The 115964-nt window shown below is 40.7% G+C and overlaps 6 protein-coding genes across 16 annotated transcripts; 4 read left to right on the top strand and 2 right to left on the bottom strand.

Annotated features, from left to right (window-relative positions):
• The first annotated feature begins 939 nt into the window (after positions 1 to 939).
• LOC137889224 (succinate dehydrogenase [ubiquinone] iron-sulfur subunit, mitochondrial-like) lies at positions 940 to 6052 on the top strand. The gene is made up of 8 exons (XM_068732980.1): positions 940 to 1067; positions 2017 to 2150; positions 2252 to 2337; positions 4142 to 4278; positions 4447 to 4563; positions 4776 to 4877; positions 5369 to 5491; positions 5582 to 6052. Exons 1-8 carry the CDS (start codon positions 1002 to 1004, stop codon positions 5660 to 5662), a joined length of 846 nt encoding a protein of 281 aa, XP_068589081.1. The 5' UTR covers positions 940 to 1001; the 3' UTR covers positions 5663 to 6052.
• Positions 6053 to 7021: 969 nt separating this feature from the next.
• atp13a2 (ATPase cation transporting 13A2) lies at positions 7022 to 47254 on the top strand. 2 transcript variants are annotated; one of them, XM_068733237.1, is made up of 30 exons: positions 7022 to 7154; positions 8241 to 8328; positions 22291 to 22367; positions 22746 to 22913; positions 23318 to 23376; positions 23470 to 23536; positions 23622 to 23701; positions 23900 to 23977; positions 24066 to 24135; positions 24301 to 24435; positions 24532 to 24598; positions 28095 to 28226; positions 28454 to 28606; positions 29746 to 29856; positions 30011 to 30057; positions 30151 to 30339; positions 30438 to 30644; positions 31262 to 31357; positions 31614 to 31770; positions 31912 to 32023; positions 32130 to 32254; positions 32378 to 32550; positions 33646 to 33738; positions 33954 to 34033; positions 44547 to 44699; positions 44832 to 44928; positions 45507 to 45730; positions 45903 to 46054; positions 46205 to 46377; positions 46929 to 47254. In XM_068733237.1, exons 3-30 carry the CDS (start codon positions 22365 to 22367, stop codon positions 47094 to 47096), a joined length of 3369 nt encoding a protein of 1122 aa, XP_068589338.1. In that variant the 5' UTR covers positions 7022 to 7154; positions 8241 to 8328; positions 22291 to 22364; the 3' UTR covers positions 47097 to 47254. The 2 variants fall into 2 exon arrangements, with proteins under 2 accessions (XP_068589338.1, XP_068589337.1); XM_068733236.1 differs by lacking the exon at positions 8241 to 8328.
• Positions 47255 to 48438: 1184 nt separating this feature from the next.
• Positions 48439 to 52664, bottom strand: szrd1 (SUZ RNA binding domain containing 1). Its single transcript, XM_068733475.1, has 4 exons — positions 52543 to 52664; positions 51160 to 51209; positions 50460 to 50729; positions 48439 to 49581 (listed from the first exon to the last, which is right to left on the bottom strand). Exons 1-4 carry the CDS (start codon positions 52588 to 52590, stop codon positions 49470 to 49472), a joined length of 480 nt encoding a protein of 159 aa, XP_068589576.1. The 5' UTR covers positions 52591 to 52664; the 3' UTR covers positions 48439 to 49469.
• Positions 52665 to 57385: 4721 nt separating this feature from the next.
• cdk11b (cyclin dependent kinase 11B) lies at positions 57386 to 74491 on the top strand. Of its 9 annotated transcripts, none has more exons than XM_068732758.1 (22): positions 57400 to 57442; positions 58550 to 58680; positions 58778 to 58801; positions 59464 to 59603; positions 59711 to 59785; positions 59876 to 60003; positions 60114 to 60258; positions 60870 to 61006; positions 61147 to 61275; positions 61742 to 61843; positions 62042 to 62164; positions 64795 to 64869; positions 65254 to 65489; positions 65761 to 65851; positions 65942 to 66063; positions 66175 to 66280; positions 66431 to 66552; positions 69180 to 69287; positions 69650 to 69766; positions 70562 to 70710; positions 73092 to 73281; positions 73874 to 74491. In XM_068732758.1, the coding sequence occupies exons 2-22, from the start codon at positions 58570 to 58572 to the stop codon at positions 73964 to 73966; spliced, it is 2523 nt and encodes an 840-aa protein (XP_068588859.1). In that variant the 5' UTR covers positions 57400 to 57442; positions 58550 to 58569; the 3' UTR covers positions 73967 to 74491. The 9 variants fall into 9 exon arrangements, with proteins under 9 accessions (XP_068588863.1, XP_068588859.1, XP_068588857.1 ...); XM_068732756.1 differs by having other exon boundaries at positions 60831 to 61006; positions 61745 to 61843; XM_068732753.1 differs by having other exon boundaries at positions 60831 to 61006.
• Positions 74492 to 90403: 15912 nt separating this feature from the next.
• mmp23ba (matrix metallopeptidase 23ba) lies at positions 90404 to 99302 on the bottom strand. 2 transcript variants are annotated; one of them, XM_068733726.1, is made up of 8 exons: positions 98937 to 99302; positions 94822 to 94958; positions 93896 to 94035; positions 93261 to 93428; positions 92993 to 93157; positions 92009 to 92119; positions 90857 to 90983; positions 90404 to 90773 (listed from the first exon to the last, which is right to left on the bottom strand). In XM_068733726.1, exons 1-8 carry the CDS (start codon positions 99069 to 99071, stop codon positions 90599 to 90601), a joined length of 1158 nt encoding a protein of 385 aa, XP_068589827.1. In that variant the 5' UTR covers positions 99072 to 99302; the 3' UTR covers positions 90404 to 90598. The 2 variants fall into 2 exon arrangements, with proteins under 2 accessions (XP_068589827.1, XP_068589828.1); XM_068733727.1 differs by having other exon boundaries at positions 93896 to 94954; positions 98937 to 99028.
• Positions 99303 to 100238: 936 nt separating this feature from the next.
• ubiad1 (UbiA prenyltransferase domain containing 1) lies at positions 100239 to 105618 on the top strand. Its single transcript, XM_068733680.1, has 3 exons — positions 100239 to 100425; positions 101427 to 102051; positions 103455 to 105618. Exons 2-3 carry the CDS (start codon positions 101490 to 101492, stop codon positions 103940 to 103942), a joined length of 1050 nt encoding a protein of 349 aa, XP_068589781.1. The 5' UTR covers positions 100239 to 100425; positions 101427 to 101489; the 3' UTR covers positions 103943 to 105618.
• Positions 105619 to 115964: the final 10346 nt, after the last annotated feature.

Genomic DNA, 115964 nt, shown 5'->3' with positions numbered 1-115964 from the left:
CCCCCTCGACCTTCGATTTCATTAGAATAGCTTCTTGTGTACATCCCTGTTCCAGTGATGTGATGCATATTGAATGAGAACAGACTAGCAGTCATTACATTACTATACTTCATACATAAAATGGACATACTGCAATCACACAGGGTGGCTCCTATCTCTTTTATGGGACCTTTTTAAGGCATCACACAGGGGTCCATCAAAAGTGATCAATTTGCAGAAACTGGACTATTGCAGCAGAACACCAGTGACATGTATGTTTTATATAACGTATAAAAATGGATGGGTCAAGGACATGTTGACTAACAAATCTAAAGTACTTCATTAAGATGGCCTGAACAATTCCATATTGAGAAAAAAAAGAAATTATAAATTAATTAGAAAATGTACAGTATTAGAATACACCCCAAACTGGAATATGTTCAGAAAAGGGTAGATTACAAACAAAATAAAGTTCACTATCATCAAAGGAGAACACTTGTAAACTATGGGCAAAGTAAAGTTAAAAAAACATCATTATCTGTTTATAAATCTGGTTAAAATAATTGTACTTGCATAGCAATGCATGTTTGTTTTTGTTATGGATATATAACTGACCCTCGTTTACAGCAATGAGGGTTGCGAAAGAGACGCTTACATATGGTATCTTCAGGTGCTGTCGGATATATAGTACATTCATATACGAAGTGTACATACAGGACCCAATTAAGTAGAGCATATGTGTTTATACGGCAACATGAACAGTCCTATAATCATGCTTGAGGCTCATTTTTATTCCAGCAGCAGCACAGAAAAATCTGCGTGCACGTTCGTGGTCTGAAAGCCGGATGAAGGAGCTGGGTGGGAGCTCGTGAAAGCAACACCGGCGCCGCACGTCAACGTCACTTACGTCACTTTGACGCACGTATAGGGCGGGGCTTTAAGTCTATACAGTTAGTTGCGGGTAGACGAGACAAAAGTGAGCTGCCTCTAGTCTCTAATCTCTAACTCAATAATTTAGGAAGATGTCGGTTGTCGGTGGCGCCTTGTTTCGAAATGTTTTGGCTGTGAGGAATTCTGGCATGATGGTGGTGAGTACAACATATTTCTACTCAGTATAAGAACAGACATGCCTCATGGGATACTTTTATGAAATGTGTATGTTTATGTTGATTTATTGACTGTAACGTTTATGCTTAGGCTATTGTGAATACTCCCCATAGTGTGTAATATTAGTTGTGTTCATCAAACGACCTGTAACAACACACCCTGCTCCCAGGCTATGTGTGTGTGTAAATGTGACGGAATATCTGTTTCACTGTAGTTTCACTGTCCTGAAAGTAAGTTAGGTAACTAAAGACTGCTCAGTGATGTAACGCTTTCATGTTAGTTCACCCAAACTACCACTAGGGGGCATCTCTATACCTTCTTATGAAAAAGGGTAAACACTATTGAATAACTGGCAAAAACATGATATTTATCTAATTCTAAATATTATCAGCTATCTGTTTATTAGCTTCTAACTGTAGTTTTTTTCATATCTTACAATTATTATCAGGCCTAATATTTTCTGACTGGTTTTCAAATGCTTTCATTGAGATGTTTTTTTTTTTATTATTTGTGGTTGTTGTGATCTTATGGTACCTTTCTTTTATTTTGTTAGTTTGTTTCTTCATTCTACTGCAAAGCACACAAATTGTTCATTATTTTAGATTCTTGAAATACAAATAAAGCTTAATTTTCTAAAGTTGTTTGCATGAGGTAATGTATTCGTGCAAGTAGTATTCTCTGGTGTTGCAGGATCAAATAACCAAGTGGTTCCTATTTTGGCCTGAGTTCACGGAAACAGCAGCTAGGTCACATCATGGCATGTTCCATTGTACATACCTTTCGCTTTTATGCCTCTTATCTAAAAGAAAATGCTTTCTGTAGAAGGGATGAAAGAAGAACACACTGGAGGGATTAAAAAAAAAAAGGGGGGAAAAAAAGTGATTAATTCATACTGTCTTTCTTATTTGTTTATTATTATCTATGATCCAGATGGTACGGCATGCTCAGACGGCCGCTGCCCCAGCTCCTGAACCCAGGATCAAGAAGTTCCAGATTTACCGCTGGGACCCAGACACCGCTGGAGACAAACCTCGAATGCAGACCTATGAAATTGATCTCAACACGTAAGTCATAGCCCATGACCAGAATGTTGCTGAGCTGTATTTTTCTTTTCACAATAACGTAATCGATGTCATAACGTTTTGACATGTTCCTGTTGCTATAGTTGTGGTCCAATGACTCTGGATGCCCTCATTAAGATCAAGAATGAGATTGACCCCACACTCACATTCAGACGCTCCTGCCGTGAAGGTAAGAAATTAATCTAGATTCATCTTAAACATAATTTTAACGATTTCCAATTACAGTTGTGGTCAAAAGTTTACATACACTTGTAAAGAACATAATGTCATGGCTCTCTTGAGTTTCCAGTTATTTCTACAACTCTGATTTTTCTCTGATAGAGTGATTGGAACAGATACTTCTTTGTCACAAAAAACATTCATGAAGTTTGGTTCTTTCATGACTTTATTATGGGTTAACAGAAAAAGTGACAAAATCTGCTGGGTCAAAAATATACATACAGCAACATGAATTAGCAATTTTGGTGACTTAGAAAGTTGTGTCAATGAAATGAGCTTCATAGCATGGCCTCTTAACTTCTTGTGAGTGATTATGAGTGACTACAGCTGGTGACTTCTCTGAGGCCATTTAAATAGGGCTCATTGGATACAAACACCCACAAACGCTACAATGGGAAAGTCAAAGGAGCTCAGCATGGATCTGAAAAAGCGAATCATTGACTTGAACAAGTCAGGAAAGTCACTTGGAGCCATTTCAAAGCAGCTGCAGGTCCCAAGAGCAACAGTGCAAACAATTGTTTGTAAGTATAAAGTGCATGGCACTGTTTTGTCACTGCCACGATCAGGACGAAAATGCAAGCTATCACCTGCTGCTGAGAGAAAATTGGTCAGGAGGGTGAAGAGTCAACCGAGAACCACCAAAAAGCAGATCTGCCAAGAATTAGAAGCTGCTGGAACACAGGTGTCAGTGTCCACAGTCAAGCGTGTTTTGCATCTCCATGGACTGAGAGGCTGCCGTGCAAGAAGGAAGCCCTTGCTCCAAAAGCGGCACCTTAAGGCTCGACTGAAGTTTGCTGCTGATCACATGGACAAAGATAAGACCTTCTGGAGGAAAGTTCTGTGGTCAGACGAAACAAAAATCGAGCCGTTTGGCCACAATGCCCAGCAATATATTTGGAGGAGAAAAGGTGAGGCCTTTAACCCCAAGAACACCATGCCTACCGTCAAGCACGGTGGTGGTAATATTATACTGTGGGGCTGTTTTGCTGCCAATGGAACTGGTGCTTTACAGAGAGTAAATGGGATAATGAAGAAGGAGGATTACCTTCAAATTCTTCAAGATAACCTAAAATCATCAGCCCGAAGGTTGGGTCTTGGGCGCAGTTGGGTGTTCCAACAGGAAAATGACCCCAAACGCACATCAAAAGTGGTAATGGAATGGCTAAATCGGGCTATAATTAGGGTTTTAGAATGGCCTTCCCAAAGTCCTGACTTAAATCCCATTGAGAACATGTGGACAATGCTGAAGAAACAAGTCCATGTCAGAAAGCCATCAAATTTAACTGAACTGCACCAATTCTGTCAAGAGGAGTGGTCAAAGATTCAACGAGAAGCTTGCCAGAAGCTTGTGGATGGCTACCAAAAGCGCCTAATTGAAGTGAAAATGGCCAAGGGACATGTAACCAAATATTAGCACTACTGTATGTATATTTTTGACCCAGCAGATTTGATCACTTTTTCTGTTAACCCATAATAAAGTCATGAAAAAACCAAACTTCATGAATGTTTTTTGTGACAAAGAAGTATCTGTTCCAATCACTCTATCAGAGAAAAATCAGAGTTGTAGAAATAACTGGAAACTCAAGAGAGCCATGACATTATGTTCTTTACAAGTGTATGTAAACTTTTGACCACAACTGTACATAGAAAAAAAAAATAATAATCAAAACAAATGAAACATGTTAACAGGCCTGTTGAAGTTGACCTTTGTGCCAGATGTCAGTGACCCGTTGATTGTTTCTTAATTTCTTCAGGTATCTGCGGCTCATGTGCCATGAACATAAATGGAGGCAACACACTGGCATGCCTAAACAAAATTGACAGCAACACAAGCAAACCGACAAAAATCTACCCACTCCCACACATGTATGTGGTCAAAGATCTGGTGCCTGTAAGTACTGCAAGTGTATACCGTTTCTTTCCATGGCCACATTTGAAAGTGATGATCGCGAACAGTGTGAAAGTATCATGAATTAAAAAATCAAATCATGTATGGTGCATTTATTGGTTTGTTGGAGTTCCTGTTATGAGTTCCCCCTCGTTGTGTGATTTCCACCAGGATATGAGCAACTTCTATGCGCAGTACAAATCCATCGAGCCCTACCTGAAAAAGAAGGATGACACTCAAGAAGGGAAGGAGCAGTATTTCCAGTCAGTGGAAGACAGGCAAAAACTGGTAATTAAACATCTCACTTGTAATTATACAACGCATATACTGGGGCAGCCATATTGGAGGTCTTCATACCATGGTCACGGTTGTCATTTCATCACAAGGATTTTAGCCAGCCAACCACAGAATTGATAACGCCACCTGTCTATTTTCACGATGTATTGTAGCAGAATCACACTTTTAATGATCACGTGATTTATTTCTTCTTAACCCGACAGGACGGCCTGTATGAGTGCATCCTGTGTGCTTGCTGCAGCACCAGCTGTCCCAGCTACTGGTGGAATGGAGACAAATACTTGGGACCTGCTGTCCTCATGCAGGTGAGTTTTCACATTTAGTAATGACATACATGTCCCAATAATTCAGATATTTGTTGTGGTAGCAGGAGTTTAGGTTTATAGCCACACTAGGGGCCTCATGTGCCTGCGATGCTCATTACAACCCAGAGAGAGGCGAATAGTGTGACGTTTCGGCGTAGGGCTGTGCCAGAGCAACGGCCATGTTGTTAATATTTAATGAGGTCATCCTCCGGTTGGTGGCTGTTTTTGTACATCTCACATTTAGGTGTACCTTATCAGCCCCGGCTGCTTTCAGCTCAATGCTGTCAACTATTGGATGTTGGCATGCTGGTGTTTGTTACATTCAGCATTTTTCCAGCTGAGGCTGTACTCTGTACTTTTTGACACGATGCAAGTTCGGCCACGATTTTAAGAGGAGTCATGTCGTGAATCGTGTCATAGTTGTCAAGACATTTTTGTTTCAATTTTTAAAAATGATTCATGATGGAGCAACTGTGTTATTATCCCTTTAGGCCTACCGGTGGATGATTGACTCCCGTGATGAATTCACAGAGGAACGTCTGTCTAAACTTCAGGACCCCTTCTCTCTCTACCGCTGCCACACTATCATGAACTGCACCAAGACGTGCCCCAAGGTACTTTAAAAGTGTTCTCACACACATTCTCTCACAGAATTAACAGAGGTTAAGTTTCTCACTGTCCGTTTTCGGCACATTGCTCCACAGGGACTCAACCCGGGAAAAGCCATCGCAGAGATCAAGAAAATGATGGCAACTTACAAAGAGAAGAAAGCAGTAGCTTCATGAACATGTGCAAATCCAGCTGGCTCAAGAGATACACTGATAATACCTTGAACAAAGTGAAGAGGAAGAGAAGAGCAAACCAAGGAACTGTTGCCTACATCAGCACCTTTTCATCATTTTTATTTAGTTTGGGGGATGCGAGTGTGTGGACGTGTGCCGAGCGGGATTTGATGAGGTAGAGGAATACAGGACATTGTGAGAAAAGGCTGCTCGAAAAAACTGTAAAAGATAAATATTTTGAGTGATGCAACAGGTTGGACCACATTTCTGCTATTTGTTTGCAAAATTAAAATACTTGGCTCTGTTGTATTGACTCTTTGGGAAAAGCTCATGGAGTTTGTAGACTGTAAATATTTAAATATGTGTAAATTAAAGAAATGATGGTAAATAAATGGTTTCATAATGGAAAATTACTGTTTTTGGTTCAGCAAAGAAGAAATTACTCTTTTGTTGATTGCCTTGCAACTTACATTGCAATAAACAATATTGATCTAATGGGACATTTTTAATTGCCAAAAAGGCCCTTTTCACAACCGACACTTTGACTTGTTGACGCAGGTTTTAAAGACAGGTGGAATCAGTGACATTAAAGATGGCTGCATTCCATTTGGATGAGCCACTCACTGATATGGCTAACTGGAAGACTTAACGGAATGAAGCCATTGTTAATACTGTTATTTAAACCTGTGCATTTCCTGCTTCAACAAGTCAAAATGTCTGCTGGGGGGGGAAAAAAGTTTCATTAGAATGTGGTCACTATTTGTATTTATTGGTCTGTGGAGAAATTACTGTCAAGCTGCATACAAACTCTACAACAACAAGGTTAATAAAACCTAACATGTAAATCACTGCTGTCTTTAATAAAAAGCAAGTGCTATGCAGAGGGAGTATAAACACCTGCCGAAGAGATTCCCATATCTTTTGGCAACCCAGAAGTTGTTCTTTTAAAAATGGCTTACAATAAAGATTCAAAGCTTTAGTAAATGAGTTGAAGCCTTATGTTAAATGTTATCAGCAATTTCCAAAGGATGCCCTAGGAAAGCAAGTAGAGTGCGTTTCTGTGAATGTTTACAGTCCTTTTGGAAATGTGTAGGATTGGGAAAAAACATTAAAATGAAACTACTGTAATCCAATTTATGTAGGGATTTTTAAGAATGTATCGGGACAAATTATAATTATCAAATGTCTTGTCATATAGATAAAATGTTATGCTATATAGAGGCTAAGAATTTTGTAAGCATTGCGGTTTTACAGTAAGCGATACCAATGCAGCAGGCTGGCATCAGCGGGGTTTCTAGCTACACTTTGGCACGCGTGTGACTATTTTGGACACGCGACTTGCCGTAGAAGGGTATAGTTTGTAGATGGGTTAGCTGGATCTTGATCGAGGAAGTTTGTTTGTCTGTCTGGTTGTTCTGGTCAGAAGATATTCTGTCATTTAGGTTACGATGGTAATGCGGAGCCAATCATCGTGACCGGAGGATGGATATGCATGGTGAGTGTGTTTGAATTCTGTTAACGAACACGGTTAGTTAGCTAAAACCAGCAAACCGTTTTTTCGTCTGTGCAAATGTTGATTAGCTTCAGTTTTTAAAGTGGCAATAACCGACAATATTCTGCTGTCAACTCGCGTTACTCAGAAAAACAAACTCCACAATCACCAGCAGCCAAGTATACTAATCAATAATGTGGCTCGTAGCTAACTAGTGTTGTAGCTTAGCCAATACTTTAATATAACCATCACCATTATGCAATCAATGAAGGAAATAGGTTGTTTTGATAAAATCAATAAATAAGTATTTGGCTTTCCTATCGTTGTGTAATTAAAGCACGAAGTGTACTTCAAATACAAACGTTCTCTGGTGGAGTTTAAGGTAATTTCACCGAAATTACAAAAAGAAAAACATGTTATCACCCTTCTTACCTCTAGTGGAATAGAGCCAACCAGGTGTTTTGGTTATCTGCTTTCTCCCCATTACAATGGAGGTGGGCGGCATTACATTTGAGACATTTAAAGGAGCTGTATTTAACATTCTGAACATTTCTATAGCATCAAACAACTGTTGTCTATGAACAGATATAGTGGATTAATGTCTACCTGAGCAGAGCATGCAGTCCCTCTGTGCCTCATTGAGAGGCAATCGAAACATCTCGGATCTTGCGTATTTAAGTTCACTAACATTTCTTTTCAGAAGCACCGCAAACCTCACTACTGCCATACTAACATTCCTAATTCAGGAACTAATACAAACACTACTACTAAGTGTCTCAATTAGAGCTGAACTGATAAATCTTTATCTTCAGGATTGGCGTATATATGTAGGCCGTTAAGTAACAAATAATTGCTGTACAGAGATGGCTAACTTTAAAAGAGCCAGGTACTGTAGGTGTCAGGTTAGCCCACCACACAATTGAGTGTACAGGCTGTTGGTATAGCCTGTCAATGAAGCTGGTGCTATTTGAGGTTAAAGGTTGGATTTTTGCATAATCAGCGCAGATGACTGTCTTGTGTCTTGTCTAGTCCTTTGTGGATAGTCGTTTCCCTTTTTTCGACATCACATACGTTTTGTCCCGTGTACAGGTCCAGTTGAAGATGAAACTGAAAGACTGGACTTTCTTCAGGTAGTCCACAGCTCATTGGCCACAGCAGGATTCATAAAGTCATATTTGTAAGGATATATTATCTACTGTGGCCTCTCTCCACCTAATGTAGGTGACCCTTTGAACAGTGAGTTATTGATTGCTGCCTGGGACAACGGTAATTTAAAAGGGGCATAATTGTTGGAATGCTGATTCAGCATTCCAAGTATTGTTCTTCAAATCTTTATTCAGTGTGGCTTTGTGGCACAAGGCAGTAATACTGCCTGTGCCAGAGCACACTGACTGTAATCCTGCGGGCTTATTGTTGGAATGCTGATTCAGCATTCCAAGTATTGTTATCCTAATCTTTATTCTTCAACTATTTCTTCCGTACGTATTTTGGCACTTAATAACTTCAGCATCTTTTCAGCTACAGAAACCGTTCAAATATGAAAATGTTCAGCTTTTTCAGGAGAGGGGTGCTATGTCTTTTTATGTTTCTAATCTTTTAACTTTTTTAATTATTAAGCTTTTTGCAATTTTTTTTTGAATGGGATGTCTATGGAGAAACTTTTCAAATCCTCTTAAACTTGTTCAACTTTCAGATCATTCTACTTCCTCATACTTTCAGCTACAGACACCACTTAAACTTTCAAATGTTGAGAAAACCCTGATCAATGATTGTATGTTATAATCATTTTGATATCTTTTATACTTTTTGAGCTGTAGCAATTTTGCTTTTATGTGTTTTTCAGTCCTTTTCTGCTTTTATAATGGGTGTGTATTGCGCAGCTTAGAGTGCGTGATGTCATCGCTAGAGTGAAGAGAAGCTTGAGATTCCTGTGAAAAAAATATTTGTCTTTTGCGACTGACTCCTCAATTTTCACTCTCCATGCATAATTTTTGGATGGAAACGTAGCTAATCTTGTCCTTGTCGTAGACATATGACTATGGAATCTCACAGATTTACACATTTGGCACAAAAGCCTTTACTTGAGAGGAAAACCAACTTTCTCCTCCATAGACCCCAATGTTAAAACGTACTTCAAAAAAGTCTTGCACAGACAACCGTACCCCATTTCTAAATCGCCATTGAAGCCACTTTTTTTTACACTACAGACACAATTTTCGCATGATCTGTTCTTCAAGTCATCTTCCCTCTCCAGTATTAATATTGGAGCAATAGGGGCTATGGTTATGGTGTTTTTGGGGTTTTGTTTGACAGGTGTTTCCCAGTCTTTTCTCATGAAAAGGCGGCAGGCTCACAGGTGTTCGTGCTTGAGCTAATTACTGATGTTTATAAACACACAGACTCACAGACACAAGCCTCACTCTATCTCTCTGTGTGTGTCTTTCTCTCTCTGTGTGTGTGTCTCTCTCTCTCTGTGTGTCTCTCTTATACAGTCATTCAGGTATTAGAGACTTTTAGAGGACCCTCCCCACACACACACACACACACACCATTTTAAAGTACAAGCCCCACCGAATGAATTCCAACTGAAATGCTTTTGATGAAGCCTGTCATTTAATAACCTGTTTGTGTTTATCTAACATTATGATTCAGTCTCCTCTCCTCCTGTCTAACCCTCCCAGCCCCACCCTTTCAAAATAAAAGCCCCATGAATTAACTGTATTTAAACATTAAGTTCAAAATTAGGCTTTTTTGTTGAAATAATTAATGCTCTTACTAATACTACGACAACTACTACTACTGCTGCTAATATTTCTAGTATTACTACTACTGCTACTAATACTACTGCTACTACTTCTTCTACAACTTTTGCTGTTGCGACTATTACCACTACTACTACTGCTCTTATTACTACCACTACTGCCAATACGACCAGTACTACTATTACTTATACTACAACTGCTACTACTACTACTACTGCTGCTATTCATGCTACTACCAGTACTAATACTACTACAGCTATTAGTATGAATGCTACTAGTATTTCTACTACTGCTATTACTGCTACTTCAAATACTGCCATTACTATTACTAATAGTACTACTTCTTCTACTACTACAACTACTACTACTACTACTACTACTACTACTACTACTACTACTATTATATTAAATACAACAACCACTGCTACAGCTATTACTACGACTACTTCTACTACTTCTAATTACTAATACTTCTACTACTAATAATACTTCTACTACAACTACAACTTCTACTACTACTATAAATATCTCTAATGCTACTAATACTTCTACTTCAAACAATACTTCTACTACAACTTCTACTACTACTACTACTACAAATAGCACGACTGCTGACATTTTTTAAGCCACAGAAACCATTCAAATATCAAAATGTTCAGCTCTTTCAGGAGAGGGTGATATGACTTTTCATATTTATAATCTTTCAATTTTTGAATTATTAAGCTTTTTGCAATTTGTCTTGAATAAGATATCTATGGAGAAAATCTTCAAATCCTGTTAAACTTCTTCAATTTTCAAAGCCTTCTTCTTTCTCATACTTTCAGCTACAGACACCATAGTTAGACGTTTCAACTAGAAGGGTTTTCAGCAGTGCAGTTTAAATGCTTTTGGGCTTTAACATTTTTCGGACAGGTAGTCTCTCATTTCTGTATTTTCAGCAATGTTTTTGGAATTCATTTCAGCTTTCAGCTTTCAGCATTCCAACGCATTTTCAGCAGGAAATGCATTTTCTAGTTATTCTTATTGTTGGAATGCTGATTCAGCATTCCAAGTATTGTTCTTCGAATCTTTATTCTTCAACTATTTCTTCCGTTCCCCGTATTTTGGCACTTAATAACTTCCACATTTCTTAAGCTACAGAAACCGTTCAACTATGTACATGTTCAGCTTTTTCAGGAGAGGGGTGCTATGTCTCTTCATATTTCTAATCTTTCAACTTTTTTAATTATTAAGCTTTTTGCAACTTATTTTTTGAATGGGATGTCTATGGAGAATATTTTTAAATCCTCTTAAACTTCTTCAACTTTCAGATCCTTCTACTTCCTCATACTTTCAGCTACAGACACCATTTAAACTTTCAAATGTTGAGAAAACCCTGATCAATGATTGTATGTGATAATCATTTTGATATCTTTTACACTTTTTGAATAGTAGCATTTTTGCTTTTATGTGTTTTTCAGTCCTTTTCTGCTTTTATAATGGGTGTGTATTGCGCAGCTTAGAGTGCGTGATGTCACCGCTAGAGTGAAGAGGAGCTTGAGATTCCTGTGAAAAAAATATTTGTCTTTTGCGACTGACTCCTCAATTTTCACTCTACATGCATATTTTTTAGATGGAAACGTAGCTAATCTTGTCCTTGTCGTAGACATATGACTGTGGAATCCCACAGGTTTACACATTTGGCTCAAAAGCCTTTACTTGAGAGGAAAACCAACTTTCTCCTCCATAGACCCCAATGTTAAAACGTACTTCAAAAAAGTCTTGCACAGACAACCGTACCCCATTTCTAAATCGCCATTGAAGCCACTTTTTTTTACGCTACAGATCCAATATTCGCATGATCTGTTCTTCAAGTCATCCTTGCGCTCCAGTCTTAATATTGGAGAGATAGGGGCTATGGTTATGGGGGTTTTGTGGTTTTGTTTGACAGGTGTTTTCCAGTTTTTTTCTCATGAAAAGGCTGCCAGGCTCACAGGTGTTCGTGCTTGAGCTAATTACTAATGTTTATAAACACACAGACTCACAGACTCTCCAACTGCTGCGTCGTCACCATGGGAACCAATGACACACACACACACACACACACACACACACACACACACACACACACACACACACACACACACACACACACAGACACACACACACACACACACACACACACACACACACACACACACTCTCTCTCTCTTTCTCTGTCTGTCTGTCTCTCTCTACACACTCAGTACTTATAACTGTCTGTCTGCCTGTCTCACTCACTCACTCAGTACATATAACTGTCTGTCTGCCTGTTTCACTCACTCACTCACTCCATATAACTGTCTGTCTGCCTGTCTCTCTCTCCAAATCACTCAGTCAATGTAACTGTCTGTCTGCCTGTCTGTCTCTCCCACACAGTCAGTCCATCTGACTGTCTGTCTGCCTGTCTCTCTCTCCCACTCACTCAGTACATATAACTGTCTGTCTGCTCTTCTCACTCAATCCAGATGACTGTCTGTCCACCTGTCTCACTCACTCACTCAGTTCATATAACTGTCTGTTTGCCTGTCTCACTCACTCACTCAGTTCATATAAATGTCTGTCTGCCTGTCTCTCTCTTCAAATCACTCAGTCCATCTAACTGTCTGTCTGCCTGTCTCTCTCTCCCACACACTCAGTCCATCTAACTGTCTGTCTGCCTGTCTCTCTCTTCCACACACTCAGTCCATCTAACTGTCTGTCTGTCTGTCTCTCTCTCCCACACACTCAGTCCCTCTAACTGTCTGTCTGCCTGTCTCTCTCCCACACACTCAGTCCATCTAACTGTCGGTCTGCCTGTCTCTCTCTCCCACTCACTCAGTACATATAACTGTCTGTCTGCTCTTCTCACTCAATCTAGATGACTGTCTGTCCTCCTGTCTCCCTCACTCACTCAGTACAAATAACTGTCTGTCTGCCTTTCTCACTCTCTCACACTCATTCATTCAGTCTCTCTATCTCTGTCTTCCTGTCATTCTGTGTTTCTCTCTCTGTCTTTCTTTCTGTCTCTCCCTCTCTCCCTCTGGCTCTCTCTCTGCTACCACTACTGCTGCTATTCATGCTACTACCAGTACCAATACTACTACAGCTATTAGTACGATTGCTACTAGTACTAATACTACTATTACTATGACTACTGATACTACTACTTATACTGCTTCTTCTAATTACTAATACTTCTATTACTAATAATACTTCTACTACAACTACAACTTCTACTACTACAAATATCACTACTGCTGACATTTTTTAAGCCACAGAAGCTGTTCGAATATCAAAATATTCAGCTTTTTCAGGAGTGGGGTGATATTTTTCATATTTGTAATCTTTAAACTTTTTGAATTATTAAGCTTTTTGCAATTTGTTTTGAATGGGATATCTATGGAGAAAATCTTCAAATCCTGTTAAACTTCTTCAACTTTCAAAGCCTTCTTTCTCATACTTTCAGCTACAGACACCATAGTTAGACGTTTCAACTATAAGGGTTTTCAGCAGTGCAGTTTAAATGCTTTCGAGCTTCAACATTTTTCAGACCGGTAGTCTCTCATTTCTGTATTTTCAGCAATGTTTTTGCAATTCATTTCAGCTTTCAGCATTCCAACGCATTTTCAGCAGGAAATGCATTTTCTAGTTATGACTTTAGAAGCCTGAAATTCCTGTGAGTGCTGAGACAGTCTATGTAGGTGAGGAAACCAGCTGGAATGAAATACCACTTTAAAGATTATAAAAATACAGGCTGCTACGGTGTAGCCTTGTGTGTCAGAGATTTCTTTAAAGAGAAAATATCTCACATTTCGTTACATATTTCTTGATTAGCTTTCACATGACTAGCCTGTCCCACGATCATGTGTTGTGTATTATGACCATACAAATGACTCACTTCTTTGGTTTCTTGTGCAGTGTGTATATTGTGATGCGTGTATCCACAAAAGCCAACACAAGAGCAACAATGGGACACAAATAATCAGTAGGAGCTGGCTCAAATCGTGGCAGCGGCAGCTAGTAGAGGCACTTCCTGTGGCAAGCTCAGCTGCCACTGTTTGTGGCAGCTGCCACAACTTGCTGTGGTAGCTGCCACTGTTTGGGAGAGGTGCCGCGGCAGTTTAGCCTTTATTTTTCGTTATTTGACAATATGTGACAATACATTAAGATCCTTGAAGGTATGACTGTTGGTAGTTGTAATTGGTTTTGTACAAAAATGCCGATTTGTAATAGTATCGCTACTCGTTTTTATTAAACTACAGGTAGTGTCAGATTTTAAATATTTAGGAATTTTTATTGATTCTAATCTCTCTTTTAAAAAGCAGGTAAAACATGTGACAAAGGTCTTAAAATGTAATCTCATGAATTTCAGATATATAAGAAACAGTCTAACCATGCAGGCTGCGAAACTGTATTTTAATGCGATGATTGTCCCCCATCTGACCTACTGCTCAACCAGCTGGGCACAAGCCAGCAGCACAACATTAACATCTATTCATATTCTCCATAAAGAAGCTCCAAAAACCCAGAAGTCACCATCACTGCAATATCCTCATCAAACACATATCTTGAGTTGGGAGAACCTCATTAAATTCACTGATGTGTGTCTGGTTTTAAAAATTGTACATGGTATGGCCCCGCCTCCGCTTCGTGATTTTATTAAACAAAGCACTCAAAGCAGCAGACTCACTAGATCTGCTTCAAGAGGTGATTGTGTCATTTCACATAGGTCAAGCTCTTTTAGCAAATCTACATTCTCTGTGAAGGCAGCTCACTCGTGGAATACTCTGCCACCACATATACGCACACAAAACATGTACACAACATTCAAACACAGCCTTAAGGAAGGGCTTGTTGCCAATCAGGTGTGCAAGCATTGATATACTGTCTGTCCTGTCTGCTTGTTTTGCCTATATGTGCATTTGTCTTGTTCACTGTTGCTATTTTCTATTTTTGATGTGTATGTTATGTGCCTCAGTGTTATATATGTGCTTGTACTGTAGGTGGGTTTGTTCTACCTGACGCATGCTGCAGCCTGTTATGTCTGCTCTGCTCTAGTGTTGTACACTTTGCTTTTGCTTATATGTGTATTGTTTTTGTCTGTACGTTACTGTCTATCTATGAATTTTAATTCCATTTTTATTTGAAATTTTGTAATTTTTAGGCAGCCTTCAAACATCTGGCCGGGGACAGCAGATGAAAACTAGCCTCTCTGGCTAACTCTGGCTCACTTACAGTTTTACTGTTGATTGGTGTGCATTGTCCCTGCAAAATAAATAAACAAATAAAACAAATAAATGTATGTGTTAAAACAAGGACTTCAAAGTTAATGGCAAGAAGCCACCCTAACATATGTTTTTTGATTTAATTTTATTTCATCTCATTAAAGCTCCATAGCATGACCTACACTGTATACTGTTTTCCAAAATATGTATTGTTCATGTGGTGTTGTAGTTTACAAAATAGCGACTGCTCCAGTTTTCTGCACCCAGGAATAGTACATATTGAAGACAAGCGTTATTGACCCATTTGGCCACAAGCGGGAGCAGCCTTTAAGTGAGCACTTCTGTCAGGCGTAAACAAATGCAGGGCACATACATATTTTTTTAATTATCACCACAGGTATAGAGATGTTTCCTCTGTTTGATAAATCCATTGTGCAATGAAATTCGTTAGCATAGACAGGACAAACAGAGTACCAACAAGTACCAACTGACGTTAGCCTATATTAGCTTAGTTTATTAAAAACGAGTAGCGATACTATTACAAATCGGCATTTTTGTACTAAACCAATTACAACTACCAACAGTCATACCTTCAAGGACCTTAATGTATTGTCACATATTGTCAAATAACGAAAAATAAAGGCTAAACTGCCGCGGCACCTCTCCCAAACAGTGGCAGCTGCCGCTGCAAGTTGTAGCAGCTCCAACAAACAGTGGAAACTGTCGCAACAAGTTGTGTCAGCTGCCACGAACAGTGGCAAACAGTGGCACGCTGCCACGATTTGAGCTTGCCCTTTCTCCAAATATGAACATCTGTTCTGGTGTCTTTCTGCAGATTGCATCCAACTGAACTTTCCTTTAACATGAAGGTTAGGGATGCACTGATTCAACTTCTTCATCACAATACCAGTCGTACAGATCTGACACCAGTTTTTACTTAATAAGCTGTATGCCTCATGTGGCGGTGACTGGGATCATTCTTTTTTGCATGTCAACATCAGATCTGACTTAAAGGAGCAGTGTGTAGGATTTAGGGGAGTATATTGGCAGAAATGGAATATAATATTCATAAATATCTTTTCATTAGTGTAAAATCACCTGAAAACAAAGGCTCGTGGTGTTTTTATTAGCTTAGAATGAGCCGTTTATGTCTACACAGGGAGCAGGTCTTCTTCACGTCATGTTCCTACGGTAGCCCAGAAGGGACAAACCAAACACTGGCTCTAGCGAGAGCCTGTTTCGCTTTTACCAGAAGGCCACCGTAGTCCTCCCGACATGCTTGGACAGGCCAGGGTCAGCAGAGGGGGTATTCAGTTGGATGCAATCTGGAACCTCACAGCTAGATGACTCTATATTCTATACACTGCTACTTTAAACTAATTAAATGTATTTTGATGCGCTGATGTTTACGTTACGTTAATGCTAAGGGGAGTAAAACTATGAAATATGAATTGAGTTTGTCTGCCCTCTCTGTCGGGTGGTTGGTGTCGTTATGTTTATGAACAAACTACAAACTGATACTATTTAACTGATAATGTATATTGTTGGGCCCAGGTGCTTCCTTGTCGTTATCATGTGCTTTGAAACAAAGAGAACATCAGGCCTTCCTCTTCGCTGGCAAGGCCCATCCTGATTTGAGTTTGGCAACCATCAACCCACCAGTAGAAAGACGTTCACATTAAATTAAGTCCTAAGCCTATTTGTAGGCCTCTCCTCGATTTTTGCATACCCATAGTAAAGAGAGTGTTTTTCGTCTAAATATAAGGTGTATTTTAATAGTTTTGATATTTTAGAAAGCTGACACTTGTGAGATTTGTTCAGCATTGTAAATATCAGTATATATGTTACTGGTTAAGAGAACATTAAGATGGAACACAGCACAAATTGAAATTCTTTATCTCCGATTATAAATCCAATTTTGATAAGATATATTTTTTTTAATGTTGTAGTTGAAAGCTCAAACCTCTACCAGATCATAGCCCAATGGGTTGAGAGTGTCTCTGCACAATGTTTTCTTTGATAAAGTGAAGCATTCAAGAGCTAGAGAGGTTTGAGTGCAGAGATTTCAGCCGAGGTCAACCAAAATGTCATTTGGTTCCAGCTGTTCCATTGTAATTTTATATAGTATATAATTATATATTTCACTTCTTTTATGACTAATAGTGTTCAATCTATCATATGCAGCAGTTTGGCATCATTTAGAGAGCCTGGATCCTCTCTGAGCCTGTTTATGTCTGTCATCCATGGGATTTTCTCATCTGGCTTCCAGTCCAGGTCTCCTAGCTCAGCCTATGGTTGGTCGATTTCAGTCAATGGGCCCTCCTTAGAAGCGTCTGAGTCCTGGCTATTTAACAAACACATCGTGATTTTGATAGACAGAAGCGTTAGCCAGTAGGGAGTAAAACCGTGGCGTGTCACCTGAAACGTGCGCCGTGTTGTTAGACGGACCCTTGTTTCTGCATGGGGACATTTCAGAGACGCACCGGAAATACGTCGAAATATTGTTGACGGAAATAAGCGGAGATTTACAGCAGAACAACAAAAAGGTAAGGAGCTTTAGATGATTTTGAAGGATATTACGCATTGTGTTTCTGATGTTTGTTTGCTCACAGCCTTGTGAGGGTTTACCGGAGAGATGATCTGATGGTAGTTCTGGAATCTGTGTCGAATGCTCGTGCTTTTTGCTATATCGGTTGCCTATGCTAACCGTTAGCTTTGTTATGCTAACTCGGAGAAGAGCAAGTTATGGCTAGAAATACGTGAGTTTGTGATAAATCTTTTATTTGCGTACAATATTTGTGTAGAATGGTGTTTGGAGTTTGTAAAAATGTCTTAGATTGTTTGTTTTACCCAGATTTTAATTATTTTTTTGGAATTATTATTATTTTTATATATATATATATATATATATATATATATATATATATATATATGCATAAATGGACTTTTTAGGACGGTAAATGCTACAGCGGACCCGAATTTGGGTCCGTCGGGCTTAACAGGATTTATTAAGGTGTGAACTCGTCACCGAAATACAACACAGCGATCTAATTGACCGAGGGCCACAGACACCTCAGGACCCCTGCAGTTCTGCCTTGTTTCCATAAAATAGTTTCTCCCTCTCTGCTCCTTGCTATTCTAACGACCCTGCGTTGGTGCACAGAAGAACAAACGTTTGCTCCCTTTTTAAAAGAAACTCCTAGGTTAAACAGTTTTATATTCGCTGGATGGATCTACTGTTTGTTTGTTTTATTTTTTTTCGCATCCTGGACGAGGAAGCAAACCATTTTCCTGCAGAAGTGAAGAAACAGACTTCTTCAGAGAAAGAAAACAGACTTTTCTTTCTCCTCAAGTCGACTTTGTGCTAGCCGTAAGGACAGAAATTCCCTTACCGAGCCGAAGAAACTCTCTGACGCAGAGAGTTTTATCACACCAACAACTCAAAAGAACCGCATCAATCGCGACTCGCAGTAAGGCGAATAGAGTCTGGGCAGAGTTAAATATTGTGTTTCATTATCTTGTTTCATGTTGCTTAAAGTGCTGTCATTTTTATAACGTGGTGTATGCTCAATAATCGCCGAGATTAACGATCGAGATCGTTTAATTAGGGCCCGAGCACCAACGTAGTCGGAGCGGAGGACCTATTGTTATTCTAATGTTTTTTATTATTATTATTATTAGGGCCCGAGCACCGACGTAGTCGGAGCGGAGGACCTATTGTTATTCTAATGTTTTTTATTATTATTATTATTATTATCGTACCAGTTTCATCGCAAAAAGGAGGTGCTTGGGATACTGGGAATCTTTTGAAATTTGGCACAAAATTCAATCGTGGTGAAAATTCCAGTATTATTGTGGTGTCCAGCTGCGGCATGACATTTTGGCTCGATAGCACCCCCTACAGAGTAGCCCCAACTTTGGGTTTCACCTAGCTGTATGAAATTTGGTAGGTATGTGGAACGTGATGGGACGCACAAAAAAGTCAAAAGGAGGTATATCCTAAACCAAACAGGAAGTCGGCCATTTTGAATTTGATGACGTTTTTGGACCGTTTCAAGGCGTCGTACTTTAACGAACTCCTCCTAGAGATTAAACCCGATTGCCTTCAGATTTGGTCAGTATGCTCTTGAGACCTTGGCAGTGAAACAATACTCAAAGATCAAAAAGTTATCGAACTATGTGTCCGTGGCGTGGCGGCAAAAAAACACCATTCGCCATGAAACAGGAAGTTGTTGTAACTCGGCTGTACATTGCCTAATCTGCTCCAAATTTCTCATATGTCATAACATCCTGACCCTGAACACATGTATATGACAATTTAGAATCATAGTTATAGCGCCACCTAGTGGCAACAGGAAGTCATAGGTTGTGTACTTTGACACCCTACTGCTCACAGATTAATCGGATCCCTCTCAAATTTTGTCACAAAAGCCTTAAGACCTTGATAATGCTTCATTGTGAAAATTGTAGGAAGTTGTCGAAGCGTGGCGACGTGGCGGCTCTGCGAATTTCGATCCTTCGCCATGAACGAATAAACTGATGTAACTCGACTCCGCATCATCAGATCTTTACCAGATTTCACATGTTTGATTAAACTCCAGGCCTGAAGACGTCTGCAGGCCAATTTTGAATCATAGTCATAGCGCCACCTACTGGCAACAGTAAGTTAAAGTCTTTATACTTTGGCTTGTTTCTCTAAGTTGGAAAATCAGATCAACATCAAATTTGTTCCACACAAATGTAAGAAGTTCATAATGCCAGTTCTCTAAGCTTTTCATGTTTCGTCGAACGCCGTTGCCGTGGTAACGCAGTCTTTGCCGTGAAAAACGATGGTCATTTGGAGAGGTTAAAAAAGCTCGAAACACAAGCAAACTTGACACACAGATCACAAGGCCAAAATGTAGTTCTATAATATGATTTTATTCAATCAGAGTGTTAAATCGGCTCAATAGCGCCCCCTACAAAATTTCGACGAAGCAGCCCTCGCAGTACGTTTCACATAGATTAACAAAATTTGGTAGGCACATGTATCACATGTGGACTTAAATAAAAGTCTCTTGGGGCCATGCCCTAAACCCAACCGGAAGTCAGCCATTTTGAATTTAGTCTGAATTTCTAGTGTCTTTTTTTCAATTTCCAGGCGCTCTACTTTAACGAACTCCTCCCAGGGAATTAATCAGATCAACTTAGAATTTGGTCAGAACAATCTAAAGACCTTTGTGATTAAAAGCTACTCAAAGCTTGTTGTTTCGTGAAATGCCGTTGCCGTGGCGATGCATTCCTCGCCATGAAAAACAAAGGTGTTTTTGAGGGGCTAAAAATACTCAAAACAAAATCAAACTTGTCACACACATTTAAAATCCTGAATGTAGTTATCTGATGTGATTTTAATGCTTCAGAGTGGCAACTCGGCTCGATAGCGCCCCCTACAATATTTCAACGATGCAGCCCTCGCAGTACGTTTCACCTAGATGTATGAAATTAAGTAAGCAGGTGTATCACATGTAGACTTAAAAAAAAGTCTTCGGGGTCCATGCTCTAAACCCAACCGGAAGTCAGACAATTTGAATTTTGTATGAATTTCTTGTGGTTTTATTTCCTTTTCCAGGTGCTGCACTACAAACTCCTCCTAGGGAAATAATCCGATCAGCTTAGAATTTGGTCAGAACAACCTAAAGACCTTAACGATTAAAAGTTACTAAAAGCTTGATGTTTCATCGGATAACATGGACTTGGTGTCGCGGCAATTTTACATGATTCGCCATCATCCATCAAGCTTTTGTAACTCAACCTTACTTTGTCAAAACTGCCCCAAACTTGACATGCTTGATTGCTGTCGTGATTTTAGGACTTTTGCATGCCAATATTAACTCATAGTCATAGCGCCACCTACTGGCAACCACGGACGTAAACAGAATTCTATAATAACAGCGGCCCAAACAGGGTTTGTGGGCACACCATGAGAAAAAGACTTCTCTGATCTAAATATGTGCAAACTAAGATGCTTGGAGAACAAAAGTTAATCAACAGTGTTTTTCAAACCATGTCAGTGGGCATTAGTATAAATGATCTGTCTAGAGCTTCTACATGAGAATCAGGTTAAATGTTACAATGAATGCTTCACACTACAATCTAAAGTTACAGAAGAGCTTAAAATGAAAACAGTGTCAAATTAAAGTGTTCAAGTAAAAACAAATGACACTGCTGTTCTGTTAACTTTCATGTAAGCCCAAATACAATCAGTAGGACACTGCAAGGAGTTGAACTCCATCCCAGTAACCTGACAGTTTATGTTACAAATACTGAAGCACATTCACACGTTCATTTTCTTAATGATCTTAACAGGCTTACATTTATGATTGTATCGGAGGTACACTCAAAACATTTGAGGCTTAAGACCTGGCAACATGGTCTTGCTATGCTGCTGGTCGACGCAGGAAATATCATCTAACTTGTGCATGCAGTGTATGATGGTCACAGAAATGCATTGCCGCATCAACCAGAGTCCTGCCAGTACCCTCGACGTGTGTGACGTTGCGAGGGCCCGATCAATGCTGCTTGCAGCTTTAATATTTGTTTTATTTTAGCATTATTTGTTTTTTACTTTTCATGATCTCACCTGCCTCCTCTGACCGCACGTCCCTGCTTTATGGGATATTTTACTCGCCGCTGTAGCCATTAAAAGTTATTGTTTCTAGAGGAGCTCAGTGTTTCCGTCCAACTCCAGTGTGTTTATTACACTTTATGAAAACCTCCCACTATCCTACATATTTTCCTAAAGTTTAACTGTTTGTATTGTTTCCTTAATCCTCATACTCTGAGGCTTTTTGCAGAGGAATTCATTGAATGAAACATTTAAAACACCTAGTTTTCACCACATTGACCCAGGCTGTAAATGTCCTGAAGTGTAATGGATGTCTGGTAAGTCTTAGCCCAGTTTAGACCATATTTTACACAATAAAAACCTTCCATGCCACTGAGTTCATACAAAAAATGGGATTTAAAACAAGCCACCTTTATAAAAAAATAAGTTCTAGCAGTGTGCATTATTGGACTCTACTAGAGCTTTGCAGTATGTGCTTTGTATTGTGTTGTCTATGAGGGTGTGTGTTGTCCTGTTCAGTTCACATAAACACTGCACCTGTTCTGTAGGTAGTGCGGTCGAGTCGCAGAGCAGAGTCCCCTCACCCAGTCCACGCGACCGCCTGCTCAGCCCTGACTCACACATGGTAAGAGCATCCACATTTTTTCCTGCTTAACCGAAGTGTGACAAATGATGTCTGGGGAAAATACAGCAATACAAGTACATTTTCAGTCTCTGGACAGGTGGAGCGGGAGTCCTGATGACCCCTGTAGATGTAGAACTTACAGATGTGCAGCGGCCTCTATAACCGTGCTGCACTTACAGATGCAGAGGAATGAGTGGCTTTGAATCTTTACTGTTCCGTTTGGTTTCAGGTGTCTCTGTCCAAAGCCGCTATCTCAATCTGACTTTCGAATGCGGCTTTTAATCGTCTGATGTGGTTGCTGATGAGCTAACCAGCGGTATTCAAATTAACTTTTGTTTTGAATCTGAATGGACTGTCTGACTCTTTCGCCCCCACCAGGATGTTCAGGGCTATAAGTGGGTGCGCTGGCGGGTGTGGCTGTGTCATCTGGCTGTCGTGCTGTCCTTGGGTCTCCTCCTGGTCGTGTTTCACTGGCGCCCGCGCCTCGCTGTCCTCGCCCGCTGCTGCTCCTGCCCTCTGGCATTGGCAGATATTCTGCTAATAAGAGTGAGGAAATTAATTTTTGTCCCACGTTTTCCCCGTTCTTTAACAGAACCTGCGCTGAAATGTTAGTTTGAAAGGTTGATGTCCGAAAAGCTGTCTTTTCCAGAATAAATTCTGCACACATCGGCACAAAGATCTTAGCAATTATCAGCTTCATTTAAAAAATATAGGCCTTACAGGTCAGGTTGCAGTAAATATCTCATCTTGCTTCACCAGTTTCTGACCAGTATTCATCATCCAAGCCATCTGTTGGATTCACATGTTCTTATTATTTCATTAATATGTTATGAGTAGATTTGTACCTGATTACTTTGCTATATATTTGTTGGTTCTGTCCAATGACATTCTGTTCAGCCAGTAATGACCTACTGTAATCACCAATGTATCTGTGTCATTTTTACCTTCAGGACAGCTTTGACCAGCGTCACGTGGTGGAGGTCCTCACAGCGGAGATGGAGGACGGCAGGTCAGCTTCAAGTCCTCTGTCAGCATAAGACTAGTATGCACGTGTCTGGGAAAGCTATGTGTAGGTTCTACTTACTGGGTTTGTCCCTTTCAGTGTGGAGCTATTGGGAGAGCTGGAGGACAATGAATGGAGAGATATGGTTCCGCTGCACAAGGAGGAGGTGAGGAAGAAGTGAACGTTTGGCAGAACAGTGTGCCGAGGTGATCTTCTCTCGCGGGCTAAAAGTGACCGTTATTGTGTTCCAGAAATCGCTGCTGCACTACTACCTGTTTGAAGGACTGCGCTACATCTGGCTGGCCCGGAAAGGAGCTTTCTGTCGTGTCAGGTACTGAAACGGGGAAAAACAGGAACACAGCAGTGCACACAGTCCTGAGCAGCTACATTCATCCTGTACACTTGGATTGAACATGTTTTTAGGCAGTGCTACTTTTTCCTGTTATATTTTCAATATAAAGCTAGAAAAGTCAAATGTTTCCTTTTTTACTAACCATAATGTTGAATTCTTCCATCTTTTTGTCTGTAGCGTCCTCAATGAGAACTGGACCTGCAAAGACCTGTATGATTTCCAAAAGGGCCTGAGTCACCTGGAGCAGAGCTCGAGGTAGGAAAAGATGCACGAATGGAGAATGAATCTGATTCTTTAGTTATTTATTATTGTTTAGAGTTATTCATGACATGAATTATTTCAGGAGACGCATGTATGGGCCCAACCTCATTGATGTACCTGTGAAGCCTTACATACAACTGCTGTTTAAGGAGGTGAGATGGAAAATCTGTCCTTTGTACTGCCTGGCTCAGATTGTTTGTTTTATTTTTTATGAGGTGTTTAGAAAGTTTGAAGTAATATATTTATTCAACGACCAGGTGAAGTATCAAATTGAACTCGCTCTTTCCCTCCGTCTCTCTCTTTATCTGCTCCTTTAGGTCCTCAACCCATTCTATGTGTTCCAAGTGTTCAGCATCATCCTGTGGATGGTCGATCAATATTATTTTTACGCCATATGTATATTAATTATCTCCGTTTTCTCCATCGGTATCTCACTTTATGAGATCCGCAAGGTGAGTTTGTGGCGGGGTACTTAATCTGACTGTACTCTGTTGTCGGTTTAGCTCTGGATATGGATAAAATAACATTATACAAACCTTACTCCACAGCAAAGCATCACTCTCCGCAACATGGCCCAGTTTGTCACAAATGTCACAATACGAAGAAACTCGGGAGGTGAGCTTTTGCAAATGTACTCTTCTTCTAATAGGAATTTCTTGTAGTTTCAGAAAATGATGTGGATTTGTTAATTAGGGCCCGAGCACCGACGTAGTCGGAGCGGAGGACCTATTGTTATTCTAATGTTTTTTATTATTATTATTATTATTATTATTATTATTATCGTACCAGTTTCATCGCAAAAAGGAGGTGCTTGGGATACTGGGAATCTTTTGAAATTTGGCACAAAATTCAATCGTGGTGAAAATTCCAGTATTATTGGGGTGTCCAGCTGCGGCATGACATTTTGGCTCGATAGCGCCCCCTACAGAGTAGCCCCAACTTTGGGTTTCACCTAGCTGTATGAAATTTGGTAGGTATATGGAACGTGATGGGACGCACAAAAAAGTCAAAAGGAGGTATATCCTAAACCAAACAGGAAGTCGGCCATTTTGAATTTTATGACGTTTTTGGACCGTTTCAAGGCGCCGTACTTTAACGAACTCCTCCTAGAGATTAAACTCGATTGCCTTCAGATTTGGTCAGTATGCTCTTGAGACCTTGGCAGTGAAACGATACTCAAAGATCAAAAAGTTATTGAACTATGTGTTCGTGGCGTGGCGGCAAAAAAACACCATTCGCCATGAAACAGGAAGTTGTTGTAACTCGGCTGTACATTGCCTAATCTGCTCCAAATTTCTCATATGTCATAACATCCTGACCCTGAACACATGTATATGACAATTTAGAATCATAGTAATAGCGCCACCTAGTGGCAACAGGAAGTCATAGGTTGTGTACTTTGACACCCTACTGCTCACAGATTAATCGGATCCTTCTCAAATTTTGTCACAAAAGCCTTAAGACCTTGATAATGCTTCCTTGTGAAAATTGTAGGAAGTTGTCGAAGCATGGCGACGTGGCGGCTCTGCGAATTTCGATCCTTCGCCATGAACGAATAAACTGATGTAACTCGACTCTGCATCATCAGATCTTTACCAGATTTCACATGTTTGATTAAACTCCAGGCCTGAAGACATCTGCAAGCCAATTTTGAATCATAGTCATAGCGCCACCTACTGGCAACAGTAAGTTAAAGTCTTTATACTTCGGCTTGTTTCTCTTAGTTAGAAAATCAGATCAACATCAAATTTGTTCCACACAAATGTAAGAAGTTCATAATGCCAGTTCTCTAAGCTTTTGATGTTTCGTTGAACGCCGTTGCCGTGGTAACGCAGTCTTTGCCGTGAAAAACGATGGTCATTTGGAGAGGTTAAAAAAGCTCGAAACACAAGCAAACTTGACACACAGATCACAAGGCCAAAATGTAGTTCTATAATATGATTTTATTCAATCAGAGTGTTAAATCGGCTCAATAGCGCCCCCTACAAAATTTTGACGAAGCAGCCCTCGCAGTACGTTTCACATAGATTAACAAAATTTGGTAGGCACATGTATCACATGTGGACTTAAATAAAAGTCTCTTGGGGCCATGCCCTAAACCCAATTGGAAGTCAGCCATTTTGAATTTAGTCTGAATTTCTAGTGTCTTTTTTTCAATTTCCAGGCGCTCTACTTTAACGAACTCCTCCCAGGGAACTAATCAGATCAACTTAGAATTTGGTCAGAACAATCTAAAGACCTTTGTGATTAAAAGTTACTCAAAGCTTGTTGTTTCGTGAAATGCCGTTGCCGTGGCGATGCATTCCTCGCCATGAAAGACAAAGGTGTTTTTGAGGGGCTAAAAATACTCAAAACAAAATCAAACTTGTCACACACATTTAAAATCCTGAATGTAGTTATCTGATGTGATTTTAATGCTTCAGAGTGGCAACTCGGCTCGATAGCGCCCCCTACAATATTTCGACGATGCAGCCCTCGCAGTACGTTTCACCTAGATGTATGAAATTAAGTAAGCAGGTGTATCACATGTAGACTTAAAAAAAAGTCTTCGGGGTCCATGCTCTAAACCCAACCGGAAGTCAGCCAATTTTAATTTTGTATGAATTTCTTGTGGTTTTATTTCCTTTTCCAGGTGCTGCACTACGAACTCCTCCTAGGGAAATAATCCGATCAGCTTAGAATTTGGTCAGAACAACCTAAAGACCTTAACGATTAAAAGTTACTAAAAGCTTGATGTTTCATCGGATAACATGGACTTGGTGTCGCGGCAATTTTACATGATTCGCCATCATCCATCAAGCTTTTATAACTCAACCTTACTTTGTCAAAACTGCCCCAAACTTGACATGCTTGATTGCTGTCGTGATTTTAGGACTTCTGCATGCCAATATTAACTCAGTCATAGCGCCACCTACTGGCAACCACGTACGTAAACAGAATTCTATAATAACAGCGGCCCAAACAGGGTTTGAGGGCACACCATGAGAAAAAGACTTCTCTGATCTAAATATGTGCAAACTAAGATGCTTGGAGAACAAAAGTTAATCAACAGTGTTTTTCAAACCATGTCAGTGGGTATTAGTATAAATGATCTGTCTAGAGCTTCTACATGAGAATCAGGTTAAATGTTACAATGAATGCTTCACACTACAATCTAAAGTTACAGAAGAGCTTAAAATGAAAACAGTGTCAAATTAAAGTGTTCAAGTAAAAACAAATGACACTGCTGTTCTGTTAACTTTCATGTAAGTCCAAATACAATCAGTAGGACACTGCAGGGAGTTGAACTCCATCCCAGTAACCTGACAGTCTGTTATGTTACAAATACTGAAGCACATTCACACGTTCATTTTCTTAATGATCTTAACAGGCTTACATTTATGATTGTATCGAAGGTACACTCAAAACATTTGAGGCTTAAGACCTGGCAACATGGTCTTGCTATGCTGCTGGTCGACGCAGGAAATATCATCTAACTTGTGCATGCAGTGTATGATGGTCACAGAAATGCATTGCCGCATCAACCAGAGTCCTGCCAGTACCCTCGACTTGTGTGACGTTGCGAGGGCCCGATCAATGCTGCTTGCAGCTTTAATTGATTTTATTGTTCTCTTGGCGTTAACATTAGTCCTGCATTAATTTGTAGCCATGGTTTCACGTAGTGATAAATTGCCATCATTTGAAGTGGGTCAAAAATGTTTAAAACTGTTAATTTAGAAATGTATTGATCAAATGTACTAAATAACTCTGGGACAAGTGGGTCCCAGAGTTCTTTCATCACCTATAAATATTCAACTATGAAAAGTGTCCCAGTCCTAGATCACAATGGAATATATGAGAATGTCCATATTGAACATATGGCATAGATGGCAAATTGTGGTCATAAGGGCAAACGAGATGACTACATGCTAAGAACTTGCAGGACTAGTTTATTTTGAGAAATTGCTGTAAAACCTAACAAGAATGAAAACGTATAAAAGCCTCCTCGACCTCTCTTTGTCAGTGTGAGTGAAAGTTAGGAAGCAAATGAGGAAGTCGTTTTGTTTTATTGGGCCCAGTGAAGCCATCTCCCCATGGGGACATTCATTCCTAGTTGTGTGTGTTTTTTCAGTGGAGGAGTGTGTGAGCTCGGAGGAGCTGGTCCCCGGCGACTGTCTCATCATCCCTCAGGAAGGTCTGCTGCTGCCCTGTGACGCTGCCCTGCTGACCGGGGAGTGTCTGGTCAACGAGAGCATGCTCACAGGTGATCAACAAACCTCAACGCCATACATCCTTTTTAAATCCTAAATCTGAACCAACCGTTTTGAAATCTGAAATGAAAATTACAATTCAATTTAATTTCCTCCAAGAAAGAAAAACACTCAGTTACGCATTTTCTAGTTGCATGATTCAGCATTTGTGACGGCTTGCTGTACAGCGTCCCCTTGAGGAGTCACTGTATTCACCTGTCGTAATCACTCTTGTGTCCAGGTGAAAGTGTCCCAGTGCTGAAAACGCCACTGCCGACTGGTGAGGGGAGGTACAGCTCAGAGACGGAGCGCAGACACACCCTCTTCTGTGGCACCCAGCTCATTCAGGCCAAAGGGGGGGGCAGCAATGCTGTTGCTGTGGTCACGAGCACCGGTGAGTAGAAACACTGACGTGATTCTGCAACATTTTAGGGAGATGTCAGTTAAATGTTCAAGGTGATCCGTGGAGTTGACATCTGGTGTTGCTTTGAAGCAGTTATATACAGCAGGTCCCCGATTTGGTTGTCTCGCACATGAGGGCGCACATCCCTTGTCATCGATCCCGTTTGTGATTTTTATAGACAGGATTTCAGTAGCCGGGTGGTAGAGAGTGTCCGTTTTGGGGACCTCAGAATTGCATCCCTGCTTTTTGCACATGATGTAGTTCTATTAGAACGTCACCTTCAGCAAGCACTGGGGCGGAGTGTGAAGCGCTCAGGATGAGAGTCAGTAGCTCAAGTCTGAGGCCATGGTTCTCAGCCAGTGGATTGCACCCTCTGGGTTGGGAGTGTGTTACTGCCCCGAGAGAGAGAGTTCAAGTTTCTCTGGGTCTTGTTCACGAGTGAGTGTGAAATGGAGCGTGAGATGGAGCGGTGGTTCAATGTGGCGTCAGCAGTGCTGCGGGCGTTGTACCAGACCGTTGTGGTGAAGAGGGAGCTGAGCCGGAAGGCAAAGCTCTCGATTTACCAGTCCATCTACATTCTGACCCTTTCCCATGGTCATGAGCTGTGGGGAGTGACAGAAAGGATGAGATTGTGGCTACAAGCGGCCGAAATGAGCTTCATTCCTAAGGTGTTTGGGCTCAGCCTTAGAGATAGGGTGAGGAGCTCAGACATCCAAGGGGAGCTCTGAGTCACTGCTCCTTTGCATCGAAAGGGGCCAGCTGAGGTGGTTCGGATATCTGATCAGGATGCCTCCTGGACACCTCCCTTTTAGAGCTTTTCCGGCCACATCCAACTGGTAAGTTGGAATTCCCTCGTACGGCTGCTTTCCCTGCGACCTGAACCAGGATAAGCGGAAGTAAATGAATGAAATGTTTTATGTTGGGGAAAAAATAATGTCGATACGTTTGTTAATCCTCAAGGATACATCTTTGCTAAAACCTTCCCGGCCTAAACACTTCGCATAAGCTGTCTCACGCCTGCGAGTCTGCGATGCTTAAAATAGTAAGGCTTGCACTGTGAAGCATTCCTTTAACATCTTACGTTTGCTCTCCAAGTCAAGCCAGTTCGTCTGCTTTTATCTCATCCTCAGGGTTTTTCACAGCCAAAGGTAGCCTGGTAAGCTCCATTATGCATCCTCACCCAACCGACTTCCGCTTCTACCAAGACTCTTTCAAGTTCCTGTTCCTCCTGGGCGTTGTCGGTAAACGCGTTTAACAGTGACCTTCCTGGTTTTGTTTCAAGAGCGTATAAAGAAGCTAATGTTATCTGTATTTACATTTAATTTACTCAGACTTTGTATTCTAGCCTTTATGACCTATAATTCAACAATTGAACATTTGTCCTTCCTTTTTCAGCTTTTTTTGGCACCATTTACAGTTTTGTGGTCCTCTTCAAGACTGATGTAAGTCCAAGGACCAGATATTTTTTGTCTTTATTTGGCATGCCAACAATAAAGAAAGTAACAGCACTGATGTGTGTCTGGATGTGTGTCCAGGTGACTTGGTTGGAATTGGTGATCAGGAGCCTGGATCTGGTGACCATCGCAGTGCCTCCTGCCCTGCCTGCTGCCATCACCACGGGCACCATCTACGCCCAGCGCAGGCTGAAGAGCCAGGGAATCTTCTGCATCAGTCCGCCATGCATCAACATCTGCGGCAAGGTCTCCCTCTTCTGCTTTGACAAGGTGAAGGGGAAATCCACGAGTTTGTAGGTGGAGAACTCATCGCGGCCGTTTGACCCCTGTTAAAGTTGCCTTTCATCGGAGCACTGTTGTGTCTCCAGACAGGGACTCTTACGGAGGAGGGTCTGGATGTGTGGGGGGTGATGGAGGGGGGAACTGCCGGTTTCTCAGAGCTGGTCCCAGATCCCAGACTCTTGCCCCCGGGGCCCATGCTCTCAGGCCTGGCCTGCTGTCACACTGTGACGCTGTTGCAGGGACAGCCCCTCGGAGACCCCTTGGAGCTTAAGATGGTTGAGTCCACTGGTTGGGTATGATGCTATAAAGCCTGTTTTATTTAATTCAAGAAATTCTTGACTAGAACTGGGTATTTTGTTGCAAAATGTTTAATATTAGTATTGATAGATCATCCAGGCTCACCAAAGTCAGTACCGATACCAAAAGAATACTGGCATATTCACGAAACCCTTTTGTACTTTAACAAAAGATGCCAAAGTTCTCAGATGTTAAATGTCTAAACACAAGAAGCCCTTCAAGAACTATGATATTCTAGAATTAGGGGAAAAAAAGATTTAAATCGGTAACTGACTATCCGTAATAAACGCATTATATGTATTGAGGTTGGATATACCACGCCCCATGCAGGACTTCAAAATAATTTGTAGGTAAATGCCAATATGGACAGTTTATTTAACATATTCTTTTGGTATCGGGTACAAAAAATTGTAAAAGATGACCTTTAATTTTTGCCATTATTACCTACCACTATGAATAAATATTGCAAATTTTCTTACTTTAAAAAGCATCTTGTTCGCACTTCTGGAATATTGCAAAAAAAACACTTTTTTGTTTTTGTGCGGCCCAGGCGATCATATTTCATCTTACTACTGCTATAACATGTTAATCTAAATCACATTTTATTTTCCAGACCCTCCAGGAGCCAGAGGGAGATGGAAAGGTGCTGGATGCAGAGTTTGGAGGCCACAGAGTTTTGGCTGTTCTGAAACCTCCACCTCAAAGGACAGTGAGTGTCTCCACCTTAACCCTCATATTGACCAATCAGTAGGGCTTCTTTGTTGTTAACGTCAAATCCCCTTAACTACAGTTAAAACTGCTGTACAGGTATTGATCTTTCCATTTCTTAACCTTTAGCGTTAGATTTTGACATTGTGGTAAATGTATGAAATTACAAACTGTATTTACTGAAACTAAATAAAAAAATAGATGGAGAGTTTCCAGTTATGCAGAACTGACATCCTTCTCTTTCATTTTGCTGTCAGTCCACAAGCGAGGCGATGGCCATTGTTCGGAGGTTTCCCTTCTCTTCTGCCCTGCAGAGGATGAGCGTGGTGACGGTGGCCCGCGGGGGACACTCGCCATTCGCTTTCATCAAAGGATCCCCAGAGATGGTGGCCAGCCTCTGCCGACCAGAAACTGGTCAGTAACTTCATATTAATAATATAACAAGAAGACTCCGTTAATGTATACATATATATGAATTAAATAAATTTTGCATTGTGTCTATTGTCGGCTCTTATACATTACATTCATACTAAACAGGCTGCTTCATGTTTACAGTGCCGGCGCAGTTCTCCAGTGAACTGAGCAGCTTCTCCAGTGAAGGCCTCAGAGTCCTTGCGCTCGCCTATAAACCAGTAGATGGGAACACTGACCTGAGGACCAATGAACGGTGGGAACTCTGTCTGTGCTTCTGGCTGCTTTGTGGCTCCAAAGCTCCTTTTTTTATAGGCTCATTTTCCGGTCATGCTGAAATGCAGCTGTTTGTCTGTCCACAGAGGGGAAGTAGAGAAAGACATGCGGTTCTTGGGCTTGCTGATGATGAAGAATCTGGTGAAGCCAGAAAGTGGCAAGGTTATTGATGTCCTGAGACTGGCAAACCTCCGCAGCGTCATGGTCACTGGTGAGAGATATTTTTCACTTTCTCTTCTTTTTTTTAATATATCATAAAGCATTAATTTTCAGGCGTCAACTTTAATGCCATCAAACTCGTGTCTAAATATTGTTTTTGTCCTTCTTGACATAGGGGACAACATTTTAACAGCAGTCAATGTAGCAAAAAGCTGTGGCATGGTGGGAGTCGATGAGAAGGTGATATTCGTCAATGCGACACCCCACACTGCCCAGTCCATACCCACCCTGAAGTTCAGCCTGGAAGAAGGAGGGGCCCCTGACGCCCAAACCTCTATTGTCACTCGGGTTGGTTCTGCTTAGTCTTTTTTTTTTGTTTGTAATTTTTTATTTTTGGACAGTAGCTTAGGTTACATAGTATACATTTGCACCAGCATTAACAGCGTCCAGTTTTACAAAATTAGGTAAGTTTGTACAATTGGGAGAGTGTACACATAAACTAATAAAAACATCAGACGGGGGACGGGACGTGGGATAGAGGAAGATGGGGCTTGCTAAGCTAAATCAACGTTACAGGGTCATTCATTCATTATTCCACAAAATCTGTTTGTAAGGGTTTTACATATCTTACCCACTTGTCCCAGAGTTGAATAAACACGTTTCTCTGAAGGCGAAGGGAAAAAGTGATCTTTTCCATAACATAGATGTTGTTTACTATGTCTATCCACTCCTGTATCGTGGGGGGCTCAGGAAGCAGCCAGCGCCTTGGGAGCGCTTTTTTACAAGCGGTTATTAAAATGCCAAACATGTATTCATCTGGACGCCCTGTTTGGAAATCAAATTTTCCTAAGAATAATGTAGAAAATTGCAGGGGCAGGTCAGTGTTAAGTATGCTTTTTAATGTTTTATGAAACTCTGCCCAGAAAGGTTTTATCACTGGGCACTCCCAAAATACATGCCAGTGATTTGCTTCCCGAGCCTGCTTAGTCTTTTTAAGTCTCGGGGGTACTCTATTGTCAATATCTGGGAAGGGAGTAATCATGTATCTTGTAGCAACTTTCACCCTTGTCCATAAATCAGTCAATTGTGGCATTTTAGATTATAGCGATACTTGTTCTACTCTGTTAGACAAAAAAGGAGATGACCGTCATCATATTTCACAAGTCTTTTCCCAAGCTGTCATGCTCTGGAACTTGAAAGAGAACAGTGATATGGTTTGATTGGAAGTCAAACCTAAGTATTTGTCCTAAGTCTTTGGGTCCCATTATCTCTCATACAGTTTGAGCGGTGTGGCAAGAAGATCATTCAAACTGATTTTAAACATATTTTATGATTAAGTAGCTCTCTCTATAGCACACATAATAGGCATTCATGGCCTACATTTGTAAACTGGGAGGGTTATGTTTGGCTGCTGCTGGTAATGCTTTTCTTCTCTCCTCTCAGAGCCTGTACCAGGAGGGTTTTGACTACCATTTGGCTATTAATGGCAAGTCCTTTGCTGCCCTCTGTAATCACTTCCCAGAGTATTTGCCAAAGGTAATGTATGCTATGTTATCCCAGCAGGGATATTCTGACAATGGACTGGGCTATTCCGACAACAAAATGACGCTAGCATACAAAAACTAGGGAAGTAGTGACAGGGACAATGATTGAATTAGATTATACTGAGGCATTTAGACGAATGGGCTGTATTTCAAATCAAGATGTGATCAATTATTTGTTAAATTTCCTTGACATTGCTGTCTTTGCAGGTTTTGTTGCGAGCTACCGTATTTGCGCGCATGGCTCCCGACCAGAAAACCCAGCTGATGAAGGAGCTGCAGAAACTGAAGTGAGTTCAGACACAAAAAGGGGAAGGGCGGGAAACACACGGGAAGAACAGAAAGTAAAGAAAACATGTGTGGGAAATCAAACCCTTATTAACCTGCAATCCCAACACTTACTTCAAATATTAATGGGTAAATGGATTGATAGATAAACTTATATTTATTGTCTAACCATGGGTCTAATCCACAACTACAACTTAAATACAAAATTTAAAAAGTGCATAGTTTTCGCTGTCCAGTGGCCATTGGAGGAACTGCATTTTACAATACTATTAAATTTAAGGTGAAAACTATGGAAGCCCGTTTCTGCACTGGTAGTTAAGGGCTTCCAAGTTGCATTATTATTGTATAATCACATGTAGTAATTTGTATAATTTATACATGTGGCTTGATTAAAAGGATGAGACCGGACACTAAGATAAACTAGAAAATTTCGCAAGAAATTTTGACAGTGTGGCTTCTACTGCCCAAAGACGTCGCAATATATATATACACGCTGATGTTACCGGTAGTATCGTTGAGGTTCAATTGAGATATCGCTTCTCTCATTTCTGCATTTTAGATTCATACTCTTGGATTGAATCTTGTATTTGTGGGGCTTTTATTTTTGAAAGGGTGGGACTGGGTGGGTGAGAGAGGGGGAGAGGAGACAGAATCATGTTTGACACACACAAACAGAAGTTATTTAATGACAGGCTCTTTAGTGTGTGCGTGCATGTGTGTGTGTGTGTGTGTGTGTGTGTGTGTGCGTGCGTTTGTGAGAGACCGCAAACTGAATTTTTTTTTAAAAACCCTGCTTTTACAGAGAAGCTGTGTCACACACACACACGAGCAAATTCTTAAAGGTTGCCTGTCTCACAGAGTAAAATCTGAAACAATATGTGTCAGCCATTTTGTCCTGTTTAACCAAAACTAATGCCATGCTAGCAGCCATGGTTAAATCTATTTGTGTGTGTGTGTCATACCTGTATAAGAGATATATACACCTTTGAGAGAGAGAGACAGACACACAGACAGACACAGGCAGGCATACAGGCATACAGGCAGGCAGGCAGGCAGAGAGAGAGAGAGAGAGAGAGAGAGAGAGAGAGAGAGCGCGTGCGTGTCACTGGTTGCCATGGTGATGACGCAGGGCTTGGAGAGTCTGTGAGTCTGTGTTTATAAACATCAGTAATTAGCTGAATTAAGAACACCTGTGAGCTTGGCAGCCTTTTCATGAGAAAACACTGGGAAACTCCTGTCAAACAAATGCACTTTATACCAAAACCATGAGTCCAATCAATAAAATAAGTACACCATGAGAGAGATAAGACTCTGCCGAACGCCCTGGTGTGTTTTTTATGTTTGTAGTGTTATAAATGTGAGCAACAGCGCAAGTTACAAAACTGGTACCGTCTGCTTTCTTTGACAAATTTCTTTTCTGATTTAACATGGAGTCTAATAGAGCAGTCGGTTGGAGTTCATGTCGCTCTGTGGCTGTTTGAGTCCTTTGGATTCCATAGACACTTTGTTGCGACCAGCACAAGATTTCCAAGCTTTTTGGCCAAAAATGGTGTATAAAGAGTAAAAATTGTGGGAATGGGAGCAATTTGTTTGGAAAAATCACAGAACATTTTCCTGCTCTGCTTCACTCTGACCGTGATGTCATCACTCTAGCACTTAATGAGCTGCGCAATACACACCCATTATAAAATCTCAAACAGACCCAAAGTTTTGCTGAAACTAAATCGGTGACTTCATGAAAGCTATGCTAGCTAGCAAAATGTCCATTTGGCTCAATAACGTCCATCAATTTGTCTACGTTTTAAACTTTGAATCATGTTTCTACGTTAAAGTATGGCTGGTCAATATGGGTCCAAAGTTAAGTGTTTTTTTTGCTTTCTTCACGCCGAAATCCCATTCAAGTCAATGGGCCGATTTTTCATCGTAGATCGCGATTTTCGGGGAAACCGCTGGACGAATTTCTTCTAAAAGTCATAGCTCACGATTCCCGATCAAGCCGCACGTGTTGAATTACTTTTTGAGCAGGTGTTGGCAACGCTGTGGGGCAAGTTTCGCGGCAAACTCTGATGTGGAAGATGGAGAATAAGAACTAGAAAATGCATTTCCTGCTGAAAATGCGTTGGAATGCTGAAAGCTGAAAGCTGAAATGAATTGCAAAAACATTGCTGAAAATACAGAAATGAGAGAGTACCTGTCTGAAAAATGTTGAAGCCCAAAAGCATTTAAACTGCACTGCTGAAAACCCTTCTAGTTGACACGTCTAACTATGGTGTCAGTAGCTGAAAATATGACAAAGAAGAAGGCTTTGAAAGTTGAAGTTTAACAGGATTTGAAGATTTTCTCCATAGATATCTTATTCAAAACAAATTGCAAAAAGCTTAATAATTCAAAAATGTAAAGATTATAAATATGACAAGTCATATCACCCTCTCCTGAAAGAGCTGAAAATTTTGATATTTGAATGGTTTCTGTGGCTTAAACAATGTGTAGTAGTAGTGATATTTGTAGTAGAAGTTGTATTTGTAGTAGAAGTATTATTAGTAGTAGAAGTATTAGTAATTAGAAGAAGTAGTAGAAGTAGTCGGTAATAGCTGTAGTATTGGTTGTTGTATTTAATATAACAGTAGTAGTAGTAGAAGAAGTAGTAGTATGAGTAACAGTAATGACAGTATTTGAAGTAGCAGTAATAGCAGTAGTAGAAATACTAGTAGCATTCATACTTTTAGCTGTAGTAGTATTAGTATTGGTAGTAGCATGAATAGCAGCAGTAGTAGTAGTAGTAGCAGTTGTAGTATAAGTAATAGTAGTACTTGTAGTATTAGCAGTAGTGGTAGTAATAATAGCAGTAGTAGTAATAGTTGCAACAACAAAAGTTGTAGTAGAAGTAGTGTTAGTAGTATTAGTAGCAGTAGTAGTAATACTAGAAATATTAGCAGCAGTAGTAGTAGTTGTCGTAGTATTAGTAAGAGCATTAATTATTTCAACAAAAAAAGCCTCATTTTGAGCTTAATGTTTAAATACAGTTAATCCATGGAGCTTTTATTTTGAAAGGGTGGGGCTGGGTGGGTTAGACAGGAGGAGAGGAGACTGAATCATAATGTTAGATAAACACAAACAGGTTATTAAATGACAGGCTTCATCAAAAGCATTTCAGTTGGAATTCATTCGGTGGGGCTTGTACTTTAAAATGGTGTGTGTGTGTGGGGGGGTCCTCTAAAAGTCTCTAATACCTGAATGACTGTATAAGAGATACACACGCAGAGAGAGAGAGACACAGAGAGATAGAGTGAGGCTTGTGTCTGTGAGTCTGTGTGTTTATAAACATCAGTAATTAGCTCAAGTACGAACACCTGTGAGCCTGGCTGCCTTTTCATGAGAAAAGACTGGGAAACACCTGTCAAACAAAACCCCAAAAACCCCATAACCATAGCCCCTATTGCTCCAATATTAATACTGGAGAGGGAGGATGACTTGAAGAACAGATCATGGGAGTTTGTGGGAGAGAGAGACAGGCAGACAGACAGTTCCATTGACTGAGTGATTTGGAAAGAGAGACAGGCAGACAGTTATTTGTACTGAGTGAGTGAGACAGGCAGACAGACAGTTATTTGTACTGAGTGAGTGAGGGAGACAGACAGGCAGACAGACAGTTATTTGTACTGAGTGAGTGAGACAGGCAGACAGACAGTTATTTGTACTGAGTGATTTGGAGGGATAGACAGGCAGACAGACAGTAAGATGGACTGAGTGAGTGGGAGAGAGAGACAGGCAGACAGACAGTCAGATGGACTGAGTGAGTGAGACAGGTGGACAGACAGTCATCTGGATTGAGTGAGAAGAGCAGACAGACAGTTATATGTACTGAGTGAGTGGGAGAGAGAGACAGGCAGACAGACAGTCAGATGGACTGATGTGTGTGGGAGAGAGAGACAGGCAGACAGACAGTTATATGAACTGAGTAAGTGAGACAGGCAGACAGTTATATGTACTGAGTGAGTGAGTGAGTGAGACAGGTGGACAGACAGTTACATTGACTGAGTGATTTGGAGAGAGAGATAGGCAGACAGACAGTCAGATGGACTGAGTGTTTGGGAGAAAGAGACAGGCAGACAGACAGTTATATGAACTGAGTGAGTTTGTGAGACAGGCAGACAGACAGTTATATGTAATGAGTGAGTGAGTGAGACAGGTGGACAGACAGTCATCTGGATTGAGTGAGAAGAGCAGACAGACAGTTATATGTACTGAGTGAGTGGGAGAGAGAGACAGACAGGCAGACAGACAGTCAGATGGACTGACTGTGGGAGAGAGAGACAGGCAGACAGACAGTTACATTGACTGAGTGATTTGGAGAGAGAGACAGGCAGACAGACAGTTATATGGAGTGAGTGAGTGAGACAGGCAGACAGACAGTTATATGTACTGAGTGAGTGAGTGAGGCAGACAGACAGTTATATGTACTGAGTGTGTAGAGAGAGACAGACAGACAGAGAAAGAGAGAGAGAGAGTGTGTGTGTGTGTGTCTGTGTGTGTGTGTGTGTGTGTGTGTGTGTGTGTGTGTGTGTCATTGGTTCCCATGGTGACGGCGCAGCAGTTGGAGAGTCTGAGTCTGTGTGTTTATAAACATTAGTAATTAGCTCAAGCACGAACACCTGTGAGCCTGCCGCCTTTTCATGAGAAAAAAACTGGAAAACACCTGTCAAACAAAACCACAAAACTCCCATAACCATAGCCCCTATTGCTCCGATATTAAGACTGAAGTGCAAGGATGACTTGAAGAACAGATCATGCGAATATTGGATCTGTAGTGTAAAAAAAAGTGGCTTCAATGGCGATTTAGAAATGGGGTACGGTTGTCTGTGCAAGACTTTTTTGAAGTACGTTTTAACATTGGGGTCTATGGAGGAGAAAGTTGGTTTTCCTCAAGTAAAGGCTTTTGAGCCAAATGTGTAAATCTGTGGGATTTCAAAGTCATATGTCTACGACAAGGACAAGATTAGCTACGTTTCCATCCAAAAATTATGCATGTAGAGTGAAAATTGAGGAGTCAGTCGCAAAAGACAAATATTTTTTTCACAGGAATCTCAAGCTTCTCTTCACTCTAGCGGTGACATCACGCACTCTAAGCTGCGCAATACACACCCATTATAAAAGCAGAAAAGGACTGAAAAACACATGAAAGCAAAAATGTTACTATTCAAAAAGTGTAAAAGATATCAAAATGATTATAACATACAATCATTGGTCAGGGTTTTCTCAACATTTGAAAGTTTAAATGGTGTCTGTAGCTGAAAGTATGAGGAAGTAGAATGATCTGAAAGTTGAACAAGTTTAAGAGGATTTAAAAATATTCTCCATAGACATCCCATTCAAAAAATAAGTTGCAAAAAGCTTAATAATTCAAAAAGTTGAAAGATTAGAAACATAAAAAGACATAGCACCCCTCTCCTGAAAAAGCTGAACATTTTCATATTTGAACGGTTTCTGTAGCTTAAGAAATGTGGAAGTTATTAAGTGCCAAAATACGGGGAACGGAAGAAATAGTTGAAGAATAAAGATTAGGATAACAATACTTGGAATGCCGAATCAGCATTCCAACAATTAGGATAACAATACTTGGAATGCTGAATCAGCATTCCAACAATAAAGATTAGGATAACAATACTTGGAATGCTGAATCAGCATTCCAACAATAAGCCCGCAGGATTACAGTCAGTGTGCTTTGGCACAGCCTTGTGCCACAAAGCCACACTGAATAAGCCCGCAGGATTACACTCAGTGTGCTTTGGCACAGGCTGTATTACTGCCTTGTGCCACAAAGCCACACTGAATAAGAATAAGCCCGCAGGATTACAGTCAGTCTGCTTTGGCACAGGCAGTATTACTGCCTTGTGCCACAAAGCCACACTGAATAAACCCACAGGATTACAGTCAGTGTGCTTTGGCACAGGCAGTATTACTGCCTTGTGCCACAAAGCCACACTGAATAAAGATTTGAAGAACAATACTTGGAATGCTGAATCAGCATTCCAACAATAAGCCCGCAGGATTACAATCAGTGTGCTTTGGCACAGGCAGTATTACTGCCTTGTGCCACAAAACCACACTGAATAACTAGAAAATGCATTTCCTGCTGAAAATGCGTTGGAATGCTGAAAGCTGAAAGCTGAAATGAATTGCAAAAACATTGCTGAAAATACAGAAATGAGAGAGTACCTGTCTGAAAATTGTTGAAGCCCGAAAGCATTTAAACTGCCCTGCTGAAAACCCTTCTAGTTGAAACGTCTAACTATGGTGTCTGTAGCTGAAAGTATGAGAAAGAAGAAGGCTTCGAAAGTTGAAGAAGTTTAACAGGATTTGAAGATTTTCTCCCTAGATATCCCATAAAAAAAAATTGCAAAAAGCTTAATTCAAAAAGCCTAAAGATTACAAATATGAAAAGTCATATCACCCTCTCCTGAAAGAGCTGAACATTTTGATATTCTAACGGTTTCTGTGGTTTAAAAAATGTCAGCAGTAGTGATATTTGTAGTAGTAGAAGTTGTAGTTGTAGTAGAAGTATTGTTTAAAGTAGAAGTATTAGCAGCATTAGAGATATTTATAGTAGTAGTAGAAGTATTATTAGTAGTAGAAGTATTAGTAATTAGAAGTAGATGAAGTAGTCGTAGTGATAGTTGTAGTAGTGGTTGCTGTATTTAATATAACAGTAGTAGTAGTTGTAGTAGTAGTAATAGTAATGGCAGTATTTGAAGTAGCATTAATAGCAGTAGTAGAGGTACTAGTAGCATTTGTACTAATAGCTTTTGTAGTATTAGTACTGGTAGTAGCATGAATAGCAGTAGCAGTTGTAGTATAAGTAATAGTAATAGTGGTAGTATTAGCAGTAGTTGTCGTAATAATACCAGTAGTAGTGGTAGTAATAGTCGCAACAGCAAAAGTTGTAGTTGAAGTAGTAGTAGTATTAGTAGCAGTAGTAGTAATACTAGAAATATTAGCAGCAGTAGTAGTAATACTAGAAATATTAGCAGCAGTAGTAGTAGTTGTCGTAGTATTTATAAGAGCATTAATTATTTCCACAAAATCCTCATTTTGAGCTTTTTAAATACAGTTAATCCATGAGGCTTTTATTTTGAAAAGGTAGGGCTGGGTGGGTTAGACAGGAGGAGAGGAGACTGAATCATAATGTTAGATAAACACAAACAGGTTATCAAATGACAGGCTTCATCGGAAGCATTTCAGTTGGAATTCATTCAGTGGGGCTTGTATTTTAAAATGGTGTGTGTGTGTGTGTGTGTGTGTGTGTGTGTGTGTGTGTGTGTGTGTGTGTGTGTGTGTGTGTGTGTGTGTGTGTGTGTGTGTGTGGGGAGGGGGGGGTCCTCTAAAAGTCTCTAATACCTGAATGACTGTATGACAGAGAGATACACAGGGAGAGAGACACACACACAGAGAGAGAGACACACAGAGAGATAGAGTGAGGCTTGTGTCTGTGAGTCTCTTTGTTTATAAACATTAGTAGTTAGCTCAAGCACGAACACCTGTGAGCCTGCCAGCCTTTTCATGAGAAAAGACTGGGAAACACCTGTCAAACAAATGCACTTTATACCAAAACCATGAGTCCAATCAATAAAATAAGTGTACAATTTGAGAGATAAGACTCTGCTGAACGCCTAGATGTGTTTTTTATGTTTGTGGTGTTCAAAATGTGAGCTCCAGCACAATGTACAAAACTTGTACCGTCTGCCTTTTTTGAGAAAATTGTTGTCAGATTTAACATGGAGTCTAATGGAGCATTAGGTTGGAGTTCATGTCGCTCTGTCGGTTTTTGAGCCAAATATGTAAATCTGTGGGATTCCACAGTCATATGTCTACGACAAGGACAAGATTAGCTACGTTTCCATCCAAAAATTATGCATGTAGAGTGAAAATTGAGGAGTCAGTCGCAAAAGACAAATATTTTTTTCACAGGAATCTCAGGCTCCTCTTCACTCTAGCGGTGACATCACGCACTCTAAGCTGCGCAATACACACCCATTATAAAAGCAGAAAAGGACTGAAAAACACATAAAAGCAAAATTGCTACTCTTCAAAAAGTGTAAAAGATATCAAAATGATTATAACATACAATCATTGATGAGGGTTTTCTCAACATTTGAAAGTTTAAATGGTGTCTGTAGCTGAAAGTATGAGGAAGTAGAAGGATCTGAAAGTTGAAAAAGTTTAAGAGGATTTGAAAAGTTTCTCCATTGACATCCCATTCATAAAATAAGTTGCAAAAAGCTTAATAATTCAAAAAGTTGAAAGATTGGTAATATTATGAGAAATAGCACCCCTCTCCTGAAAAAGCTAAACATTTAGATATTTGAACGGTGAATCAGCATTCCAACAATAAAGATTTGAAGAACAATACTTGGAATGCTGAATCAGCATTCCAACAATAAAGATTTGAAGAACAATACTTGGAATGCTGAATCAGCATTCCAACAATAAAGATTAGGATAACAATACTTGGAATGCTGAATCAGCATTCCAACAATTAAGATTAAGCCCGATGGATTATATACAGTGTGCTTTGGCACAAGCAGTTTTACTGCCTTGTGCTACAAAGCCACATTGAATTTGTATTTTATGTGGGTCTTTTATTTCCCCCGACTCTACTCTTGGAGCACAGCGTTAATTTGTCAAAATTTTAAGGTACAGAACAATTGACAGCAAAATGAAACAATTGCTTTTACTCAATTAGGATTACAATATAACAGGAATGATCACTGGAAACAACACTATATTCAAAAGCTCCATATAGAATAGTAGTGGCTTCTTCCTGTTAAGCAGAAACAAAGAACCTTTGCTTCTGTCTTGTGCTGTTCAACTCTCTGATATATGTAGATAGCATCAGTGACGTGCGGTGAGGTTCGTGGCTGGTGAGGCACTGACACTACATAAGTCAGATTTATATTTACTATATGAACCCAATAGAGTATCTTAAATCGCCATTCAACTGGCAGCTTGCACATTGACTACTGGTTGTTTTTCATATCAGCATTATTTACACACACACATAGGTAAGGTACATATTTGATTCCACCGGGAGCGTGTGCGCCGCGATCTGCCCCACCGACCTACCCCACCGTTCTGCCCTACCGGGAGCGTTTCAGAAGCGGAGCACCACCCGCGAAAATCGTGAGATTCTGCGTAAAACAACCACGGATGTATAAAGAGAACAACAAACACACAAAAGGTTACTTTACCTGTCCGACGTTGAATTGCTGTTGATTTGTTCATATTTCTTGTTTTTTTGAGACATTTTTAAGCTTGGATATATAATTTTACATGTTTGTGGTCAAAGCAAAATATAAGAAGAAGAGAAGTGTAGAAGAAGAGCAACGACCGAACAAGCACCCGTGAGCTCTCGCACGCCCTTTTTTTTGAGGCAGAGGTACTGTTTGCCTCCCCTGTGTGCTTTTTCACTGCGGTTTAATGTCAGATCAGCAACACTAAATATGTTCTACACATACGTGAAATACAGTACCTATTCTATGGAAAGAAAGGACATATAATTAAAGTGTCTACAAATATTACAGTAATGACAAACAATGAGAAAGCAGAAGGCACGCTCTCAACCCAGTTTGTGAGGGATTGCGCAATCTGAGGTGAGGCACAGCTCGTCGCTGCCTCACCTCATGTGTGTCTTCTGTTTGAACAGGACATGCGCTGATTCAGCGATTTTGATTATAAAAATTATTGGAATCATACAGAAATTACATTTATACAATACAATATTGAAATACTTATTGTCGTGTTTTTAAATAAATATATAAGCATGTGAGAACAAACTGCTCTTAACTGTAACTCTTTATTAGCATAACATCCACATGCACTTAATCCTAAATCCCTCCAGTACAGCTTCTTTTCACCCTCTATGTACCAACATACATTTATAACACTTACCACACATATTACATGGTAATCAGCATTACATATGTGTCTGACCATAATACCAAAAAAAGCAAAGAAGAAATTATGCATCTAAATCATTTTTTTAGAGTTTTTAAATTTTTTTTTGTTTGGAATATGTATAATAAGCATATCATTTAGTTATCGCTACTGAGAATTTAACAAACATATAAAGAAAAACATGATGTAGATAGGTTTGCAGTTTTCAAGGTGTATATTTCAAATTGCATATATTACACACATGAAAATAAAGTTCTGAACACCGGCTGAATATCTATCATCAGAATCATTATAACTGTATTTTAACTGCTACTGTGTAAAGGGTATACTGCTGTTAAAAAGCACCTTATTTGTTTAAAGTGTTTGCAAACCAAATGTTATTGCACTTTTGTTCATATAGCAGTATTTTTTTAAATAAAAGTGCGCAATACACTATACTTTTGAATTCATTATTGAATTTTGCGCATAACAATACGATTGATTTTCTGCGATTAATTGCGATTAAAACTTGTAATCTTTGCTCAGCACTAAATTTAACACATGCTACTACTTCTATTACTACAGCTACCGGGTAGGCATGTGTGGGGACGGGGCCAATGACTGTGGGGCCCTGAGAGCCGCTGATGTTGGGGTTTCCCTGTCCGAAGCCGAGGCCTCAGTCGCGTCACCTTTCACCTCCAAAACTGATAACATCAGCTGTGTGCCGCTGCTCATCAGGTGAGGAAGCAGGAGGCATTAAGTAAATGTGGACGAAGTTTTTGAAAAGCAACTAAACCGGACATGTTTGTTGTACAGTATTTACAGTATGTATACTGTAGATAATAATAACAGATAACAATGTCTGTGCAGAGAGGGCCGGTGTTCTCTGGTCACTTCCTTCAGTCTCTTTAGATACATGGCCCTCTACAGCCTCATCCAGTTTTGCTCCGTCCTCGTCCTCTACACCGTGAGTAGCAGTGGAGCCATTTTTATTTAAATAAATCATTTTATTTCATTATGGACATGTTATTGAAGACAAAAAAAACTTTCAAAAGCCAGTTTGTTGGTGTCAAGAAGATGTCATGTTAGCTTAACTGCAGATATTTTCCCTATTTAGAAACAAAGCAACTTGCTAGAAGCCAGTCATATGACCACATGCTAAAACTCTGATAGATATCGGCTCTGGCTAGCTAACGTGATACATATTTAAGAGAGAAACAGCAGCTATGGCCGAGATAATGCTAACACAGACTACACAAAGTTAGCTCTACAGGTAACACGGGGCAATACGCATGTCCTCAAAATAGAGCAGACACTAGAGATAAGCCAGATGTGTTACATTAGTGCAGAAACTCATATTAGAGATGACTGCAATGTATACAGGCAAAGATTTACTCATAAGAAACTATGTCAATACAGGATTTAATTACAATGATTTGACTTGATGTGTCTGAATCCTAAGCCATCTGTTTGCACCTCTCATCGGCTGTCAACGATTGGCATCCTGGTCACATGGTGTGTGTGTGTGTGTGTGTGTCTCTCTAGGTGAGGACGACCTTTGCTGACCTGCAGTTCCTGTTCTGTGACTTATTTGTAGTGACTCTGCTGGCCATCGTGATGGGGAGAGGAGGCCCCAGTGAGGAGCTGCACCCCTGCAGACCCTCAGCCAGTCTGCTGGCCCTGCCTGTCCTGGGCAGCCTCCTTGTCCACACCTGCATGATTGTTCTGGGCCAGCTGGCCGCGCTCTTCATCACCACCTCACAGGACTGGTCAGTGAAAAGGCCACATGCAGCCACAAAGAGCTTTTATTTTGATTCAGGATATCCTGAACAAGCATTTTGTATTTGTTTCTACAATAGCTCAGATGTAGAAAAGGACCAGCATCCCAGCTACACTTGATACGCTGTAAAACTCCATTTCCTGGTATTTTTTGTCTTTTAGGTACGTTCCGCTCAATTCAACATTGTTTGGCGTGGCCAATCTGCCCAACATGGAGAACACCAGTGTGTTTTCCTTGTCAGCTTTCCAGTACATCATCATGGCTGTGGTGGTCACCAAGGGCTACCCTCACAAGAAACCTCTCTTCTACAATTGTGAGTCAGCAGAAATGTCCGAGGATGGTGACTTGGGGTCAAAGCAGGGGATGCTGTCCGTCGTTCAGCTTTATTAAATATAATATTACAAGTGAAACCTTATGAAGATTAAGGACCTTGAATTGTTTTTTTTTCTTCTCATCTTTCCAGGGATTTTCCTCTGTCTGCTGCTTGTCCTCTTTGCTGTGACGACTTGGCTGGAGTTGTATCCCGGGCCCGTCGTTGGTCAAATATTAAAACTGCACGACTTCATTGATATGGATTTTAAAATGGTGCTCGTCGCTGTGGCTGCTCTCAACTTCCTCATTTGTTTTGTCGTGGAGGTGAGTGACGATATGACATTTTTAACTCCCTCATAGGACAATTGTTGATTTACATTTCATTAAAAAACAGCTGGCTCAGTCATGAGCTCCGACACCAACCGGATGAGATGCGTGACAGATGATGCGTGAGATGTGTGGATATAAGTGATTCTTCTCCATTAACGTCCGCTCACACGTGTCTTGTTAACAGCCATCTGTACCTTTTTATGTGTTAGTGGGGATTATTTCTCCCAACAGTATCCTCACATTCTTCGAGAGCTCCTTCAAAGAGCTAAATAAATTCCTTCTAAATATAACTGCAGCAGGCTCCATGCTAACAGAATGCATATGTGTAACAGAGGTGGGTCAATGTATGCTGTAACAAAAGTATGCATTATATTGCTTTGTCTCACTGGGACATTGAATAGAACAGAGCCACCGTTAATGTTCTTAGTAACACCTGTGCTTTATCTGCTGTGACGAGTCAAAATGTCTGCACTAAAAAAATATTTGTCATCTCTTGCAGTGTGGTATATTCCTAAAAACCCTGAACACGTTTTTTTTCTCCCCAGGTGCTAGTAGACAATGGTATCCTGAACTGTCTTCGGTCGCTGCGAAGGAAGCGTCAGTCCAAGAAACAGTACAAACGTCTGAACATGCTTCTGTGTGAATCCCCATCATGGCCGCCCCTTAATCAAACCCTGTCCCCCACAGAACACACAGTCATCCAGTGTAGCTAGCGTCTACTCGCCCCTCTGTTGGACAGTCGGTCATTTAATCCAAAAAAAAAAAAAAGTACTGTGGATGTCTGAGCTACATCCCCCACTTTCAACATCCCCCATCAACAAACAAGTTATGTTTACCTTCATTAATAAAAAATATTTCTATGTAAACCTCAGTGTCTGTTTTGAAAGCCGTTTGTATTTTCTATGTGATTCAATAGTGGGGTCCTGGGTTTGTTGAAGGACCTTATAGAACTGTTTTTTTTTTTTTTTTCGGTGTTTAGTCAGCCAAATTACAAAAACATTTTCTATCTCATCTGACCATATATACGACAGTTTGGGTTGGATTTGAGATTTCATACACCTGCACAATACGGTCGATGTAAATGGAATTTAATTTGCAGTGCTTAAGAATGATGCACATCATGAGCCTGCCAACTTAAAATAATGAACATGCATTACAAAATGAAATACTTTTGTTTTTTGCAAATCATTTTATTAAATCAGTATTTACAGGCAGTTGGAATTTTCACTCGCTCAGCTAAATCCGTCTGTCTCCTGCTCTGCTGCTTTATTTCCTGAACTGAAATCTCAACAGTATTGTGAATTCTCCCTTTGGATATATTCAGTCTCATTTAACTACATTAACAAAACAACCAGGAAGTAAAGATGTGATGCAAGAGGCACGAAATTAATTCAACCATTTGTCAGAACTTTTCTATTGATGTGCACCACCGAATATGGCTTTATTGAGATCTCATCTTTTGGGCACAATGGTCCTGGTCATACGGGCAGTCGCTACCTCTCTGGTTCACATACAGCTGTGTCTCCACGTTCCATTTCAGCAGAGGACCATCAGTTACCCAACAATCACACAGGGAGAGGTTACCGTTTCCAACAGTCAGCCAAAAAAAAAAAAGCGGCATTCATTCATCTTGGGACGTGGACATCGTTTCAGTTACATCTCACCGTATAGCAGTGTTTCTAACAAAGTGCCAAAATACGGCCATTTGAGGAATCGAAACCGGCTGGAAAAATACAATCTTAGTTAATTTCATTCCGTCTCGTTCACTTGCACCTGAGTTCTCCTGCTGTACTGTACGTCAGCGAGAGACATGAAGAAACGAGGTGGAGACATAACGAAGGGGCTTGTGAAGCACAGCAGTGAATTCATTCACTCAACTGACCCTCCCTCGAGTCGCTGCCGACACCACCTTCAAATAATGACATCTGAATTAACAGATATATACAGGTTGATTTTTTTTTTTAAAACAAGATTTTGATTCATTTCGATTAAAATACTGCTCGGACATTGCTACCATCTCATACAAACAGGCAGAAAAGCTACTTAAAAACAGACTTAAATCCACAATCTCCTTTTAATTTGTCTTTTTTTTGTTTTGCTTTTACTTTTAGAGAGAAATAATGATGAGACAGTCCAAGGAAGACAGCTGAAAAGCTTATTTAAAAAAACAAAAGAAAGACGAACCGTAAACAGAACCTATCAGATATACAACTTACAACACATGACCCTTGGCCTCAGTTTTTAAAAACAAAATGGTAATTTACATATTAGGGGTGCACTGATAATGCTACCAGCTCAGTTACAGGGCCAGTACCAGCTAAGTACTCAGCTTTGTTGGTGTGTTTACTGAAGCAGATCTGACACCGCAAGCTGCAGCCCAGAATGTCAAACCAAAACAGTCATTTTTAGACTATTTTAGCACCAAACAAAGATGAAAAATATGAAGGAATCCTATTTCATTAACAGTGCAGATGCAGTTTATTTTTTTAAATTTAAAAAAAATGAATACTGTTTAAATGAACAGGTTCTTGGTGGTGTATCTGTAGATATCAGAGCATCCTTAGTATAGATAATTAAAGACAAGCAAGAAAAACAAAACATTTTGTGAGCCATCTGAAAATTAAAAACATGTATGTAAAAGGTGTGACGGGTGATGTCTGGTATTATTACTGGGGAGAGGCAGCTCATCTTGTTTTGCTATGGCCCGTCACTCTTCCACCTCTCTCTGCCATCCTTTGTCCAAGTCTTTGCTTCTGCCTTGCGGCTGGGCACTGAGGGAGGAGAGCAATGGAGGCGAGGGGCGTCTCTTAAAGGGATCATCACAGTTAGTCCAGAAGATGTCCATTATCACAGTGTCAACTGGGCTGGAGTGAGGAGAGAAGAGAGCACATTTCCATTTGACTTCCTCCTCGAGTTCCTCACTTCCATGTTGGTTCCACACGACCGCCAGTGGGAAGAGTCGGGCAGCAGTGTGGCTGTTCGATATAATGGAACTGAAGGAAGGATGTTTTTAAGAATACAGTGCTGTTGTTGCTCTCTTGTGGCTCTCTCTCTCCCCACAATGGCTTGGCGGCCCCAGGGCCCCCTTATCTGTGCTGTCTGAACCCTTGGGTGCCGTCGGGGCCGGCTGGCTGCCGGACAGTGTGATTGTTTGATCGGGTGTCATCTGAAGGCAATGTCGAGTTATTGCGCCCTGCCCTGGCAGAAAATAAAATGAAACAGGAATTCATTAGCAACAGCAGTCTGTTAAACGTGCCAGCTGCTGGACATGAATGGCTCACAGCTCGTTTCTAGTTGGCAAGTTTCCGCACCATTTTTGTTTCCAATAGATGTCTTTCTCCTGAACTATCCTAATTACAAGATCCCTGTATTCTAACATGTGATTCTAATTATAGTGTTCCCTCTTGGTTTTAGGGAGTTAGCTTCAAGACAGTGTTTTTCATTTTTCTCTTATTGTCCATTCTTTATTAGATCATTTTTGGCACAATTCACTACTATTCAAATCCAACTGAGGACAAACAAAAATAACATCCTCTTATTCAGTTAATTAAATGATGTACTGTTAATTCTTGAGAAACATGCAATCAATTTCTGCAAAGCTGCATCAAACAGCTTTCTATGATTATTGTTAGGCTCCACCTCCTGTCAATCAGCTTATTTATAGTGTTCACATAATTCTTTTATAGAAACTGATTTCCATCTAATTCAAGATTGTAGTCTAAAAGTAGTACAGATGTTGGGAGTGAAAACATTCTGAATCACAGGTCAAATCAAATTGAAAATAAAATAAACACTTTGATTTTGAAATAAGAGTAATATATGGCACTGTACCTTGGTGATAAACACATTTCATTAATCATAAACCAAAGCATATAAATTACTGGAATCAAGGTGGCTGGAAAGACTCAAATAATGCCTACTCATTTGCTGCCTCTCTCTCAATTGGATACTTGGCTCACAAAAAGTAAAACAAAGTCTTAAGCAACGTGAAATACACCAAATGCAAATGCCCTCCGGCAAGGTGTTATCAGGCTGTGAGTAAAACCACAAAAAAGTGAATATTTATGGATTATTACCTGTCAGTGTTGGGTTTGTCCTGAGGCATCTCATCCGGACAGGCGCTGCCTAGTATTCTCTTCCTGGCCTCGGCGTACTCGGCCTCACGCTGAGCCAGAGACTTGACCTGTGGTGTGGGCCTGTTCGGATTCGAGGGTGAACCCAATGACCCGTTGCTTGCAGGCCGCTTCAAAATGCGTATCTGAGGTGGGGGTGCTGCTGGTAGAGAGTCGTCCTGTATCACCATGGTGGTATTCAATGGAAATTGTGAGGAATTATCACTGGACTCCCTAAAAGCAAACCAACAGGACCCAGTAGATCCAAAATTAGTGACGTGACAGACAGGAAGAGGCCGCTGAACCGAGGGAGGCTTAGATGGCCAAAATACAGAAATCCAAATACACATTTGGTACTGCATTTCTGAAGAAAATCCGAATTATTATTGTCTGAATTATTAGGATACACACCACCATTAAGGTCACTTGAAAAATGTATCAATGGATGAAATAACTAGCATAATAATTAAAAAAATACATTGGCTCTAGGTAGATCACCTGTATGGTAAGCTGGAGAGTGGCTTTAAGTCACTGGTAAAAACAAAAGTCTTTTGTCCAGGTGTGTACTTTTAAACAAAACAGCATAGTTTTGAATGGAAATTGAGGCAATCATTAAAAAGGTCACATATTTGGGACACGTTTCTTCTACCTTTAAAGGCCTTACTTTTCTTTCTGGCTGATCCTTAGCTTCTCTTCTAGTCGTCTTTCCATTTCCTGTTGAGTGAAACATAGAGCAGACATGTATTAATGAAAAGAAACAAACATGGTCTGACTGGTTTTGGGTAGAAAGAAAAGTGCGGCAAGTAAGTTAGTAAGCGAGTCGGAGAGTGGCTGGAAAGCAGGATTCAGTTACAAGCTATTTATAATGTCTAGCACAGCTGCCAAAGTGTAACAGAAAGTGCTCATATAGCCACATTAGCCGGCTGATGTAGCACGAAAAGTGTTCATTTAAGGTTTGAGGATGAGCATTTTTATACTGACTTACAACATGAAGATTTTTTTTTTTTTTAAATCTGTAACTTCAAACTGACGAGCGCCTGACGTTCACACTAGTTTCTTAGAGCCACGTTCTTGGTGTCACGAGCTAGCGACAGTCTGCCCAAAACTACACCGCCGATAGCTAATTTTAGCTAAATGTTACCAATTTGCAAGTGTGGCGTCAAAACTAGCTCGTCCCCGGGAAGTAAATTGGCAACATGGCCGAAATAATTGCCCCACAACAACTTGGTACAGGAAATCACCAAGTTAACACTTTACAGTAGTATGTAGAATATAAACCAGGCTCCATGGAAATGTGCCAAATGAACGACAATTTAACGGTAGCCTAACTGTTGTCGTGCACATTTTGAAAAGTTACTTATCTCGACTTTCACTGTAAAATGTCGACCTACTAAACCGTTCACAACGCTACTAGTTGTCGTTCACAGAATGGTTCGGTTCGTGAATCAATGTTTAATATTAACGTTGTAAAATGTATGCCGAATTTAATGTGAGACGAGAGTGGGTCGTGGAAGCGTCTTGAGACTTGTGAAGTGTTTGTACATTAGCCAACACGTAAACCAACAGTGAACTAATTCATTGTTCATGTTATCCATGAATTAAATCGCTAGCTTAGCATTAGCTAACATCAACCTAAGCATTTCAACAGGGAACTCTTATTTCGTGGGTTTAGCTTGCATCATGTTACTCCAACTGGTTCGTTAGCTTGTCACCGTTGGCTAATAATCAGGCACATTTACGTTATTTCATTCGAAACGAGTTGGAAATAGAAAACATCACTTTGGCTCGTTGGCGTTAGTTGGCTAACTCCACGATAAGCCCGTCTCGCTCGCGAGCTATCTAGCGTTACAAGAGCTAACGTTACTTGACGTTAGCTCGCCAGGTTTCTTAAAGCTAATGCTAGCTTTAGCCACATTGTTGGCCCGTGGGGGTAGTTGACATAGATCAACGTTATGATAACTTCTAAAAGTAACCCTGCACATATAAATACGCTACCGATACAATATTCGCCTATAGTTTATGGTATACTGTGCCTTTCGTTATTTACCCCACTATCAGCAGCTTCCTCCCAACTTTCGGCGACCTCCTCATCCATGTTTCATGTTGCTCAGGCACGCTGGAGTTGGACGTCCTGGGCCGCTTCAGACCCGCCTCTCGACCGTCTTTGACATCACACTGACGGGTTTCCCCTCCGTCTGATACCCCTCTCTGCAAAGCTGGTTAGGAGTGGGACAAAATTGTCTTACTGAATTTCGGTAAAGTAACAGTGAACAAAGAACAAATTATGTGACGTTATTTTGTTAGAAAAAGTAAAAGACGCCTTTTACTGTTGGCTCTGAACATGTGTGAACAATGTTTAAACCAGTGATTGATTCCTTATTGGCTGCGGCCCTCATCCATATTTCGAAAAGGCAAACGTGATATCGAAAGAAATTGGCAACGTAACAGTATAAGAGTAAACATCTTCATCTATCATCTATCTATTGGTATCATCTGAATATTTTAATAGTAAGTAAAACCATGATAGTGTAATTGCATGTCTGATTAATTTGTATAATTATAACTCTGTAAACAGTCTTGAATCGTTAGATTATTCATCGTAGCCTTTCATGTTATGGCCCATCCTCCCATATACTGTACCCTTTGCTATTCTTTCTTAACTTTCAGATGTGACAGACAAATTCTAAACTACAATACTGTTTACATTTCCTTTTTAAAATTGTATTTGAATCAATAGAAAATAAAAATTTAAACTCGAGCAGATTAAATTATTTCATTTTGATATTGAATCCTGCTCCCTAATACAGGTTACATTTTATGAAAAACAATAAAATGGCAATATTTTTGGAAAAAGACGAACCTCATGTGTAAATGTGAGCATATTAACGAACAACACACTGCAACACTGCAATTATATTTTGTAACTATAAATATCCTTTTAATAAGTCAAGTAACATGAAAACATTGTTTTATCAAGCATTCCCTCAGTTTTGTGCCCTCAGTTTGGACACATGGGGGCGGTGTGGGTTTGTTGGACCACCGCTGATGTGTCAGTCAGATTTTGTTCAAACACCACAGTGTCAGTGCAGGTTGAATGAATTAATCTGTTCTCAAGGATCTAATGAAGTAAGGTAGACCTTCTGTAGCATTATACACACATTTCACATACCTATGTGGTTTACATGGTATTGTAAAAATAAAAAATAAAAAGTGCATATTTTTTATTGACTGGACTCTGTACATTTGGCTGACTAGACCGATAGGACTGGTTACACACATAAATGTTGTTTTATTGCTACCGGAGTTATATTTGCTTCCTCATTATCAAATTGGTGTCTTCTGATAAAAGAGGAATCAAACATTGTAACAGTGAATTAGAGCAGATATAGTGGAGCTGATATGACAAAAAATAGAAATGAACTTAATTACCCAACTGATGTTTATGTCAGCTGTTCTTATGCGTCACATTCTCTTATTGTAGTCTGAGGTTTTTTTGCTTTATGGTATGATCTAAGTATTTGGTTGTACATATCCAATAATATAAATGTTTACATTATTAGCCAATTGCACTGTACAAATGAGACAGAAGACTCAAGATTTGTTTTTGTAGGTCACAAGTTGAACCAGCCTGCAGACCTGTAAAGGTGTCATAGATGCACTGATTGCTCAAGTCTGTCCTAAAACAATAGTCAGGTGCCCGTATGTACACTGAATTCAGTCCTTGTTTCCAAAGCAACCATTAAAAAAAGTCCCTTTCTATTGCTCCTTCAGTGTAACTCAAAATCTTTGTTCTATACTAAAAAATAATCTAAAGTTTATCTGAAGCTTGAGCAGTCTGAGTGAATCAAATCTAGCCGATATCTTCCAATTTTACAGCCTTTTTTGAACAAAATATCCCGTTTGTGTTTCCACAGACAGTGTTTTACAATTGAACTGCTGTGGAAGATGGACATGTAACAAAAAGATAGAATTTGGCATTGTTGAAGAGATTTCAGATTTGTCTAACTCAGACTCGTGACTCATTTTATCTTCAGATTAACTTTGGAATGCATTTTTGCACAAGTCGAGGACTCTGGATGTTGATCTTACAGTGGGAGTCTGTTAGGAAGAGATCTATCCTTGAATGTATCCTTTGATGACCAAGACCGCACTTTGTTGGTTCAAAAGTCTTATTTGAAAAAACATATTAGATGTTCTCTAATATGTTACAACATATGTTGTAGGAAGACCCCAATGAAGGCCACGGCCAAACAACAAACTCTTAGACGTGACTTGAAATTTAAACCTTTTGGTTTGCAAAGGAAATGTAAATAATACACAGACAGACTGTGAAATTAAGTGGTATGGTGTTTATTTTAAATGCAGGAGTGTTTTTTCATTGCAGAGCAAATCCATTTCAACAAGTCAAAATCAATTGTTTTGTTCTTTTTGTTGTAAAAACTGGTTTCCATATTAAGTGATAAACTCAAGATTTCCTGTTAATGAAGTAAGGATTTCTGTTTGTAATGCTATTTGATAAACTAGTAACCAAACCATTAATCCTTCAGTTTTAGCTGAAGGATTAATGCATTGCATTAATACTTAAAGACACAAAAGACTTTGAAGTTCTATGTTGGCTGCTGAATGGCTACTGAAAGGGAAAATCGTTCCTTACAGATCATCATAATTAAAAGGACTTTTAATGCTCAACCAGCTGCAACATTGACCCCTGCAGCAGTGAGCCCTCTAAGAAGACAAAAAAAATAATCACAGTAGTGATCCTAAAGCCAATGCATGATGATGGCAGTCAGGGTTTAACATGATGCAAGACTCTGTGAAGAAAAGCAACAAAGAGACCTCTGCTTTTAACACTCAGATACTGAAATAGAAATGGAGGGCTCTGATGATGAAGAGGCTAAGAAAGAACAGAGATGATGATGATTTTTAGTGATAAATATTTACTAAACATTTTTTGTAATTTGTAGTTCATCTAAAATGTCCAAGCTCTTGTCTCTTCTGACAGTCTCCACCATCAGCGCTTGTGGACGTAGTATCCTGTCACGTATCCTATGATGTAAACGGACACCAGTGCAGCCAAAGCTCCTGCTGCCTTCACTGCGACTCCCAAGCTGCCATTACACACTCTGTTGTAGATCCTGTGAATGTAACAGAGAGAGAGAGAGAGAGGCAGAGTCAGGTCAACTGTGTTCATTCTAACATTATTTCATGACCTGGTTACACCACATTGTCACTTTATTCTGACTGAATATTTTCCAAAGCTTACTTTCTTATTTAGCATACAAACGGTGTCAGGTTTAAAAGCTAATTTCGTATTTTGTGATTTGAGATACATTTTTTTTTAACACTGTCAAACTTAAACATTAGTTGAATCCATTAATGTCCCAGTATATAGTTTCTATCTCATCCACATCTTCATATATCTCTGTAGGTTTGTTCTTCAGTAGCATCAGAAAATCCTCAACATTATGAAAACTTTCTGTTTGATGGTTCCCTCTTTGTCTCACCTCATCACAGCAGACTGTGATGCCTCTACGTTCATGTTGATGTTGTCCTCATTCCAGCGATCATATTGCATGCAGCCGGCACTGTTGGAGTCCATGAGGGAAGTCCTTCCTCTCCTCAGAGGTTTATCTGCTGCCTGGAATCAACCCGGTCACTCACCGCGTCACTGCTCAGCCTGGACACACAAACTGTTCATTGCGGTCTTTTGACTACATGGACAGAAAATGTTGAGTTGAATATGGTATCAGTATGTGTTGTAATGATGAGAATCAAAGGTAACTTACTGCTATTGTCAAAAGACCATACAAAATCTGCATGCATTGCACAATTTGATTTAAATAAAATGTAAACATGTTTTATATAATATAACATTCTAAATTAGTTTAGGTGTCAATGAATCATGTCAGACAAGTATTCACAGTGTTTAATCAGTCCGGAGCTAAATCAGACCTTATGACTGAAATAATCAGACTCAAAAACAATGATTTGATGAGTGTCACCCAAAGAACAAATCCCATTACAACCCCACATTCAAATACACTTAATTAGTGCTCACCTGTATGCTTAACCTGCCAGAAAAGCTCTGCTGTTCCCTTTTAAAGGCACGACTGAGACTAAGGAAGCCTGCTGCTTGGTATGAGACCTTGGTCGTAGTTAATGTGTGCACTGAGGTCAACCTGTCATAAATCCATTGGTTGCACTCCAGCTTTTCTTATATGACTCTTTCTCAGTGATAAAGGGCAATTTATGCTCTGTTTGGTTTGTTTATCTTATCCTGTGCCGGTAATAGACTGCAATGCAAAAACACCTTTGTGTTGTAGATTTTCATTATACTCCCTCCCCTGTATGAAAATGTGATTTGGTTGAATATAATATCACTTTGTAATGGGATTCAGAATGTGATGTGATACATATGAAAAATATGTAGTGCTGCCATTTGTGAATTAATTTACAGGCATAAGGAAATTTCTGGATTTTTGAGTGAGCAATGTTTTTGTATTTCTACAAAACTATTTAATTACGCAACAGGAGAAGGTTTATGATCTTTCCTTGAACAATTTGAGTCTTCAAAGCCACAGAAGAGGCCTCTGGAGTTCCTTTAATCATATACAGTCCATGAAGCTGACAAGGAGCAATGTTATCTACCAAAGAATAATTTAACTATTCCTCAATAACACCCATAAGTTTTCTGAAGAGATTTTTTCTTAACCCACAACACAAAGTGGAAAATACACAGTATCACAAGGATACCGTTGCTTTGTATTTTCACTATAGACTGCAGAAAATCGATTTTTATATCTTCAAAACATAATGTTATGTGATATCATATCATATTTGATCATATTTATATTGGACGAAGTCATTGTTTCACGTCGGACGTTTTACAGACGTTGCTCAGGCCTCAATACTTCCGGTGTGCCATAATACCGCTGCGCATACATCAGGTTTGTTTAACCATTTCACCTGCTCGCTGGTTAATATCATAATGTTATGTACTTGGGCCTTTAAGTACAGCTACGGACACAGTCATAGGTTATCTAGTTTACAGCTATACCAGCTGTACTATCTACTCCCTTTAAAATCCAGTAATTAGCTCCAGAAATTGTTTAGCAAAGGTCGACCATGCTAGTTTGACCCAGCTAACGTCTACTAGCTAATGTGTTAGCATCAACCGCAGGACTCACTCAGCGGGTGTAACGTTATAAGTAATTAACTCATCTTCCATTTCGCCGAATGTGCCACCATAATGATACCTTATAAATCAATCATGACTTTATTCAGCCCTTACTCCGAACTAGCGGGCTAACGTTATGTAGCTACGTCTCCTGGCATCTGGCCTGTTGACGTTGGCCACCTGCTAGCTAACTGGTGTGCTGCTGCTGCAACGTTTAGCGAGTAAACTTTAGCTTAACATAAATAACGGGATGCCTCGTGCTAAACTTGTGTCTAAATTAATAGTGTCATAATTATTCACACATGTATATGTCGCAAGCATGACCCGCTATATGCAATACTTCTATGCAATAGAAGTGTTTGGAATTGGCCCGCTCAATGTATTGTGGTTATTGATGGGACAGCACGGGGAACAGGCGAATAACCAGTAAAAAAAGTTGAAGTTGGGTTAAAACCATTGCAACAAATATTAACTTATAGTTGAAGTCCTTAATGTCACTATGTGATTATTTAATAACTGCTGATTTACAAAGATGCCTCAAAATCTCACATCTTATTAAATCTAAAGTTTTATTTTTTTCTGTATTGGCCAAAAGAATAAACTGGAGGTGTTTTCCAACAGTGGGACAACCTGCAAGATTCTAATCATACAATTTACCAGTGGTTTAATTTTGACAACCTGTGTTAAATGAATTAGAAATTATTAATAAATAAATAAAAACAATGACCGGAAAGCTGCTTATCTGTCATGTCTCTATTATAACTGTATTGGTCCGATTTGTTTCAGATAAAGCTGAACTGAAATGACATCTAATAAACACATGTCTTTTATGTGTGTGTGTGTGTGTGTGTGTGTGTGTGTGTGTGATGTGGAGCAGGCGGTGGAGAGTGGACGCTGATGGGGGACGAAAAGGAGACCTGGAAAGTAAAAACTCTTGACGAAATCCTACAGGAGAAAAAACGCAGAAGAGAATTGGAAGAGAAAACAGATCCCAAGCGCCAGAAAAATGTAAAGTATCCCACATTTAATGTAAAGACCATGTGACCCCTACATGTTGATAAAGTGTTAAAGTGTCTAATCCTAGCCTAATTTTTATTTGTTGTAGAATTTTCCATTAAAACCCACCATGGTAAGTTTCAAAATAAATGATTGGAAATGGTGATTGTGTAATAAATGACTACATATAGATTTTATTCTTGGTAATGTTGTAATTCTAATATCTATAAATATGTGTGATGTGTTTGTTGTTTTTATTATTATTGGGTGTTTTTATATAAGAGTTTAATAATCCACTCTCTAAATGCTGTTTCACAAGCTTTTTTCCAGCACATTGAAACGGTTCTAGTGGGAATGATGCATATTTTTCATGTATTAATATATATTTTAAATATATATATATATATATATATATATATATATATATATATATATATATATATATACATACAATTGAAAGAAATTGAATAGTGTTGGCTACATTCCAAATAGGCTGGTAGTTGTATTCACCTTATTATTCCTTATCTGAGGGCATTTTTAATAAATGTGTTTATTGGGCAGTTGGGGGGGGGGGGGAGCAGTTACAAGAAATACAATATACATGTATTTTTTTTCTATTTTCAAAAGTAAATAATACGGTCTCATTGCCCACCTTTATCCCCTCTTAGGTCTTTTATCCCACAACACAATTGAAACCTGTAGTATGCCTCATTTATTACTCTGAATTAGCTGAGGACATTTTAATGATGCCTCCCAAGCTTTAACCACATATTCTGCTCTTCTTGTCTTGCACAGTCCACACAGGGCCTTGTTCCACAGGCGGATGATCGGGAAGCCAAACGAGATACTCCGGAGGAAGGAGAACTACGGGATCAAAAGATGGAAATAACAATTCGTAATTCCCCGTACGCACGGGAGGACTCAACAGAGGACAGGTATTTGCAACTGTAAGAAACTAACATGAGTGTATTTCTATGGTGGAAGAAGTGTACATGTAATACATAAGGATTCAAGGATCATTTATTGTCATTGTGCAACACAGGGATGTACAAAGAAATGCAGTTGTAGCCCATTTGCAACACAAGAAAAACATGACAACAAAACAAAAAACATCAAAGTATGTATGTCATGGTTTAAAAATGATGTGCAACAACACCATGTCGCTGACTCTTTAGAGACTCACAATGTTTCCTTCACATTTCTACAGAGGCGAGGAAGATGAATCATTGGCTATCAAGCCTCCACAGCAAATAGCAAGAAAAGACAAGTCTCACCACAGAAAGGAGGAAAAGAGAAAAGACAAAAGACGCCATCGCAGTACCTCTGCAGAAGGAGGTGTGGAAGTGCTGCTTAATAACACAAACACAAGCATGTTTTATAGCTGAACACAACATTTTTGGAGCTATTTTTTTTCTGTTTCCACTTATGGCTTTTTACTTCTACAGCAGGGAAACAAGTACGACCCAAGGACAAAGAAAAAGAGCGAGAGAATGATCGCAGGAAGCGTCAGTGGGAGGAAGACAAAGCCCGGAGAGACTGGGAGAGGCAGAAACGGAGAGAGCAGGCCAGAGCTCATTCACGCAGAGAAAGGTGAGCGCCAGCCCTGGGAAAAGTACCACATATCAGATTATCTCAGCTTAGTTAATGCACAGCAGTGTTTATTCTTTAGACTTGAGTTCAATCAGTATACATGTTTTTAAATGCCTGTTTTGTTGGAGTAAGTATTCAACTTGTCAGTATAGTAAAGCCTTTGTGCAACATGAAATCGATCTAAATGTCTTTTTCTTTCAAATCTATAGCTTCCGTGCTCTAGTTGTAAATGTGATGTACTAAAGTATCTGAAGTGACACAACAGTAATTGTTAAAAAAGCAACAGTTTATTTATACTTTTCTCTCTCACGTTCAGGTGGTAGGATTGTAGGTGTGTTTTCTTTTGTAAGCAATTTAAATCAAGTCTATGTAAATAATGCAGCCTCAGGTGGAACTCAACAACAGTTTGGGTTATGTTATTGCATTATATTAATCATTGAGTACAGCTGTGACGATGACAAAGCAATGCTGCAGCCACAAACTAACTGTATGTTTGAGTAAGATGCGCTTTATCAACCCAGACTCAAAATGAACAAACATTGACGAGATTGGGCTTTTGGTTGTCTGGACAGACCCCGATTGGATTCTCCTGGGTTTTTTTTGGACCACAGGGACCGGCTGGAACAGCAGGAGCGCCAGCGCGAGCGTGACAGAAAGCTGCGCGAACAGCAGAAAGAGCAACGCGAGCTGAAGGAGCGAGAGAGGAGGGCTGAGGAGCGACGCAAAGAGAGAGGTGGTCGGCGAGAAGGTCAGTGAATGAACATAAACGCCCGCTGGACAAGAGGCACGTCTTTTCATCTTGGATGGAGCCAGGCTAGCACCTTCAGTCTTTATGCTAAGCTAGGCTAAACTGCAGCATTGATGAATAAGAGACTTTCCTGTCCACAGTGCCGTCTCACCATCGGATGCTACCAGATGAGTACGGTGACAAACCAAAACAAAGTCACAGCCACAGCCGAAGTCCCACCCGCATTCCACGAGACAGATCTGAACTCAGCGAACCACGGAAAAGTGCACGTGAGTTTATACTCACTTGATTGTAATTTCACAGTTTCTAATAAACTTCAGTCTTATGAGTTTATTATATTTATGCTCAACTGTGCACTTTTGTAATGTCTCAATTTCCCCAAGATCACTGCTTCATACGTTTCAGCTAGGGCTGTCTTTATATCAGATTTTTATGGCATGATTATAGTGGCCAAACTAATTAGTTATAACAATATTCCCGCGATATCTAGAGAAAATTGGAGAAAAATAATAATGCTATCAGTTAAATTAATCTTAGCCTTTTGTTTATTGTGCGAATGAAGAACACTTAAAATACGATTGTTGGCAGATGGAGAGAGAGTCTGTAAGCATAATGGCGCAGGATTGTTTGTGTATTAACATGATATCAATAATATATTTTTAAATATAGTTATCGTCAATATCTTTATGTTGCAAACCCCTGAGTTTCAGCATAACTCCCACTGTGTTTTGTCAGCAGCGTCAAAGGAGGAGAAGCTAGAGGGCAAAGACCTGCTCGCAGACCTCCAGGACATCAGTGACAGCGAGAGGAAGACCAGCTCAGGAGGATCCTCTATCGGTAAAGGGTTATAATAACTATATTATAACAATACATGACCATTATGCAATGAAGTTGCAGTACTTGGCTTGTCCAATCACTCTGTCATTGTAAATGTGAAGGCTTAACTTCTTTTGTAGGAAATTTTCAGTGTTAGTTAAATCGCTTCCAATTTTTTTATTTTTTTATTTGCTTTTGTATCTTGTTCATCTTGTCTAGCATCGGGATCAGGATCAGGCTCAGATGATGACGACAATGAAGAGGAGTCCAGCAGCCAGACTGAGGGTGAAGAAGAGGAAGGGGAGTCTGTTTCAGGCTCGGGGCGGTCCGAGCAGAGTGCAGGTAAAACTGTCAAAAAAGCCTGATATTAAAGTCCATTACTTGGGCTACTGAGGTGCTGTTTTCTTCCGGATCGATCTGTCTGACGCGCTGTTGTGTCAGCCTCGATTACCTCCGTGTTCACCTTTTGATTGCAGACATAATCCACCGACACGTTCACTTGGTATGAATATTAGTTTATTTGTTCGTGCCGTGGTACACATTCTAATTGGTGCACGGTGGAGCAAACTCACTCTTACCGTGACAGCGGTCAAAACCCTTTCCCTTTCCGGGGTCCAACACCTGATGGCAATAATTACCTAATTGCTGATATAGGTGAGCACAGGACCCAAGAACAGTGCCACCCAGTGTACACTGGGTCACATATGTACCTTAACTGTTTGAAAGCTGGTATTTGCCTTTTGGATATGAAGTACAGTGGGATGAGTTCTACCACAAACTTTGCAGACCAAGCGCCTTTCGCAATCTCGGCTCATGTGACCAATACATAAGCATGCAAAGCAAACTCCCTGTTCCCTCAGAAAGTGAAGTTTTTCTTTGTGTTTCCTTTCATTGAACTGTCTGCACTCCTCTAATGAGTGATTTTGAGCACAGCACAGGCATCCATATTTCTCATTCTTCTCTGGATCTGATGTTGGTTTCCTAGCTCCCTCAGGCCAGTCCATAGAGGTCACTGTGGTGGCAACAATAGAAATATTGTTGCCACCACAGTGACCTCTATGACCTCACTCTGTTGCTGGGCTGGGATTTAAGCCTTGTCCCAGTAACACCAGTTGATATGTCCTGTATGTCACCAAACAAAGGGTCAAAAAGAACTCTGACACAACGCTCAATAAATGTGACCAGATCCGAGAAGTGAGCTCTGTGGTTGGTGGTTTCCATTATCCCATGAGCTGTGGTCCTCCACTGCTCCCTCATTCTGAATGGCAACTTCAACATAATGGCTCTCAAGTTTACAGGCATGTCCAGTTCCTGCATGTACTGGAGCTCCTCCATAACATTGCCGCAACCACGCAAGAACAAAGCATAGGCTTGAAGTGCTTTACTATCTTCAGATTTTATTGCTTGCCAGGACAAAGCCTTGTCCATGTATGCTGCCCCAATTTTATACTGACTTCCAAAGTGTTCCTTAAGAAGACCCTTAGCCACAATCCGGAGCCATATGCTGGCAGCTACGCACAAGTTCTCGTGGCTGTCCTCTTGTAAATTGTTCCAAATAATATAAACAATCTCCTCTACCTGTCTTTTCTTCAACTCCTTGTTCAAAGGCTTTAATAAATGTTGTGTACTGTAGAGAGTCCCCTTCAAATGTGGGAATATCTCGTGATGGTAGAGATGATGAATGCTGCTGGCGCACCAGAGCAGCCGTTATCTCATTTTCCCTGTGCATGATGGTAAGTATGTCTCCAGTCGGATTTGGACTGATTTGATGGTGGTCTGTAGATTGTCTTTCTTCATCCTTTAACTGAGCAGATGGTAATTGCTGCTGAAAGCGATGCGTTCCCAATATATTGTTTTTCTGCTGTTGTTCATTGGGACTGCATTGCTGTTGTGAAGTTGTTTTAAACCATTGCTCTGTTTTCTTCGGTCGCACATCCTTTGACAGTGCTTTATCATGTGGTAACTGCCATTTTGTAATGTCGTTTTGCTTCTTAGACTCTCCTTCCGGCTTCTACTCCTTTGCCAAAGGGTTTAAGCTGCTTTTCCACCTTTTTGCAACGTTTCTAATTTATCAGCAAGCGCTCTTGCAGTGAGCTTACCAACCCGTTTTTGCATTTGTGTTTCAACCATCTACCATCAGTTTGCTCATGAGTGTCAGAAGTTTCGTCCAACGCCGCGTCACGCCTCTCCATGATAAGATGTCAATAGTCCGCGCAACAACAGTCAAATGCAAAGTCAATTGTCTCTGTCCGCCAGCTTCGGTAACCAATGCATTGGGTTTATTCCCCGGTTTGTGTGCACACAATTTAAATGGCCATAAAGAGTGTAGCGCTACCCATACCTCCTTGCGTTGGGCGCCGTGCGTTGATCCGGTGGTCCGATGCTTCACAGCTGCTGTAGTATTAGTGACGTAGCTGCGTCCTCCAAACAGCTCCCGGCAGCTCTCCTCGTCCTGGACTCTCCTCTGTTACATTCCAAACGTGCCAAAGTTTCTCCATCAAAGTTCCAACTAGAGTGGGTTTTGACTAATATTAAAGGAGCCCGGTCCATTACTTGGGCTACTGAGGTGCTGTTTTCTTCCGGATCGATCTGTCTGACGTGCTGTTGTGTCAGCCTCGATTACCTCCGTGTTCACCTTTTGATTGCAGACATAATCCACCGACACGTTCACTTGGTATGAATATTAGTTTATTTGTTCGTGCCGTGGTACACATTCTAATTGGTGCACAGTGGAGCAAACTCACTCTTACCGCGACAACGGTCAAAACCCTTTCCCTTTCTGGGGTCCAACACCTGATGGCAATAATTACCTAATTGCTTATATAGGTGAGCACAGGACCCAAGAACAGCGCCACCCAGTGTACATATAGAGGAATGGGCATTTGATGGAAACATTTGGCACCTACACCTGACTTATGCTGCTGAGTCAGGTCCGGTTTCTCAGCATTAACACTGTGGCTTCCCCCTTTCAGAGGACGTGAGCGAGGACGAGCAGTCAGCGGAAGACTTTGAAGACGAGAGAGAAAATGGGAATCACATACCTGCCGGTAAGTAAACATGTCACCTGGGATTTCTGTGAAGGGACTGTTCTAAGATGATACTGAACCTTTTAAAGTCAACCAAAGGCATATTTATTCTCATGACTCAAATATAATTATTTGCTTTGAGTGTTGTTAAAACCTTTTTATGTAAACAGTTTATGTCTGGAAACCTTTTTAGAAGGAAGAGTTGTGTGGCCAGTGGGGAGAGATAGTTATAGCTTGGCTTTGTCTGCTAAATATTTGGGAGTTAATTTATAATTCTTCTCTTGTATGTTAATAAAATGCCTTCCCAGGATTCATCTCTGCAGGGTTCTTAAAGGCGCAATCTGTGATCAAGTATACATCCTATAGAGTTGTTTCTTTTTCCTGTTTTCACACTTTGCCTCACAGTGCCAGAGTCCCGTTTCGGTCACGACTCTGAGGAGAGCGGTGAGGACATGGAGGAAGAAGAGGAGGAGGAAGAGGAGGAAGATGACGACGACGATGCAGGGGAGGGTGACCCCACGCCTCACTCTCAAACTCACTCTCGCTCCCCCACCCCCGAAGAGAACTACATCCCAGATTCCCCTCCAATCTCTCCTGTGGAGCTGAAGAAGGAGCTGCCCAAGTATCTGCCTGCGTTACAGGTCAGTACCAACATGACGCAAGTTTTGTTGCTGCTCCGCTAGTCTCATGTCAATGTGTCCTTGAGCAAGACACTTAACCCCAAAATTGCTTCCATAGCTGTGCCTACGGTGTATAGATAGATACTGAATTGTAAGTCACTTTGGATGAAAGCGTCTGCTAATTGACTGTAATGTAATGTTCATCGGGCTTAGCCACATACTTTTTTTGTTGCATGTAATCGTGTAATACAGGTCATCAGTCTCTAATTACATTGTGTGTTATCTTGTTCAGGGTTGTCGCAGTGTTGAGGAGTTCCAGTGCCTGAACCGGATAGAAGAGGGAACCTACGGCGTGGTGTACAGGGCCAAGGACAAAAAAACGGGTATGAAAACAAAACACAGAGGTCCATTCACTCTCTGCGTTCTCACACGTGTTTATTGGTGAAACAATTAATGTGGCCTCCTGTTTGCAGATGAAATTGTGGCCTTGAAAAGGTTGAAGATGGAGAAGGAGAAGGAGGGCTTCCCCATCACATCTTTAAGAGAAATCAACACGATCCTGAAAGCTCAGCACCCAAACATCGTCACAGTGAGGGTGAGAGAACTTGAACATTACTAATTTAGGTATTAACTCTTTTATCGTTTTGTGTTGCAGCGAAATCTAACCTTGGCTTTTACTAATTTACTAATACTTTTCTAATATTAGGAAATAGTTGTTGGAAGTAATATGGACAAGATCTACATTGTGATGAACTACGTGGAACACGACCTGAAGAGTCTGATGGAAACCATGAAACAGCCCTTCCTGCCAGGTAAAGTGACACCTTGTTGAGCTCTGGTCCATTTCTGTGTGTGGGTTAAAAAATGGTCCACTGCCTTTTATGTTTTCCTTTGTGCATAGCTTGGGCTTTAAATCCTCTGCCTCACAGCAGCTCTGTTAAAGCGTGACGGCTCTCTTTCAGGCGAAGTGAAGACTCTGATGATTCAGCTGCTGCGAGGTGTCCGACATCTCCACGACAACTGGATCCTCCATCGAGACCTAAAGACGTCCAATCTGCTGCTGAGCCACAAGGGTATCCTCAAGGTACAGCATCGCACTGTGGTTCTCACTCAGGCCACACAGACTCTACTCACCATTACGTGTCACTTATAACTACAGTTGTCCCATTTTACTACAGATTTAGAATATAGCAGATAGTGTGAACAATATGGTGTACCTGTGTCAGATTTTCTTTTTTATTTAGTTGTCTCATGAATAGTTAACACAAGAAAATATGCATTCACTTTCAGGGATCTTTCTGATCGAGACAAGTTGAATTTATAAATGAGGAAGTTCACTATTGTTGCCACTATCTACTATATTAGCTACTAACTGGTGTTCATGGTCCAGCAGTGTCAGATTCATGTTAAACTCAAAGTGAAAGTATGATTATAAGCTTTGATCGTTTTCACATAAATGGCACACACAAGTTTTGCCTTTGGTGTGACAGGCCATGACTGTCTGAAAATGGATTTCTAGTCAGAGTATCAGGAGTATGTCAACTGTAAATTGAGATGGTGTAAACACTCAAAGGGCACTGTAATAGTCTTCCACCCCTAGAATATGACTTAATTAAATATTATCCAGAAAATGTATGGAAAGAAAAAAGCCTAACCCTTACATAAATGTAAATTTATATTTTCTTCTTCAAAATCCATCTTTATTTTATACAGAAACTCTTGAAAGGGGTTCTTTTAATCCGACTTTCTCCCAAACTAGCAGCAATATACAGTGCTGTGAAAAAATATTTGGTATTTGGTTTCTTATTTTTTTGCATATTTGTCACACTTAAATGTTTCAGATCATCAAACTAATTTTAATATTAGACAAAGATAACCCGAGTAAATACGAAATGCAGTTTTTAAATGATGATTTAATTTATTAAGGGAGAAAAGCTATCCAAACCTACTTGGCCCTATGTGAAAAAGTAATTACCCCCTAAACCTAATAACTGGTTTTGCCACCCTTGGCGGCAACAATTGCAATCAAGCGTTTGCGATAACGGACAATGAGTCTTTCACATCGCTGTGGAAGAATTTTGGCCCACTCTTCTTTGCAGAATTGTTTGGCCCTATGTGAAAAAGTAATTGCTCCCCCTTGATAAATCATGATTTTTTTTTGGAAAACAGAGTTCAATTTCACATGCCACACCCAGGCCTGATTACTGCCAGACCTGTTGAATCAAGAAATCACTTAAATAGAACCTGTCTGACAAAGTGAAGCAGGCTAAAAGATCTCAAAAAGCAAGACGTCATGCCACGATCTAAAGAAAGAAACAGATGAGAAACAAAGTAATTGACATGTATCAGAACCCCAGAACAACATCTAAAGAACTGCAGGCCTCACTTGCCTCAGTTAAGGTCAGTGTTCATGATTCAACAATAAGAAAGAGACTGGGCAGAAATAGCATCCATGGGAGAGTTCCATGGTGAAAAAACCCCCCAAAAAAAACACAAAGGCTCATCTCACATTTGCCAAAAAACATCTTGATGATCTTTAAGACTTTTGGGCAAATATTCTGTGGACTGACAAGACAAAAGTTGAACTTTTTGGAAGGTGTGCGTCCCGTTACATCTGGTGTAAAACTAACACAGCATTTCATAAAAACAACATCATACCAACAGTCAAACATGGTGGTGGTAGTGTGATGGTCTGGGGCTGCTTTGCAGCTTCAGGACCTGGACGATTTGCCATAATTGATGGAACCATGAACTCTGCTCTCTACCAGAAAATCCTGAAGGACAATGTCCAGCCATCAGTTCGTGACCTCAAGCTCAAGCGCACTTTGGTTATGCAGCAGGACAATGATCCGAAACACACCAGCAAGTCCACTTCTGAATGGCTCAACAAAAGCAAAATGAAGGTTTTGGAGTGGCCTAGTCAAAGTCTGGACTTAAAATTGATTGAGATGCTGTGGCATGACCTTAAACAAGCCGTTTCTGATCGAAAACCATCCAATGTGGCTGAATTAAAACAATTCTGCAAAGAAGAGTGGGCCAAAATTCTTCCACAGCGATGTGAAAGACTCATTGTCCGTTATCGCAAACGCTTGATTGCAATTGTTGCCGCCAAGGGTGGCAAAACCAGTTATTAGTTTTAGGGGGTAATTACTTTTTCACATAGGGCCAAGTAGGTTTGGATAGCTTTTCTCCCTTAATAAATTAAATCATCATTTAAAAACTGCATTTCGTATTTACTCGGGTTATCTTTGTCTAATATTAAAATTTGTTTGATGATCTGAAACATTTAAGTGTGACAAATATGCAAAACAATAAGAAACCAGGAAGGGGGCAAATACTTTTTCACAGCACTGTAACAGTTACACAAACTGCACATGATTACTCAAAATCAATTGGAGCATGAATTTTTGGCAAAATGAACGGAGAGTATGTGTAAATAAACATAGTTTATACAGACTTTTGTCAAGTTGAATTTTATGGAAGCTGACAATAGAAAATATGAATCATACTGCATCTTGTGGTTTTTCAAATCCAATGAGACATTGCAGTACCCTAATGCACCAGGGTTTATGGTCATTTGCTCTCCTATGAGACGTCAGAGGATCATGAAATAAACACTAATGGATGAATCTTATTCATGCTAAGACATTGGTCTTTTATCCAAAGTGAATTTTACCGGTGTTGATGTGAGCTTACTGTCCCGTACTGTAGATTGGCGACTTTGGTTTGGCCCGGGAGTACGGTTCCCCCCTGAAGCCCTACACCCCTGTAGTGGTGACCTTGTGGTACCGATCACCAGAGCTGCTGCTCGGAGCCAAGGTGAGAATATTACCCTTCACGCTACTTCCACACCTCACAGGAACCACATGAAAACACCCATGCAATAACTCACAAGTACAAATATTAAGGCCATGTACTTTGGTTACGCCGTCTTGATTGATTTGGTTTACCAAAAGATGTATTTCAAAGTGAAGTGTAGTTTTTAAGATACCAAATACCACTGCAACACTATTTGAGTTTTACAGTATATGCTTTACACAGCCAGACGTTTGAGGTCCAGCAGCCCATCAGAGCTAATCCACTTTCACACACACGTCAGGCTCCAACGTAGAAACCTGCCAGGCAGACTGTCTACTTTGTGTTTCTGCGGACTGCCACTGTGTTTGCTCTTCTTTCCACAGGAGTACTCCACAGCTGTGGACATGTGGTCAGTGGGCTGCATATTTGGTGAGCTTCTCACCCAGAAACCTCTTTTCCCTGGGAAATCTGAAATCGACCAAATTAACAAGGTTTTTAAGGTAAATGCCCTCATTTTCCCTTGTAAAACGAAGTAAATCCACACCGTAAAGGGTAAAGCCCTTTGGTTTAGTGGCTGTAAATCTTTTGAGTGTGCCGTCTGTCAGAGGAGGTCAGCGTGGAGACGTATAGTGCACCACAGGGTGGAGCTGTTGGTAGACGTTAACCCAGCTCATGAAGTTAGTATCAAACTGAGAAGATAACTATATAGAGTTTTTTTTTTTTATTAGGGGAGGGAGTCCTTCCAAACCATGCCGTGAACCGCAGCAAGCAGTCAGGCTGCTCAAGCTGTTTACCTTGGTGACAAATCAGGGGTGTCACAATGCAGACTGCAGCCATTTACTGCTCTCTGCTACTGTTGCTGAAATTAAACTCCAGAGTACAGAGATTCAGGGAAGAGCAACAAAGGAACTGAGATCAGAAAACAAAGAGACTTTCCCTCTGGTTCTCCAGCACGGACGCACAAGTTTAGATGCTGAGGACACAGCTGAGGGGAGGAGGCGCTAACAGGCCGGTCCTGCTTATGATCTGCTTACAGCATGACAGCCTTGGGGACTTATGTCATTCAGGCCTCCCAAGTCATCCTACACTCTTTACCAGTTAAGAATTAAAGTATTGAAATGCACTTAGGACTGGTTTATTGCCATGTCTGTGGTCGATGAATACTCTTGCCAAAGTGGAAATATCTCATGTCCATCTCTCCTTGCACTGTGTGTGTGTGTGTGTGTGTGTGTGTGTGTGTGTGTGTGTGTGTGTGTGTGTGTGTGTGTGTGTGTGTGTGTGTGTGTTGTCTGCAGGATCTGGGGTCACCCAGCGAGAAGATCTGGCCCGGCTACAGCGAGCTGCCCGCTGTGAAGAAGATGACTTTCACAGAGTATCCCTACAACCACCTGCGAAAGCGCTTCGGAGCGCTGCTCTCAGATCAAGGCTTTGACCTCATGAACAAGTAGGATTCTTGAGGGCTGCCTCATTCCAACACACAAGACACCACATTGCACAACACACACAGCACCGGGTCCTCACTACACTGCAGTCCAACTGGTTTCTGTCCGTGTATGGTGACCATGAGGCTTTATGTCACATGGTGTGCTCTTGACAAATCACCACAGCTCTTTAAATACTCTTTAAAAATATTGACATAGCCAGGTATTGTGTTATTTTTAGTGCTGGGCAGCTTAATGCATTATTATTACGTTAATGCATCAATTAATTAACGCAGACAATTATTTTATTGCGCATTAACACAGTTTTTTTTTAAATGCAATACACACCGTTGATGCCAGCAAATCACACACCCAAACAAACAGTGGAGAGAGGCTTCGGCAAACTACGTTGGATTGTGGGAGATTTATAGATAAACAAAAGCAAGACAAGCTAACAAATGCCATAGCGAAGTGGATAGCTACAAACTGCAGGCCGATTAGTATTGTGGAAGATGTCGTCTGAGGAACGTTCTCAAGGTGCGTTCATGTCGCGTTTGGTGTGAACGCACTGTTAGGATCGCAATGAATGATGGCATGTATGAGCCTCCCTCAAGATGCACCATCACAAGAAGAATACACAAGTTGTATGAAAAGGAGAGGACTACAAAAGCGACGGCATTACAATGTGCACCAGCTGTTGCTCTCACTGGAGACTACTGGACATCGCTGGGTAACCATAATTACCTCGGAGTTACAGTGCGTTATATTGATGAACAGTGGGAGCTGCATTCACATGCTCTGACTGTCATGAAAACATAAGACATTTTGCTGAAACGTGCGTGGAACATTTTATTCATGTTGCACAGCAGTGGAACGTTTCAAATAAAGTCAGCACACTTAGCACAGATGCAAGAAATATAACTGCTACTCTGTAAAAGGAATACTACTGTTAAAAAGCACCTTATTTGTTTAAAGTGTTTGCAAACAAAATGTTATTGCACTTTTGTTCATATAGCAGTACTTTTAAAATATACTACTTTTAAATTCATTATTGAACTTTGCGCATAACAATGCGATTAATCGCAGAAAATCATGCGATTAAAAATTGTAATCGTTGCCCAGCAGTAGTTATTTTCCATTCATTATGGTTATAACACAGACCAGTATCAATAAAAAGGCAAATATCAACCACTCGTATACCGAACAATCAGAATGACTCCTACATTGGACACTTCGATGAACCCATTGTTGCTCTGTCAAATACTGTTACTCTTTCCAGCTGTTATTAGTCAGTCAGCACATTTCTGGCAAGCTGCCTTAAAACATGACGACAACGGTAGCGGACTAGTAATTCATCAATTTGCCTAAGCAGCAGTCCTGTTCCACACACACACTCACCATGGCGATGCTCCACACTACAGGAAGATGGAAAATCATTTTTCACACACAGAGTAATGGGTTCATGATTCTTTTTTTGCACATTCCGTAGAGCAGCATTGTTTAGCAAAGAACAGAGACAAGCTTTTCAGTTTTCCTGAAACAACCTTCACCCACCCAGAGAGACTTCTGCCCACACCTGTAAATGAAAACCGAACCGCCCGGTTGCCTAACAGCTGCAGAGGACGGCAACAGTGTGTCCAGCGTGGAAGGATCACGGTTTAGTGGAAGGTTGGCGAGTGTCCAGCGCAGCTGCAAAACCTCCAGCTGTCAGAAGACTCACGAGGCATTTACACAGGGACGGATTCATACCTCAGGGGGTCAACACGTAGAGGAGTGCTGTTTGAAAGGAAATTAAGAGGTGTAGTTCGGCAGGTAGACATCACAGAGCGGTTTGAAATATCACACCCCCCTGTGTGGGGACGTGTTTGAGGTACGGGGCCTTTGGTGTCCTGAGTTTGCTTTATTTACTAGTTCAAACTGTAGGAAATGAGTGTCAGATTCCTTCTGCATAAAATACAAAGACAATGTGTTCAGTAAAGCCTTTTCACGCTGGTGTTCCCACTCACACGTGGAAGATTCCGATCTGGCACTTTTTTTTGAGGGCCAATTATCACAATTGAGCGGCTCCCCATTGTGCTGTGTTGATCCTGCCATAACCAATTAGGACTCCTCTCACAAACCCAGTGGCCCCTTGTGTCCAGCCTACATCTTGTGTCCAGATTGTCTACAGCTGATATTAAAAGTTTAAAAAAAAAAAAAAAAGCTATTTTAGAGTGGGGATTCCTACACATGGCACAAATAAAGTTTTACAATTTTGAATGATTACGTTACACACAGACTTTTCTGTAAGGAATAAAAGTCCACACAACAATGTCAGCTGCCTGTTACCTGTGCTTCTGTTTTGAAACATATCTGAAGTGCATTAGCTTCTCCATAGTAAAGCAAGCGTCCACCGTTTTTTCAGATTCCTCACCTACTGCCCCAGTAAGAGGATTCTATCGGACGAGGGGCTCAAGCACGAGTACTTCCGCGAGACGCCGCTGCCCATCGACCCGTCCATGTTCCCCACCTGGCCGGCCAAGAGTGAGCAACAGAGGGTGAAGAGAGGCACCAGTCCTCGTCCACCCGAGGGAGGACTGGGCTACAGTCAACTGGTAAGGACATTAGGCTCCACTTTCTCCATTACATACGGCTACCAGGCTTTCCGAACGCCGTCCATGTTAAATAGATTACAGACCTACAGGCTTCTGCTTTGTGTCCGGGTATTTCCTCCTCGTGTTTTCCATGATGAGCGCCCTACAGTCCATAATTTCTTCTGCTGTGGTCCTACCCACCCAGAAGCTTAAGGCTGATACTGATGCGTTTCAATAGAAGATGAATATTTGCCTTTTGTCTTCACAATAAATTAGACAGTTTCATGCCAAAAGTTTAAGGTTGTTTATCTCTGCTTTATTCTTTTGGAAAAGCTTGTGAAAACAAACTTGTGGTACATTAAAACTCCACTGAAACCGGAGGAAATAACTATAGAAATATGAATAATAAGCATGTTAATGCATAATTGTTTGGAATACAATCAATAGGTCTCAGAATCATTCAGGGAAAGGTTTTTTTTCAAAGGTAACCAGTGTTGTGTCGATCCGTTCTATAATAAATATGTAAGAAATTAAACTGCAGGACATCAGAAGAGTAATGAAACTGACTGCGGTCATTAACCGTGAGTTAACTTTGTTTCCATAATCTCCTCAGGGCGATGACGACCTCAAAGATACGGGCTTCCACCTGACAACCAGCAACCAGGGAGCATCTGCAGTCGGTCCAGGATTCAGCCTCAAATTCTGAGCCCAAAACTCGGACATCTGGCTGTCCAGCTGAGGAAGCGAGAGCGAAGAGATCTGGGACTTGTTGTTCTTTTGGAATTGGGGCAGTGTCACTGGTACACAGCTATGAACCAGATAAATATCTGAACATTTGCAACTGTTACCAAATAGTCAGGACTGTCTCACAGCAAAGACTGGTGGCTCAAGCATGTTGAATCTTCCGAATTTTCGCTTAACTTTTTTTGGCTTCTCAAACCATTTTCAAATGTGGTCATTTTAGCTCTTAAAGAGGAGACGCGACCATACATCTGTTAGACGTTTAGCTCTCATGTTTGACTTTTGTTTTATTTTCCCTTTTTATATTTCATGAGAGAGGAGCAGATTTTCTAAATGGTTGGTATTTCCTGGCTGCCTGAGCTACTGTATAATGATGCAGTGTTGGCTGTGTTTTCCATCCAGCATTATGCTCGAAATTCACTTAGGACTGTCGGTGTCACTTGATGGCAGCGGGACGATGTTTTTGCAAGAAATAAAGTTTGAAACTTTGTTTTGTCTGCCGTTTTCACTATATTTATAAACTCTGTCCAAGTTATGCAAACACAACCGCACACTGCCAGAGGAGAGAAAAAATGAAGGGAAGTCGAGCCTAAAAAAAAAAAAAATCCAGCCTTGAACCCAACTTAGTAGTTGCTGTCCAAAAGTGATGTCATTCTTTGCACTGCGCACTTTGTCTCAGTACTTTGTTCTTTCAGGGGGAAAAGAGGCCCAGACTTTGCTCTGCTGTTTTTAAATGGCTCTGCGACTAAATAATCAAATTGATTTCGAGCCGAAGACAAACAGACATTATAGAACAGTTTTATTCCCATCGAGACCGCTCACTGCTTGCACAGAAAATGAAAAAAACTTGTCTTGGGATGTCTAAAGCCGGCGCTAAATGGAATGTTCATTTATCACTTTTATACATCCCCGGCCCCCACCGGAGCCCTAATGCAGATTATTACACCTGATGTGTTGAATAAATTGGGACGGAATGAGCTGCTAGTGGAACTGACTGCTCAGTCTCTGGAGGCAGACTGCTGGCTTCACTGTAAGGCTAGTAAAGTAAGCTAGACGTCTGAGGTGTTCCCTATGTGGCTTACGGTCCAAATAGTTCCAAAGGATGTGGCCAGCATTGCTTCCTCTGGCTTAAGTCGTTTAATTTGGTCAGTGTATAAATTATCCAAAAGGCATGCATCAAAGCAATGGCTTCTGTAAGTTGTTCAGACCCCTAAACAAACATACTTTAGGGACATGGATATATTTTGGATGAGGAAGATGTTGTGTTCACTGTATATGAGAAGTAATATCTAATTAAAGCTGCGAGCAGCGATGAACGGGCCCTCGCATCCTCCCGCACGTTGGGGGTGCCGGCGGGACTCTAACGTATGCGGCTGAGATCGTCTGCGACCGTCGGACAACGCGCCTACGAGTCCGATGCTTTTTTTCTGCTTTGACCGCGTGACGCAGGAAATGATGCTATGCAAATAGTCCACCGCTTCCTGTATCCGCTGTGTGGGGGTACAGAACACGCGCAAACATGTATGTTGCTCTATATCAAGTGTAAACCACATTGTGAAAAAGTCATGTAAATCGGATGCTGTTTGTCATAAAGCGCAAATTTCCTTTCGCCAGCAGGTGGCGCTGTGAGTATTAGTGAAAACTAGAAAATGCATTTAATGCTGAAAATGCGTTGGAATGCTGAAAGCTGAAATGAATTGCAAAAACATTGCTGAAAAAACAGAAATGAGAGACTACCTGTCTTAAAAATGTTGAAGCCCAAAAGCAGTTAAACTGCACTGCTGAAAACCCTTCTAGTTGAAATGTCTAACTATGGTGTCAGTAGCTTAAAATATGAGAAAGAAGAAGACTTTGAAAGTTGAAGAAGTTTAACAGGATTTGAAGATTTTCTCCATAGATATCCCATTCAAAACAAATTGCAAAAAGCTTAATAATTCAAAAATTGAAAGATTATAAATATGAAAAGTCATATCACCCTCTCCTGAAAGAGCTGAACATTTTTATATTCGAACGGTTTCTGTGGCTTAAAAAATGTCAGCAGTAGTGATATTTGTAGTAGTAGTAGTAGAAGTTGTAGTTGTAGTAGAAGTATTGTTTGAAGTAGAAGTATTCGTAGCATTAGAGATATTTATAGTAGTAGTAGAAGTTGTAGTTGTAGTAGAAGTATTAATAATTAGAAGAAGTAGTAGAAGTAGTCGTAGTGATAGCTGTAGTAATGGTTGTTGTATTTAATAACAGTAGTAGTAGTGGGAAGAAGTAGCAGTAATAGTAATGGCAGTATTTGAAGTAGCAGTAATAGCAGTAGTAGTAGTACTAGTAGCATTCGTAATAATAGCTGTAGTAGTATTAGTACTGGCAGTAGCATGAATAGCAGCACTAGTAGTAGTAGTAGCAGTTGTAGTATAACTAATAGCAGTAGTAGTAGTAGTAATAGACGCAACAGCAAAAGTTGTAGTAGAAGTAGTAGTAGTATTAATAGCAGTAGCAGTCGTAGTAATATTAGAAATATTAGCAGCAGTAGTAGTAGTTGTCGCAGTGTTAGTAAGATCATTAATTATTTCAACAAAAAAGCCTCATTTTGAGTTTAATGTTTAAATACAGTTAATCCATGATGCTTTTATTTTGATAGAGTGGGGCTGGGTGGGGGAAAGAGGAGAGGAGACAGAATCGGAATGTATGAAACACACAAACAGGTTATTAAATGACAGGATTCATTCACAGAAAGGGAGAGAGAGAGACAGGCAGACAGACAGTTAGATGGACTGAGTGATTGGGAGAGAGAGACAGGCAGACAGACAGATGGACTGATTGTGTGTGGGAGAGAGAGACAGACAGACAGACAGTCAGATGGACTGAGTGTGTAGAGAGAGACAGACAGACAGAGAGAGAGAGAGTGCCTGTGTGTCACTGGTTCCCATGGTGACGACGCAGCGGAGAGTCTGTGAGTCTGTGTGTTTATAAACATCAGTAATTAGCTCAAGCACAAACACCTGTGAGCCTGCCAGCCTTTTCATAAGAAAAGACTGGAAAACACCTGTCAAACAAAACCCCAAAACCCCCATAACCATAGCCCCTATTGCTCCAATATTAATACTGGAGAGGAAGGATGACTTGAAGAACAGATCATGCGAAAATTGTATCTGTAGTGTAAAAAAAGTGGCTTCAATGGCGATTTAGAAGTGGGGTGCAAGACTTTTTTGAAGTATGTTTTAACATTGGGGTCTATGGAGGAGAAAGTTGGTTTTCCTCTCAATTAAAGGCGTTTGAGCCAAATATATAAATCTGTGGGATTCCACAGTCATTTGTCTACGACAAGGACAAGATTAGCTACGTTTCCATACAAAAGTTATGCATGAAGAGTGAAAATTGAGAAGTCAGTCGCAAAAGACAAATATTTTTTTCACAGGAATCTCAAGCTCCTCTTCACTCTAGCGGTGACATCACGCACTCTAAGCTGCGCAATACACACCCATTATAAAAGCAGAAAAGGACTGAAAAACACATAAAAGCAAAAATGCTACTATTCAAAAAGTAAAAGATATCATAGTGATTATAACATACAATCATTTATCAGGGTTTTCTCAACATTTGAAAGTTTAAATGGTGTCTGTAGCTGAAAGTATGAGGAAGTAGAAGGATTTGAAAGTTGAACAAGTTTAAGAGGATTTAAAATTATTCTCCATAGACATCCCATTCAAAAAATAGGTTGCAAAAAGCTTAATAATTCAAAAAGTTGAAAGATTAGAAATATGAAGAGAAATAGCACCCCTCTCCTGAAAAAGCTGAACATTTATATAGTTGAATGGTTTCTGTAGCTTAAGAAATGTGGAAGTTATTAAGTGCCAAAATACGGGGGACGGAAGAAATAGTTGAAGAATAAAGATTCGAAGAACAATACTTGGAATGCTGAATCAGCATTCCAACAATTAGCTTGTGGACATTAGCTTGTGGACATCCTCAGGCCATCAGTGTTATCAAGCATGAGAAGTTTGGGACCGTTTGGAACAAGTCCTTGCTGAGTTACATCAGCTTTTTTCATGGGGAATCACGTAATGTAGCCGCCCGCTACGGCTAAGCCATTCTGTCAAACGTAAAGCTTTTGATAACTTTTAATCACAACAGTGTTGAGATTGTACTGACAAAGTCCCTAGGAGGAGTTCGTTAAACTATAGCGACTAGAAATAGGCCAAAATCTATGGAAAAATTACACAAAAATCAATATGGCCGACTTCCGGTACGATTTAGATCATGGTCCCAAGAGACTTATTTTTAAGTTTTCACAAGTTACATGTGTCAACCAATTTTCAATATTGTACCTCAAACATAGCGCTGGGGCTGGCCTTTTGAAATATTGTAGGGGGCACTATTGAGCCAATTTGAAACGGCCAAGCCAAAAACCCATTTAAAATATGTCTTCCCATTACCTATGACATATGTATAAAGTTTCATGAGTTTTTGATTATCGCTAGCCACTGAACCATCAGCCTACGTTTTCATGGCAGATGTGTTGCCATGGCAACAGCATTCTACAAAAACTCCCAATATTCATGATGAAGCATCTTATCTTAATGTCAAATTTTAGACTGATCAGGTCAATTGGCTAGGAGGAGCAAATACAAGTATAAATTAAAGGTGCAAGCAGCATTGATCGGGCCCTCGCAACTTCACGCACGTCGAGGGTACTGGCAGGACTCTGGTTGACGCGGCCATGCATTTCTGTGACCATCATACATTGCGTGCACGAGTTAAACAGTATTTCCTGGTACTGGCAGGACTCTGGTTGCATGCATTTCTGTGACAATCATAAACTGCGTGCGCGAGTTAAACTATATTTCCTGCCTAAACCAGCAGCGTAGCAAGATCATGTTGCCAGGTCTTAAGCCTCAAATGTTTTGAGTGTACCTCCGATACAATCATAAATGTAAGCCTGTTAAGATCATTAAGAAAATGAATATGTGTGAATGTGTTTCAGTGTTTATAAAATAACAGACCGTCAGTTTAGTGGGATGGGGTTCAACTCCCTGCAGTGTCCTGCTGATTGTATTTGAACTTACATGAAAGTTAACAGAACAGTATTGTCATTTGCTTTTACTTTAACACTTTAATTTAACACTGTTTTCATTTTAAGCTCTTCTATAACTTTAGATTGTAGTGTGAAGCATTCATTGTAACATTTAACGTGATTTTCATGTAGAAGCTCTGGACAGATCATTTATACTAATGCCCACTAACATGGTTTGAGAACCACTGTTGTCTAACTTTTGCTCTCCAAGCATCTTAGTTTGCACATATTTAGATCAGAGAAGTCTTTTTCTCATGGTGTACCCACGAACCCTTTAAATAAATTCAGTGTTTGGGCTGCTGTAATTAAAGAATCCTGCTTACTTCTGTGGTTGCCAGTAGGTGGTGCTATGACTATGAGTTAATATTGGCATGCAAAAGTCCTAAAATCATGACGGTAATCAAGCATGTCAAGTTTGGGACAGTTTTGTCAAAGTACAGTTGAGTTACAACAGCTTGGTGGATGATGGCGAACCATGTAAAATGGCCGCTACACCAAGTCCATGTTGTTTGATGAAACCTCAAGCTTTTAGTAACTTTTAATCGCTACGGTCTTTAGATTGTTCTGACCAAATTCTAAGTTGATCGGATTAATTCCCTAGGAGGAGTTTGTAGTACAGCACATGGAAATGGAAAAAAACAGGAGAAATTCATACAAAATTCAAAATGGCTGACTTCCGGTTAGGTTTAGAGCATGAACCCCTACGACTTTTTGTTAAGTCTACATGTGATACATCTGCTTACCAAATTTTATACAGCTAGGTGAAACGTACTGCGAGGGCTGCATCGTCAAAATATTGTAGGGGGCGCTATCGAGCTAACTTGCCGCTCTGAAGCATTAAAATCACATCAGATAACTACATTCAGGATTTTAAATGTGTTTGACAAGTTTGGTTACGTTTTGAGCATTTTTAGCCCCTCAAAAACACTTTTGTTTTTTGTGGCAAAGAATGCGTCGCCACGGCAACGGCCTTTCACGAAACAACAACCTTTGAGTAACTTTTCATCACAAAGATCTTTAGATTGTACTGACCAAATTTGAAGTTGATTTGATTAATTCCCTAGGAGGAGTTCGTTAAAGTAGAGCGCCTGGAAATTGAAAAAACAACACTAGAAATTCATACAAAATTCAAAATGGCTGACTTCCGGTTGGGTTTAGGGCATGGCCCCAAGATACTTTTATTTAAGTCCGCATGTGATACATATTCCTACCAAATTTCATACATCTAGGTCTAACGTACTGAGAGGGCTGCTTTGTCGAAATATTGTAGGGGGCGCTATTGAGCCGACTCTCCACTCTAGAGCAATAGAACCATAACATGTAACTAAACTTTTGGCTTTAAATCTGTGTGCCAAGTTTGCTTATGTTTCAAGCATTTTTAGCCCCTCAAAAGCATCTTCGTTTTTCACGGCGAAGACTGCGTCGCCACGGCAACGGCGGTTGACGAAACATCAAAAGCTTCATGAACTGGCATTATGAACTTCTATATTTGTGTGGAACTAATTTGATGTTCATCAGATTTATCTACTAAGAGAAACATGCCAAAGTATAGAGACTTTTACTTCCTGTTACCAGTAGGTGGCGCTATGACTATTATACAAAATTGTTCTGTAGATGTCTTCAGGACCACAGACTCATCAAACATGGGAAATCTGGTAAAGGTCTGATGATGCGGAGTCGAGTTACATCAGTTTATTTGTTCACGGCAAAGGATCGAAATTCGCAGAGCCGCCACGTCGCCACGCTTCGACAACTTCCAACAAATTTCACAATGAAGCATTATCAAGGTCTTAAGGCTTTTGTGACAAAATTTGAGAGGGATCCGATTAATCTGTGAGCAGTAGGGTGTCAAAGTACACAACCTATGACTTCCTGTTGCCACTAGGTGGCGCTATTACTATGATTCTAAATTGTTATATACATGTGTTCAGGGTCAGGATGTTATGACATATGAGAAATTTGGAGCAGATTAGGCAATGTACAGCCGAGTTACAACAACTTCCTGTTTCATGGCGAATGGTGTTTTTTTGCCGCCACGCCACGGACACATAGTTCGATAACGTTTTGATCTTTGAGTATCGTTTCACTGCCAAGGTCTCAAGAGCATACTGACCAAATCTGAAGGCAATCGGGTTTAATCTCTAGGAGGAGTTCGTTAAAGTACGGCGCCTTGAAACGGTCCAAAAACGTCATAAAATTCAAAATGGCCGACTTCCTGTTTGGTTTAGGATATACCTCCTTTTGACTTTTTTGTACGTCCCATCACGTTCCACATACCTACCAAATTTCATACAGCTAGGTGAAACCCAAAGTTGTGGCTACTCTGTAGGGGGCGCTATCGAGCCAAAATGTCATGCCGCAGCTGGACACCCCAATAATACTGGAATTTTCACCACGATTGAATTTTGTGCCAAATTTCAAAAGATTCCCAGTATCCCAAGCACCTCCTTTTTGCGATGAAACTGGTACGATAATAATAATAATAATAATAATTAAAGCTGCAAGCAGCATTGATCGGGCCCTCGCAACGTCACACACGTCGAGGGTACTGGCAGGACTCTGGTTGATGCGGCAATGCATTTCTGTGACCATCATACACTGCATGCACAAGTTAGATGATATTTCCTGCGTCGACCAGCAGCATAGCAAGACCATGTTGCCAGGTCTAAAGCCTCAAATGTTTTGAGTGTACCTTCGATACAATCATAAATGTAAGCCTGTTAAGATCATTAAGAAAATGAACGTGTGAATGTGCTTCAGTATTTGTAACATAACAGACTGTCAGGTTACTGGGATGGAGTTCAACTCCCTGCAGTGTCCTACTGATTGTATTTGGACTTACATGAAAGTTAACAGAACAGCAGTGTCATTTGTTTTTACTTGAACACTTTAATTTGACACTGTTTTCATTTTAAGCTCTTCTGTAACTTTAGATTGTAGTGTGAAGCATTCATTGTAACATTTAACCTGATTCTCATGTAGAAGCTCTAGACAGATCATTTATACTAATGCCCACTGACATGGTTTGAAAAACACTGTTGATTAACTTTTGTTCTCCAAGCATCTTAGTTTGCACATATTTAGATCAGAGAAGTCTTTTTCTCATGGTGTGTCCACAAACCCTGTTTGGGCCGCTGTTATTATAGAATTCTGTTTACGTCCGTGGTTGCCAGTAGGTGGCGCTATGACTATGAGTAAATATTGGCATGCAGAAGTCCTAAAATCACGACAGCAATCAAGCATATCAAGTTTGGGGCAGTTTTGACAAAGTAAGGTTGAGTTACAAAAGCTTGATGGATGATGGCGAATCATGTAAAATTGCCGCGACACCAAGTCCATGTTATCCGATGAAACATCAAGCTTTTAGTAACTTTTAATCGTTAAGGTCTTTAGGTTGTTCTGACCAAATTCTAAGCTGATCGGATTATTTCCCTAGGAGGAGTTCGTAGTGCAGCACCTGGAAAAGGAAATAAAACCACAAGAAATTCATACAAAATTCAAATTGGCTGACTTCCGATTGGGTTTAGAGCATGGACCCCGAAGACTTTTTTTTAAGTCTACATGTGATACACCTGCTTACTTAATTTCATACATCTAGGTGAAACGTACAGCGAGGGCTGCATCGTCGAAATATTTTAGGGGGCGCTATTGAGCCGAGTTGCCACTCTGAAGCATTAAAATCACATCAGATAACTACATTCAGGATTTTAAATGTGTGTGACAAGTTTGATTTTGTTTTGAGTATTTTTAGCCCCTCAAAAACACCTTTGTTTTTCATGGCGAGGAATGCATCGCCACGGCAACGGCATTTCACGAAACAACAAGCTTTGAGTAACTTTTAATCAAAAAGGTCTTTAGATTGTTCTGACCAAATTCTAAGTTGATCTGATTAATTCCCTGGGAGGAGTTCGTTAAAGTAGAGCTCCTGGAAATTGAAAAAACGACACTAGAAATTCAGACTAAATTCAAAATGGCTGACATCCGGTTGGGTTTAGGGCATGGCCCCAAGAGACTTTTATTTAAGTCCACATGTGATACATGTGCCTCCCAAATTTTGTTAATCTATGTGAAACGTACTGCGAGGGCTGCTTCGTCAAAATTTTGTAGGGGGCGCTATTGAGCCAATTTAACACTCTGATTGAATAAAATCATATTATAGAACTACATTTTGGCCTTGTGATCTGTGTGTCAAGTTTGCTTGTGTTTCAAGCTTTTTTAACCTCTCCAAATGACCATCGTTTTTCACGGCGAAGACTGCGTTACCACGGCAACGGCGTTTGACGAAACATCAAAAGCTTAGAGAACTGGCATTATGAACTTCTTATATTTGTGTGGAAGAAATTTGATGTTGATCTGATTTTCAGACTAAGAGAAACAAGCCAAAGTATAAAGACTTTAACTTACTGTTGCCACTAGGTGGCGCTATTACTATGATTCTAAATTGTCATATACATGTGTTCAGGGTCAAGATGTTATGACATATGAGAAATTTGGAGCAGATTAGGCAATGTACAGCCGAGTTACAACAACTTCCTGTTTCATGGCGAATGGTGTTTTTTTGCTGCCACGGACACATACTTCGATAACTTTTTGATCTTTGAGTATCGTTTCACTGCCAAGGTCTCAAGAGCATACTGACGAAATCTGAAGGCAATCGGGTTTAATCTCTAGGAGGAGTTCGTTAAAGTACGACGCCTTGAAACGGTCCAAAAACGTCATAAAATTCAAAATGGCCGACTTTCTGTTTGGTTTAGGATATACCTCCTTTTGACTTTTTTGTACGTCCCATCACGTTCCACATACCTACCAAATTTCATACAGCTAGGTGAAACCCAAAGTTGGGGCTACTCTGTAGGGGGCGCTATCGAGCCAAAATGTCATGCCGCAGCTGGACACCCCAATAATACTGGAATTTTCACCACGATTGAATTTTGTGCCAAATTTCAAAAGATTCCCAGTATCCCAAGCACCTCCTTTTTGCGATGAAACTGGTACGATAATAATAATAATAATAATTAAAGCTGCAAGCAGCATTGATCGGGCCCTCGCAACGTCACACTTGTCGAGGGTACTGGCAGGACTCTGGTTGATGCGGCAATGCATTTCTGTGACCATCATACACTGCATGCACAAGTTAGATGATATTTCCTGCGTCGACCAGCAGCATAGCAAGACCATGTTGCCAGGTCTTAAGCCTCAAATGTTTTGAGTGTACCTTCGATACAATCATAAATGTAAGCCTGTTAAGATCATTAAGAAAATGAACGTGTGAATGTGCTTCAGTATTTGTAACATAACAGACTGTCAGGTTACTGGGATGGAGTTCAACTCCCTGCAGTGTCCTACTGATTGTATTTGGACTTACATGAAAGTTAACAGAACAGCAGTGTCATTTGTTTTTACTTGAACACTTTAATTTGACACTGTTTTCATTTTAAGCTCTTCTGTAACTTTAGATTGTAGTGTGAAGCATTCATTGTAACATTTAACCTGATTCTCATGTAGAAGCTCTAGACAGATCATTTATACTAATGCCCACTGACATGGTTTGAAAAACACTGTTGATTAACTTTTGTTCTCCAAGCATCTTAGTTTGCACATATTTAGATCAGAGAAGTCTTTTTCTCATGGTGTGTCCACAAACCCTGTTTGGGCCGCTGTTATTATAGAATTCTGTTTACGTCCGTGGTTGCCAGTAGGTGGCGCTATGACTATGAGTAAATATTGGCATGCAGAAGTCCTAAAATCACGACAGCAATCAAGCATATCAAGTTTGGGGCAGTTTTGACAAAGTAAGGTTGAGTTACAAAAGCTTGATGGATGATGGCGAATCATGTAAAATTGCCGCGACACCAAGTCCATGTTATCCGATGAAACATCAAGCTTTTAGTAACTTTTAATCGTTAAGGTCTTTAGGTTGTTCTGACCAAATTCTAAGCTGATCGGATTATTTCCCTAGGAGGAGTTCGTAGTGCAGCACCTGGAAAAGGAAATAAAACCACAAGAAATTCATACAAAATTCAAATTGGCTGACTTCCGATTGGGTTTAGAGCATGGACCCCGAAGACTTTTTTTTAAGTCTACATGTGATACACCTGCTTACTTAATTTCATACATCTAGGTGAAACGTACAGCGAGGGCTGCATCGTCGAAATATTTTAGGGGGCGCTATTGAGCCGAGTTGCCACTCTGAAGCATTAAAATCACATCAGATAACTACATTCAGGATTTTAAATGTGTGTGACAAGTTTGATTTTGTTTTGAGTATTTTTAGCCCCTCAAAAACACCTTTGTTTTTCATGGCGAGGAATGCATCGCCACGGCAACGGCATTTCACGAAACAACAAGCTTTGAGTAACTTTTAATCAAAAAGGTCTTTAGATTGTTCTGACCAAATTCTAAGTTGATCTGATTAATTCCCTGGGAGGAGTTCGTTAAAGTAGAGCTCCTGGAAATTGAAAAAACGACACTAGAAATTCAGACTAAATTCAAAATGGCTGACATCCGGTTGGGTTTAGGGCATGGCCCCAAGAGACTTTTATTTAAGTCCACATGTGATACATGTGCCTCCCAAATTTTGTTAATCTATGTGAAACGTACTGCGAGGGCTGCTTCGTCGAAATTTTGTAGGGGGCGCTATTGAGCCAATTTAACACTCTGATTGAATAAAATCATATTATAGAACTACATTTTGGCCTTGTGATCTGTGTGTCAAGTTTGCTTGTGTTTCAAGCTTTTTTAACCTCTCCAAATGACCATCGTTTTTCACGGCGAAGACTGCGTTACCACGGCAACGGCGTTCGACGAAACATCAAAAGCTTAGAGAACTGGCATTATGAACTTCTTATATTTGTGTGGAAGAAATTTGATGTTGATCTGATTTTCAGACTAAGAGAAACAAGCCAAAGTATAAAGACTTTAACTTACTGTTGCCACTAGGTGGCGCTATTACTATGATTCTAAATTGTCATATACATGTGTTCAGGGTCAAGATGTTATGACATATGAGAAATTTGGAGCAGATTAGGCAATGTACAGCCGAGTTACAACAACTTCCTGTTTCATGGCGAATGGTGTTTTTTTGCTGCCACGGACACATACTTCGATAACTTTTTGATCTTTGAGTATCGTTTCACTGCCAAGGTCTCAAGAGCATACTGACGAAATCTGAAGGCAATCGGGTTTAATCTCTAGGAGGAGTTTGTTAAAGTACGACGCCTTGAAACGGTCCAAAAACGTCATAAAATTCAAAATGGCCGACTTTCTGTTTGGTTTAGGATATACCTCCTTTTGACTTTTTTGTATGTCCCATCACGTTCCACATACCTACCAAATTTCATACAGCTAGGTGAAACCCAAAGTTGGGGCTACTCTGTAGGGAGCGCTATCGAGCCAAAATGTCATGCTGCAGCTGGACACCCCAATAATACTGGAATTTTCACCACGATTGAATTTTGTGCCAAATTTCAAAAGATTCCCAGTATCCCAAGCACCTCCTTTTTGCGATGAAACTGGTACGATAATAATAATAATAATAATAATAATAATAATAATAATAAAAAACATTAGAATAACAATAGGTCCTCCGCTCCGACTACGTCGGTGCTCGGGCCCTAATAATAATAATAATAATAATAATAATAATAATAAAAAACATTAGAATAACAATAGGTCCTCCGCTCCGACTACGTCGGTGCTCGGGCCCTAATAATAATAATAAAAAACATTAGAATAACAATAGGTCCTCCACTCCGACTACGTCGGTGCTCGGGCCCTAATTAAAGCTGCTAGCAGCATTGATCGGGCCCTCGCAACTTCACGCACGTCGAGGGTACTGGCAGGACTCTGGTTGACGCGGCCATGCATTTCTGTGACCATCATACATTGCGTGCACGAGTTAAACAGTATTTCCTGGTACTGGCAGGACTCTGGTTGACGCGGCCATGCATTTCTGTGACAATCATAAACTGCGTGCACGAGTTAAACTATATTTCCTGCCTCAACCAGCAGCGTAGCAAGATCATGTTGCCAGGTCTTAAGCCTCAAATGTTTTGAGTGTACCTTTGAGTGTATGGAAATGGAAAAAAACAGGAGAAATTCATACAAAATTCAAAATGTCTGACTTCCGGTTGGGTTTAGAGCATGAACCCCTACGACTTTTTGTTAAGTCTACATGTGATACATCTGCTTACCAAATTTTATACAGCTAGGTGAAACGTACTGCGAGGGCTGCATCGTCAAAACATTGTAGGGGGCGCTATCGAGCCAACTTGCCACTCTGAAGCATTAAAATCACATCAGATAACTACATTCAGGATTTTAAATGTGTGTGACAAGTTTGATTTTGTTTTGAGTATTTTTAGCCCCTCAAAAACACCTTTGTTTTTCATGGCGAGGAATGCATCGCCACGGCAACGGCATTTCACGAAACAACAAGCTTTGAGTAACTTTTAATCACAAAGGTCTTTAGATTGTTCTGACCAAATTCTAAGTTGATCTGATTAGTTCCCTGGGAGGAGTTCGTTAAAGTAGAGCGCCTGGAAATTGAAAAAACAACACTAGAAATGAGGACTAAATTCAAAATGGCTGACTTCCGGTTGGGTTTAGGGCATGGCCCCAAGAGACTTTTATTTAAGTCCACATGTGATACATGTGCCTACCAAATTTTGTTAATCTATGTGAAACGTACTGCGAGGGCTGCTTCGTCGAAATTTTGTAGGGGGCGCTATTGAGCCGATTTAACACTCTGATTGAATAAAATCATATCATAGAACTACATTTTGGCCTTGTGATCTGTGTGTCAAGTTTGCTTGTGTTTCGAGCTTTTTTAACCTCTCCAAATGACCATCGTTTTTCACGGCAACGACTGCATTACCACGGCAACGGCGTTTGACGAAACATCAAAAGCTTAGAGAACTGGCATTATGAACTTCTTATATTTGTGTGGAACAAATTTGATTTTGATCTGATTTTCCAACTTAGAGAAACAAGCCAAAGTATAAAGACTTTAACTTACTGTTGCCAGTAGGTGGCGCTATGACTATGATTCAAAATTGGCTTGCAGATGTCTTCAGGCCTGGAGTTTAATCAAACAAATGTGAAATCTGGTAAAGATCTGATGATGCGGAGTCGAGTTACATCAGTTTATTCGTTCATGGCGAAGGATCGAAATTCGCAGAGCCGCCACGTCGCCATGCTTCAACAACTTCCTACAATTTTCACAATGAAGCATTATCAAGGTCTTAAGGCTTTTGTGACAAAATTTGAGAGGGATCCGATTAATCTGTGAGCAGTAGGGTGTCAAAGTACACAACCTATGACTTCCTGTTGCCACTAGGTGGCGCTATTACTATAATTCAAAATTGTCATATACATGTGTTCAGGGTCAGGATGTTATGACATATGAGAAATTTGGAGCAGATTAGGCAATGTACAGCCGAGTTACAACAACTTCCTGTTTCATGGCGAATGGTGTTTTTTTGCCGCCACGCCACGGACACATAGTTCCATAACTTTTTGATCTTTGAGTATCGTTTCACTGCCAAGGTCTCAAGAGCATACTGACCAAATCTGAAGGCAATCGGGTTTAATCTCTAGGAGGAGTTCGTTAAAGTACGGTGCCTTGAAACGGTCCAAAAACGTCATAAAATTCAAAATGGCCGACTTCCTGTTTGGTTTAGGATATACCTCCTTTTGACTTTTTTGTACGTCCCATCACGTTCCACATACCTACCAAATTTCATACAGCTAGGTGAAACCCAAAGTTGGGGCTACTCTGTAGGGGGCGCTATCGAGCCAAAATGTCATGCCGCAGCTGGACACCCCAATAATACTGGAATTTTCACCACGATTGAATGGGCCCTAATAATAAAAAACATTAGAATAACAATAGGTCCTCCGCTCCGACTACGTCGGTACTCGGGCCCTAATAATAATAAAAAACATTAGAATAACAATAGGTCCTCCGCTCCGACTACGTCGGTGCTCGGGCCCTAATAATAATAAAAAACATTAGAATAACAATAGGTCCTCCGCTCCGACTACGTCGGTGCTCGGGCCCTAATAATAAAAAACATTAGAATAACAATAGGTCCTCTGCTCCGACTACGTCGGTGCTCGGGCCCTAATAATAATAATAATAAAAAACATTAGAATAACAATAGGTCCTCCGCTCCGACTACGTCGGTGCTCGGGCCCTAAATATGACATTTCCTTTTGCCAGTAGGTGGCGCTGTTAGTTATTGTAAATTTTGCATTTGAAATGTGCTAAGGGTTAGAGTAGCATCATGCCTAAGGAATATTGTGCAGATTGGATAATGTACCTTGGAGTTATAACAACTTCTTTTTTCCCTGCCAATTAGGCAAAATGGCCGCCCCGCCACGTCAAGGTTCTTCAATGAAAACTCTAGCTTTTGATAACTTTGGTCACAAAGGTCTTAAGAGCATCCTGACCAAATTTGAAGTCGATCAGATGAATTCTGTAGAAGTTTGTTAAAATACAAAGGCTGAAAATGTGAAAAATCACAAAAAACGAAATTGAGTGAATTACTGTAGCGCCCCCTAGTTGCTGAATGGAATGAAAATTGCAGGGTATGTTCCAGCATGCGATGTGCACATATACAGCAAATTTGGTGATTTTAGGACAAACGGTTTAGAAGTTATGTGTATTGAATTACAAGCCACGCCCCAAGAAGTTCATTGGTCCGTATCTTCTAAACGCCATAAGCTTTTGATACATTTTTCTGATCGACATCCAATAATGTTCCACAGCAAATTTGGTAGCAATCGGACCAAGCGTGGAGGAGGACTTTGCAAAAATTTGTTTTTCACAAAATTCAAAATGGCGGAATTTTTTTCTAAGCGGAGCTTAGGGGTCTGAGACATGTGTGTCGAATTTCAAATAAATCGGACATACTGGCCGAGGGGCGTCGCCGGTCAGATGTCAGATGGCTATTTTCACCAGACCTGACAAGTCTGCAAAATTTGGTGAGTTTTCATGCATGGCAAGTACCCCAAAAATGCTCCCAAAGCTTAAAAATAAAAATCATGAAAAATAATACCCCATACAATTTCAGTAGGGCCTTCGCTGGCCCAACGTCGGTTGCTCGGGCCCTAAGTAGTTCACATTTTTGGTAGGGGCACCTCAAGAACCAATGGGTGGCCTTGGACCATTACTGCCTGAGCAGTAGAAAAAGCTCTGAACAAATCCAGACTCTTATGAAGCCAGAGTAGACGTTACTGTCCAAAACGCCGCACGGATCTTTCATCACCAAATAAAATGAAAAACTGCAGCATCTGTCATGAACATCTTTTCACAGTCAGGTGGTATTTCCACTAGAGTTCTACTTGTCACGGATCATTTATTATTTGCACATATTAACACGCATTTACACAATGACAATCGTCGATTAGACGTGGAAGATACAGGAAGAACAGTTTTTCTTTTTCTTTCTAAAAACAAATATGTGCCTGTTGTGAACAAGGTCCCCATGTGACCGCGTGTGTGGATGCGTCCCGTTCAGTGTGCGGAGGCCCTCAGAAGCGCACGCGCACTCTCCACGAGTAGTTTGTGAGGACTTTGTCTTTTTTCTTCACAACGCAGGTGTATGTGCCTTCGTTGATGGCGTTGGCTACGATGGTAATGTGGTCGTCTTTCAAGGAGAAATAGTTGGGGTGAGAGAACTCCAGCAGCTCCCCGTCCTTGTACCAGCTGAAACGGGAGTCACACGTTAGATGCTGCTCAGTGAAACCCACTGCGGTTAGTAGGACTGTGAGAAAGACAGAGATACTCACTATACTTTGCCTTTCTTCGATGCTATTTTCTTCCCGCAGCGAAAAGTGAGCTTCTTGCCCTCGATGACCAGCTTGTGTTTGGTCCTCGAGGGTGTCATGGTGGGAGCCTCGGTGGGGAAAGGAAATTCTGAAGAGGATTGGAAGGGAAACACTTAAAGCTGATGCTCCAATATGAGACAAACAAAGATCAGACCCTTTGTGATCTTAAAATGATCCTGACTGCAACAATTGTCTGAGAGCAATGAAGACAAAAAAAAAAAGATGATCCTACACCTGTGTATTTAATAGTCTGGAGGCGTTGCAACTTTCCCTCTCCGAAACTCTGATTATTGTGAACCTTTTGGATACAGACCTCATCGCGTCACTTAATGGGCTTTTCACAACCCCCTGAGCTGCCGGCGCCGCGGCTGTCCTATCAGTATAATCTCTCCCATCTGGTTTCTGACAAACACAAACACAACAAGCCTGCCATGTGATCAACTCAAAGTCTGCTTAAAAAACAGTTGCTCTCGTTAATGCCGCAAAAATCCAAATTGACCTTGTGTGTCTCTAACCCTCAAGCCACAGTCTGAAATTCCAGTGGTTTGGAGTCACTCAGGAATTTTCCACAGCCATACAACGTCTCCCAATCAACAATGAGGAACAGATTACAGCGAGCCAGGAATCGTATCCTCTTTGCCTCTCTCCACGCTGACCGTTGTTGCTGACAAAACTCCTCAAAAGCCACAACAATCTATGGGCTGCGATGGGTAAGAGGAGCCATTTCCTGTCGTGCAACAGGAGACCTGACCACCAGCGCGTCCCGCAGTAAACCTGAAGTGGCTTAGGCTGTCAGCCTGCAGGTGTGTTGTCAATACTTGGTGTGGAGACAACGATCAACCTGCACCTGCTCTGCTCTGTCAGTGTTCTGGGCTAAAACGCACATTTCCTCCCTGTGGACGTTGGTATTCTCCAGAACTACAGACAAACTCCTCCAGTGGCAAGTGTAATCTCACTTCAAATCTGATTCCTCAAAAACCCTATCGCCACTCTGCATGGCTGGACCTGTTGGCCCCCGTTGCTCCATTGGCAAATGGTTCACAGCAGCTCCTTGCACTGCTCAATTGAGAAAAAACTCTTTTCTTTTCTCCCCCCCAGCCCCCTGCATCTTACCGTAACAGAAATCACAGCTGGAGGGGCAGTGCTTCTGCATCAGCTTCCGCTTGCTGTTGCAATAGCCTTTCCGAGCCCAGGCCGGACAGATAAATAAGCGGTCCAAACATCCTGGAGGAGAAGGGCAGATGGAGCGCGTAGGAGGAGGATCAGACAAGTCGGCAGCAAAAGTATTAGGATCTCCGATCTACTTTTGGTTCCAATGAAAATTACTCATCTTGATACACGCTAATGATGACTCATGAGTAGTTTATACAACATTCATTAGAATCAGTCGTCAAAGACAAACTGTGGTCTACATTCTGTTCGATTGTAGCCAACATTTGGATCGGATTTTCAGAGGCTCTGTACAGCTGGTTCTTTTCAAGATGTAATTCTTCTCACACTGGGATCAGACCACACAATATCTTTAACATTTTGGAGATGTGTCAGATGAAGCCATCACTTAAATTATTGCCCTGAATAGGCTGAGAGACAATCATAGCTTGCCGTCTTTCATGACTTTCATGGCGTTCAGGTGATTGGGATGGTGGGGCCAAGCACCAACTTCAATGTTCTTCCTGACAGCACCAACAACTTTATTCCTCTTTTGCTTTGGCATGTTTCAGCCAAAATCACGGAACCTGTTGTCAAAGTTGCTGTGAGGCGTCTCAGTTGTCTTCCCTTGTGACACACAGCTCTTTTCGTCAGGTGATCAGGCCTATTATGTAGTCTGATCCCAGCATTAGAACTGGATTTGCGTCTTTAGGTCTTGAGGACATTTCCCAATCCTTTAAGAAGCCTTTATGGTTCACTTTCTGGGAGGAATTGCAAAATGTCTTCAAGACCCAATAAGTCCTTTTGCCTTCGACTTACTACTTCTAGACATCCTGTGTCCTGGATGACTGACAACGTCGTCAGATGCATTCACAATTGTCAAAGCCCAAAGAGAAGAGCTTTCCCATTTGTGTTCTGGTGGAAAAGTAAGAAGGATCGTCAACATACCGTAGAGACGGTGCAAACCCCACACTTCATCCTGTGTGATTAGCTTGCGCCCTGTCAGAGTTGCATTCAGGTGCATTATAGCCATCGGGTTCAAGGAATGCATGAGTCCCAGGACGTGGCCAATTTCATGAGTTGCCACATGGACGAGATCCGTCAGCCAAACCCCTGCAACATAGAAACCATTTGATTATTTTCACGAGCTGACCAGCATCCATCCGCTCGTGGGTTCAATATTTGCAGTTTCAACAAACATGCTAAAGACACATGCCTTTCTTCCAGCTAAAGCGCATGTTTCCCAGAATCCAGTATTCGTGGTCGTCAAAGTGGATCTCGCCAGTTGGCGGGAAGAATGCATGAGCCAATTCTCCTGTGATGCCGTCGAAACAATGGTGCAAGTAGGACTGCAGACAGTCGGTGTGGTTGACGGGGTAGAAGCCTGCCAAGACACAGAGAGAGAGAATGAGAGAGAGATACCTCAGAGCCGTGGAGGGAAACCCTCACTCCATTATTTCTGCTCTGTGTAGACAACAGCAAAAGGATGAATTAAAAAAGTGAAAGCTTTTTTTTCAGCCTTCACCTTGCAGGATGACAACCATTCCTCTCACTGTCCCTCACAATTCATGCAGGACCCTGGAGTTTGCACCCAAAGGGACAGATAAAGCATAATTTGGGCTGCTTTGCCATAGGCTGACATGTATGGAGGTTGTTTAGCGTTTCTTTTTTTCATTATGAATCATGCCGAATATAAGCTCAGTAATATAGTTGGGGCAGTTCGATCTAAGCAAAGTCATTTTTGTGTTGACAACGCGAAGAGAAAAAAAATTAACGACAGAGCAGAAGTCTGGAGCTCGGGGCCAAGGAACATCTGTTGGGGATTGAAGCAGCCACATGCAGAGTACCCACCGATCTTCATGTCTGCTTCTTGGTCAGCTGGCACCTCTCTGAAGCTGAACGGCGAGACGTCGCTCCACATGCCAAAAGCCTTGGCGATGCCTCGGCGTGTGTCGCTGGCATTTATCAAGTTTGTAGGGAAGGAGAGCAACCTGCTCAGAAACAACAGCGATATGTGGTTATTACTGGTCTCTACACACATTCTTCGACAGCATGCGGAATCTGCCAAAACACAATGGCTACTGTTCAGACAGAATTCCCACAAGCACTGCAAGTACAGCTCCATTACTTGATATTCTCTTATATCTCGGCTGGGCTTAGACTGATATGGATACTTTTAATTCAAATCAGTTGGTAACATCCACTGTCAATATGAAAAAGATGAAGTCACTGTTTTGCTCAAGCAGTTACATTAATGTTGTCTACTGTCCACTAGTTTGTTCACCAAAAGCCAGTGATCGCACCTCTCTAGTTAAACCCAATCTTCCTTGGATCAGATTTTTAGAGGTCTGCAAAGAACAAGGTGTCACTGGATCGTCTTCAAACAGATAGCTGATCCAAATGTGTAACCAAACAATTGCAATGTGGGTGCAAGGGTCCATATACTCCATTACTTTCCCCTCTGACAAACGCAAGCTAAGAGTTCAGTAAGTAACTTTTGTGAGTCCTACAACCTTCAATGGATGTCTTGACAAGCTCTTTATTTTGTGATAAATGATTTCATTAAGGTGCTGCTAACCCACACCGACAACAGTCCGAGTTAATTTGCTAATGCCTACTTTAACTAAAACAAAATATCTGTGCTTGTGTTTTCCTGCCAAACCCAACACCAACTCTCTCTTCTGCTTTTCACCTATGTGTGTCCTTTTTTCCCCTCATTTTCTACGACTGCACTTTGCTGTTGTGTTGAATAGAGGAAGAATTGCGCAAAGGAATACTTGTATGTTAGCTTAAACTTGTCCCATTTGAGCTGCTCCGGGGTGAGGGTGTAGCGCTTGTTCCTGGAGAGGTGAAGCACTTGTGACTGGGCCTCTTTGCGGATCCCGATGAGCAACACAGTGGTGTAAGCTTCTTCCTTAGACAAAGAAAAACCTTTAATTAATCACCTCGCACTGAAGGGAACTACATTTGCAATCTTGACAGATACAGCTGCGCTCAGTTGATGTTATTTCAGGGCCTTGCATCTGAATGTTACACGTCACATTTTTCATGAGAGGGCATTCCATCTCATGGAAACAGGAAGTGATCAGCAGCTAAAGTGCTTTCCAAACATAAAGAATGAGCCTTTTCACAGATAAGCTGTGTCTGATGTCTGATGTCCCTTTGGAGATGGACAACGTCTATTCCAAATCATCACACCTGAACTCTACAATATTTTTATAGTTCTGAAAGGCTGTCCATGTGTACTTTGCATTTTATTGCTTTCATTAATATTCTGTGACTGAAGCTGTAGTTTTCCTTGGCTGCGACATTCCATAATAGTGGTCACATCAGTTGATAAAATCTATCACTTTTCGAGGAAACAGGTTTAAGTAATGAATCCACTATCCAACACTTGAAGTGACTCTGACCCAAGGAGCCCATTCTGTGCTTCAGAGCAGAGCTTCCTGTCCTCACTGATACATTTAAGAGGGATTTAAGGGGACATGCATTAAAACTGAAAAACTGCTGAAGCTACATACCATTGCTCATATACCATGACATCTTGATTTATTTACAATGGGCCACTACATATTTTAACCATAACTATGTGCTTTGCAGACTGACAAGCGTAACCACTGTAAATCCAGAGTGAGATGTGAGGGGATCAAAAGGGCATGCCAACCACAAACGAGTTGCAATGAGAAGTGTAAAGGCCTCAATATGCTTCAAAATAACTTGTTGTTCGATTGTCTAACAGCGTCGGAAACTACCTTTCGGAATCTGAAGTTCTTTCAAAGCAGACGATCAAACAAAAATGCTCACTTTACACAGCGTTTGGCCAGGCGTATGGAGGTGTGAAAGTAGTCCGTTTCAAGCTTTGCTTCTTTTCCCTCACACAACTACTGCCATTAGGGACGTACTGGGACTGAAATTCTGGGACTTTAATAAGACACAGAGGCCTTTTATGTGAGCCTTCAGAGAGTGTGAGACAAACATTTTGGCAGTGATTGTGATACTATTGCAGTTTTTGTGGTATTAAGAGAATCTGAGGATGCTAAGGACCTTTCAAGACGCTTTAAGATGTCTCGCCAACACCTGCCTCATCAGTTCGTATAAGCACGTCACCACTGCACTGAATCAAAACAAGACCGGCCAGACAAGCCTAGGTGAGCTGGAGTGGAATCGGACCTCCCGATGCCCAGGCCGCCCCTGACTGCCATCGCTTTCAATGAACAACCGTGTGCAACACTGACAGTTGGATGTGGGGTTGTCAAATGTCCCCATTTGTGCGATTCATCACGTCTCACTTGTCTTCATGACAGCTGTGAACGTGGTCAGACGACACCTAATAATATCTGGTTCGTTTAAAGCATACCGAGGCCTTTATGGTGTATACGATCATACCATATTATGATTAATACTGTAATGGACTAAGTGCCACGTTATAAGTGTTATTGTGTTTACAGGAAGAAGTTCCTGTAAAGGCCTAATGCCCTCTGAACCTGTAAAACCTGTCAATCATCCTAGCTACCTATGGGGTGGGTGGCACAGATGAGCGTACCTGGGATTGGCAGAGAGAGTGAGGTGGGATGTTGTTTGTGCTGCTAGCCGGGAGAGAGTTTGTTTAGGGAGCAGAGGGTTAAGATGTTTGAGAATGTTTAACGGTTTGACTGTTGTTTTGGCGTAGGCTACGGCCCACAGTAGCCTGTGTACTGTCCTGTCCGCTAATAAAACACACAACAAGTAAGATAACGTTTCATAGCTTTCCTTACCAAGGGTCGCTACAATACACTAGGAGGAAAATCATCGCAGTGGCATTAAATGAGCAAGAAAAACATAATTCTGCTCCACAAAATCATACAAATTTTGGTGACTTTATTTCAATCTGTCATAATTTGACTGCTTCAGAACCCAAGCATAATTCATACGTGTAGCAAGGAAAATCAGCCTTTGATCACAACCTGCAGACCTATGCAACAAACGCTCCAGTGCATGTTTTCTTACTTGGGAAAAGTACTAAAGATGGAGAGCAAAAATATCCCAAACACTCCCTTCACTTTCTATTCTACTCCGTATGCTCTGGTTCCTGTTCCTGCTTCGCTCAGTCAAGACAAATGGAAGCAGTACTTCCTTCATTTCCTGACCAAAATACTGGGGGCAGGCAGTCTGGCAGACTGTCCCACACTGCTGCTGAACTTGATGGCCTCTCTTGCTCTCACGTTAAATATGATGTTTCTGTATTGCATTATACGTACTGGTCATTGTTTTAAACAACAGTTGCTTTCCTGACCTTACGTAACACACCGGAGGCTTGTGTCCTGTGATTTATGAAGTGTTTAATGTAGCGATGGCAGTGTAGTTTTTTCAGTGTCGCGTCTTGTTATTTTCACTGCAAATCTAATGTCAGACTTTGGCACAAATATAAATGAACCATAAACCACGAGGGCCGAAACAAACGTTCTAGACTAAACCTTGAAGCCAGCGGTGAGCACAGACTCTGAAAAAAAATATCTGAGAACGGATCCCAGAGGATCCTGGGGGGAGAGTCTGGAAGAGTTTAACTTCAGTCCATGAGACTGTTAAAACAGGGATTATGATTTGCATCCTTAGTTTCAGAGAAACAAAGATTTCTATTTCTATTTTCTGTTCATAATTCAACAAATTAAATTGTTCTGAATTTGTAACAGACTGCAGGTATACAAAAATTGATTGTCAACATTGATAGAAAACAGTGTTAATTAATAGGATATAGAAATATAGAAAAATATTGTGTGTTTTCATGCATCTCTGATATATCTGTAGATTGTAAATAATAGAAATAGTGTATTGTATTTCAGTATATATAAAATAAAACACTTCCAAATGCTCTTTGACTGCATTTTGACCTAACTTTATGAGCGATCAATTTAGACTCTCATAACTATTTAATTTATGCTGTAATTCATTCTGGTAGAAGCTAGGCAGTTATGTAATCCTCAGCAGCAGTCTTCTTGATTGACACATTATGAGAGTGTGTGGCAAAGGAAATGACATAAAGCGATCCATCAGGCTCTGTATCACAGTGGGTGGGAGGCAGTCTGCAGGAACACATTTAGCCAATTGACTGAAGATTTTACTGTACATGGATCCATGCCATTGCCTAATCTAATTATGGGTTTCATCCAACGTCTGTGCCTTTATAACCGAACATTAATTGGATCTGAAATGCACTGCCATGGGCTGTAACTGAGGGATTTCACCCGATGATGTCCAACTAATTATACGTTTTAAGACACTGCATAACTGATTGAAATTACATGGACAGTTGTTATGCAGAACTTCTGCATAAGAACAATGAAAGAAAATAGTGTGAATGATGCGGGTACTTTGAAAAATCGTTGAATTTGTTCTCGGACCTCATCCTGATACCCGTCGTTATCTGCTGAAGACCTGAATATTTTAATTTTATTTTACTCACTGTCAAATGTACACAATCTCTAAGTATTTTTGGTGAAATCGGGTTATCCACCAAGTAGCACTTTATTTTATTATAATTGGTTCACACCTGGGCTACTACTGTATTGTTGCAAGACAGTGAGTACGTGTTGAATCATTGAGGCTACGAGTTAGCCTATACTGTTTAAAATACCTTCTTCCTCGTGTAATAACAATACTCTACATGCCGAATTAAATAGTGGCTTTTAATAATTTAAAATATAAGGTCAAGCAACACCTTTCTTGTATAGCTTCACAGAAACTTGGGGCAAATGTTAAGTCACAGAATTTCGAATGGAGTTTTGTGTTGCGTTTTTAAAAAAAATATTAAGGACACAATTTACTTATATCATTTGATAATGACAAACTAGAAAATATATTGGACCTCACAGTTGCAGTTACAGTTATTACATATCATGAAGTGGTCACAGCATACCTCTAACCTCCAGGAGGGAAACGCTGTGGTTTGTTGCATCCCTGCGACCAGAATACTGAGAAGCGCAGCAGCCAGCAGAGGAGCGAAGCTCCGTTCGCCTCTTCGCAAACTTCTGGGAGTCTGACAGCACGCCATGGCTGCTATATCACACCTCCAGGGGGAACAAACAAATAATCCCTTAGAGAAGACTACGCAGGTTTATCATCTATGCCCGCGAACATTACTCCTTGGCCATTGCCAGTCCGGCAGTGTGTTGTTACTACGTGGGTAGCTTCTGGTGCTGTGTGCGGCAGCGCAGTTAAACCTGCGGACCGGGTAGTAAAATCGGTGCAGACTGCATCTGGTCGGCTCTCTTCCGCGCAGTGCGTTTGCCAGAGCTCTGGTTTCATATTACTGTAGATGGGGCATTGGGTCAGCGTCGAGACGATCTAATGAAAACCAAACGCGCTCTGCCCATCAAACCACTCGTTGGAGCTCTGTGGATTCAGAATCAGATGGCTTATTTGAACAAGATTGTCTGACATTTATGTAATGCTGCTGAATGGAAAAATAGAGTTGAGGCTTCTCCTTATCCCAATTGTTATCATGCACAGACACTTCCAGGGCAGACAGGGTAGAACAACTTGAGCTTCCCTTTTTAATCCCATGATTAAGAATACAAAATCAAATCAGAACTCTGGGGTCTAACACTGGTGCTTACAATTATAGTGGTTGTGCATGTTGACTCATTGGCGTGGTTTATGGGACACGTAAGCGGAATAGATACGTCTTTGACAATATTACTTCCACCTGTGCCTTTCCTACATGTGGCGAGTCAAAATTTCAGCGACCCTCAATTTCAGCAGAAATAGTGAAGAGGTGTTTGTTAACATGTTTTAAAGCCAATTGCCAATTGCAGTCTTTGTTCTAAAACCCATCTACATGTAAGCTTCAGCGACTCTGCATTTGTTTAAACTCTGTGAACACAATATTGTAACTCATGGTTAAACATAATATACCTCTTCTATCACAGGGTTTTTTCCCCAGCAAATTATTGTGAACACAGTGCATGTGCAGCTGCCCTTACCAATTATGTACTTTAATTAAAAAAAATGTTTTTGATTCTGTACAAATTACAGCAAGTCCTTATTCTTAATAATCTGCGGAATAACCTTTCTAATTAATTTATGTTTAGTATTTAACTCTTCTCTATAAACTAAATATAAATATATACATTTTGTATTTGTAATTTTTTGTAGGAATAAAATGCTAGTCGGAACCATTGTATGAGAAGCTGTTTCTTCGACCGCTGTGCGCAGTTGCACTCCTAGCGGAGGAAATGGCGGCTATCAGGTGTAGAACGGTTTACAGTTGTCAACCAGTCAAGTACCTTCGAAGTTGACGCGTTAGACATGTAACTGTCTCTCCCCGTATCAGGCTCAGTGGGCACAGAAATATGTTTGAAAGTGGAGAGAAAGCCAGTTTGTGTCGGACGGTGAAGACATAACAGGTGAGAGCCGCTGTCAGACATTTCCTCCCCTCTGTCCCTGCAGAGAGATATTAGCTCCGTGGCTAGCCGGTTAGCTTTAATCCCATAATCTCAGGAGTTCGCCTGAGGTTGTTTGCCCCTCCCGGACACGGTGCCTTTATCGAGGAGGCAAGCGTGTTTAAGAGTAACAAAGTCTCCTTCTGAGTGTGGGTGGTATTAAACGAAATGCCACGTGTGTTGGCAAGCTAAACAATTAGCCACTGGCTTCGAAAACACCCACTTTACTTTGAAGTCGAAGTGGCACGACCGTTAACGTTACTGTAACGTGACTCATTACACAGCAACTAGCTAATACCAGATTTACCCCCCCCCCCCAAAATATGGGAAAAGTCTTAAATTGTTGGATAATGTAAAAGTGAATGCTTCATTAAACTTGATGCAAATATAAATTATACTGTGATCTGTAAGGAAGGCAACATTAAACTGCCAACGTATGGAAAAGGAGTTAGGTGTGGCGCAATACCGTGATTGCAACTTTAGTGTGGGAAATTTAGACTTCATGCAACCCTATTATAATTTAACAAATCAATGTATTTGTTTACTTCAGAATGATCTAGAGTGATACATTAAAATAGAACATTATAGTGTGTGTATATATATATATATATATATATATATACATATATATATATATATATGTATATATATATATGTATACATATATATATATACATATATATATATATATATATATATATATGTATATATGTATATATGTATATATATATATGTATATATATATATACAATTAGTCCATAGTGTCTTGACTTAAATATCAGGAAATATCTTTACAATCTTACCAATTGATATGCCAACCTACAATAATAATTGACGTTTGTGCTTACACAGTGCTGCTACACATTTCTTTAGACCTCAGAGTTCTGAAATGTGTTTTTTAATAGAACCGGTACAACCTATCTACCATGGCACTTGTAACTTTGTCTATGTTTCCACTGCTACAGGAACCCCAGACTCTTGACATTTGGAAACATTTCTGGTACAGCCCGACCCCATTTTGCAGAAGAATGGCCAAAGAGCAGAAACAAAGCATGGCGGAAACTTTTGTACTGGCTGGATCAAATGGTCACAATGGCCAAGAATGGCAGACTGGCCTGAGTAACGTGGCCCATCATCCTCCAGGCACTGACCACATGTCGAGGATGGCCCGCGTCGCTTCGGACGTGAGGCACAAGTGTGCGGCCTACGTGCTCGCACTGAGGCCGTGGAGCTTCAGCGCCTCGCTCACGCCGGTGGCCCTCGGCAGCGCCTTGGCGTACAAACTGGGGGGCTCTGTGGACTTGGTCATCCTGATGGTGTGCGCGGTGACTGTCCTGGTGGTCCACGGGGCAGGAAACCTTGTGAACACCTACTATGACTTCTCCAAAGGGATTGACCACAAGAAGAGTGATGACAGGACTCTAGTGGATGAAATCTTGGCACCGCAGGACATCGTTATGTTTGGAGCACTGTTGTATTCTTTGGGGTGCTTGTGTGCCACTCTGCTCTACTTCCTGTCTACGCTTAGACTGGAGCACCTAGCCCTCATTTACTTCGGGGGACTGTCCAGCTCTTTTTTATACACTGGAGGTGAGTGAAATATCACACACACACACACACACACACACACACACACACACACACACACACACACACACACACACACACACACACACACACTCTCTCTCTCTCTCTTTATGTTTAGGCAATATTTGACTTTAGTGGCTCCAGCTGCCAGCAAAAGGTTTGTGTTTGTAAAATAGGAACTTGCGTATGATACTGGGAAAGTGTTTTTTACAAAAGGGCAGAAAAACAAACTCTGTCTTATTTAGCCATGCAAATAGTTTGGCTTTAGTAATGGTAAAACCTGTTTCTTTACACCTGAGTGAATTCAATAATTGACAAAAGAAAAGTTCTGAGTATTTCCTCTTTTTATTAAGAAATTGGTGCAAAAGGAACATATCGGTTTCAAGTAAAGTTATAGAGAAAAAAACATTTCCAGCTATACACTAACTATGTTAATGTGCATGCACGCAAATAAAGAGTGATCAGATATATAGACAGATTGATTTAACTACACTGGGGTATATCACTTGATATGTGATTTTATCAGGATATGATAACATTGAAAGACTATATTATCATATTGAATTATCTCCGTGCCCTATGATTGAGAAAATGTCATATAAGTGTTTGTCAGCATCAGCTGTTCCCTTCATGTTTAATCACCAACCATACCTTCACCTGAATTTTGGGTGAACTGGCCCTTTTAAGGCAATTGGTGTATTTTTCAAACATTACACCGATGTGTTACATTTCTTCATGAAGCAGAGTGAATTTCTGAATGACTGTTGCTTTCGCACTCTCTAAACTGGAGATGTGAACAACTATGCACAACGTCTATCACTGTCATTTAGCAAAGCACTGTGGCTCTGGAGGGGCGTTGTCAAGTCTGAGTAAATAACCCTGATTATGTAATCTGGGTTATCTCGGTTTGGGCTTTGAGACTACAAATATAACCTAGGGGGGTGTGGAGTTTGACAGACTGCATTTACCAAGCAGAATGAAAAGATATTTGATGCATTATGGTGGAAAGGATTTAGTGTTAAAAAAAATAAATATATTCATACTAAGGACTACAAGTAAGGGTAGCACAGTCTCTGCAGCATTGATTTTGATCACTTTTTAAACTACATTGCTTGCATACTCCTGTTAATTACACACACAGCACCTTTTAAAGACTATATTCATAGAAGTCGAGATAACTTTCACTAATATTTGTTTGCACTAGTGTAGTGAGTTTGCCTGTGAAGCTCTGTACAACACAAGTTTTAATTCGTACCAGACACTACAGTTGACTTCCCTTATTTGCACATATGGAACCAGAGAGTATGAATAAAACGGTGAAAACAGACACTGAAGCTCTGTACTTTGTCGAACAATCACTAATGCAAAGATTAAACGTGGCCCTCTGTGAACTGTGTTTCCCCCAGGCATCGGCCTCAAGTACGTGGCCCTGGGAGACGTGGTGATCCTCATCACCTTCGGCCCGCTGGCGGTCATGTTTTCTCACGCGGTGCAGGTCGGCTATCTGTCGGTGCTGCCGCTGGTGTACGCCGTGCCGCTGGCCCTCAACACGGAGGCCATCCTCCACAGCAACAACACCAGAGACATGGACTCTGACAAGCAGGCGGGCATCGTCACCCTGGCCATCCTGATAGGCCCCACGCTGTCCTACGTCCTCTACAACCTGCTGCTATTCGTCCCCTATGTGCTCTTCTGCATCCTCGCCACCCGGTACACCATCAGCATGGCGCTGCCTCTGCTCACGCTGCCCATGGCCTTCCCTTTGGAGAAGCAGTTCCGCAGCCGATGCTACGCCAAGATCCCCCAGCAGACGGCCAAGCTCAACCTCCTCATGGGACTTTTCTACGTGTTCGGGATCATTCTGGCCCCCCCTGGAAGCTTGCCGTCACTGTGATTAATAGGATTTGAGAATTCATCATTTTCTTGTTTTAATGCAGAATAGTTTATGTACCTCTTTGTCATATTTATATGTTAAACAGAGATTTAGTTTAGGTCCACCTCTGTGTCACTAACGGCATACTCCGGGGTATTTTTTCAGTATTAAGCCTGCTGTAATGTTTTGATATGTTTGTGTCATTTTGTAGAGATAGGCAACATTTTCATCAGATAATAAACCTACAGTTGCCATATTTGTTGTTTCCCAAGACACAACATTGATACATGAAAACATTATTAAACCCCTATTCTGATATTCTCAACGTTGTGCTCTGCACGGCACATGCTCTTAAATTGTTTGTTTTTTTTTCCTTTGGAGAGCCAAATAGTATTTCATTTGATTGTGTTCATTTTGGATCATAGTTCGCTTTGAGTGCAGTTTGATAAGTATTGGTTTAATGACAAATTAATGAATAGGATTCAAATATTCAAGGTATTCTTTTTTGTTTACATGGTAAGAAGATAGAAGTAAACAGATTTCAAAATATGGAAAAAACATTGACGGAGGTTTCATATGTGATGCAACAACGTACTTAAAGAGATAAAGCAGCACCTCATCTCCATTCAGAATGTGGCAATTAAATGGCTGTTGGATGGATTATAAATTACAAAGTAGAAAATAAGTGTTGTTGAACCAAAAGTATCAAACAACCACACTTGGAGACCATAGTGTGTGTTCGTAGTGATACAAAGTTTGACAATTTGTCAGCAGCAGGTTACAAACTACTGTCAGGGTTTCTACATGAAAAGTTCTACATTATTATTTCCTTTGTGTCTGCGCCTGAAACGACAACTTATATTGACACTTCCTGGTAGCAGACACAATATTTAATCAAAGAGACAAATATTAAATGCCACAGGAATATGATTTTATTTTCTTTGTGACACAATCCCTGTGACTTGACCGGTAACATGAGGGTCTCTTTTAAATCAGACATACTGTATACTTGTTTCATTTGATACGAACATAACTCAAGTGATTGAATAGAATACAGAGGAAGTAGCCCATAACGAGTACATTACTTAATTGGAAACAAAAATAAAGTCACAATCTGCATCTAAAAAGGATACATTTACAAAACGCTCTGGATTTGTAAAGCATGGTATTTGTCAGCAGGGGGCAGTATTGGACAACATTAAGCCAACATCCACACAAACCTTCAGAAGCTCTGTGTACATTCTGTTAAATGGCTTATTTGTGGGGTCAGAACTATTAGTTCAACTGGTAGGTCTAAATATTTGTACATTCTGTGTCATTTGTATTCATTTTATCAGGCTATATACCACAATTGGGGCACAACTTTTCATTAGACCATTTAATTTGTTTTTAACCTGTATTTTCTTTTTTTTTTGTTACTCTCCTATGACTGCTTTTAGAAAACGTGCTCCCATTAGTCACAGTGTTTGAATACATTTAAACCCAAAACACTTCCATGGGGTGTCATTGAGAGGCTCACCCCGAGCTTCATTTTAATAACCAACTGCTCCTCACTGCATCGTGTGGGTTGTCTGTGGCTGCTCAAGTTTCCAGCAAGCCCCAGGACACCTGGGGGAAATGAAGTGGAAATTAGGAATGGCCTGTCCCATGTTGTTATTATTGTAAATAGTTCATTAAAATTGTAATGAACAAGTTCACGTCAGCCTTTGTCTGTGTTTCAGAATATGAATATAAAATTAATATGATCATATTCACCCTCATCTATGGTCATGTGGACTGGGTCATGACCGAAAGAATTAGATCACGGGTACAAGCGGACGAAATGGGTTTCCTCAGGAGGGTGGCTGGCATCTCCCTTAGAGATAGGGTGTGAAATTCGGTCATCCGTGAGGGACTCGGAGTAGAGTCGCTGCTCCTTTGCGTGGAAAGGAGCCAGTTGAGGTGGTTCGGGCATCTGGTAAGGATGCCACCTGGGCGCCTCACTAGAGAGGTGTTCCAGGCACGACCAGCTGGGAGGAGACCCCGAGGGAGGCCCAGGACCAGGTGGAGGGATTATATCTCCAAACTGGCCTGGGAGCGCCTCGGGATCCCCCAGTCAGAGCTGGCTGATGTGACCCGGGAAAGGGAAGTTTGGGGTCCCCTGCTGGAGCTGTTGCCCCCGCGACCCGATCCCGGATAAGCGGTTGAAGATGAGATGAGATGAGATGATCATATTGGAGTTCATTTAACATGATGATAAATGAGATAGAGAAGGATTTATATCAGGTCTGAGGCATGAGTCAATTATATGTCCGACTGTCCTCAGGGCCACCAGAGGCCAGACAAAGACCTAATTATAAGTGATGATTGGGCAATTGTGGAAATGTTTGCGCTTTTGTTCGATTTCACTTCATTGTTGGAATGCTGATTCAGCATTCCAAGTATTATTCTTCAAATCTTTATTGTTGGAATGCTGATTCAGCACTCCAACAATGACTCCTCAATTTTCACTCTTCATGCATAATGTTTGGATGGAAACATAGCTAATTTTGTCCTTGTCGCAGACATATGACTGTGGAATCCCACAGATTAACAAATTTGGCACAAAAGCCTTTAATTGAGAGGAAAACCAACTTTCTGCTCCATAGAGCGCAATGTTAAAACGTACTTCAAAAAAGTCTTGCACAGACAACCGTACCTCATTTCTAAATCGCCATTGAAGCCACTTTCTTTTACACTACAGACACAATTTTCGCATGATCTGTTCTTAAAGTCATCCTTGCGCTCCAGTATTAATATTGGAGAAATAGGGGCTATGGTTATGGGGGTTTGGAGGTTTTGTTTGACAGGTGTTTTCCAGTCTTTTCTCATGAAAAGGCTGCGAAGCTCACAGGTGTTCGTGCTTGAGCTAATTACTGATGTTTATAAACACACAGACTCACAGACACAAGCCTCACTCTATCTCTCTGTGTGTCTCTCTCTCTCTGTGTGTGTGTCTCTCTCTGTGTGTGTCTCTTTTATACAGTCATTCAGGTATTAGAGACTTTTAGAGGACCCCCCCCCCCCCCCCCCCCCCCCCCCCCCCACACACACACACACACACACACACACACACACACACACCCCATTTCAAAATACAAGCCCCACCGAATGAATTCCAACTGAAATGCTTTTGATGAAGGCTGTCATTGTTGGAATGCTGATTCAGCATTCCAAGTATTGTTCTTTGAATCTTTATTGTTGGAATGCTGATTCAGCATCTCTGTATTATCAGCAATGTTTTTGCAATTAATTTGCAAAAACATTGACTTTTCATATTTGTAATCTTTAAGCTTTTTGAATTATTAAGCTTTTTGCAATTTTTTTATGGGATATTTATGGAGAAAATCTTCAAATCCTGTTAAAGTTCTTCAACTTTCAAAGCCTTCTTTCTCATACTTTCAGCTACAGACACCATAGTTAGACGTTTCAACTAGAAGGGTTTTCAGCAGTGCAGTTTAAATGCTTTCGGGCTTCAACATTTTTCAGACAGGTAGTCTCTCATTTCTGTATTTTCAGCAATGTTTTTGCAATTCATTTCAGCTTTCAGCATTCCAACGCATTTTCAGCAGGAAATGCATTTTTTAGTTGTTGGAATGCTGATTCAGCATTCCAAGTATTGTTATCCTAATCTTTATTGTTGGAATGCTGATTCAGCATTCCAATTGTTGGAATGCTGATTCAGCATTCCAAGTATTGTTATCCTAATCTTTATTGTTGGAATGCTGATTCAGCATTCCAAGTATTGTTCTTCGAATCTTTATTCAACTATTTCTTCCGTACGTATTTTGGCACTTAATAACTTCCACATTTCTTAAGCTACAGAAACCATTCAACTATGTAAATGTTCAGCTTTTTCAGGAGAGGGGTGCTATTTCTCATAATTTTTCTAATCTTTCAACTTTTTGAATTATTAAGCTTTTTGCAACTTATTTTTTGAATGGGATGTCTATAGAGAATATTTTTAAATCCTCTTAAACTTGTTCAACTTTCAGATCCTTCTACTTCCTCATACTTTCAGCTACAGACACCATTTAAACTTTCAAATGTTGAGAAAACCCTGACCAATGGTTGTATGTTATAATCATTTTGATATCTTTTACACTTTTTGAATAGTAGCATTTTTGCTTTCATGTGTTTTTCAGTCCTTTTCTGCTTTTATAATGGGTGTGTATTGCGCAGCTTAGAGTGCATGATGTCATCGCTAGAGTGAAGAGAAGCCTGAGATTCCTGTGAAAAAAATATTTGTCTTTTGCGACTGACTCCTCAATTTTCACTCTACATGCATAATTTTTGGATGGAAACGTAGCTAATCTTGTCCTTGTCGTAGACATATGACTTTGGAATCCCACAGGTTTACACATTTGGCTCAAGAGCCTTTACTTGAGAGGAAAACCAACTTTCTCCTCCATAGACCCCAATGTTAAAACGTACTTCAAAAAAGTCTTGCACAGACAAACGTACCCCATTTCTAAATCGCCATTGAAGCCACTTTTTTTTACACTACAGATCCAATATTCGCATGATCTGTTCTTCAAGTCATCCTTGCACTTCAGTTTTAATATCGGAGCAATAGGGGCTATGGTTATGGGGGTTTTGTGGTTTTGTTTGACAGGTGTTTTCCAGTTTTTTTCTCATGAAAAGGCGGCAGGCTCACAGGTGTTCGTGCTTGAGCTAATTACTAATGTTTATAAACACAGACTCACAGACTCTCCAACTGCTGCGTCGTCACCATGGGAACCAATGACACACACACACACACACACACACACACACACACACACACACACACACACACACACACACACACTTTCTCTCTTTCTCTGTCTGTCTGTCTGTCTCTCTCTATACACTCAGTACATATAACTGTCTGTCTGCCTCACTCACTCACTCAGTACATATAACTGTCTGTCTGCCTGTCTCACTCACTCACTCACTCCATATAACTGTCTGTCTGCCTGTCTCTCTCTCCCACACAGTCAGTCCATCTGACTGTCTGTCTGCCTGTCTCTCTCTCCCACTCACTCAGTACATACTCTGTCTGTCTGCTCTTCTCACTCAATCCAGATGACTGTCTGTCCACCTGTCTCACTCACTCACTCAGTACATATAACTGTCTGTCTGCCTGTCTCACTCACTCACTCACTCAGTTCATATAACTGTCTGTCTGCCTGTCTCACTCACTCACTCAGTTCATATAACTGTCTGTTTACCTGTCTCACTCACTCACTCAGTTCATATAACTGTCTGTCTGCCTGTCTCTTTCTCCCAAACACTCAGTCCATCTGACTGTCTGTCTGCCTGTCTCTCTCTGCAAATCACTCAGTCAATGTAATTGTCTGTCTGCCTGTCTCTCTCTCCCACTCACTCAGTACATATAACTGTCTGTCTGCTCTTCTCACTCAATCCAGATGACTGTCTGTCCACCTGTCTCACTCACTCACTCAGTACATATAACTGTCTGCCTGTCTCACTCACTCAGTTCATATAACTGTCTGTTTGCCTGTCTCACTCACTCACTCAGTTCATATAACTGTCTGTCTGCCTGTCTCTCTCTCCCACACACTCAGTCCATCTGACTGTCTGTCTGCCTGTCTCTCTCTCCCACTCACTCAGTACATATAACTGTCTGTCTGCTCTTCTCACTCAATCCAGATGACTGTCTGTCCACCTGTCTCACTCACTCACTCACTCAGTACATATAACTGTCTGTCCACCTGTCTCACTCACTCACTCACTCACTCAGTTCATATAACTGTCTGTTTGCCTGTCTCACTCACTCACTCAGTTCATATAACTGTCTGTCTGCTTGTCTCTCTCTCTCCAACACACTCAGTCCATCTAACTGTCTGTCTGTCTGTCTGTCTCTCGCTCCCACACACTCAGTCCATCTAACTGTCTGTCTGCCTGTCTCTCTCTCCCACTCACTCAGTACATATAACTGTCTGTCTGCTCTTCTCACTCAATCCAGATGGCTGTCTGTCCTCCTGTCTCCCTCACTCACTCAGTACATATAACTGTCTGTCTGCCTGTCTCACTCACGCAGTACAAATAACTGTCTGTCTGCCTTTCTCACTCTCTCACACTCATTCATTCAGTCTCTCTATCTCTGTCTTCCTGTCATTCTGTGTTTCTCTCTCTGTCTTTCTTTCTGTCTCTCCCTCTCTCCCTCTGGCTCTCTCTCTGCTACCACTACTGCTGCTATTCATGCTACTACCAGTACCAATACTACTACAGCTATTAGTACGATTGCTACTAGTACTAATACTACTGCTATCACTTCAAATACTGCCATTACTATTACTACTTCTTCTACTACTACTACTACTGTTATATTAAATACTACGACCACTACTACAGCTATTACTACGACTACTGATACTACTACTTATACTGCTTCTTCTAATTACAAATACTTCCACTACTAATAATACTTCTACTACAACTACAACTTCTACTACTACAAATATCACTACTGCTGACATTTTTTAAGCCACAGAAGCTGTTTGAATATAAAAATATTCAGCTTTTTCAGGAGAGGGGTGATATTTTTCATATTTGTAATCTTTAAACTTTTTGAATTATTAAGCTTTTTGCAATTTCTTTTGAATGGGATATCTATGGAGAAAATCTTCAAATCCTGTTAAACTTCTTCAACTTTCAAAGCCTTCTTTCTCATACTTTCAGCTACAGACACCATAGTTAGACGTTTCAACTAGAAGGGTTTTCAGCAGTGCAGTTTAAATGCTTTCGGGCTTCAACATTTTTCAGACCGGTAGTCTCTCATTTCTGTATTTTCAGCAATGTTTTTGCAATTCATTTCAGCTTTCAGCTTTCAGCATTCCAACGCATTTTCAGCAGGAAATGCATTTTCTAGTTCTTCAACTATTTCTTCCGTACGTATTTTGGCACTTAATAACGTCCACATTTCTTAAGCTACAGAAACCGTTCAAATATGAAAATGTTCAGCTTTTTCAGGAGAGGGGTGCTATGTCTTTTTATGTTTCTAATCTTTCAACTTTTTTAATTATTAAGCATTTTGCAATTTTTTTTTGAATGGAATGTCGATGGAGAAACTTTTCAAATCCTCTTAAACTTGTTCAACTTTCAGATCATTCTACTTCCTCATACTTTCAGCTACAGACACCATTTAAACTTTCAAATGTTGAGAAAACCCTGATCAATGATTGTATGTTATACTCATTTTGATATCTTTTATACTTTTTGAGCTGTAGCAATTTTGCTTTTATGTGTTTTTCAGTCCTTTTCTGCTTTTATAATGGGTGTGTATTGCGCAGCTTAGAGTGCGTGATGTCATCGCTAGAGTGAAGAGAAGCCTGAGATTTCTGTGAAAAAAATATTTGTCTTTTGCGACTGACTCCTCAATTTTCACTCTACATGCATCATTTTTGGATGGAAACGTAGCTAATCTTGTCCTTGTCGTAGACATATAACTGTGGAATCCCACAGATTTACATATTTGGCTAAAAGAGCCGCATAGCGACATGAACTCCAACCGACTGCTCCATTAGACTCCATGTTAAATCTGACCACAAACTTCTCAAAGAAGGCAGACAGTACCAGTTTTGTAACTTGCGCTGGAGCTCACATTTTTAACACCACAAACATAAAAAACACACCATAGCGTTCGGCAGAGTCTTATTTCTCTCACGGTTCACTTATTTTATTGATTGGACTTATGGTTTTGGTATAAAGTGCATTTGTTTGACAGGTAGTTTTGTTGAAAATCCCTGTTTAATCTAATCTCTCCTAATTAACCTCTAACACGCAGGTGCTCCAATCACCATGGCAACCAGTGACACACATGCACCCAAGCACACAGCTGTGTGACATAAGCTCATTAGTGCAGTTGATGAACACAGAGACATTGAGACACACTCACACACACACACACACACACACACACACACACACACACACACACACACACACACACACACACACACACACACATGACTTTGAGGTATTCAGTCACATTATGGTTATGTCTCCTCACCCCCTCTCTCACCCACCCAGCCCCACCCTTTCAAAATAAAAGCCCCACAGAGTGAAATCTAACTGGAATGCTTGCGATGAAGCCTGCCATTTAATAACCTCTGTTTGTGTGTTTCAAACATTATGATTCTGTCTCCTCTCCTGTCTAACCCGCCCAGCCCCACCCTTTCAAAATAAAAGCCCCATGGATTAACTGTATTTAAACATTAAGCTCAAAATCAGGCTTTTTTGTTGAAATAATTAATGCTTTTACTAATACAGCGACAACCACTACTACTGCTGCTAATATTTCTAGTATTACCACTACTGCTACTAATACTACAACTTTTGCTGTTGCAACTGTCTGTCTGCCTGTCTCTCTTCCCCACACACTCAGTACATATAACTGTCTGTCTGCTCTTCTCACTCAATCCAGATGACTGTATGTCTGCCTGTCTCACTCACTAACTCACTCACTCACTCACTCACTCACTCACTCACTCACTCACTCACTCACTCACTCAGTTCATATAACTGTCTGTCTGTCTCACTCACTTACTCAAAACATATAACTGTCTGTCTGCCTTTCTCACTCACTCAGTCCATCTAACTGTCTGTCTGCCTTCCTCACTCTCTCCCACTTATTCACTCAGTCTCTCTATCTCTTTCTTCCTGTCTATCTGTGTCTCTCCCTCTGTCTTTGTTTCTGTCTCTTCATCCCTCCCTCTGGCTCTCTCTCTGATACTACTACTACTGCTATTCATGCTACTACCATTACTGCTATTACTACCACTACGAATATTAGTTATACTACAACTGCTACTACTACTACTATGGTGCTATGCATGCTACTACCAGTACCAAAACTACTACAGCTATTAGTACGAATGCTACTCGTATTACTACTACTGCTATTACTGCGACTTCAAATACTGCCATTACTATTACTGCTACTACTACTTCTTCCCACTAATACTACTGTAATATTAAATACGACGATCATTACTACAGCTATCACTAAGACTACTTCTTCTAATTACTAATACTTCTACTATTAATAATACTTCTTCTACAACTACAACTTCTACTACTTCTACTACTTCAACAAATATCACTACTGCTACTACTAGTACTTATTCTAATGCTACTAATAATTCTACTACTAAAAATACTTCTACTACAACTAGAGCTTCTACTACTACTACTACAAATATCACTACTGCTGACATTTTTTAAGCCACAGAAACCATTCAAATATCAAAATGTTCAGCTATATCAGGAGAGGGTGATATGACTTTTCATATTTGTAATCTTTAAACTTTTGGAATTATTAGGGCCCAAGCACCGACGTAGTCGGAGCGGAGGGCCTATTGTTCTTCTAATGTTTATTATTAGGGCCCGAACACCGACGTAGTCGGAGCGGAGGACCTATTGTTATTCAAATGTTTTTTATTAGGGCCCGAGCACCGACGTAGTCGGTAGCGTAGGACCTATTGTTCTTCAAATGTTTATTATTATTAGGGCCCGAGCACTGACGTAGTCGGAGCGGAGGACCTATTGTTATTCTAATGTTTTTTATTATTAGGGCCCGAGCACCGACGTAGTCGGAGCGGAGGACCTATTGTTATTCTAATGTTTTTTATTATTAGGGCCCGAGCACCGACGTAGTCGGAGCGGAGGACCTATTGTTATTCTAATGTTTTTTATTATTATTATTATTATCGTACCAGTTTCATCGCAAAAAGGAGGTGCTTGGGATACTGGGAATCTTTTGAAATTTGGCACAAAATTCAATCGTGGTGAAAATTCCAGTATTATTGGGGTGTCCAGCTGCGGCATGACATTTTGGCTCGATAGCGCCCCCTACAGAGTAGCCCCAACTTTGGGTTTCACCTAGCTGTATGAAATTTGGTAGGTATGTGGAACGTGATGGGACGTACAAAAAGTCAAAAGGAGGTATATCCTAAACCAAACAGGAAGTCGGCCATTTTGAATTTGATGACGTTTTTGGACCGTTTCAAGGCGTTGTACTTTAACGAACTCCTCCTAGAGATTAAACCCAATTGCCTTCAGATTTGGTCAGTATGCTCTTGAGACCTTGGCAGTGAAACGATACTCAAAGATCAAAAAGTTATCGAACTATGTGTCCGTGGCGTGGCGGCAAAAAAACACCATTCGCCATGAAACAGGAAGTTGTTGTAACTCGGCTGTACATTGCCTAATCTGCTCCAAATCTCTCAGCTGTCATAACATCCTGACCCTGAACACATGTATATAACAATTTAGAATCATAGTAATAGCGCCACCTAGTGGCAACAGGAAGTCATAGGTTGTGTACTTTGACACCCTACTGCTCACAGATTAATCGGATCCCTCTCAAATTTTGTCACAAAAGCCTTAAGATGTTGATAATGCTTCATTGTGAAAATTGTAGGAAGTTGTCGAAGCATGGCGACGTGGCGGCTCTGCGAATTTCGATCCTTCGCCATGAACGAATAAACTGATGTAACTCGACTCTGCATCATCAGATCTTTACCAGATTTCACATGTTTGATTAAACTCCAGGCCTGAAGACATCTGCAAGCCAATTTTGAATCATAGTCATAGCGCCACCTACTGGCAACAGTAAGTTAAAGTCTTTATACTTTGGCTTGTTTCTCTTAGTTGGAAAATCAGATCAACATCAAATTTGTTCCACACAAATGTAAGAAGTTCATAATGCCAGTTCTCTAAGCTTTTGATGTTTCGTCGAACACCATTGCCGTGGTAACGCAGTCTTCGCCGTGAAAAACGATGGTCATTTGGAGAGGTTAAAAAAGCTCGAAACACAAGCAAACTTGACACACAGATCACAAGGCCAAAATGTAGTTCTATAATATGATTTTATTCAATCAGAGTGTTAAATCGGCTCAATAGCGCCCCCTACAAAATTTTGACGAAGCAGCCCTTGCAGTACGTTTCACATAGATTAACAAAATTTGGTAGGCACATGTATCACATGTGGACTTAAATAAAAGTCTCTTGGGGCCATGCCCTAAACCCAACCGGAAGTCAGCCATTTTGAAATTTGTATGAATTTCTAGTGTCGTTTTAGACATTTGCAGGGGCTCTACTTTAACGAACTCCTCCTAGGGAATTAATCAGATCGACTTCAAATTTGGTCAGAACAATCTAAAGATCTTTGTGATGAAAAGTTACTCAAAGGTTGTTGTTTCGTGAAAGGCCGTTGCCGTGGCGATGCATTCTTCGCCACGAAAAACAAAAGTGTTTTTGAGGGGCTAAAAATGCTCAAAACGTAACCAAACTTGTCAAACACATTTAAAATCCTGAATGTAGTTATCTGATGTGATTTTAATGCTTCAGAGTGGCAAGTCGACTCGATCGCGCACCCTACAATATTTCGACGATGCAGCCCTCGCAGTACGTTTCACCTAGATGTATAACATTTGGTAAGCAGATGTATCACATGTGGATTTAAAAAAAGTTTTAGGGGTCCATGCTCTAAACCCAACCGGAAGTCAGCCATTTCTAATTTTGTATGAGTTTCTCGTGTATTTTTCCCATTTCCAGGTGCTGTACTACGAACTAGTCCTAGGTAATTAATCAGATCAGCTTAGAATTTGGTCAGAACAATCTAAAGACCTTTGTGATTAAAAGTTTAGAATTCATCAAACATGGACTTGGTGTAGCGGCCATTTTACATGGTTCGCCATCATCCATCAAGCTGTTGTAACTCAACTGTACTTTGTCAAAACTGTCCCAAAGTTGACATGCTTGATTACTGTCATGATTTTTGGACATCTGCATGCCAATATTAACTCATAGTCATAGCGCCACCTACTGGCAACCACAGACGTAAGCAGGATTCTATAATTACAGCGGCCCAAACACTGAACTTAATAAAAGGGTTTGTGGTCACACCATGAGAAAAAAGACTTCTCTGATCTAAATATGTGCAAACTAAGATGCTTGGAGAGCAAAAGTTAATCAACAGTGGTTCTCAAACCATGTCAGTGGGCATTAGTATAAA

The sequence above is a fragment of the Cebidichthys violaceus genome, unplaced genomic scaffold (genome assembly GCF_023349555.1).
Source record: "Cebidichthys violaceus isolate CVI_PGR_0920_01 unplaced genomic scaffold, fCebVio1.0.p SCAF_6, whole genome shotgun sequence".
Classification (NCBI taxonomy): domain Eukaryota; kingdom Metazoa; phylum Chordata; class Actinopteri; order Perciformes; family Stichaeidae; genus Cebidichthys; species Cebidichthys violaceus.
The sequence above is the reverse complement of the archived record's forward strand: the minus strand, read 5'-3'. Positions and strand labels throughout refer to the sequence as shown.

What these genes read in the sequence shown, in the direction of transcription:
- LOC137889224 (XM_068732980.1), top strand. Translation starts at nt 1,002, where the DNA reads ATGTCGGTTGTCGGTGGCGCCTTGTTTCGAAATGTTTTGGCTGTGAGG. An exon ending in TGGAAGACAGGCAAAAACTG is followed by an intron (nt 4,564 to 4,775) that starts GTAATTAAACAT and finishes TTAACCCGACAG; the next exon opens with GACGGCCTGTATGAGTGCAT. An exon ending in GCACCAAGACGTGCCCCAAG is followed by an intron (nt 5,492 to 5,581) that starts GTACTTTAAAAG and finishes ATTGCTCCACAG; the next exon opens with GGACTCAACCCGGGAAAAGC.
- atp13a2 (XM_068733236.1), top strand. An exon ending in CACTTTATGAGATCCGCAAG is followed by an intron (nt 24,436 to 24,531) that starts GTGAGTTTGTGG and finishes CTTACTCCACAG; the next exon opens with CAAAGCATCACTCTCCGCAA. An exon ending in CAACGAGAGCATGCTCACAG is followed by an intron (nt 28,227 to 28,453) that starts GTGATCAACAAA and finishes TCTTGTGTCCAG; the next exon opens with GTGAAAGTGTCCCAGTGCTG.
- szrd1 (XM_068733475.1), bottom strand. Translation starts at nt 52,590, where the DNA reads ATGGATGAGGAGGTCGCCGAAAGTTGGGAGGAAGCTGCTGATAGTGGG. An exon ending in AGGAAGCTGCTGATAGTGGG is followed by an intron (nt 51,210 to 52,542) that starts GTAAATAACGAA and finishes TTCACTCAACAG; the next exon opens with GAAATGGAAAGACGACTAGA. An exon ending in GACAAACCCAACACTGACAG is followed by an intron (nt 49,582 to 50,459) that starts GTAATAATCCAT and finishes ATTTTCTGCCAG; the next exon opens with GGCAGGGCGCAATAACTCGA.
- cdk11b (XM_068732753.1), top strand. Translation starts at nt 58,570, where the DNA reads ATGGGGGACGAAAAGGAGACCTGGAAAGTAAAAACTCTTGACGAAATC. An exon ending in CAGTACCTCTGCAGAAGGAG is followed by an intron (nt 60,004 to 60,113) that starts GTGTGGAAGTGC and finishes TTACTTCTACAG; the next exon opens with CAGGGAAACAAGTACGACCC. An exon ending in AGCTGCTGCTCGGAGCCAAG is followed by an intron (nt 69,288 to 69,649) that starts GTGAGAATATTA and finishes TTCTTTCCACAG; the next exon opens with GAGTACTCCACAGCTGTGGA.
- mmp23ba (XM_068733726.1), bottom strand. Translation starts at nt 99,071, where the DNA reads ATGGCGTGCTGTCAGACTCCCAGAAGTTTGCGAAGAGGCGAACGGAGC. An exon ending in AGAAGCAGACATGAAGATCG is followed by an intron (nt 93,429 to 93,895) that starts GTGGGTACTCTG and finishes GTGTCTTGGCAG; the next exon opens with GCTTCTACCCCGTCAACCAC. An exon ending in GGGTTTGCACCGTCTCTACG is followed by an intron (nt 92,120 to 92,992) that starts GTATGTTGACGA and finishes CTTCTCCTCCAG; the next exon opens with GATGTTTGGACCGCTTATTT.
- ubiad1 (XM_068733680.1), top strand. Translation starts at nt 101,490, where the DNA reads ATGGCCAAAGAGCAGAAACAAAGCATGGCGGAAACTTTTGTACTGGCT. An exon ending in CTCTTTTTTATACACTGGAG is followed by an intron (nt 102,052 to 103,454) that starts GTGAGTGAAATA and finishes TGTTTCCCCCAG; the next exon opens with GCATCGGCCTCAAGTACGTG.